General features: G+C 43.8%; 1 protein-coding gene across 1 annotated transcript; it reads right to left on the reverse strand.

Annotated features, from left to right (window-relative positions):
• Nucleotides 1–21064: 21064 nt before the first annotated feature.
• On the reverse strand, nucleotides 21065–102946 carry LOC121278817 (regulator of G-protein signaling 20-like). Its single transcript, XM_041189271.1, has 4 exons — nucleotides 102789–102946; nucleotides 71118–71204; nucleotides 32009–32243; nucleotides 21065–21253 (listed from the first exon to the last, which is right to left on the reverse strand). Exons 1-4 carry the CDS (start codon nucleotides 102932–102934, stop codon nucleotides 21065–21067), a joined length of 657 nt encoding a protein of 218 aa, XP_041045205.1. The 5' UTR covers nucleotides 102935–102946.
• Nucleotides 102947–144179: the final 41233 nt, after the last annotated feature.

The following is a 144179-nucleotide window of genomic DNA, read 5'->3' on the forward strand; positions in this document are numbered from 1 at the left end:
TTTGTAATCAAAGAAAAATGCTGTGGAACTGAAATAAAAACAGAAAATGCTGGAAAAACTCAGCAGGTCTGGCAACATCTGTGGAGAGAGAAGCAGTTAACCTTTTGAATACAATATGACTCCTCTTCAGAAATTCCAAAGAAGAATCATGTTGGACTCAAAATGCTAATTCTGTTTCCCTCTCCACAGATGCTACCAGACATGCTTTCTACAGTTGCATTAGTTCGTGAACCCCTGATTTCTAAACTAGCGTGAAGCAATTATGGAATTGTCTTTTTAAAAAGTGCCGAGATAATTAAAAATTAACATTGGCAGTTTAATCTCTTCACTTTCTCTACCTGCCTCCTCCCTTACTCCATTAATGTGAGTGAAATCAATGGTTAATGAAAGGAAGGATAATAAATACTTGCATTTATACAAGGCCTTCCACAATCTCAAGATGTCCTGAAAGTCTTAACAGCCATTTAAGTACTTTTTGAAATGTAGCCACTGCAGGAAACATTAATGGAAGGATTGTCCACAACAGACAGTGTAATGTGTCAATCGCTGCTGTTCTGTCATCATTAAATTAGTGCTTAAAAAAATCAGTTCTGTATTTTTGTGACTCCTGTTAGTACTCACTCCAATTTAAAGAGATGCATTATAGTTACAATACGGGAATAATACAAGGGATATTGATAGTGAGTGAGCAACACAACTGAACCACCCCACAAGGACATTGGTCTCAGGCCTGCTGAGGTATAATCTATCCCTTTTTGAATAGGTGCCTCCTGCCTCAGAATTGGTCCCAATGCCGCAAGGATCTAAAGTTCTCCTCCCTGCACCATACCATAAACCACGCATTGATCCTCCCTACCTTCCTATTTCTACTCTCCATTGCGCATGGCACTGGGAATAATCCATAGAAGTCCTAATTTTTAGCTTCCCCTCTAGCTCCTGAAAATCTGGCCGGAGGATCACAATGCCTGCTCTCTCTCTAAGGCTGGCATTTTCAATTCTGGGTCAGGAACTGGGCTGCTGGTTCAGTTCTGTGTCCCGACTACACGCAGCGTGTCCCATGCATGCCCACCTTATTCTTAAAGGGCCAGGCTAATTAATGGCAGGGAGTAGGCTCACTGTCCAATTAAGGCTGGTGGGCTGGCTCCCAAGGCCCTATAGTATTGACACATTAGTGGCCCCATTGCTCAAGGTGGGAGTTGCAGATTTGTAATGGGGAGAATGAGGGTGCCTGAACATGGAAATTTTTTTTTGTCATTTGAAACAGCCACAGCTGCTTTGCCACTATTATGGAGGGACAATCCCTCCAAGGGACAGCCAATAGCTGCAGCTTTGGCCCAATGGGTCGGAGTGGGGATCCTTCCTGTGATCCATTGTTCCCACCATCTCACTTCCTGAGCCTACCACTGGCTGTGTGCACGGAAAATAGGCCATGTATTTATCAATAATTGCCCGAATTAGCTGCCTGCTGCTTCTTGGCAGACAGTTGATATGATCCCAATCCACTCTCAGTGAAAACAGCTTTGGGTTGGGATGGTGGCGGGACACTGAGGCCAGTGGTGCAAATCCGTTTGCCTGCCTGCCTCCAATCTTGGCTCCAACACATATGAAAATCCGGCCTAATAATAATGGTATCAACGTGTACCACAGCTTCTGGCTCACCTCCCCCATGCAGAATATTCTGCACCCTCTCAGTGATGCCCTTTATCCTGGCACCAGGGAGGCTACACAACATGTAGGACTCACGATGGCAGTTACAGAAATGCCTGCATGTTCCCCTATCTATGGAATCTCCTATAATGACTGATTTTTAAAATACTTTGTTGTTCCCTCCTGTGCTTTTCCTTGCCCAATGGCCCTGGTCTGGCCTGCACTCCTTCAAGGTGTCATTACTCCCAGGAGTCTAATGATGAGTGTTGATTTAAGACTGATGCACACTCCAAAGACTTCTGCACTTCCTGCCTCCTTACTCTTCTGGTGGCCATCCATCTACCATCCTGAACATTGGCTTGCTGTGGAGTGATTGTCTCCTACAGCATAGAGTCTCGGAAACTCTCAGCCTCCCTGATATTCTGTATTGACTCCAGCTGCCTCTCGAGCTCAAGTCCTGAGCTTGAGTTTAAGCACCTGGAGACACTTCCTGCACAAATGCGTCTCCCAAGACACACTAAGCGCAGAATTTTGCTGTCGGCAAGCGGGGGGCAGGGCCCGCTCACCGACGTGTAAAATGACACGGGATGACGTCAGGTGGAACCCCAGATGTCATCCCATCCCATTTAAATTTTCTGGAAGGCAGGGTGCAGCAAAATCAGCTGCAGGCCCGCCGACCTGTCAATGGTCAATTGAGGCCATTGACAGGATTATTTAAACAATTAAAAGACCTGCCCGAACAACCTCAAGGTTGGTGAGCAGGCCAGGAGCCCCGGCAGCAAATAGAGAAAACATGAAACCTCATCCAGCGGCGGGACGAGGTTTCATGCAGAGTTTCAAAAATTTTAGTTATTATGTAAATTATAAACATGTTCCATCTCATGTGACATTGCCACATGAGGGGGACATGTTAGGGAATTTTTTTTTTTTCTATTTTTAATATTTTTCAACGTGGAAGTGATCTCCCTGAGGCAGCACTAAGCTTCAGGGAGATGTGTGCTCTTTCGTACGCAAGCGTGAAAGAGCGCGCTCTCGCTTTTGGGGAATCTCCTCCCTCCCCCCTCCCAACCCCTCCCCCAGCACAGGAAGTGCATAGCGCTTCCCGCCAGACATTATGCTGTTACACGTAAAATGGTGGCGAGGCCTGCTTCTCCAGCAGAGATTGGTTCCTTGCCCGCCGGAGATTGGGACAGGTCCGCCCGCCCAACAGACAGAAAACTCTGCCCTATGTGTCTTGAAGTTAACATTGCACAGAAATTGCAAACAACAGGTCTCAGCTGCCCAGCCGTGATCTAAAAAAAAATTCCCACTTTTAAACAGGGCACTAACTAGATTTTAAATTATTAATTTTAATTAATGCCTCTAGACCTGCTCTGTGCCACTAATCTTGCTATTAATTCACTTACTTAACCCGATTTGATTTTCAAAGAAATTTCCCAGCTCCTAATTTGAATGAATTCCCTAGTTTATGGAGACTTCCTGAATGGTTTAGCATTTTGAGCCCATGTCAGCTAAGGATAGCCCAAACTGATTTGGTTAAAATACTTGCAGCCAGTAGAAGAGGAGAATTCATTGCTACAATCTGGACTGAATTTAAATTTAGCCTGCAGAGATGAAAAAGCATTGAGCCATTTAGTCCCCCCGGCCCCCATAAATTCCCTGATCAATTTCAAAAACACTTTTGCAAAATATGCAATTGATTAATTAATTACATTGAGTTTTTCCTGCCTTCAGAATGCTACAAAATAAGCAATTTTTAGCTATACTATTGGGTTTTATGCCCCGATTCACAATGAATTGGAAGGTACACTTTTATTATAGCATTATCATGTAATGCATAGATTTATTATAATTGATTCACTAATCCAGATTCCTGTCACTTTGGTCTGCCTGTGAAAACAATCCCATTGAAGACAACCTTCAGCAGACCCACTTACTGCTGATGTATGATGTACATCTGCCCAGCACGCTCACTGCCCTTCTTCAAAGACCATTGCTTCCCTTCACCACTTCATCCCTCTTCTCGAGTTCTACTATTAAAGAATGGAAGCTCACACATCTCAGCTCATGTGTCAGAATTTATAGTGTTTGCAAAAATTTGCAAAGTTCACATTAACAAGTGAAATACACCCCAGTGAATCTATTCAGTGCTCTGATTGATAAGGTGACCTCTGCTCTCAGTCACTTCTATGACTTGCTTCCCCCTAACCTTGGATGATGCGATGCCAGTGGTGGTAATCCTCATCATGGAGGTGCCAGCAGGGCACACCTTGATGCTGCTGCACCAGTTTCAATGCAGGGACAGCCTCCATCACAGAAACCTGCAACATGGTTCCTCAGTCATAGGGGCCAAGGAGACTAATGATAATGGTGTGCTGTGAGGGGCAGCACCCTCATCTGTTTTGGTGACTGCCTCAGCCTTTGAATGGTGGGCTGGATCATTGGATGGGAGCACCACTTGGGGCATCCACTCCATGTCTCAGTGCATTGCCCCTGCATCCACCCTGTGTCCTACAGTGGCCGCTCTCTCAATGTTCAAAGCCCCGAGCTAAGGTGGTGCATATGAATGGACCCCTCCATTCTCAGCCCATGACCCTATGTTGCCTTAGGGAATTCTGACATATGAATACGCATCTCATGTTGCTGATTAAAGCAGAGCCTCTTTGCTTCTGACTCCTGTGGTCCTGCATCTACACCCAGCTGAACATGGCTGGATCTGCCTCCACTCTCCAAGGTGGACTGCGCACACCTGCCTGCCTCTGACCACCTACTCACTAATGCCGTGCTGTTGACCCAGTGCCGCCCTTTCTAAATGCATGTTAGGACTCAGTAATGAATGTAACTCTTTCGAGTACGAACACATTTCCATCTGTTTCAGATGAAGTTACATTGTTTCATAGTTTGCCATTGTGAGATTTGAATTCTTGATCTTGGGGTTGCAAGCCCAGTCCCATAACCACTTGGCTATTTAGGCCAAGCCCTCAGTAATGAGTGTACCTGTATTGATAGAGGGTGCACTTGTATGATGTGGTGGTGAAGGCTCTGCTGTTTTGGACGCTTGAAGCAGCCTGGTAATGCAGCTGTAATTTTGTGTTACCTCTTCATGACTGACCCTGTGGGAGACATAAGAAGGAAATCATGAAAACTTGCATATGACAGCAGAAGCTACTGCAGAGCAGAGGCTTCCCAATGCAGCTGTGTCTCTAGCATACTGTTGACAGGGAGGAGTGCACTCCATCCCCTTCATCAACTGATTGCATAGCGTAATACAAATTGATGGAGTGGATAGGTTTCAATAAGAAACTTTATTACAGAGAGCTTTTCAGGTGCTACATGCTCAATCAGGACTCTCAGCAGGAAGCCGCCCACCCAACCCCCTCCTGGATTATCCACACTTAGGGCTCATTGGTTGAAGCCTCCAAGAATATCATGTGATCCCACTAGACAGCAGGAGCGGCTATACCTTCAGTTATTACATTTCCTCCCCTTTTAGTTTCTTTTACAGTTTCTATTTACAGAGAACATTTGAATATCCAACAACATATACATATGTACAACTTCAGGTGATTAAAAATTAAGTCTGAGGTGCTCTCCTTATTCGGTTAGAGCTGCTGCACAGGATTGACATGATCAGGATTGCATCACAAGATACACCATTAGAAAATGGCAGTTCTGGGTTAGGTAACTCTACAGAGACCTCAGCATATCTATTCTAGGTTGATCTGTCACTTCAGGAATTGATGGTCCGACATTAATTACATGTTGGAATGTCTCTCTAACACCAGTATGGTCCACATGTTTGGTACAATTCTGTCTTCCACTTCCACCTGGAAGAACAAGGGACCAGTCTTGCAGACAATAAGGTCCACTTCCGAAATTTCGAACAAATACTGTGTCTCCTACTCTGAATGTGCGAACCTTGCCATGAATATCGTGATTCAATTTTTGATTACCCTGATTCCTCTTACCTTCCCCTCTAAGTTTGGACACATCAGTCCTAACCTTGTACGCAGGCGGCATTTCATCAATAATTCAGACAGCGTTGAACTGGTAGTCGAATGAGGCGTCATACGAATGCTGAGAAGAAAGCAGAAAAGTCCAGTTTCTAGAGCACCTTCTGATAACCTCTTCATTCCAGATTTGAAGGTTTGCACAGTTCTCTCAGCTAAACTATTTGATGAATTTGAGGAAATGTTGTCCATGCAGATACTGGTGGGATTTCTTCACTGCAAATATCACCGATAAACCTTCCTTTTCTAGCTGGGAATAATCCTTTTTGGCTGAGGAGAAGGTTCTCAAGACATAGCCAATGGGCCTTTCCTAACTATTTTCCATTCAACGTGATAACATTGCTCCTACACCATAAGAAGAAGCATCACATGTTAGTACCAATTCTTTTGATGGGTCGCAGTGTACCAGCAAACACAACAAATGCAAGTTTTGTTATTTTCACAAAGGCATCTTTCTGTTATGAACTCCATGACCAGCAGTGATTCTTCTTTAACAATAAGTGCAATGGTGCCAACACAGTTGATAAGTTTGGCAAGAAGCGGCTGTAGTAGTTGATCATACCCAGAAAGGATTTAAGTTCAGTTACATTGGTGCATCTTTTTTTACCTGAACTTTCTCTTCTACCAGATGCAAACCCATGGCATCCACCCTGTGACCCAGGAAAGTAACTTCTGGTGCTTGAAATGTACATTTTTCCTTCTTTAACTGTACACCAGCTTCCACGTACCTTCTTAGCACCTCCTCCAGGTTGGCCAATTGTTTGGTTTCAGTTGACCCTGTGATCAGAACGTTATCTAGGTGTATTACCACTCAGGGAAGTCCTTGCAAAGGACTCTCCATTGTTCTTTTGAAGACAGCGCATGCAGACGACACTCCAAAGTGTAGACGGGTATATTAATGAAGACTTTTGTGTGTGTTAGTAGTCACCCATTCTCTTGATGTGCTATCCACCTCTAATTGTTGGTAAACATGGCTCATATCCAATTTTGTATAGGATTTGCCTCCAGCTAGCTTTGCATGTAAGTCGTCTATCCTTGGGATGGGGTACATATCTAGTTTGGCTGCCTTGTTCACGGTCAATTTACAGTCCCCACAAATGTGTATAGTTAGGTCAGACTTAACCACTGGAACTATGGGTGCTGCCCAATCCGAGAACTGGACAGGTTGGATGATGCCCAGTTTTTCTAACCGGCACAGTTCTGCAGCCACCTTCTCCTTCAATGCATAAGGCACAGACCTGGCCTTAAAGAAACGTGGTGTCACCTGAGGATTCAAATATATTTTTGCTTCCAAGCCTTTTAACTTCCCTAATTCATCCCAAAATACACTGTCATATTTCCTTAGCAGATCAGGAACTCCTCCTGTTTTCAGGTGAAATATTTCAGACCAGTCAAGCTTGATTTTCTGTAACCAGTGTCAGTCTGGAAGATTGGGTCCTATTCCGATCACTATGAACACTGAAAGCTGGGCTGTCTTTTGTCTATACTGTGGCAATGCCTTTTACCAGAATAGTTTCTCAGGTGTATGTCTTCAATTTAGCAGTTGTCTGCTCGATACCTTCATTTCAGTATTTAAATGTGTGCTGTCCCACCACTGTGGTTGAGGCTTCATTATTATTGGCTTCCCATTAACTTGGATTGTGACAGTTTGGTTTTTACAGCGGTTATGCTAGTCATAGAGCCATAGAGGTCTACAGCATAGAAAAACGCCCTTTGATCCATCGAGTCTGCATTGGTCAAACAAGTACCTAACTATTCTAATCCCATTTTCCAGCACTAGGCCCACAGCCTTGTCTGCCATGGCACTGCACGTGCACATCCAAATACTTCTTAAATGTTATGAGGGTATCTGCCTCTACCATCCTTTAAGGCAGTGAGTTCCAGATTCCCATCACCTTCTGGGTGAAAAAATTCTTCCTCACATCCCCTCCAAATCTCCTGCCCCTTACCTTAAATTTATGCCCCCTGGTTATTGATCCCTCCACTAAGGGGAAAAGTTCCTTCCAATCTACCCTATCTATGCCCCTCATAATTTTATACACCTTAATCATGTCCCCGCTCAATCTCCTCTGCTCCAGGGACAATAACCCCAGTCTACCCAATCTCTCCTCATAACTAAAACTCTCCAGCTCAGGCAACATCCTGGTAAATCTCCTCTGCACTCTCCCTAGTGCAATCACATCCTTCCTATTATGCAGATTCCAGAACTGCATGCAATGCTCTATCTGTGGCCTAACCAGCATTTTATACAGTTCCAGCATAGCCTCCCTGCTCTTATATTCAAGGCCTCGGCTAATAAAGGCAAGTATCCCATAGGCCTTCTTAACCACCTTTTCTACCTGTCCCGCTACCTTAAGGGACCAGTCGACTTGCACACCAAGGTGCCTCTGATCCTCGGTACTTCCCAGGGTCCTACCATTCATCATGTATTGCCATGCCTTGTTTGTCCTGCCCAAGTGCATCACCTCACACTTATCCGGATTAAATTCCATTTGCCACTGATCAGCCCACTGTACAGGGAATATATGTCTATATCAGCAGCTTCAGGTTCTGCTGTATTTTTCAATTCAATCATGTTGATTTGCTGCTGTATGGGCTGTTGCGACTTCGCCCTGCATTGCCTTACTATGTGACCTTTCTTATGGCAGTAATGGCATTCTGCCTCCTTGAATCTGCAGGTGCCTGGTCCATGGTCACCCCCACATCTATAACAAATTAATCTTGGAGCCGCTGCTGAAGTATTTCTAACAGCGGATATTGCCTCTTCAATGCTTTGGCTCTGGTTTTCACATCACACCCACGCAACAGGTTCTCACCCCACATAAAGAACAGCGCCATGTTGTATGTGTTGCAAAGCCTGTGAGTTTCTCAGCACTTTCCATGGTGAGGGAGATGTCTAGGGCGCGCTTAAAGTCAATGTTGACCTCTGCAGGTAAGCAGCACTGAATGGTGTCATCATGAACTCCACAAACTAATCAGTCCCGCAGCATATTGAGTGTGTCCCCAAAGTCACAGTACCCTGTCAACTGCTTCAGCTTTGCTATATAGGTTGAGATGGACTCTAACTCTGGAACTAATTGTAAAATGCTACATTATTATGGATGGCTTTGGCTGGAAATGTGTTTTCACAAGGTCCACTCATTCATTTTAGGACTTAGAATTGGGCATGTTCAGGGTTGTCAGTCTGCAGATGAGATTGTATGTCTTGCTACCACATACACTCAAAAGGATGGCTTTCTGCTTTTCCTCCATGGTAATTTCGTTTGCTACGAAATAAAATCCGAGGCGCTCTACATGCTGGCTCCAGTCATCCATAGTCACATCATAAGGGTCAATTCTACTGAAAAATGGCATGAATGGTGAGTAGTCTTTTCTTTTTTCTTAAGAGTCGATGCACTGTTATGTAATCAGGTTAAGTGCAGTGTCGGAGCTATTTTACCCTCGTCACCAAATATAATGACTTGATGGAGTGGACAGGTTTCAACAAGAAACAGATAAACTTTATTACAGAGAGCTTTTCAGGTGCCACGTGTTCGATCAGGACTCGTCAGGAAGCTCCACCCCCTGGATTACCCGCTTAGGTCTCATTGGTTGGAGCCTCCAAGCACATCGCGTGACCCCTGATAGACAGCAAGAGGGGCTATACCTTCAGTTACTCCACATAGGGGAGGATTTTCTCCCAATTGGGGGGGGTGGGGGGTTGGACGGGAGCAGGTGCAGGCGGGTGCATAGCCAAGCGCCACCCGTGATCGGCTGCACGCCGCCATTTTACGTGGTTGGGTGTGACGCACACACAGAAGTGCTGTACATTCCTTGTGCAGGCAGGGCGGTGGTGGTGGGGGTGGGGGGGGACGCGGAGTGGTAGGCTGAGTCGGGGCCTGCACGCAAAATGTGCAGAAATCTCCCTCAGAGCTGCCTCAGGGAGATTAGTTTGATTTTTGAAAATTTTACTAAAAGAAGAGTGTTTAAGACGTCCCCTCATGTGACAGTGTCACATGAGCTGGGACATGTCAATGAATTTTAATTAAAAAATTCATTTAATTTATAAACCCTTCATGAAAGCTCATCCTGCCCATGGGTGAGGTTTCTTGATAAATGTGAAGGCCACCTGGGCTCTTCGCCTGCCCATCAACATTAAGGTTGGACAGGCAGCTCAATTAATTATCTTAATTGGAATCTAAATGGCCTTAAAAGACCTTTGACAGTTCAATGGGTGTGCAGCCAACTCTGCTGCATGCCCGCCGAACTGAGGATCTGAATGACGTGCAGTGACTTCAGGACGCACGCCCAATGTCACCATGCGTTACTTTACATGTCGGCGAGCAGGGAATTCCACAGGTTTACCACCCTCTGAGCGAAGAAGTTTCTCCTCTTCTCAGTCCTGTATGGACTACTTTATATCCTGAGACTGTGACCCCCTTGTTCTAGACCCCCAGCCAGAGGAAACATAATCCCTGCATTCAGTCTGCCCAGCCCTGCCAGAATTTTATACATTTCAATTAGATCACCTCTCATTCTTCTAAACTCCAGTGAATACGAGCCTAGTCAACCCAATCTCTCCTTATGCGACAATCCTGCCATTCCAAGAATCAGTCTGATGAACCTTCGCTGCACTCCCTTTATGGCATGTATATCCTTTCTTAGGTAAGGAGACCAAAATTGCACACAATACTCCAGGTGTGGTCTTACCAAGGCCCTGTACAGCTGCAGTAAGACATCCTTGCTCCTGTCCTCAAGTTCTCTCACAATGAAGGCCAACAGACTGTTTGCCTTCTTAACTGCTTGCTGCACCTGCAAGCTTGCTTTCAGTGATTGGTGTACAAGGACACCCAGGTCCCTTTGTACATCAACATTTCCCAATCTATCACCATTTAAATAATACTCTGCCATTCTGTTTTTCCTACCAAAGTGGATAACTTCACACTTATCCACGTTATACAGCATCTGCCATGTATTTTCCCTCTCACTCAACCTATCTAAATTGCTTTGAAATCTCTTAACACCCTCTTCAACGCTCACATTCCCACCAAGTGTTGTGTCATCAGCAAACTTGAAAATATTACATTTGGTTGCCTCATCGGTCAGTAGGCGTGTCGGGGAGTCGGCAGCTCGCCCGCCGACAATTAAGAAGGCTGTTAAGCCTATTAATAAATTAATTAAATTGAATTTTTTCCTGCCCATCCAACCTTACAGTTGGTGGGTGGGTAAATAGGCCAAGAGACCTTTCAGTTTTTGAGGAAACCTTATCCATGGGCCGGATGAGTTTTCTGATGTTAATTAAAAATAAAGTAAAAGTTTTCGGAACTTATTTTTAACATGTCCCTGCTCATGTGACAGATTCACATGAGGGGACATGTTTCCTTTTTCTTTAAAACTTTATGTTTATTGTGGAAAATCTTCAGCTTCCTGAAGAAGCTCTGTGCCTTCAGGGAGATTTCACTAATTGCACCCGCGCGCATGCGTTAACTTCTGTGCTCGCCCTCCTCCCCATCCCACCCAGGCAGCGCTGAGTATTTCAGCGTGTGATTCAGCTGGCTGACCATTAATTGGCCAACCAGTGTGAAATCGCAATCAGGGCCTGATCATGGGCAGTGGACCATTGCCTGGCTGCTCCCGGGCCCACCCACCGCGCCTACCTAACAAGGGGAAAATCCTTCCCTTTGTGTAACAAGAGGCTATGGAAATTCAGCTTAGCCCTCTAACTATTGAGCATTGTCATGGAGATTTTCTGCGCATCCTAGAAAGGGAACCCCACATGTCCATATCTCTTCATACTAGGATTCCATAAAGAAAAGATGAGTGGAGGACAGCTCCCTTCGGTATTCCTTCCAAGGCATGAACATTATGATTCTTGAACCTACTGTAACTATTCAATTTTTCTTTCCTAATTTGTTATCCTAGGCCCAATAGGAACACTCTTACTTCTGAGTCATAAGGCCATAGGTTTAAGGCCCACTCCAGAGACCTAAGTACCTAATCCAGGATGACATTTCAGTGTAGTACTGCGGGCCACTGGACTGTTGGAGGTGCAGCCTTTCGAATGAGACATTGATTTGAAGCTCCTTCTGCCCTTTCAGGTGGAGGTAAGAGATCCCATGCCACTGTTTAAAGAAGACCAAGGGAGTTCTTCTGGACATCTAACATTACTAAAATACAAATTATCTAGTTATTATGTTATTGCTGTTTTGGGGATCCCGCTGTGAGCAAATGTGGTTGCCATGTTTTCCTACATTGCAAGAGTGACTACACTTCAAAAGTGCTTCATTGGTTGTAAAATGTCTTACAGTTGCGAAACACACTATGTACACCAAACCAGATGGAGTCAAGAGGGTCAGGCGACCTCCCTCCTTCTTTGAAGCTATCCAAAGCTGGAAGTAGCCTTCATTCTCCTGTGGATTTAACAGCCACTATTATTTAGAGACTGATGCAGAATGACCACATAGACTTAGTGGCTGCAGAATTAAACTCCACAGATTAGTTATGAAGAAAAACATTTTATCACAAGCAATGCTAACATCACCAGAGACCATCTGGGTGGACAATGGGAACACCGATACTGTGGTCACGAGAGAAACTAGCTTGAGATAAAAAAACATTTATTAACATGCACCCTTAAAACAGCCTCAGAAGTCAGTCAGTCTGAGAGACGAAGAGACTACAGAGGGAAGAGATCCTACGTAGAAAAGGAAAAACTGCCTAGAAATTCGCTAATAGGTAGAGAAGCACAGCTTTCCTTTTACCTATTGATTTGCAGAACCAAGCCATATCTTCACTACAGGGGCTCAACTTCATCCCAACAGGAGCAAAGCCAGAAAGCTCCTGTTGCAAGGAGTAAGCCACTGTGAATTCATCACCAAAAATTTCCAATCTCCAATTTCCTCAGTGAACCAAAAGGAAATCATTAGGCCTGCAATGTTTCTAGCGTCCACCTTGAAAAACAAAAGCATTAGTGACTTTTATGGACTCTCCAAACATCTAAGAATACTACCTCATTTATAATCACCTATTCTTGTATGTGTGTGTCTTGTGTGAATGTGTGTTGTTGCAATTACATCTAGTGTTGAGAAATAAGCATTTATTTCTTTTTTAAACTTGTGTGTCTTGTATCTTCTCTTGAGACTTACAGCACCCAAGAGGTTAAAACATTCCTTCTTTAAATCATATCTTGTTGCGGTTAGTCAAGAGTTGGGAAAAGTGAGAGTCATCTTACTATCTCTCTCCTGTCCATCACAATATTTATACAGGAAGATCCTATCAACCTTACAATTTGCCTAAAAAGTAGGATTTGCTTTGTAATGCTGTGATACATAGGTTAAGAAGATCATCCCAATATTTGTAGCATTAATTTGGAACATTGAAGTACCTACTCCATGAAAACCTGACATTTAATTTTATATGCATGTGTGTGGTGGCTATTTCAGTTTTATAAAGGTCCATTAAGAAACTATCACAAGCTTTATGAAAGAAGCTTTCATTCATCCTTTAATTCCCTGCTTGGAATCTTAATTTTAGCAACATTTCGTAGTTTGTCATCCACTGTTGCATAAGTGAGGTCATTGAGGCTCTCCATTCAGAGTCCATTCTCCATTGCAGAGTCAAGCAGATGGAGTGCGCACAAGCGTTTGCTGGAATTACAGGCTTATCCATAGTATTGGGTGCCATTTACTGCACACACGTTGCTTTGCTCATGCCACACATCAATTTTACCATGTACTGCAATTGAAGTGGATTCCACTGCCTCAACATCTAATTGGTGTGTGACTAGAGGCAGCGTATCATGCAGGTCAATGCCTGATATCCTGGAAGCAGTCTGCTGTGCCAGCTGTACTTCAGCAACAAAGGGTGGCTATTGGGTGACAAGGGCCATCTGTTGATGACACGGCTTGACTGTGGTTCTCAACCCACAGGCAAATGCGGTGTGCATACCATGAGCCATGTTGCCTCAATAAATGTGATCCATTAGACCATTGGCATGCTGAGACAGTGGGCTGGTGGGTTAGATTTTACGGTACCCCTGGGTGAGAAATCAGGCAGGTGGACCTGTAAAATAGGGCATTGTACCATCAACGCTGTACTTGCTGCTGGCCCAACAACCCCCACCATGATTTTATGGGTGGCAGGGAAGTGTCAGGTGGGCCGCCCGCCCATGGCCCAATTGAGTCCCTTAAGTGGACAATTAATGCCCACTTAATGGGCTCACCCTGCCACCACTCGGATCTAATGGGTGGCAAAAGAGGCCTGCACCTAGTGTGTAGCCTGGCATGTTTGTCACTAAGGGCGGCTGGCCAATGAAAGGTGTGGGGGGGATGGGGTGTGGTGCCTCTTCTCTGGGTCCCTGATGCTAATTTAAGGCCCCCTTTTGACAATTTATCCTCTCTGCATCCAGCATCCCCCAGCCCTGTCCCCCACCCCCTCACCCACCTCACCAGGGTCTGCCAGCCAGAGACCTGAACTTCCTGGAGGTCCAGGTCCAATGCTGAATGCCTCTTCCTTGGCCAAGCTGCAGTGCTGGCAGTGGCCACTGCTTCTGGTTGGCTGCCAATACTGTAAAGTTGCCATCCTCCAATTGGCCAGCAGCTCCCTGAGGCAGGATGTCCTCCTGAAGGGACAGCAGTCTTTCTTCTTAACAGTAAAAGGCCTGATATCCAAAAAATGAAAGCAGGATGGGTTGGCCAGCTGGGGTCATCCCCCACATTTGTGCTGCGAAGGGGGAGACTTCCCTCAGCTTATAATTCAGCATCATGATCCTGTTGCCTCAATAGGTCTGGAAGAGCTCTGCAGTGCTCAGCTAAGCAGTATTCAAGATTCATAGTTACCTACACAATCTCGCCATCATGAGAAGATGGCCCTTGCCAGCAGCTAACAAGCAAGAAGCTGAGGAGCAATAGCATACAGATGAGGAAGAGAAGGCAGAAGAGGAATAAGAGGGAGGGAGGCAGTGATCTAGACACCCTCTTTCTACCCGGACTGTGCAGGAAAAACACAATCATGTGTGATACCAGTAACTTGCCACCCCGATTTGCTATTCACCACAAGTTTCACACTCCACCATAAGTGAACATTCCAGACCAAACTTATTAAGTAAATCGTGCTGTATTGCCACCAAAAGCCAACTAATCACCCTTGTGACTTCCCTTGGTACATATCTTCTGTGTGCCTTGCCTGGCCTAACGCTCCTACAGAGTTTTACCTCAGTGCCAATAGCATGGCCTGTGGAAGGCTGCTGACTTTCATTGGAGGAGACCACAGGTGGCCTTGGAGATCTAGGAGTACTGGCTGCAGACTGCACCAACTTAGCATGGGCAACAGCAATCTGACAACAAGCAACAGTGAGGTACTGTCAGATTGGCAGAGATGGGAGGATGAATGATGTCTTCCTGAGAAAGGGCAGCAGGCATATGCGCCTTGGAGCCAATGCCACTCCTGCAAGGGCGCTGAGTCATCAGTAGACTCTACTGGGAGGAGAGATTATTGGTCTACTGTGAAACCCTGAAAGCAGAACTCGTGTGTGACCTGCAGTGAGCTGGCACCTGGGCTACCTTTGCCCTCTGCCTGATTTCAGTGTACTTGTTTCCAGTATCTCACCTGCGGCAACCCACCACCACCTTTTCAAAGGCAATTAAGGATGTGCAAGATGTGCTGGCTTTGCCAATGATGCCCACCTTCTGTGAAAGAATAAATGAAAAAACATGTATATATCCCACCTTTAATCTGTCTTCTATGAGACAGGCAGTGTCAGTATCTGAGCTGGTGGCTACAAGTGTAAAATCAAATGACGGTTTATCTCCATCATCACTCTCTTCTTGGTGTTCCTCCAATGCCTGACCAGGTTGCACTTATTTGGTATCTGAAAAGAAAAAGGCAGGAAGGGCAATGCTGTATGGATGGGAGTAGAAATAAGAGATGCATGCTTACATCATCTGTAGCTTGTAAATCACAAGCGGTTGTGGGTTTGGGAAAGTAGGGTGTGAGAAGGGGGATTAGGAAAGAGTCCCATCATCTTCAATAATTTCAGTTCCACTGCAGATCATGGCCTCAGCAATGGCTGTTTTGATAAAAGCCAGCTTGTTGCATGCAGGCTTTCCTCTCCCACTCCAACTGGGTCTTGCTGCCTCTGGTTTCGTGCCAGATTGTCCTGCCAGAGAGAAGGTAGTGTGTCACTATGTATATTCAGATAATGTGACTGTTATGATTGCATAACTGGAAGCGCAAGCTGTGAGATGTGATTACAAGGTTGACTACTAAGTGTGTGAGGGTTAGATGAAGAATGTGCTTGTCTGTTATGAGTCCTAATTGATATAAATCATTGGTAGGTGAATGATAGGGGGTGTAGTGAATTGAGTATTGTTTTTTTAACTCATTCATAGGATGTGGGCATCACTGGCTAGACCAACATTTATTGCCCACCCCTAATTGCCCTTGAGAAAGAGGTGGTGAGCTGCCTTCTTGAACTGCTACAGTCCCTGTGGTGTAGGCACACATACAGTGCTATTAGAAAGGGAGTTCCAGGATTTTGACCCAGCGACAGTGAAGGAACGGCAATATGTTTCCAAGTCAGGATGGTGAGTTGCTTGGCGTGGAACTTCCAGGTGGTGGTGATGCAGTTGTAGGATATGGCATTTGCAGATACATTCATTGATCTTGACAACTCATAAAACAAGTCACTGAACTGCTCGAAGCACTGCATTCAGGTCCTGGGACTAAACTCCTGACATTGAAAGCTTCAGTTATCTGCTCCTACTGCCTTTACAACATCTGTCTGGAGGCCTCCTGCCTCCCTGAAGATACAGGACATTTCTTTTCCATCTCCTTTGCCAAGACATCCAATGTGGCATCAGAAAACCTGGGTGCCTGTGCTTTCCCAATCTCATGTCGATCTCATGTCATTCCTAGGTCAGATTCAGCTCCCACAAGTCGCCCAGCATCTGCTCCACCACAGAATGCATCTCCTCTTTAAGTCGTGCTAACAAGTGTTGGCTTTGAGCCATTGTTATGATGTGGCAGGTGATATGTGCCAGGCAGACCAAATCCACTAGGGAATCTTGGCCACATTATCACAATGGTCTTGCAATTTGTATTTATTCCGAGAAGATTTGTTCACTGAATTCAGAAGTAGTGAGTCCACTAACAGCTTTAGAGATGTTAAAAAATTAAATTAAATTATTTATTAACAAAAGAAAAGAATTCAAATACATACATAAGATTAGTTACTTAATATTATAACAAATCCCAAAATTCTTAATTAACCTGACTCCCAACAATGCATCCCCTTTAAGGCAACAGTCCAAAATAGATATTAAATTTAAATAGACAATCTAGCAAGGATACCATATGCACCCACCCACTTGACAATGGAATTCCAAAGGCTTTTTAATGCAACTTTTGTTACTGGACACAACAGACTTCTGCAAAAGTGGCTAGAGGCTTTTCTCCAAGGCTGTTTTACACTGTGCACCTTTCAAGCTGTTACATGGCCACACACCACATAGCCTTCCACCCTTCTTTATATATGTTTCTCTTTAATGTGTAAAATCCCATTGTTCCAAATGTCTTCAGAAATTTACTTTTCCGATAATATAAAAATCTTTCATGTTGTCAATATCGCCTCTTTCCTTTTGGGAAAAATAAACCTAATAACCTTGCCCTATTTATCTTGTTTGTTAGTTGTAGACATCCTTCCATCCCTTTGAAAATCAAACAACCCCTTCCCTTATCTAAAAATGCAAATTTCATTCACACCTTATCTGTGGAACCCTTATCCTCGCTTGTCCATCTCCATTTCAAAAGTCTGCTTTATACCTAACTCTTTTGATAATTTCAACCTTGCAGTCTATCTGACTCTAATTCCATTAAATCAGTCACATTGACAAAACCATCCACACTCACAAGCCTACAATAATATTATGAAGAATATTATAGTTTTGTGACAATACCTATAGATATGTGAAACTTATCAAGTGTTTTTCACACTAGCTGCTCAAAGAAATCATGTAACCAAGCAGGCAGCATGAAGATGGCATGATGCCTATATTACATCTAACAGGTTTGGGTTAATGACACATTACAACACCCATGCCCATTAGCCTGATGATTAGATTATGAGATTCATCTCTTCGTTGATATCATGTAACAGATATCCTGTGAGGATTAAGTATTTGTAGCAATCTCATAGGCTAATATTGAGATCAATTACTTTTGTAGCTGAACACCATTGTTTATATTTAGCTATTGGAGAATGATTCAGTTTGATACAGAGGTAATGGATACAACCTTGATCCAACCGAAGAACAGTGTTGCTGTGTTAGTATGCAGTAATATACGGAGAATAACTACCATTCCTTATTTTTAATAGAACTTTTTGCTTACTTTAAATGTTTATTCTTCAGAACTGCAAAGGAGGATAAAGATGTAGAGGTAGTTACTTACTGAGCTGTTAACTTAAATCCTACCTTTCCCACCATCTCATTTGAAATTAACTGAGCAGTTGCAAAAGATGCAATTTATAAATGGCATGGATGGGGATTCCCTGAAATCCAACCTCTTAAATGGTTCCTTGTGATACCTAAGGATATCCTTGTGATATCCCCATTGGATAATTGGAATTATTCATTGGGCTGTTAAAAATTAGTATTTGAAGTGAAAGAAAAACATTTGAGTTAATATAATTGATTGTTTATAACTGACTTCAATTTTAAAGACCAAATCTGTGTTTAATTTGTTCTGGATTGAAATTATAAAGTAAGATGCTAAAACAGAAATACGATTGAGAAAACATTTGCTTTGATCAGCAAAGAGCAAGTAAATTTTGAAGCTTGTGCCATGTCGTCAGTGCAACAAACTTCTTTAAATATGCAGTCATAAACTTGCATTTTATTCTGTGATTCTGCTTTGTGATTGCAAATACCAACCCAAATGAATGGGCAGTAAAGTGGTGATATTTGAATATCCAGATCCTGCTCTGTTAGCCATAACATTTTAAAAATGTAGTGAAATCAGGATTTATCTTGATCTAAGGGGTAAGATGATCACATATTGAGTTAATCTTCTAGCCACTCCAGCAGCAATCATATTTGGCAGTCAAAAATGTAGCCAGATGGCATTCAAAAATATTTTATTCAGAGAATACTGTGAATTAATAAATGCTGTGATTCAAATTCTTCCCTTTTACCTCGTCAGCTTTATAGGTTTACAGACAATAACTTTTCCAGATGTTAATGAAAGCTCATTCTTATTGTGGAAGCTGCAGAAAACATTTAACATGAAAACTATTTCAATGGTTAATGTTGAGTTTGTTTTTATGTTTAGCAATACGATTTGCACAGGGAAAAATTGGATAAAGCCTAAAGATGGGCATGGAAATCGCAATGTGTGATTTCCAGCCAGCTCCTTCCATGCTCTTTGCTAATCAAATCCATTAGCCCATAATTTAAACATTTTCTCAATCCTATGTTGTTTAGCACCTCACTTTATAATTCAATGCACAACAAATTAAAATACAGATTTAAGACTACTAAATTGAAATCAGTTATGAGCACCAATAGTTGCAAAATTAGATTAACTCAAATGGTTATTGCATGATGGCATGAGTCCACTGTTCAGTGGCTGTACACCTGACAAAAAAGGGCCTTGCTATAGTCAAATCAATGTTATAAGACCATCTACTCTGCATACTTCTGGTGCATGCTCCTAATGACCACACTAATTCCCTCACTAAAATGGCATCCAGCATCAGCTGCACCAGAAGTCTGCACGTGGCCATTCTGCACACCAAACAGCACCTATAGTGCTGAAAAATAGGCACTATAAGAGGTGAATTTTGCAGCTGCAATGTGTTAACAAGGACATAAAGTGAAGAAAAATATACTGGCATTTGCCAGATTACTGCTGCAGGAAAGCTCATGGATAAATACATGGTGATGTTTTTAGAGGTCAAGCACATTAATTAGGCAACAGTTGCTATGATTGCAATTGTAACATTTAAGGCAAGCAACAGCTAAATATAAACAGTATCACATTATGTATAACATTTTTTATGCTGAACAATTTATTTTATGCCTTGTAAAGACTTCTCTTTGGCCTTGTAACCCCTTTAGTGGAGGTTCTTTTCACTAAATATTACTTAACTACACTTTTTATCAATCTTTTAGCTGTGAATTTATCTTTTAAATTGGGTTTTCTGTCTGTTGTCAGTATACAAAACTGTGTATGATGCAGAATGAATCTTGTCAATTATTTGACCTGTAGGAGTAATATATTTTATTTTTGGCCTTTAATCTGTGAGTGTGACAGAATGTTAAATACATAGATGTGATTTTAAGAAACCATATTCAAAATTGCAAATCACAAGTCGCTTATTGTTCAAAGGGTAAAAACAATTGATTTGAATATAATAGTGTACCACAAATGCATTATATGCATTTTCCCCCATTGCATCCTCAAATTTGGCTCCACATAGCTTACTAAAACTGGAGGGGAAGGTGATGCATGTCCTTAAGATTTTATCAATACCGCATTGAGAGTGGCCTTTTGACTTCTAGCAGAACAAGGAGACCAATACCAATTTTTCTCCCAGGTTAAGGTGTAGAATATCTGTACCATGTACAGTATAAATTCTTAAAGGATATTAATTACATTGTGTACAAAAGACAAATCATTTACAACTATCAATTAAAATGATTGTGCTTTATTTTTTTAAAAGAATTGAAATGCCCACACTTTGTCCGTTTTCCATTTGCAAAATAAAATTGGTGATAAATTCTTTAAAATTAAGTTTTATAAACATTCACAAATTGTAACTAAAAATTGCATTTTAAGCAAAACTCTGATATTAAAATAATAGAAGTCTTACAACAGAATATGTCTTATAGGCAGTATTTTTCCAAACCATTGGCTTAGATACTTGAAGTTGATCCATTTTGTTTCCATCAGCACTGTGTTTACATATATCAAGTACATATACTCCAAGACAAGTGGAAGTACCGCCCGAAATAATGCTGATTGTGGTGATGGCATTGTTATCATAGTACGGAATGGTAGAAGAATTTTAAACTGTATCATAGCATATGTAGCTCAGGTGAGGATGTCACTAGAGGAATATCAAGGCACTTCCGCTATCAAACTCTTGTCTTTGAGTACATCTTATTACTATTTTATGTAAAAAATACAACTACAGGCTTTAAAATGACTAACATTTCATCAGTCATCCTTTGGAGAAACCTTGCTGCGTTGATCTGAAGCTGTGTTTTGGCCTGTGTTCAGAACCCTCTGCAGATAGACATTAAAATCCTTAGTAAAATATGCCTGAGTATTACTTTCTGGTGAAGATCGTGTAGCTCCAATGTCCCTGTGAACAGTTACAGCCCACAGACATTTCCAAATTTCATTTTCAGAAACATAGCTGGAAAGTCTTAAGGTTCTGATGATGTATCAGTTAAGGATTGAAGCAGGGTTTTGTAGACTGCAGAGTTCATGAATCTCGGGTAAGAGTCTCTGTGCATTAACGTATAAATCTGAAGCTGTGCATCATCAAATGTGTGAGGAGTAGGTTCAAGCATGTTTCTGTTGATGACCTCACGCACTCTGGAATCAAGGCTAACCTAGATTTAGAATAATACAAAATAAGAATCAGCTATTTCAGTGTATAATGTGGTATTCATATTAAATGTTGAGATATTGGATTACAGAATATGCTTCCATTTCATTGCTGCAAAAACATTTTCCTGAAAATTTCCTAGCAGTGTGGCTAAACATATAACATAACAGAAATTGTATGACTCTGCATTTGTTTTGATCTGTATAAGTATCAACTATGTGGTAGAAATCATTGATAGGCCTGATTAAAAGCTTGTTTCAGGGTAGATCCATATGCTCAGTTTTGTAAAGGCTGTAGAAAACTTACTGTTGCTTTAGGTTCCTACCTCTTGTCATGACAGCGGACTTACGGACATATTGAACTTTTAAGTAAGATGCATTTTTTTTTAAAAAAAGGACATACAAGCAAAAACTGGCTGAGGCTGTAAAATAACCACTTGCTGGAAAATTCCTAAGTGGGTTACACTTGACCAACTGGTCCAGAGAACGGAATGTCACACCTAAAAGGGCGTCAAGGCCTACTTCAGACAGAGACACTTTAAAGGAAAAGATGCAATCCAAAAACTGAACTGTAATCTCCTGGGGTTGCAGAGATAATGGAGGCTGATTATCATCTTAGCAGAAACCATCTCCTGTGAGATATATCCCAGACTGTTGACATGATGTGAGTTGAAAAAACAGATCTGGGCAAAAGACATATTTTTTCCCCACTTCCAGGAATACACAAGAAAAGGGGTTAAACGGCCAACTGCAACCCCAGTTCTGTAATGCTAGTTTTGATGTTCCAGGCCTGGTGTGCAAGGGTGCTATGAAGGTCACAGTTGAAAAACATCAACTAGGTATCCCTGCGCTTGTAGGCAAAAAAAGTCCTTTCTCTCTGATTGCTGGAGGCAAATCACAAGTCAGCAAAGCCACATTCGAAAAGGAAACAGGACAACTCCTTTCAGCTAACCTGCATAACCAAGAATCTCCAAACCCACTACTCAACTGCCAAAGTCAGCGCTACCAGAATCACCCAACTTAATGGCTGCAACGTTTTGCCATCTACTCCTCACAGACAACCCAAAAGACTGATTCATATACCTTTTTTAAATCTTTATTTCTGGACTCACTTCTCATTTCTAATCTCTGTGCATGTGTGTTGCATTTTAATTATTTTTTTCTTGCATTTTAGTAACTAAGAAAATCGCTCTTTCTTTGACTCAAGTAAGCTGGTTAAATTGGCTCATATTAAAACATAGAAACGTTTGGACTGGGAAAAGGTATCCATAATGGGAGGGAACCATTTTAAATTAACCTTGTTGTGAAAAACCAAGGGGGTTGAATCAAGAAGAGGAGCCAATTCCCTCCTCAACCGGGAGCATAATAATTTGGGGCACCTCGTCTGGAATCATAACAAATCAGGGGAACCTTGTCTGGGGACTGGCTGTAACACTCTCAACTTCTGGCAACTCCTGCACACCCTGATTAAAAAAGGTGAAACAAATAGCTCAAATCGCTGGCTGTTGCTCTTTATTAGAGCAAAAATATTTGTTCAATAAGTTAAATCTATTAAACCTTGGGGACCCTCCTTCAAGCAATAAAAGACTTGCATACATGACCTCAACAATTGGCATTTATTTACTAGTAATATAAAAAAAACCTAGCGCTCCAATTAGTTGCCCAACCAGGAAGAAGATTCGATGGGTGACAGAGATGAAGAAAAAGATCTGGGGTGAAGAGATTTATAGATTAGTTTCTAAAAAATAAGACTGAAGTGGATGAAAACTTTGCAACACTAATGGGTCAAAGGTTGGGGGTGAAGTGTGTGTGCAGAAGGTTTTGTCAGGATAATGGTGAGTTTGGGAGGGCTTACAGGACAGGAGGAAATTGTGGAGATAGGATAAACTAGCATGGAGAGATTTAAATACAGTATACTGAGGACTGGGATCAAATGTAGGCCACTGAGGAAAAAATGCAGATATAATAAGCTTTTTGATTACAGTCAAAACTAAGGGAAAATAAGATATCTTAATTATTTGAGGACCAGTCCTTCCACTCTCACCTCATTTACGATTATGTTTTGCAGCAGTGTCTGGATAATAATTAAACGCTTAGTCTAGGACTGCTTTCTGTTGTATTCTGAAAAACCATGTTCTTTCTTGGTGTTTCAAGATCTTTACTGCCTCTATAAAACCCAGAAGTGGTTTGGTGATATCTATGCCGTTCTATGATTCCATTTCTCATTCTTGGACTAACAACATGGAAGAGTACAGCCATAAACCATGAAATATAGCCATAAAATAACTCTGAAAGTCAACACGCTATGAGTACTTGAAAACCTTACATTTATATGGCGAATTATCCAGGTATCATCATTGAAGAATTCTGAGTTATTTGTACCTGCATTAGAAGCGTTGAGACAGTTACAATTTTTTCTCTCCACATGGGAATAAAACCCCTTATCCATTCCAATTAAAGTACTTGCTCTTGGGTGTTCATTTGGGAACTCCTCTCCCACAACATAAACAAGGAAACAGCACTATAAGCACTAGACCAGAAACTAAATGCTTTATTTTATTTGATGGATGCAATACAAAAATTAATCCACAGAATTCTTCTGGGAAAAGATGATATTTCAAACCTTTGCACTTGCCAATACAAATCATTTCAGTTTTTCTGATGCCATCTACAAGCAGGGTCAGTTTCTCTTTGAGCTTCCCTTGATAATTGTATGACTAGAGCAGTTGTACTTAAACTTTGGAAATATATTTAGATATTTATCTTCCATTGAGTAATGACCAGAAAGACACTCACAAATCTGAGAAAGAATCAACATTCCTAGATTCAATAAGCTAAGAAATGTGCCTGGAGGATAAAAGGTTTAGGTTGCAATCTAGCTTGAAAATTGGTATCACTAGATGTCAAGTGCAGAGTATATATAAGTAAGAAAATTGAGACCCATGCAGAGAATGCTACAGTCTGCCCACAAATGTAGACTAACTCTAACAATACAGAAAATTGATGCAGCCACAGTGACATCATATTCCTGAACTTAACTATAAACTGCACAAATCTCCAGATTGAATGAATTTGCTCTTTTATGGCATCAAGTTGGGTAAAGATAAGGAAGAATAGACAAGCTATGAAGGCCATAGCTGGCCCAGAAAAGGTCATGAAGAGAACACCTTACCAGCCTAGCCTTAAGTACTACTGACAGCCTGGAATGTTGCCCTCTAGTTCCCAGTTGTAGGATGTGAAGCTTCTAGAGCTATACTAGCACCAGACCTTTGCACTTCAAAAATAATTCTTCCTGCCTGCTGAGACACTACTGCCTTTAACCATGTGACATGAAATATAAGAGATAGAGAAGAAAGGTAAATTTCTTATCTGGAGCATACCATAATTCTTGTCTTCTCTTTAAATTGGCATTTTATCATTCTCCCTTGAGTGGCTTGGATATATATCTTATTTAGTATGCTCTTGATCAGGTCAGCATTTTTGAATATAATTAAATATATAAATCCTTTCTTCAATTTTAGAGGTACTGATTTTCTTGCTGCAGCTCTTGATGACCTTGTACAGCTTCATTAGAAAGGTCACATAGCTCCTCTTCAATGCTCTTAGGTGGGAGGCTATCCCCATAATGTCCTTTTTGTCCAACTGGATGAGTGATCCAGGCATGGTATGTATGATATATACTTTAATTGAACTGAGTTTTGGGAATATATGAAAATGGTGCATTACTTACAATCAGGCATTCCTTAAATTCAGCTCCTGATCCAGTAAAACCTTGAGAGCACCTTTCTGTAATTACTGAAAAAAAAACTAGTCATCCCCCTTTTGCAATTCCCCTGTCTCTAGTTAGTTCTCTCTGTCTCTCTATATATCAATTTCTCTATTTCTACCAATTCGTCTAATTCCCTTTTTCTATATCTATCCAATTCTCAAATTCCAGCAACTTCTCTACCTGCAGCTACTTCACGTTCCCTATATCTATCAATTTTACTATTTCTATGAAATAATCTAATTTACACTTTTATACAGAAAGACTGTGTAGTCTTCAGGTAATACCATGGGCATGACTGATCTTGTGGTTGCATTCACACCCAGATGACAAATCTCTAAATATAAACAACCTACGTTGTTTAATAACTCATTAGATTGTAGTTTGTTTTGTTTCAAGCTTGTGATTATTCTGGGAGGTGCTTTAGAATTGAACAAAGATAAATTCAACAATGTAGAACCCAGTAAATAATACCAGTATATGATATGGCCTGGATTTTACAGTCAGCAATGAACAAACACTTATAGCTGCCCACAAATCTTTTGTGGGTTTTTGATTAGCAATTTATGGTCATTGGGGGACTAATACAGTGCAGTGCCCTTTACAGGCGATTTGGAACCAGTGTGGAAATAATAAGCTAACAACATAAGGGAAAAATAAATTTACATAGCACCACTTCAAGTGGCACAATGCACTCTATGTGAATTCCCTGTGGGGTAGACTGTGCTGCAGGCGATTAAGTGTGTGGACCTAGCAGGTTTCCTCGTTGATATCACTGAAGAATGCCACATGGGCCATGTAGGTAATGGCCTGTGGTGTTGTCCACCCTTAGGGAATTGGCATTTTGTTGCTTTGAGTGGTGCTAGGCAAACAAGCCTCATGTCTCTTCACCAAGCAGATTGAAGAAACCTTACAGAGGCATGCTGAATCTAAACCAGGAAATGCACCTTAGAATAATTGGGCAGAATCGGGCATGTGTCCCAACGTCACCGTGCATCATTCTGATCTTTAGTTCGACGGATGCACACCAGAGTTGGCTGCGCACCTGCCGAACTGCCAAAGGCTTGTTAAGGCCATTAATGAACTAATTAAAGCACTTGTCAGAGCTGCCCGTCCAACCATAAGGTTGGTGGGCAGGCGAAGAGCCCAGGCAGCCTTTGCATTTATCATGAAACCTCATCTATGGGCAGGATGAGGTTTCATGAAGGATTTATTGTTGAAATAAAGTTTTTTTTCAAAATTCATAAACATGTCCCAGCTCATGTGACACTGTCACATGAGGGGGCACATCTGAATATTTTTTTTTCTTTTTTTCAATAATTCATAATGAAATTAATCTCCCTGAGGCAGCTCCTTGCCTCAGGGAAATTGCTGCACTCTTTCAAGCGCATGCGCAAAAGAGCGCAGGCCCCGAATCTCCCTCCTCCCCCCGCCTGCACAAGTAGCGCTGAGCACTACCGGGCGCGTGTCACGCTGGATAGGCCTGAATCGGCCCGTCCAAATAAAATGGCGCCGCGCAGCTGATCACGGGCGGCGATCAGCTCTGCGCCCGCCCGCACCTGCTCCCAACAGGGAGAAATTTGCCCCATTAATTCAATGTGAAATCACAGGTGGAAAGCAATATAGAGAGGAAAACAAAGTTGGGATTGAGGGAGAGGAGACAGAAAGGAAAATTAAAAATAAAATTTTATTATTTTAAATATGAAACAATAATTAAAATCTTAAAAAATGAGATTCCATACCTATAAAAGTAAATTTTCAGCACCAGAGAAGCTGTTTTGTAGTAATTAAGACATAGAAAGCCATTGACAATTCACCTATATTTGAATGGACAATAAGTTTTTCTGGCATGTTTAGTGGTAACTAGTGAATAAGTACCACAAATTTATGCTCTTCATGTATTTGAATGCCAAATCTGTTGGTGAGATACTGATGCAGTGAAGCTTGTGGAGGAGCAAGACAACTCAGACAGCAACCTCTGGATTTCCATGTTTAACTTTGCAGTTGCTGTCTGAGTTACATTTTAATAATGGTGAGCATTGATGGCCTCACTGTTATTCTAACAGCAAAATTCAGGCTAATGTGTTGTTTTGGTGTATTCCTGTCATCTTTTTGAATATGTTGTTTTACTGGTGTTTCCTAATGACAAATAGAGTACTGGCTTTAATGGTTTGCTGCACACAGCAGTATGAAAAAGTTGAATTAACACAAACAGTCCAATGACATGGGGCAGAAATTTCCCCCCGTTGGAGGGGTTGTGCAGGGGCGCGCGTGAACCCGATCGGCGCCCCTGATCAGTGCCGCGCTGCCATTTTATGTGGGCAGGCTAATTAAGACCCACCCAGCGTGACGGGCACCCGGAAGTGCTGAGCGCTCTGTGTGCAGACAGGCGAGGATTGCCTGAGCCAGGGCCTGTGCTGTTTTGCACATGCACGTGAAAGAGCGCAGAAATCTCCCTGAGGGACCGAGGTGCCTCAGGGAGATTACTTTCACTTATGAAACATTGAAGAAAGTTAAAAAAAATTTTAAGGACATATCCCCTCATGTAAAGCTGTCACATGAGCTGGAACATGACCATTAATTTTTTTCAAAATTTTTTATTTATTTAATAAACCCTTCATGAAGCCTCATCCCGCCCTTTGATGAAGTTTCATGAACAATGTGAAGGCCGCCTGGGCTCTTCGCCTGCCTGCCAACCTTAAGGTTAGACGGGCAGCATTCTTAACAATTTTAATCACTTTTTTAATGGCCTTAATAGGCCTTTGACAGCTCGGCGCACAGCCGATTTGACAATCTAAACCGACGCACGGTGACGTTGGGACGCACATCCCACGTCACCACGCATTATTTTATGCGTTGGCGAGCAGGCCCCGCCCTCGCTCGCCAACCTGAAAATTTTTCCCATGGTCACTGAAGCGCCATGTTAATGACTGTCTCTATAGATGCTGAAGTTAATTCAGTTCTTAAAGGTGTATTCAGTAACACCCACATGACAGCTTTACTAATTTTTTCAGCATGTTGCTTTAAAGAAAAGTCAACTATTAGAAAAATGTGTTTACATTGACGTGCAGTGCAAGTTCTTTGTAACAACTTGGGACTGGATGTTCATCTGGGAGGTGGGTAATTTCCTAGCTTGGAGAAAGTGCAGCAAAGACAGTGGCCAGGATATTCCCCTCGGCGATTTGGGGGCGGGACCCGGTTGCCGAGGGGAAAATGATGCCGGATGACTTTGGGAGGAACCCCCGAAGTCATCCCAGTCCATTTAAATTTTTATTAAGGTGGGTGGACAGCGAAATCAGCTGTCCACCCGCCGACCTGTCAATGGCCAATTGCATGCGTGAAAGAGTGCACTTTGACAGATGGGGAATCCCTCCACCCCCCACCCCACCCCCACCCCCCGAATAGGAAGCACATAGCGCTTCCCGTCGGGGATGCCGCTGGACGGGTCTTAATTGGCCCGCCCACTCAAAATGGCAGCAGGCCCCGTTTCAGTGGCGGGGTTCGGCTGGCCGGCCGCCGCTGAGCCGGTGGGGCCCACCCGCCATCTGAGGGCAAAATCTGGGGGTTTGGGGTGGGGGAACAGGTGCTGACTGGATTTGGGGCCATTATCCCCGGAAAGAGTTCAGAGGCAGCTATAGGGAGTGCTGAGTGCTGAGGCAGGTTGTTTAAAAGGCCCTCCTAGTTCAGGAGTGCAGGGTGCGGGCTCTCAACCTGCACCAATCCGCACCCTTAACCCACACTGGTGAAAATTTGGGATGCTGGGAATAGGGTCGGGAATCCTGGAATCGGGTCCTGGCCCTCATTTTGTCAGCTTCATGAAGTCTCCACAGCTGCATGAAAATCCAGCCCTTTATTTTTAAACTGAATACCTACGCTGAGGTTGTTCCTTTTAGCCTGTTGTTTTTAACATTGGCTTATATACGGACAGATTATTTGCATATTGGCAAAAGAACAAAAAGCAAAAAAGCTGGAAATCTGAAACAATAACAGAAAAAGCTGGAAGCAGATCAACCAATTTCTCTGGCGGAAATAGGTAAGTTAATATTTCATCTATCTTATCGAGATTGGAAAACAATGAAGATGAACAGCATATAAAAAGGAACAGAAGAAAAAGCAGATTAAGGGACAAAGACACCCACATTGGCATCCACAAGATCGTAAAGAAGTGTAGAAAGACCTGTGACGTGCTTTAAAAGAAACAGAAGATGATTAAATAGCTGAAATTATATTGATATGAAATGTTAAGAAGGAGTTAATGAGCAAAATTAAAGGCAATTAAGAGACGTAGATGATATGTGAATAGCTGAAGGATAAAGCAGGTCTGAAATGGAAACAGCGGAAGCAGTCCAAATGGAATAGTATTTAGAAATCTTAACCGAAGGAAAAAGCAGGTTGACGTCGAGGTTATGGGCTGCCTCGACAGTACTATGTTCCAATGGAGGGTCTCCATCCTAATCTCCAATCCATTACCCCTCGGAAACACTGGGCAGAATTTTCTGCCTGCCAGGTGGGTGGGCCTGATCCTATCTCTGGTGGGCAGGGAGCTGAGAAGCGGGCCCTGCCACTATTTTAAGTGGACCAATTAAGTAACCAATCCAGGAATCTAAACCAAGTAAATGTGGGTAGGTGTAGGATAGATGTCTGTGAAAAGTTCAGTGCTAGTTATAGGAAGAGAAAAGTCCTGGAAGGGAAGAGTCAGAGGTGGGCCACATAAAGGGAAGGGATGGGTAGAAATTTGAAGCATAGTGAATGAAATTCTCTGAACAAGAGCAGGGAGCAGCACCAACACAGTCATCAAGAGATAGATCAAGGAAGAGGCATGAGTATGACTGAATCAGAGGTTCAACATATCTTCCAATAAGATAGGTAGCTCAGGCCTATGGGTCTTTTGCTTCCACTTGAAGAGTGGGACAACCAGTCCCCATATACCATCACCACCCTCTGTCTAGCTGAACCCCAGCTCTACCTGTCCGTCGAGTGCTCTTTGTTTCGGCCCTCAAAAGGAACAGAAAACTGATCCAAATTCACCCTGTGGAAGCATCTCCATTATTCCAATTGCAGAGCAATATTTATAACAAAGGACAGCTTAGAAATAGAGCAAAACATAAATAAAATGTATTTAATTTTAAGAATATGGCAGATATGGGAAAATAGAATGTGAGAAGTACTAATTTGACATTTCGGCATAGAGTGGTTTAATTTTGGCATGATTTATGTGTAAGTGTGATCCAGGGAATCCTGTTTTTTCTATCATGTTCCCAAATTGCTCACATAAAGAAATAAGAATAATGTTTCTTACTTAAATAGGTAAAACTGTGAGTAATGTTATCTGCAATTTCCAGTTTTATCAAATGACCAGTCACAAGTGTTGTGTAGTTAGAAACAGCAGTTTTTATTTTACAGTTTAAAATATTTTTGTATACCTTCATTTTAAAAATGACATTTTGTTATCTTCAACTTTTTAAACAATTGCGCTAGTATGCCGGCAACACAACCTGTGAGCCTCTCTCCATTTTGTCACTGGGTCATACGAACAAGGAGCAGGAGTCGGCCATTCGGCCCCTCGCGCCTGCTCTGCCATTCAATAAGATCACGGCTGATCTGATAGTAACCTCAAACCTGCATCCTGCCTACCCCGATAACTTATCATCCCCTTGCAGCCCCCTTGCAGCAATGGATACATCAATGATTTCTGTCATATCTATACTATATCCGTGGTCTAGCTGAGAAACTAGGTGGGAAATGAAGGTACAGCAGCAGCCAATTTATTCTAATTAGCCAACTAATTCTACCCAGGTTGAAAGGGCAGAAAAGTAATTCCATTTTCTTTTAAAACCAATTAACAAATGATTTGATAGAGCATTAAAAATATTAACAATCTATTCACTCGCTAACAATTCCCCATTAAGGCTTCCTGGTCCTTTAATGGTCTGACTTTAATGTTCACAACAATGGTACCTTTTGAATTAAGAATGATTCAGTAAGAATTGGATATCTTTTGTTTCTAAATTTGGGTATTTGAATTAAACCTCCTTCAGAATTAATTTTTTGGATAAGCTTGGTTTCTGGAACAGAGTGGTTTAAATTATTGTTAGACCATTACCCTGTTGATCTTCTGTAGAAAGATTCTACATCAGTTGAGTTTTAAGGGATTAGCTGTCTGGAGATTATAAAAAACTCCTTCCTTCCTTCCTCACACCCTCATTTAAAAAGAAACCACGATGAATATTAATTGGTGAACTGGATTATAGGTTCTAAGATTGTATACAGACATAAGTGGTCAGTACTTTCCAGAATCTGCCCCAGCCTTCTGATCCTCAGCACTTGCCCCAGAAACCAGACATATAGAACTTGCAAAAATCACAAATTTCAGAAAATAAAAGGGACCAGCAATAATCAAATTGCAAAACCAGACATGGTGCTACAACCTCGCACTCCAGCTCTTCTGAGCATGTGGCTGATCATTGATCATATTGAGCAGTTGAGCAAAGACTGAGTCACAATGTACAGGCTGGTTGACACTGCATTTCAGTCAATTAGCACCTCACTGCCAAAGCCAAGAACAGTAGTTTTCATTACCTACATTATAAATAGATGCACCGCTTACCTGTAGTCATCTCTGTTAGTTTTTTTTTCAGTTTATGATCATTCACACTATTTTGATTTTGGCCCTGTTACAGTTCCTTCTCTGGTTAAAGCTCATTGATGATCTATATTGCCACAATTCCCCAAAGCTAGATGTGATCTATTCCCACTCTTATTGTGTCCTTTTCAGCTGTGATGCACTTTTCTAGGGGAAAATTGAAAATTATGCTCCCTTTGCGTTACTAGAGTGTTGTCACTAAATTGCCTATTCATCAAGTCACATTTTGGCATAATAATGGTAATATATATGGTTTAACGATGGAACAAAGTGTTCTGAATAGGGCTGGGCTCTATTGTTGCTATACTTTGTTCAATGACCCCAAAAATATCTATTGCAATATAAACTCACCTCTTTAGGTGAAAGAATGGATATATAATCCTCGTATATTAATCTTGCTTTCTCCTCAACAAGATTTTTGTTGTCTTCTTTCTTTAAGTCCTCACAGGCTAGCCAGAACAGCATATTCTCCTCACTGTATTCTGTTCGTAAAAATTCTCTGAATGCATTTCTTCCAGCAGGACTTTTCATTAACTTGTCGAAAGACTGACCCCAGGACTGTACTTCTTCAAGTGTTGGCTTTGGGCTACATAAGCAAAATCACAAGTGAAGGAAGGCATTCGTTACCATAAGAGTGTGTCGGAAAACAGAATGAAAGTCAAAGACAATGCTTTAAATAAAAACAAACACACTAATCAGAATGACATGGTTAATTTCATAAACCTCCTCCAATGCTACAACCCCCTGTTGTATCTGTGTTCTTCTAATTCTGGCCTTTTGTGCATCCCTGATTTTAATTGCTTCACCACTGGTGGCTCTATGCCTTCAGCTGTCCAGGCCCCAAGCTCTGGGATTCTTTCCCTAAACTTCTCTGTCTCCCTACTTCTCCTTAAAACCTACGTCATTGGCCATTATTTGCCCTAATATCTCCTTTATGCACTTCAGTGTCAAATTTTGTTTGGTAATGATCCTGTGAAGTGCCTTGGGATGTTTTACTATTTTAAAGGTGCTGTATAAATACAAGTTGTTGTTGTTAATCAATAGAAAATACACTGAAAAATAAAATGTATGTCAAGGAAATACCTTTATTGGGAAAGAAGGAAAATTAACATTCTCAGTCATATTATGTAAAAATTTAATGGCTGTTATTTTTGCATAATGGATTTGGATACATTACATACAAAGTATTATAACGTGATAACTGCACAGAAACAGGCTGGTCAGCTCCATTGGCCCATGCTGGTGCTTATGCTCCACACAAGCTTCCTCCCACCTTTCTCCATCTAACTTTCTTCAGCATATCCTTCCATTCTCCTTTCTTCCTCATGGGCAGAATTTTGCCCTTGGTGGGTGGGCTTGGTGGGGGTGGTCGGGAAGCCAACCGCTGCCCTCAACCGGCACCGCACTGCGATCTCGTGCTGAGCGCTGTCTGTGTGTGGGGAGGGAGGAGGGCGAGCAGGCCGAGCCTGAACTTCGTGTATGCGCGCGAGTGAGCGCTGCATAACCTCCCTGAGGCACGCAACTGCGTCAGGGAGGTGGAGAGATAAAACAAAAAATAATAAAGAAAATAAAAATGCAATAAAACATGTCCCTTCATGTGACTGTCACATGAGCAGGGAGATGTTATTAATTCAACTGAAAAACTTTTATTTTATTTTTATTTGCTTTCAGAAAGCTCATCCTGCCCGTGGATGAGTTTCATAAAAAATGCAAAGGCTGCTTGGCCTTTTCGCCTGCCCGGCAACCATTAGGTAAAGCAAAACTTCACCTTAATTGATTATTTAATGGCCTTAACAGACCCTTTAATTGTTGGCGGGCGCGCTGCTGACTCTGGTGCACACCCGCTGACCGAAACATCGGGCGCGCATGCCTGCCGAGCAAAAATTCCTGCCCGCTGTGTTTATCCAACCTCCCCTTAAATACATGTACACTAAATGCCTCAACTACTGCTTGTGGTGCTAAGTTCCACATTCTAACCACTCTCTGGATAAAGAAGTTTCCCCTGAGTTCCCTTTTGACATATTCATGGCTAGCTTATACTTACGCCCCTAGTTCTGGTCTCTTTTGCAAATGGAAACATCTCGATCAAATCCTTTCATTATCTTAAAGATCGTTATTAGGTCACCCCTCAAACTTCTCTTTTCTATCGAAAGGAGCCCCAGCCTGTTCAATCTTTACTCTCAATTCTGGTATTATTCATATAACTTATTCTGTGCCCACTCCAGTGTCACTATATCCCTTTTATAAGATGGAGACCGACTGTTCACAGTACTCCAAGTGTGGTTATAATGAGTCTCTACTAAGTCCCAAAAGTGTGATGATTAAGTCAAGAGAAAATTGAAACTTAGTAGAGACTCATTATAAGCAAATTTGACATTCTATCATTTATTTGTGTTTGCTCCTTGCAATAATCCTCATTTATAACACACTGGCCGGGATTTTCCAGCCCTGTTGTGGGTGGGACCTGCTGCGGGTGAGGCGGCGCCCTAGCCAAAAGTCCAATAACTTGTGACAGGACTGAATGATCCTGGCGGCGGGCTGGTGTGGAAAATCCCACCCAATGGCCTGAATCTTCTGGTTGGCGTGTGGGGGCGGGCCCCGCTTGCCGACGCATAAGATGCTGTGCGGTGTTGTCAGGCGTGCATCCCGGCATCACCGCGCCTCATTCCAATCTTCAGTTCTGCGGGTGCACACCGGAGTCGGCTGTGCGCCCGCCAAACTGTCAAAGGCCAACTAAGGCCATTTAAATACCAATTGAAATGATTAACAGGGCTGCCTGTCCAACCTTAAAGTTGGCGGGCAGGCAAATAGCCCAGGTGGCCTTTGCATTTTTCATGGAACCTCATCCACAGGCACTGTCCCATGAGGGGGACATGTCTGAATACTTCAAAAAAATTTTTTTGCAAAATTTTATTCTTAAATTAACCTACGAGGCAGCTCTGGGAGCTGCAGGCCCTGACACTCCCCCCTCCCCATGGCGCTAAGCACTTCCGGGTTCGCGTCACGCTGAGCGGGTCTTAATTGGGCTGCCCACACAAAATGGCGGCGCGCAGACGATCGCAGGTGGCGATTGGCTACGTGCCCACCTGCGACCGCCCCTGAACCGCCCACCTGACGGGGAGAAAACTCTCCCCATTATGTTTTTCCTGAAACGTCAGTGGATGGACCTCATAAAATTTCTTACTTTTGCACATTTGCTCAAACCGATACTTCAATATACAAAATGTTGTGTTAGCATCCCCATAATTTATATAGTGCTTTGGTATCTTTATAATTCTTGTGGCTGTAAAATGTGCTACCACTGTGCAATATATAAATAAAACAGTAAATTCATGGTTACAAAACTGGGCATATCAACATAATACAGCTCAGTCACTGATGTGATGATTGGAAAGATACAGACTTACTATAATTTTTATGAAGCACCTTCTGCATGAAAGCATATGTACGCTTTATATAACCTGAGGTGGCATTTTCCATGCTTCTACTTCACTAGGGCGGGGTGACCAAGGTGGGTGGGGGATAGTTTTGGCTGTCCCTTAACTCATTATATTTTTGGGGTCAAGATACTTTAAATATTGTATTGAAGAGGGTGCCTTGGGAGAAGGAAGGCTGTTGGACACTCATAATAGCATAATGTGGCTGACAGCATTTCTGGCTTACTCCATGGCAGGATTTTCCCCCCGACGGGGGCGAAGTTGAATTGCGGGCACGCACAGGCGCGCCTCTGATTGGCGCCCCTGCTGCGCCATTTTATGTGAGCGGGTCAATTAAGGCCGGCCCAGTGTGACGTCTGCACAGAAGCGCTGTGCACTCCCTGTGTGGGCGCAGGAAATCCCGAAACCTGAGAGTGCGCTCTTTCGCACATACGCACGAAAGAGCACACTCATCTCCCTGAGGCTAAGCGCTGCCTCAGGGAGATCGGCTGTTCTGTCACAAATATTAAAAATAGAAAAAAAAAATTCTGACATGTCTCCTCATGTCACACTGTCAAATGAGTTGGGACATGTCCATAATTTTTAAAAAACTTCAATAAAAATTTTTAAAAACTTACATGAAACCTCATCCCACCCGTGGATGAGGTTTCATGCTTATTCTAATTACCGCCGGGGTTCCTGGCCTGCCCACCAACTTAAAGTTGGACGGGCAGGTCCATTAATTAGCTAAATGACTCTGTCAATGGCCTCAATTGGCCACTGACAGGTCGGCGGGCGCGTAGCTGATTTTGCTGAGTCCCCATCTACCTGAAAATTTAAATGGGTGCAGTCATGTCGGGAGTTCCGCCTGACATCACAGTGCGTCATTTTACGCGTTGGCGAGCGGGCCCCGCCCCCCCCGCTGGGAAAACCCTGCCCCATGATTTATTTATTCATTGCTCAATACCACCAATGTACTGATCACCCTTTGAAAAAAAAAGCTATAGCAGCCATTTTATTTCTTTTAGACACCTAGCTCCCACCACCACTGTAGTAATCCTAGATGTTAGACGTTGCTATGGTATAAATGACAAGAAATCCCCGCAATAGGGCAGCCACATTCTACATTGTTGTCTATTCTGACAGAAAACACAAGTGATGGAGACTAGATGGAGACTGCTGGTGACAGGGCCATGAGCAGTAGAGTAGCAGTTCTCCATTTGTTTTCTCACCACATCCACTGGATTTATGCCACTACAAATCCATATATGATGATTAAACTTATGAGGCAATAAGTTTTAATTATTTAAATTTAATATTCCATTTGGCAAAACTAGGGCATGTAACCATCTCAACATAATGTATTATGTTTAAACTGAATTCATTAAATCATTCTGCATGTTAATGTTGGACTTGAAACTCTGAATTCACTGTAGAATGTTGATAGTACCAATAGGCTTGAGGTGGTTGTCTTCAGTACCTTGCACTTAATCACAATAATGTCACCTTGTCAATTAAACTTATAGGAAAAAAAAGGGTAAAGTTACTGATTCTGTGCAGCTACTGATACTCATACTGGCACATGAACACTGTTGCCCTGATTCCTGAACCCATGCTTTCTTCGACTTTGCCTTCTGGCTGATTGCGTTGGATCAGGGAACTTTTCGATAAAGTGTTCAGGGAATAAAGGAGCAAGTTCATCAATACTGTGCTCCCATTGGAAAGCTGTGCTTAAAAGAGGCGGTGAGTTATATTTAATGGGAATGTGAATAGGAACATAGAACTTAGGAGCAGGAGTAAGCCATTTGGCCCTTCGAGCCTGCTCTGCCAAGCGATATGATCATGGCTAATCTGATTGTGGTCTCACCTCCACGTTTCCATCTTCTCCCCCATAACCCTCAACTCTCTTGTCTATCAAAAATCTATCTAACTCAACCTTGAATAAATTCAATGACACAGCCTCCACTGCTTTCTGGGGAAGAGAATTCTACATAAGAACTACCATCTGAGAGAAAAGATTTCTCCAATCTCCGTTTCAGGATTATTGATCTAGAAGAAGAAATGTTAACTGCACAACATAAGGGAGAGAGAAAAATAGCTGGATACTTTGTTCCATAAGACAGTCACACCTCTTAGAATAGTGTCACCTGTTTTGGTCAGCAGTGAGGGACAGGAGGATGTGACTGTCAGTGAGGCAGGTAATGGGACCGAGCAGGGAGTAGTGGAGGAGCCTCAGACTTTGCAATTGTCAAACAGGTTTGAGGTGCTCACAGCCTGTGTGGATGAAAGTGAAGTCTGCAAGGTGGATGAGCTGGCTGGTCATGACACTGTAGTACAGTAAGCCATTCAAGTCAGGGGAGCGAAAAGGAATGTAATAATAGTAGGGGATAGTATAGTGAGGGGGATTGACAATGTTCTCAGCAGCAGAGCAAGAGTCCAGATGGCTGTGTTGTCTGCCCAATGACAGGGTTCAGGGCATCAGCTCAGGGATGGAGAGGAACTTGCAGTGGGAGGGGGAGGATCCAGTTGTCGTGGTCCATGTAGTCACCAATGATATAGACAGAATTAAGAAAGAGGTTCTGCAATGTCAGTATGAGGAGCTAGGTACCAAATTAAGAAGCAGAACCTCAAAGGTAATAATCTCCGGATTATTACCTGAGCCATGTGCAAATTGGCATATGTCAAATAAGATTAGAGAGAAGAATAAGTGGTTCAAAGACTGGTGTGGGAGAAATGGGTTTCGGTTTGTGGTGCACTGGCATCAGTAGTGGGGAAAGTGGAGGCTGTACCATTCGGCCGGTTTACAACTGAACTGTGCTGGGATGAGTATCCTCACAAATCACAAAACTGAGTAAGTAGAGAGAGCTTTAAACTAAACAAGAGGGGTGAAGGATCAAGTTTGGGTAGAGGTAGCAATTCAAGGTGTAGAGTCAAGACAGGAGAGCAAAGAAGTAATATGAGAAATGAGGATGAGAGAATGGCAGGAAGGGACAGAGAGAAAAAGCCTAAGAATACATCAACAATCAAGACCAGATGTTACAAAGGTAACAAAAAGACAAAACTAAAGGCTTTCTATCTGACTACACGCAGCATTCATAAAAAAGTAAATGAATTGGTGACCCACATTGAAGTAAACAAATATGATCTGATAGCAATTACGGCGATGTGGCTGCAGGACGACAAAGATTAGGTCCTTCATATTAAAGGGCACATGACATTCAAGAAAAATAGGAAGCTAGGAAAAAGTGGAGGGAAAGCACTTTTAATCAAAGATGGTACTGGTGCAATAGTTAGAGATGATCTTGGTTCAGGAGATCAGGATGTAGAATCATTTTGGGTGGAGATGAGGAATAGTAGGTGAAAAAAGTCATTAATGGGAGTGGTCTACCGGCCCCCTAACAATAGCCACAGTATAGGACAAAGTATTCAAGAGAAAATATTGCATGCTTGTGATAAAGGGATGGCAATCACCAAGGGTTGGTGATTTTAATCTACACATAAACTGGAAAAATCAGATTGGCAGTCGTAGCCTGGATGAGGAGTTCTTAGGATGCTTTTGAGATAGTTTCTTAGAGCAGCATGCTCTGGAACTAACCAGAGAGCAGGTTATATTAGACTCGGTATTGTGTAACATGACAGGATTAATTAATGACCTCAGAGTAAAGGCATCCCTAGGTAGCAGCCACCAAAATATGATTGAATTTTACATCCATTTTGAAAGGAAGAAGAGCAGATCTAAGACTAGTATCTTAAACTTAAACAAGGGCAACTAGGTGGGGATGAAAGCTGAGGTAGCTGAAGTGAACTGGGAAATTAGGCTAGAGGATAAATCAATAGAGAAGCAGTGGCAGACATTTATGGGGATATTTCAGAGTTTTCAGAATAAGTATATTCCTGCCATAAAGAAAAATTTTAAGGGGAGGACCCACCATCTGTGGTTAACTAAAGATGTTAAAGAAAGCATCAAAATTAAGGAAAAGGCATACAATTCCACAAAGATGAGTGACAGGTCAGATGATTGGACAGAATATAAAGAACGGCAGAAAATAACTAAAAGGGGGGTTTATCAGGAGAAAGAAAATAGGGTATGAGAGGAAGCTAGCTAGAAATGTAAAAATGGATAGCAAGAGTTTCTATAGGTATTTAAAAAGGAAAAGAGTAAGTAAAGTGGTTATTGGTCCTCTAGACAGTGACAGTGGGGAGTTAATAGTAGATAATAAGGAAATGGTGGAAGAAATGAACAAATATTTTGCTTCTGTGCTCACTGTAGAGGATACAAAAAACATTAGGTAATAGCTGCAAATCAGATGAGCGGGAGAAAGGAACTTGGTGAAATTGAAATCACTAGGGAAATGCTACTGAGCATATTGGTGGAGCTGTGGGCTGGCAAGTCTCCGGGTCCCGATGGACTACATCCTAGGGTCTTAAAAGAAATGGCTAATGAGGTAGTCGATGCACTGGTGTTAATTTTCCAAAACTCACTAGATTCTGGAAAGGTTCCATCAGATTGGAAAGTAGCAAATATAACCCCTCTAGTCAAGAAGGGAGGGAGGCAGAAAACAGGAAACTATACGACAGTTAGCTTCATATCTGCTGTGGGGAAGTTGTTAGAATCGATCATTAAGGGGGTTAAAGCTAAGCACTTAGAAGAGCTCAAGACAATAGGGCAGAGTCAGCATGGTTTTGTGAAAGGAAAATCATGCTTAACCAATTTATTGGAGTTTTTTGAAGGAGTAACATGCACAATGGATGAAGTGGAACCTGTAGACGTACTGTACTTGATTTTCAGAAGGCATTTGTTAAGGTGCCATATCAAAGATTATTATGGAAAATAAAAGTACATGGTGTATTGGGTAACATATTAGCATGACTAGATGATTGGCTGGCTGGCACAAAGCAGGGAGTATGCATAAATGGGTCTTTTTCTGATTGGCAGGATATGACCAATGCAGTCCCGCAGGAGTCTGCACTGGGGCCTCAACTTTTTATGATTTACATCTGTGACTTAGATGAGGGGAGTGAAGACATGGTAGCTAAATTTGCAGATGACACAAAGATAGGTAGGAAAGTATGTTGTGAAGAAGACATGAGGAGGTTGCAGATATAGATAGGGTGAGTGAGTGGACAATGATCTGGCAAATGGAGTTTAATGTGGGAAAATGTGAAGTTGTTCACTTTGGCATGAAGGACAAAAAAGCAGAGTACTACTTAAATACAGAACGGCTGCATAATTCTGAGGTGCAGAGAGATCTAGGTGTTCTAGTACGAGAGTCACAAAAAGTTAGTATGCAGGTACAGCAAGTAATTAAGAAGGCTAATGGAATGCTATCCTTTATTATGAGAGGGATTGAACATAAAAGTAAGGATGGCATGCTTCAGTTATATAGGCCATTGGTGAGATCGCACCTTGAATACTGCGTGTAGTTTTGGCCTCCCTATTTAAGGAAGGATGTAAATGCATTAGTGGTGGTTCAAAGGAGGTTCACTAGATACCTGGAATGAGTGGTTTGTCTTATGAGGAAAAGTTTGGATAGACTGGGCTTGTTTAGAAGAGTGAGGGGTGATTTGATTGAAGTATACAAGATCCTGAGTGGCCTTGACAAGGTGGACATTGAAAGGATTTTCCTCTTGTGGGTGAGCCCAGAACCTGGCGCCACTGTTTTAAAATTGGGTCTCGCCCTTTTAGGATAGAGATGAGGAGAAATTTTTTCTATCAGAGAGTTGTGCGACTTTGGAATTCTTTGCCTCAGAAGGTGGTGGAGGCAGGGTCATTGAATGTTTTTAAGGCAGTGGTAGTTAGATTCTTGTTAGGCAAGGGAATCAAAGGTTATGGGGGTTAGATGGGAATGTGGAAATCGAAACACAGGAAGATCAGCCATGACCTTACTGAATCGTGGAGCAGGCGCAAGGAGCCAAATGGTCTACTCCTGTTCCTATTTCTTATGTTCTAAAGGCCCTTATTCTTAAACTGTGACCCCTAATTTTAGTCTCCCAACAAGAAGAAACATCCTCCTGGTATCAACTCTATTGAGCTCTGTCAGGATCTTATATGTTTCTCATATATCTCATAGGAGATAGGGTTATAAGACTGTGAGAGAAAAACTAAATTTGCATGCTTTTTCACATTTCTCAAATGCTTCACACAAATTAATGTTGAAATATAGTGTCAAACATGGCAACCAAGTTGTGCATAGCAAATTTTTACAGACAACAATGAGGTGAATTGATCTAGTTTATTTTTTGCGGCTCTTTTTTAGATACTTCCAATGAATCTTAAACAGGCATCTGAACAGCCTTGGTTTAATGTTTTATACAAAGGACAGCATCACTGATTGTGAAGCACTCTTCCATTACCACACTACAGTATCACTTTAGATCATCTTCTCAAATTCTGTTAGTTTGCATGCTGGAATAGTACTTGAACTCATATGCTGCAAAATTCTGATGTGTAGTGCTCATTTATGTGGTGACACATAGACTCATAGATGCCCACAGAAAGAGGCCATTCGACCCATCGTATCCACACCAGTCAACAAAGATCTGACTACATTAATCCCATTTTCCAGCACTTGGCCCATAGCCCTGGAGGCTATGGCAATGCAAGTGAATATTTAAATACTTCTTAAATGTTACGAGAATTTCTGACTCATTCACCATTTTAGGCAGTGAGTTCCAGACTCCCACCACCTTCTGGGTGATAAAATATTCCTCCTCAACTCCCTCTTAGACTTCTACCTCTTACCTTAAATCTTTGCCCCCTGGTTATTGACCCCTCTACTAATGGAAAAAGTGTCTTCCTATCCACCCTATCTATGCCCCTTATAATCTTATACACCTCTATCAGGTACCCTCTCTCCATTCACTGCTCCAAAGAAAACAAGCTCAGCCTATCCAATCTTTCCTCATAGCTCAGACCCTCCAGCCCAGGCAGCATCCTGGTAAGTATCTTCTGGTGCAGAAGAATCTTTCCAGTGCAATCACATCCTTCCTATAATGTGGTGACCAGAACTACACATGTACTTCCAGCTGTGGCCTAACCAACATTTGATACAGCTCCAGTATAACCTCCTTGCTCTTGTATTCCATGCCTCAGTTAATAAAGGCAAGTATCCCAAATGCCTTCTTAACCACCTTATCTACCTGCCCTGCTACCTTCAGGGATCTATGGATATGCACAACAAGGTCCATTTGGCCTTCAGTACTTTCCAGGGTCCTACCATTCATAGTGTAATCCCTTGCCTTGTTAGCCCTTTCCAAGTGCATTACATCTCACTTTTCCAGGTTGAATTCCATTTGCCACTGCTCTGCCCACCTGACCAGTCCATTGATATCCTCCTGCAGTTTACGGTTATCTTCCTCACTATTTACCACTCTACCAATTTTTGTGTCATCTGCCAACTTCCTGATCATACCCCCTACATTTAATTCCAAATCATTTATGTACACTACAAACAGCAAGGGCCCCAGCACCGAGCCCTGTGGAACCCCACTGGAAACAGACTTCATGTCACAGAAACATCCTTCTACCATTACCCTCTACTTCCTGCCTCTCAGCCGATTTTGGATCCAACGTTCCACTTTGCCGTGGATCCAATTGGCTCTTACTTTCTTGACCAGTCTGCTATGAGTGACCTTGTCAAAAGCCTTGCTAAAGTCCATGAAGACCACATCAAAAGCATTACTCTCATTAACACTCCAGGTTACCTCCTCAAAAAATTCGATCAAATTTGTCAAATACAACCTTCTCTTAACAAATCCATGCTGACTATCCCTGATTAATCTGTGTCTCTCCAAGTTCAGATATATTCTGTCCCCAGAATTCTTTCCAGTAACCTCCCCACCACTGAGGTTAGACTGACTGGCCTGTAATTTCCTGGTCCTCCCTTCCTCCCTTTTTTAATAATGGGACAATGTTAGCAGTCTTCCAGCCATCTGGCGCCTCACCTGTGGCCAGAGAGGATTTGAAAATTACTGCCAGGGCCCCTGTTATCTCTTCCCTTGCCTCCCTGAACATCCTGAGATACATCTTATCCTGGCCTGCGGATTTATCCAATTTTAAGGCTGCTAAACCAGCTAGTACCTCCTCTTTCTCTATGTTAATTTCCTCTAATATTTCACAGTCTGCATTATCCCTTTCCATTGTGAAGACTGATGTAAAGTATTCATTGAGGACTGCACCCACGTGGTCCAGGTCCACACACAGATTACCTCAAAGGTCCCTAATTTGCCCTTCTCTTTCTCTAGTTATTCTCTTGCTCTTTATATATTTAAAAAACCCCTTTGGGTTTTCCTTTATTCTACCCATCAATGCTTTCTCATGCACTCTTATAGTTTTCGTAATTTCCTTTTTAAGTCCCTCTCTGCACTTTTTATACTCCTCTAAGGACTCTGACATATTGAGCCCTCGGTATCTGCCTTAAGCTTCTCTTTTTATCTTAATCCTAACCTTCATGACCCTTGACATCCAGGATTCTCCGGACTTGGGCCCCACCCCCCATTTTGTCTTTATGGGAACACATTTACCCTGTACTCTCGCTATTTCCTTCTTCAATGCCTCCCACTGCTCTGTCACAGTTTTGTCTGCAGGTAGCTGCTCCCAGTCCACTTGGGCCAAACTTAGCAAAATTAGCCTTTCCCCAGTTTAGAACTTTTATTCCCAGCCCAAACTTATCCTTTTGCATAACTACCCTAAATCTTACTGAGTTATGGTCACTATCTCCAAAATGCTCCCTGACTGATTTGTCTTCCACCTGCCCAGGCTAATTTTCAAATATTAGATCCATAACTGTCCCCTCCCCTTGTTGGGCTTCCTACGTACTGACTATAAAAGTTCTCCTGGATGCAACTTAAGAATTTTATTCCCTCCCTACCTTGCACACTAAAACTATTCCAGTTAATATTTGGGTAGTTAAAATCCCCTGCTACTACTGCATATTATTCTTACACTTCTCTGAAATTTGATTACATATTTGATCCTCTAACTCTCCGTTACTGTTTGAGGGCATTTAGTACACACCCAACAGCGTGTTTGCCCCTTTTGTGTTTTTTACTTCTACCCATATGGCTTCATTTGATGATTCTTCCAAGATTTCATCCCTCCTCATTGCTATAATAGATTCCTTGATCATTATTGCAACCCCTCCCTCCTCTTTTATCCCCCTCTCTATCTTGACTGAATACCCTATAACCAATCCTGCCCTTCTTTTAGCCAAGTCCAGGTCATAGCTATGATATCATTCACCCACGTACCTGTGTCCTTAGCTCATCTGTCTTATTCCTCAGGCTCCTTGCATTAAATTATGCTCCACTTAGCCTTGTTAAACTCACTTCTTTCTTATCTAGCCTATGTTTCCTGCGGTGCTGTGGTTTTGCCTCCAAATCTGCACTTCTGACTTGCAAGCACATATTTGCTGCAGCCTGTATTACACACCTTTTAGGTGAAGCTGTGAGTGTATGCAGGGAGCATCTGCCAGGTGTATGCAGACTAGGCAGATTAATGTTGATTTGATGCCAGTGCTGCCATTTTGAAGGTCAATGCTCCAGTTAATGCCCCCTCTTAACATTACATAGCTGAGCACACTTTCAGCAGCAAGAAAGGCATTTAAAGGCAGCATCAACTACTTTCAAGTTAATTGCTGATTGATTTCTACTGACTCTTGCTGCGGTTGTGAAAGTCTTTAGTGGTTTCCAAAGCGATTTAAAGTTGCTGAAGTGTGCAGGGAGCGGTATGGCACATGCTGAAGGACTTTGGCCTGATTTCAAGGATGCTACACAGACCACTTTTTCTTAGATATGGATGCAGAAGTTTGTATCCCCCTTTGCCTACAGCATGACAGGAAGAATAGGCAGAGGTGATGCACAGCAAGGTAAGCTGGTGTAAGAGAGAAAGAAGGGAAGAAGGGCTCTCAACAGAAGGTCATATTTACCCAGAGTTTTCAGGAAGCAATTCTCCCATCCTAACCTCAGCAAGGAACATGGGGGATAGTTTAACTCACTGAAAAACCATCCACTGCACAGAGTTAAAAAGTGGGCCCATTATGTCAGTTGACACCAAGGAGGTCATCACTGAAATCTGCCACCTGCTACAGCCACAAATGCAGCCTCACAGCAGGGTAAGGACAGCATTGTCAGTGGCTGTGAAGGTGACAATGGCCATGAACTTTTATGCATTTGGCTCCTTCCAGGTTGCAGCAGGTGATACTTGCACCATTTCAAGTTTGCCGTCCATTGTTGCATAAGGGCGGTTACTGAGGTTCTGTATTCAAAGTGAGCTGAAGGAATTTCATTCTCTCGTGCCAGTGAGAGGCAGGTGGAATGAGCATGTGCCTTCACAAGGATTGCAGGCTGCCATTGACTGCATGTATGCCAACTTTGAGATGCACTGAAACTAGAAAAGATTCCACTCCCTTAACACCCAGCTGGTGTACAACCATTGGCAGTGTATCATGCAGATCAATACTGGCATCTTGGCAGCATTCACAATGCCTACAATCTGCCGCATTCCACAGTACCATCTGCATTTCAGGAACCATGACCAGAATGTGCAACTGGGTGATAAGTGCTATTCACTAGCACATGGCTCCTGACACTAATGCCAGGTCATGCACTAGTGGGCAGCATGCATATAAATAAAGCAATGCTGCCGTAAGAAATGTGATTGTGTACAACATTGGGGTGCTTAGACAACACTTCTGCTGCCTGCACCACTCTGTGAGAGCCCTGCAGTACTCAGTAGAGTACGTGTCAAGATATGTCATGGTCTGCTGCATGCTGCAGAACTGCGCCATCAGGAGGGCATGGCTCTTGCCACCAGCTATACTGCAACCAGTTGAGAAGAAGGAGGAGGAAGAGGAAGAGGAGCAGGAAGCAATGGAGGAAGAAGAGGAGGATAGCAGGACGTAACCAACACATCTCCTTTCTGGCTGGCCTCTGCAACCTGACAGACATCTGACATCAGTACCAATGAATGCAACCTCAATTCTCTATTCACCAACAGTTCCACATCTTAGCAGCGCCTAGAGGAGCAGGCAAAAAGAGGACCCAGAGATAGTCAGCAGCACCTAGAAGAGCTATGCAACCTAGTCCATTCTGTGGCTCCAGAGTGGAGCGGCCATGTTCTGAGAGGAATCAAAGTGTGACATCACAGGAATACAGCTAAATGATTGGTTGGTAAATACATTGTTTGTTTATCTTCAAAACTCATGTAATTTATTAGCAATTGTAATGTTGTATTAGTTGCAAGTAGTAAGATTTACTAGCAGTAGTAAAGGTTATTGGAAGTAGCAGTGTTATTAATTATAAATGAATTAAGAAAAATAAATTAATTAACACATAATAAAGATGGCAGGGGAGTTGATGTGTTGCAACTGCAGAATATGGGATCTCCTGGATGCCGGTGTGATCCAGAGCAAACACATATGCAGTAAGTGTCTGCGGCTTGAGGAGCTTCGGCTCCAAATCATTGAGCTGGAAGCCAAGCTGCAGACACATCTGCGAGGGGAAAAGTTATCTGGACACTTTGTTCAAGGAAACTGTAACAGCCCTTAGGATAGGGTCTTCAGATTTGGTCAATGGTTAGAGATAGGAGTGTGACTGCGTGTGAGGTAAGATAGATGTAGAGGAGCCTCATACTTTGTAATTGCCCAACAGGTTTGAGGTGCTTGCAACCTGTATATATAAAAGTGGGGCCTGCAGGGTGGATGAGCTAACTGACCATGGCATCCCTGGATTATTACCTGAACCATGAACAAACTGGCATGGGATAAATAAGATTACGAAGTTGAATGCATGGCTCAAAGTTTGGTGTGGGAGAAATGGGTTTCGATTCAGGGGCACTGGCACCAGAACTGGAGAAAGTGGGAGCTCTACCATTGGTATGGTCTTCACCTGAACCACACTGGGACCTGTGTTCTGATGAGTCATATAACTAGGGCAATAGAAAGGGCTTTAAACTGAATAGTGGGGGCAAGTGATCAAGTGTGGTAAAATGTAATCAATTAAATAGAGAAGAGAAGGCGAGAGACCTAGGTAGCAATAAAATAAGTGATAATTAGAGTGTGGTAGGAAGGGATAGAGTGTACAAACTTAACAGTGAGGCATCAGATAAAGCCAGAGATTGCAAAAATGGGAAAAATGCAGAGTTAAAGTTTCTGTATCTCAATGCACATAGCATTTGTATCAGAACAGACGAATTGAATGCTCAAATAGAAATAAATACGTATGATCTGATAGCCATTACAGAGACATGGCTATAAGATGACAAAGGCTGGGAACTGAATATTCAAGGGTACATGACATTTTGGAAGGAGAGGAAGCTAGGAAAAGGTGGAAGGGCAGCTCTGTTAATTAAGAATAACATTGCTCCAGTAGACACCAATGACTTTCGTTCTAAAGATCAATATGTAGAATCAGTTTGGGTAGAGACAAGAAATATAAAGGCAAGAAGTCACTTGTGAGTAGTTTATAGGGCCCCTAATAGTAACTACACTATAGGACAGAATATACAGGATGTAATAATGGGGCTTGTGAGAAAGGTACAGCAATAATCATGGGTGATTAAATCTACATATAGATTGAGTGAATCAGATTGGTAAAGATAGCCTGGAAGATGAGTTCACAAAGTGTTTTAAATACATTTTCTTAATGCAGCATGTGGTACAGCCAACCAGAGAGCAGGCTATACTCGATCAGGTAATGTGCAATGAGACAGGATTAATTAGTGACTTCATAGTGAAGGCGCCCCTAGGTAGTGATCATAACATGATTGAATTTCACATTCAGTTTAATGGAAAGAGATGCTCTCAAACTAGTGTTTTGAACTTAAATAAGGGCAATTATGAGAGTATGAAGATAGAGCTGGCTAAAGTTAACTGGGAAATTAGGTTAAGGGATAGGTCAGTAGAGATGCAGTGGCAGACATTTAAGAAAATATTTCATAATACTCAGCAAAAATACATACCAGTGAGAAAGAAAGACTCTGGGGAAGGATGGCCAACTAAGGTGGTTAAAGATAGTATCAAATTGAAAAAAAGGGTACAATTCTGCAAAGATTAGAGGCAGGTTAGAAAATAGGAAAGAATATCAAGAACAGCAAAGAATGACTAAAAGATTAATAAGGAGGGAGAAATTAGAGTATGAGAGAAAAATAGCTGGAAATATAAAAAACAGATAGTAAGAGTTCCTACAGGTATTTAAAAAAGAAAAGAGTAAATAAAGTGAATGTTGGTCCTCTACAGAGTCTGGGGAATTAATCATGGAAAATAAGGAAATGGCGGATGAATTGAACAGACATTTTGCACCTGTCTTCACTGTAGAGGATACAAATAACATCCCAGAGATAAGTGTGTCAAAAGGTGAAAGGGAGGGAGGAACTGATAACAATCACAATCACCAGGGAAAGAGTACTAAGAAAATTATTAGAACTAAAAGCTGACAAGCCCCCAGGTCCTGATGGACTTCATTCTAGGGTCTTAAAAGCAGTGGCTGCTGACAGTAGATGTATTGGTTTTAATTTTCCGAAATCTCCTAGATTCTGGAAAGGTCCCATCAGATTGGAAAATAGTGAATTTAACTCCTCTATTCAGGATAGGAGGGAGTCAGAAAGATAGAAACCACAGGTCAGTTAGCTTAACATCTGTCACAGGGAAAATGCTGGAGTCTATTAATAAGGAGTCAATAGCAGGGCACTTAGAAAATTTCAATGCAATCAGGAAGAATCAACATGATTTCGTGAAAGGGAAATTATGTTTGATTAACTAATAAGTTCTTTGAGGAAGTAACAAGAAACATGGATAAAGGGGAATCTGTGGATGTGGTGTACTTAAATTTCCAAAAGGATTTGACAAGGTGCCACATCAAAGGTTACTATACAAAATAAAAGCTCATGCAGTGGGGGGTAACATATTACCATGGACAGAGGATTGGTTAGCTAACAGGAAACAGAGAGCAGGCTTAAATGGGTAATTTTCAGGTTGGCAAGATATAACGAGTGGAGCTCTGTATTAATGACTTAGATGATAGTTCCGAATGTATGGTTGCTAAATTTGTTGATGACACAAAGATAGGTAAGAAAGTAAATTGTAAAGAGGACATAAGGATTCTGCAAAGGGATATGGATAGGTTAAGTGAGTGGGCAACAAATTGGCAGATGGAGTATAATGTGGGAAAATGTGATCTTGTCCAATTTGGCAGGAAGAATAACTGGAGAGAGATTCCAGAACTCTGAGGTACAGAGAGATCTGGGTGTCCTGGTACATGAATCACAAAAAGTTAGCATGCAGGTACAGCAAGTGATTAGGGAGGCAAATGGAATGATGTTGTTTATTGCAAGAGGAATGTAATATAAAAGTAGGGATGTTAGCTACAGTTATATAGGGTATTGATGGGACTACATCTGGAGTACTGTGTATAGTTTAAGTCTCCTTATTTAAGAAAGGACATAATTGCGTTAGAAGCAGTTCAGAGAAGGTTCACTTGACTAACTCCTGGGATAAGGGCATTATCCTATGAGGAAAGGCTGGATAGGTTAGGCATGTATCCATTGGAGTTTAGAATAGTGAGAGGCAATCTAATTGAAGCATATAAGATCCTGAGGGGGATTAACAGGGGGATGCAGAGAGGATATTTCCCTTTGTGAAAGAGACTAGAACTATGGGACACAGTTTAAAAATAAAGGGCAGAACTTTCCCCCATTCAGGAAGGAAGTTCAGGAGCAGGCGCGCCTCCGACTGGTGCCTCCAATTGGGGAGGCGCTGCCATTTTACATGGGCGGGCCAACCAGCGTGACGTCCCCTCAGGAGCGTTATGCACTCACTGTGCAGGCGGTGGGGGTGTGGGATTGGGATTCCCTGAGCCGAGAGTGTGCTCTTTCGTGCATGTGCACGCGCTCATCTCCTTGGGGCTAAGTGCTGCCTCAGGGAGATTGGCTCCACAATAAAAAATCTTAAAAACAAAAAAAAAAATCCCTGACATGTCCCCTCATAGTTGGGACATGTCCATCACTTATAAATACAATTTTATTAAATTTTTGAAAACTTAGTGAAACCTCAATCCGCCTGTGGATGAGGTTTCATGCTTTTTCCAATGCCCGCCAGGGCTCCCGGCTTGCCTGCCAACCTTAAGGCTGGATGGGCAGGTCCACTAATTACTTTAATTACTTTGTTAATGGCCTCAATTGGCCATTGACAGATCGGCGGGCGCACAGCTGATTCGGCTGAGCTCCTGCCAACCTAAAATTGAAATGAGGCGAGGCAACGTCGGGAGTTCCGCCCGACATCGTCCCGTGTCATTTTATGCGTTAGCAAGTGGGCCCCGCATCCCCTTCGCAGACCGAGAAATCCTGGGAAAGGGGTCTCCCGTTTAAGATGGCGATGAGGAGAATTTTTTTTTTCCTCAGAGGGTTGTGAGTCTGTGGAACTCTCTCCTCCAGAGAGCAGTGGGGGCAGGGTTGTTGAAAATTTTTAAGGTTTGATAGATCTTTGATTGACAAGGGACTCAAAGGATATAGGGGATAAGAAGGAAAGTGGAGTTGAGGCCCAATCAGTTCAGCCATGATCTTATTGAATTGTGGAGCAGGCTGGAGGAGTTAAATGGCCTACTCCTGCTTCTAATTCATATGTTCATATGTTCCCTCTGTAATTGACCATCACAGCATCCTCTAGGCTACAATGCTAAGACAAAAGCCACCACATAACAAAAATTCCAAGCCAAGTTTATAAATCAAACATTGCCATATTGCATACAAAAGTCAACTAATCACCCTGGTCCATTCCCTTATTACCTGTCTTCTTTGTGCTTTTGCCTGTCCCAGTGCTGCTATGCAGTGCTACCCAAGTGGCCAAAGCTTGGCTGTTGGAGGGCTGCTGATTTTCAGTGGGGGAATTATAGATAGCCTTGCAGGATGGCTCACGCAGGTCTGACCCTGGAATGCCTGGCTTTGGATTGCACCATTTCAGTAAGGGTGGCAGCAGTCTGCCCTGACTGGCTGACAGGAAACAGCCAGTCCACTGACGGGGTGGCAGCAGTGGGAGGAAAAATGCCATCCTCTGACAAAGGACAGCGGGTTTATGTTCCACTCAACAACTGCCGCTCCCCTGGAATGGTACCTCATTAATTTTAGTGAAGTGTTGGAGTACAGATTGCTGGACATCTGTGAAATCCTGCAAAGTCCCTTTGAATATTGGTATCTGCAGCTTTAATGGCAATAATCTGTGCCTTCATAGCAGCAAGCTGAGCTTGCATGAAATCAGTCTAAGCTTCCATTGCAGCAGTCAGCTGCATGGCTTCTGTTTGTGTTGTAATGGAAGTTGCGTCATGATTGAATCCACAAATTTTCTTGTTGGCTGCCACATCCTAAAGGTTGGGCTCCAAACATTCCACAAAGTCCTGTGTCAAGCTGGTGCTGAACTTTTCCAAGCTCCTTGACATTGACCACATGATTTTTGCCAATGCAGCAATCATTTCAGTGTCATTCTCTCACAGGAAATAGACATCGTAGGTTAGGCCAGCATTTATTGCCCATCCCTAACTGCCCTTGACAAGGTGGTGTTGAGCTGCCTTCTTGAACTGCTGCATGCCATGTGGTGTAGGTACACTCACAGTGCTGTTAGGATGAGGGTTCCAGGATTCTGGCCCAGTGACAGTGAAGGAACGGTGATATATTTCCAAGTCAAGATGGTGAGTGGCTTGGAGGGAAACTTGCAGGTTATGGTGTTCTGATGCTCCGCTGCTCTTGTCCTTCTAGGTGGTAGAGGTCATAGGTTTGAAAGGTGTTGTCAAAGCAGCCTTGGTGAGTTGATACAGTGCATCTTGTAGATGGTACATGCTGCTATCATCCTACATTGGTGGTGGAGGGAGTGAATGTTTAAGGTGGTGAATGGTGGGGTGATCAAGGGGGGTTGCTTTCTCTTGAATGGTGTTGAGCTTCTTCAGTGTTGTTGGAGCTGCACTCATCCAGGCTTTGGGGAGTCAGGAGAGTTACTCACTGCAGAATTCCCAGCCTCTGATCTGCTCTTGTAGCCACAGTATTTATATGGCTAGTCCAGTTCAGCATCTGGACAATGGTAACCCCCAGGATGTTTATAGTGGGGGATTCAGCAATGGTAATGCCATTGAATGTCAAGGGGAGATGGTTAGATTCTCTATTGTTGGAGATGGTCATTGCCTGGTACTTATCTGGTGCAATATTACTTCCCACTTATCAGCCCAAGCCTGAATGCTGTCCAGATCTTGCTGCATACGGACACAGACTGCTTCAGTGTCTGAGGGGTCGCGAATGCTACTGAACATTGTGCAATGTCAGTAAATCTCTCCACCTTATGATGGAGGGATGATGAGTGTGCATATCCATCAGGCTTCTTCTGCAGGTTGCAAAATGAAAGTTTTCATTTGGATCTTCTGCAGTGGAACTCATGTGTGACCTAACCCTCCAGTGAGCTGGGGTACCCTTGTCTCTGCTCTGGCTGCAGCCCACTCGTTTCCAGTGTTTCACCCTGTGCCTCTAAGGTATCCTCTAAAGTACGTGCAGTATCAGTATCTGAGCTAGTGACTTTGAATGTGAGAGTGAGCAATGATGCCTCTTCATCATTACTTCTTCCTGCCTTTCCAAATCCTATTTTTCCACCATTGCCTGGTCAGGTGATGGCAGTACTTGGGTATCTGAAACAGAGAAAGGCACAAGGGTAGGATTGCAATGAGGGAAAGGGGATCAACAAGACTTGCATGCTTACATCATCTGCAGCTTGTACACAGTCAGATTTATAAGATGAGGAGTAGGTGAGATATAAGAAGAAGGATTAACTATGAGGAAAGCAACATCTTGGATGGTCTCAGTCCTGTTGTTGGGGATGGCAGGCACCGTCTCCCCCATGAGGATATGAGCATACAGTTGGACTTGTCCATGACCAGTTCCTTGTTGCTGCTTCCCGACATGCACCTTTTTGTCCTGCAAGAGAGAGGGAAGTGGGTCACAGAGCGTGATACAAAGCGTTTAAGTGGATGTGGCTGGTGATGGTTGAATAGCTGATGTTCTACGCAAGCTTTGTGATGTGGGTGTGAGGATAGCAGCAATGCTAAATGTGTCAGGGTGAGGTGAAGTTATGTAAATTAGGTGTGAGTCATGATTGTTAGCGATTGTCGGTAGGCAAGTGATGAGGGTATGAGCAGTGTGTGAGGCTTGTGGTGCAGTTGGTGTGATGTGGCATTTGAAGATGCATTTAATGACCTTGACCACTTGGTGGGGTAATTGAACTACCAGCATTGCACCCAGGCTCTTGGGGCTACATTGCTGCCATTGATCTATTCCTGTTACTTGTCAGAATTTGTCTGGAGGCTCTCCTGTCTCCTGGTGATATATACCATTTTCCTCCTCTGCACCTCCTTGACTATCTCCTCCTTTGCAGCATCAGAACATGTTGGAGTCCACTTCTTGCCATATAGTGCCATTCCTGTACTTTTCCCAGATGAAACTCACTTTTACAATGATTTCCTGCATCTGTTCCAGCTGAAATGCAACTCCCTTGAGGGGTGCAGGCTAGCTTGAAGCATGCTTGCCTCTCTCAATTTTGTGCCTCTTGCTCCAGCCACTCAACTCGATGGATGGAGAGAGAAACATTATCAAACTCTTACAGTGACAATGTTCCTTTTTAAAGATGTGTGAGAGATGGACCTGCTAACAATGCTTAGCAGTAGCTTCATGCTACAATCATTTAAATGAACAGGCAACATAAAGGTTGTGCGCTGTCTGCAAAGTAAGCAACCACACGTTACTATCACACCACATTCCCACACCTGTTTTCAGGACTTATTGAATTTTGTGGCTATAATCTTCAAACTCAGAGTGCTACCAGCTAAAACAATCTGAATCTATAGCCCTGATCCTCTCTTTGTTTCTGATTAAAGGGAATTTGCCTCGTAAACAGGAAAGAAGGAGGTTTAGGCTCAATTTCTCAGGAATACTTGGGAAATTAAAGAAGTTGATACAATGGAAGGTAGGAAGTTATACTATTAATTATTCTGACAGGACAACTTTAACACAAAATAGGAAAAGTCTAATACTAGTGTCTAATACAGACTACCTAATGAAATTAAGAAGGCAACTTTAGTATATGAGTAAAGGCTTTTTTCTCTCTCACGCCCGCACTTCTTCGAGCATGAAGCTCACCTGATTCTGCTGTAATATAGGTAAACATGGCAGTAAATTAAATGCAACAAAGTCTCAAAAACAGAAACAAGGTAAAGGAGCAGATACTCTGTTATAGCCAATGTTTGAGGGATAAATGTCAGTAGGATAGCTTCACTACTCTTCAAGTTCTACTATGGGATTTTTACATTCTTTTGAACAAGCAGGCAGGACCTCAGTTGAATATCTCATTGAAAAGACAGCATTTTGCCACCACAGCATTCTCTTGATAATGCATTGGCATCTCAACCTGTGCCTAAATAGGGTTGCCAAGTCTGGCTTGGAGATTTGATCATGCGCCATTTGATTGTATAGCATTTGATCAGATGAAACCACTTGTGATGTTTATTCAAATTTGATCGCTGTTTGCAAATGTTATTCCCTTTACCTTAGTTGAGTGTTTTATTGTCACCAAGCCTTGTAAATAAATTGTTTGACTTTTTGTTTTTAGTGAGAAATGAGATGAATAACAAAAACTACAAAATGAAGAAAATTACTAAGTAATAGAAAGATTTAAGGATAATAATGTTTAAATAAAACCTACTTCTGTGCTGATTCTACAGATTTGGCTGCAATGAGAAATACCAAATACCACTGATCGACACAAATATCAATATAAATAACTTCTGTACGGTTTTATGGCTTTATAAAATGCAGAGCAAACTATACAAATAATAAATAAAGTCAAAAGGAAACCTAATTGAACACACTGACATGTACTCCACAGCTGAAGCCCAATTTCAGGAAAGTGAGGCTCAGTCCTCAGGGAAATGAGGCTCGGTCCCCGGGGAAATGAGGCTCAGTTCCCGGGGAAATGAGGCTCAGTTCCCGGGGAAATAAGGCTCAGTCGTCAGGGAAGGTGAGGCTCAGTCCCCGGGAAAATGAGGTTCATCCCTCGGGGAAATGAGGCTCAGTCCTCAGGTAAGGTGAGACTCAGTCCTCAGGGAAGGTGAGGCTCAGTCCTCAGGGAAGGTGAGGCTCAGTCCTCGGGTAAGGTGAGACTCAGTCCTTGGGGAAATGTGGCTCACTCCTCGGGGAAATGCGGCTCAGTCCTCAGGGAAGGTGAGGCTCAGTCCTCAGGGAAGGTGAGGCTCAGTCCTCAGGGAAATGAGGCTCAGTCCTCAGGGAAGGTGAGGCTCAGTCCTCAGGGAAGGTGAGGCTCGGTCCTTGGGGAAAGTGAGGCTCGGTCCCTGGGAAAATGAGAGTCAGTCCTCGGGAAATGGGACTCAGCTCTCGAGGAAAGTGAGGTTCAGCCCTCAGGGAAATGAGACTCAGTCCTGGAGAAATGAGGCTCAGTCCTCGTGGAAATGAAACTCAGCCCTCGGGGAAGGCAAGGCTCAGTCCTTGGAGAAATGAGGGTGAAACCTGGGGAGAAGTATTGAAGCTTCCTGTAAAAACTATATTATGCAATAGTGCACACTTCACAGGCCGATGTAACCTCCCGCGTCGTGGTTTTTGTTTCTCCTCATCCCTCCCCAGCCTATTTCTCTCTCCCTCCCTCCTGCAGTTTGTGTCATTTCTCTCTCCCTCCTTCCCCTAATGTTTCCCACTCCCTCCCTCTCTCTCCCCATTTTGCATTTTTTTCTCTCCATCTCTCTCCCACCCCCACTTTGCGTTTTTCTCTTCCCATCTCTGCTGTGTTTTTTTTCTCTCTCTCTTCCTCTCCTAGTTTGTGCTTATCATTCTGTCCCTCTCTCCAGTTGTTTCTTAAGGGCTCATGAAATTTCCCGCCGATTTTTGTTGCCTCCGATGGCATCATTCCTCACAATTGCCAATGATGTGGAGTGCTCTGAATAGTGGGGGACTAATTGCACTCAGACAACATGGTTTATTTACAAGCCATTACAACTGGGGTACTGCACATACATGAACTGCACGTACAGGGACTGATTCTTCTGATTCAGGAGACCGATCACCCTTTCCAATAAACTTCTGCCCAAAGTGAAAGGGTTGGAAAACTTATACCTAAGTCTCTGGAGTGAGACATGGGCCCCCAACTGTCTGGAGCAGAGGAACAGGAGTTACCAATGAATCATTCCTGACACTCATGCTGTGATAAGACTAATGTCTAATAACAGGAAGGTTACTACAACCGAGGGCATCACTGAAACACAGGGACAGGCTGGATGTGGAAAGGACGTTTCATCTTGTGGGAGAATCTAGTACTATGGGTCACTTAATTTAAAAATAAAGGGTTCCCATTTAGGACAGAGATGAGGAGAATTTTTTTTCTCCTAGGGGGTTGTGAGTCTTTGGTTGATCTGATTGTAATCTCAACTCCACATTCCCGCTTACCCCCGATAACCTTTCAACCCCTTGTGCATGAAAAATCTACCTCTGCCTTAAAAATATTCAGACACTCTACTTCCACTGCCTTTAGGCTAAATCCCCTGGCCCTATATTCTCCAACCAATGAAAATAATTTTCTCTATCTACCCTAGCAGTTGTTCCCCTTAATATCATGAAAACTTCAATCAAATCATCCTCTAACTCTCTATATTGCAAGAAATATAATCTTAGTTTGCGTAATCTCTCCTTGTTATGTAATTTTTGTTATTTAATTCTCGTAAATCTACACTCCACTCCTTTCAAGGTCAATATATTCTTCCTAAATTGCAGTGCTAAAACTGAACACAATACTCCACTGGGGAGGTGATGGTATAGTTGTATTGTCACTGGACTATTATTCCAGAGGCCCAGGTTAATGCTCTGGGGACCTGGATTTGAATCCCACCACGGCAGATAGTGAAATTTGAATTCAATAAAAATCTGGAATTAAAAGTCTGATGATGACCACAAAACCATTGCCGATTGTCGCAAAAACCTCAAAAACTAATGTCCTTTAGGGAAGGAAATCTGCTGTCCATACCTGGTCTGGTCTAAAGGTAACTCCAGAACCACAGCCATGTGGTTGACTCTTAAATGCCCTCTGAACAAGGGCAATTAGGGATGGGTAATAAATGCTGGTCTAGCCACTGATGCCCACATCCCATGAATGAATAAAAAAAATTCCAATAGGGCATTATATAGCTACACGTTTTTGGAGATACCAGATCAGTCAATTGAATCTAAATTGCGATACTTTGGTCCTTTGAGTATGAGAGGAGAGGTTTTCTAATTAAAATTAGAATTAAAATTAATATATGGCAAATGATCCCTTAAGTGCTTACCTTCTCCAAATATTCAGTAGGGAATACAAGAGCAACATGTCCTCCACAATTACTGATAATCCAAAGAGAATTAATCCCTTCAATGTCAATGAAATGGAGGTCCTAGACAGGCTAACAAGGATTTGCAAAACTAAATTCCCAGTATTTATCCTAGGCAACTATGAGTCAAAAAGGATGAGTTCTATAAACTGAGATTTACATTTCTGTGCTTGCTAGCCTGCATTAAAATGTAAGGTTGGAAGGTCTTGGGTGTTAACTACAGAAGCATAAAATCCCAGTTACCAGGTCATAATGATAATTATGAATGTTGTGAATGCCACAAAGTACTGGAAACAGCATAAAATACAAAACATTTTCAAAAAGGATAAATAAAAAATACACAAAAATCAAACCAACCAGCCTCACATCAGTATCCAGGAAAATAACAGAATTGATTATGAAAGTAAATTTAAGTATTTCCTGTATGTTAAAAACCTGGTAAATAACAGCCAAGATGAATTTAAGAAGGGTGAAGATCTAATCTCTTTGATTTTTCTTTTGATGGATGGATATCTCCAGTACAACATGTCCTACCTAGATTTTCAAAATGCCTTTTAATAAAGTACTGCACAAAAGGCTGTTGCTAAAGCTTAAAGTAATGAGGATTTAAAGTAAAATCTAGCACTGCATCGGAAATTGGCTTTGGTGAGGTGACACCTGGAGTACTGTGTACAGCTTTGGGCTCAGTACCTAAGAAAGGGTATACTTGCCTTAGAGAGGGTGTGTTGAAGTTTCACTAGATTAATTCCTGGAATGAGAGAGTTGTTCAGTAGGAGAAATTGAATAGAATGGCCTATATACTCTCTGGAACTTAGAAGAATGAGAGTTGATCTCATTGAAACCTATGAGATTCTGACAGGTTTGACAGGGTAGATCCTGAGAGGTTGTTTCCTTTGGCTGAAGACTCAAGAATTAGAGGGCATGGACTCAGGATAAGGGGCTGGCCATTTTGGACTGAGATGAGGAGAAATTACTTCGCTCAAAAGGGTTGTGAATCTTTGGAACTCTCTACAGCAGAGGCCTGTGGATGCTCAGTCATTGAATAGATTCAAGGCTGAAATAGACCTTTTTTTGGGCTCTGAGGGTGGGATTTTCCTGCCCCATCCATGGCTGGGATCGTCAAGTCCCACCAAAAGTCAATGGACTTTTGACTGGGCCACCGAATCTCCCGCGGTGGGTCCTGCCATGATGGGACCAGAAAATCCTGGCCTCAAAGAGTGGAGGGACGTGGGGATCTGGCAGGAAAGTGGAATTGAGGTTGAGGATCAGCCATGGTCTTATTAAACGGCCAAGTAGGCTTGAGGAGGGTTATGACCTACTCCTGCTTCTATTTCTTAAATTCCAATGAGTCAGTTTTTCTTTATTTGTATTTCTAGGAATAAGAAGAAGGTAATGAGGATCTATTTTTCGAAGTGGTTTTAAATTTGTTTTGTGAAAGGTATAAATAAACTAAAGTTCCATCTTTCTACTAGCAAATCAGCAAAATTGTACGATTGTAAATGGCAATGCCACACTTTTAGCTGTAGCTTCCAAACTGGACAAACATCAGCTTGAATATTTAGTGAAGGCACTATCCCCACCAGAAATGGGGAAAAGAGGAATTTTTTTCTGCTGATGTGATGAATGCTGATCTTGTTGTAACTTATGAACCAATGCATAAGTGAATAATACGAGTGAGTTTCAGACATTGAAAATGCCTCAGACTAAACGCTCACCTGTTGGAGGTAGTGAATAGCATGCATCTTCACAGCTACTTAAAGGTGTTAGCAAGTTCAAGGGAACTTTTGCAAATGACATTTGCTATTGTGTTTCACACAATATCTGAAGTATTTGACTCAGACACAAAAGCCCTCAATTTGCTGGTGGATATGTGCAAGTACTCCCAGAGGAAGCCAGGCACAAGTCAAAGGCCTTTGTGTAATGAAGAGACAGAGGGCAAGAATGAAGGTAAGGAGAGACCAATGGAAGTTAATGACTAATGAACACAGTTGGCAGGAATTTCCCCTCGTAGGTCGGGCGTGCTGGGTGGGCCGGGGCCTGGCCGCGAGAGGGATCGCCACCTGCAATTGGGCTCCGGCCACAATTTCACGCTGGCTGGCCAATTAACTTGCTGGGGTGGGGGCGGGAGGAACGCGAGCGCTGCAGTCTGTGCATGTGCGGGGGAGCACACACTGAAAGCTCCCTGAAAGCACAGAGCTGCTTCAGGGAGCTGAGAAATTTTAAATACAAAAATAAACATTTCACAAATGATATGAACATGTCCCCACATGTGACTTAGTGACATAAACAGGGACATGTAAAAAATAATGTTAAAAATTTTTTATTGTTTTTTTTTAGTAACCGTTGGAAACCTCATCCCACCCGTGGATCAGGTTTTGTAAAAAATGCAAAGGCCGCCTGACCTATTCGCCCGTCCGCCAACTGAACGGTTGAGTGGGCAGCAAAAAATACAAATTAATTAATTGTTTAAGGGCCTTAATAGGACTCTTAATTGTCGGTGGGTGGACTGCTGCCCCTTGTGCCCGCTCGCCAACTGAAAGATTGTGAGAGTGTGCGATGCCGTCGGGACCCTCGTCCAACGTCATTGCTCACTATTTCACTCCCATGCGCCCGCCTGTGGGACGAAAACTTCTGCCAAGTATAAGGTCCACAATCCACGCGTACTCTCCCGTGGCAGGACAGGCAATGTAAGGGAAATTCATCTCACCTTCTGATAACATATCTTACTATGAATGTAGAACTGGCAACCCAAAGGCTGTGAGTTCCAAATCCCACTATGGCAAGATGTGAAATGGCAGGGGTTGGGGGGTGGGGCTGTAAAAGTGGGTGCCATGCCAGTGGCGCCATTCCTGGCACTTAACTGTCCCCTCTGCAATTTTACCAGCAGCGGTGGAGGTGTCTGGCAGGTCATTTGCCCATGGACCTGTTGAGGCCCTTAATTAGTCAATTAATGGCCACTTATGGACCTCCTGTGTCACTGCCAAGATTTCACCTGGGATGGGGGGGAAGTTGGAACCAAAGGTCCAAAGGAGATGGGGGTTGGGGGGGGCATGGTTCTTCTTTCTTGGGCCAATTGGGCCCATTAGGGATCCCCCACTAATGTATTCCTGCCCCACCTGCATTTCCCCTCCTCCCTGCAAATGTCCACCCTGATCGCAGTGAGACCCAGACGTACCTTCATTTGCGCTCCATTACAACTTGCCTGCAGTCTCAACAATGGCCACTGCTCCTGGAGGCACTGCTGGGGCAGGAGAGCTGCTGGCCTTTTAAAAAGCCAGCAGCTCCCAGAAGCAGAACTTCCTCCCCGCTGGGAGCTTAAGTCCTGCCCCAAGCCAATTAAGCCATTAAATGGTGCAGGCTGGCTAAGTAGAGCTGGATTCATCCTGACATTTATGCTTGGGAAGCGGGGATATGTAAAATTCATCTCAGAGATCCAGTTGGAGGAAGGTCAGGCTGCCCCCATACAAGGTCTATGGGCAGAGGATCAACTCTAATGATATCTGCGAGCAGCAGTGTCTCAGGAGGCTCAGGCTTTCATGGCACATCATTGCTTACATCAGCAACCTCCTAGAATAAGACCTCCTTTCCAGTGGACCAGGTGGGTATGCATCGCCAATAAAGAAACATCCCAATACCTCTTTCAAAGTGAACAGAGGACAGATAGAGGGATCCATAGTAATGGAGGCATTAGTGGTGCACGTGGGCAGGACAAGATGTCAAGGATTTGAGGAGGGGCTAGGAGACCCTCTAGAACCACCCTCAGAAGGGAGTGGGTGCAGTGGCCAGAAGGTTCCAGAGTTTGTACCTCAGGACCTGGCAGCAATGCTGCAAGAAGTCTAATGACCTCAAGCATGCGGTTAACGTTGTAAGTTTTCAAATGACTTCTCATAGCACCATAACACCAGCCTCTCATGCTGCCCAATGTACCACACTCCCATCACTCACCCAGCTGCACTCCTGTCATTAAGGATGCATGCTTAACATGCAGATACTCCACCTCCCTCTCAAACACCTCCCAATGCTGCCTTCCTCGCACCCATCCCACATTGCCTTCAGCTAGGACAAGTCCATCAGCCAAACACAATGCTACACAATCACTGACATTCTGCCTTCTCGCTCTTGAATTGCAGGATGACACATAATGGAAGGGAGCAGGCAAAACTGGATGGAACAAAGAGGCCTGCATCTCTTGAGCCATATGAAGGAGATGGCTCTCAGCATCATGGGGCCGGCTGTGATGGAGTTAATGGCATCCGACATCACTGAGAAGATTGAGATATGGTCCTCCTGCCATATGCCCCTTCTCTACTCCCAGCTCACCTCATCCTGCCCTCTGACATGATGAGCAAGCTGCTAATGGTGAGACCATGGACCTCTTGTTTCCTTCGTCCCCCCACTTCCCTCACCACAATCTTCCCCTTCTGATTTCCTGCTTTCAGACATCCAAGAACTGTCACATGCCCAGCCACAGGAGCTGTAAGAGAGCAAGAGCACTAATGAAGAGGCCCTGTCACTTGATCTGACACTTGCAGACACAATCTTCAATACTGGCACTGCACATGGCTTGAAAGTTCGCATAGAATTGGGATCAGCACATATTGAATCATCTGGCCATGAGTGGCCTACAGCCAGGCTAGGGGTAAAGGCTGATTCATATGCCAGACTTTACAGAGGTTGCAAATAAGTCCAGCCACAGAGGACTCAGATGAGGACATTCATGGTTTGGCATACAGGAGAACACTATGTGCATGCACATTGAGATGCTGGGTGCATTGGCTGGTCTGCCAAATAGCTTCCTGCCACTGCGGAGGAGCATGGAGGAGTCCAGCTCTAACTTGGCAGAAGGCATGGCACAGAGCTTGCCCTCCCCACAGCCTCTGCTCCAGCTCCCTACTGTGCTGCAGGCCTAGATACATTATCACATACCTGTTGCAGCCTTTGGGTGCATACGGCTCCTCTGAATATATCCCCACCACTACCACCCTGTGACCACTACCACTCAGAGGAACAAAGACAGGAGTCGCATGGGAACACTGCCACTGCAAACTCCTCTCCAAGCCACATGCCATCTGAGTTCGAATTATATCGCTGTTCCTTCACTGCTGCTGGGCCAAATTTCTGGAACTCCCTCTCAAACAGCTCTGTGAGTGTACCTACACCATATGGACTGCAGCAGTTCAAGGAAGCAGCTCAACACCACCTCCTCAAGGGCAATTAGATACGGGCATCAAATGTTGGCCTTGCCAGCAACACTCACATTCCATTAATGAATTTAAAAAAAAAGATGTGACCATGCTCCCTGGCAAACTCATCACACCTGTAAAAATACTGCAGAGTACTTCCTGAAACTTTGCAATATAAAAAGTTCCAAAAATGTAACATACCTGCAATAAGGTTGTCTGGCCTTCACTTCATCTGGCACTTTAACAAAAACGTTTTTTTCTTCCTCTCAGATTTGAAGGATTGCAATTATCAATAACTCATGGAATTCAACACTCTTCTGGATCCTTCTTCCCTTTCACTTCTCTCTGACCCCATCCCTTCTTCTAATCTCATCTCTTGTCGTTAATTCACGATACCCTCCAATCTGTTCCTCTCTGATCCTGAACGATCTGTTCTTAACAGAGGCCTCACCCTCATCCCCTTACACCCCACCTCAATGACTTCTGAGTTTGGCAACAACACTGAGCTCTTCCTCTACTGTCTCCACCTTCACACCTACTCCCTTAACCAGGAGTCTTCACCCCAGACAGTGGACCATTTCACCTGTCTCTAGTATTCTCCCTCCACCTGGACTCCTCCCTCTGTCCTCTTACTTTCGCTCGATCTCTTGAGAACTGCTGCATGACATTGACCTTCTCAATTTCTCTGCTCCCCTCAATCACTCTGACCTGTCACATTCTGAACTGGCTGCACTCCATTCTCTCAGGCCCAACCCTAACATTGTCATCAAATTTCCTGTCATGGATGCTGCTGATGTTGTCTGGTGAACTGACCTCTACCTTGCAGACTGCCAACTTTCCAAGATTTCCTCCCACCACCCCCTGCACTATCGCCCCACCACTGAACATCAAACCATCGTCTCCAGGATGACCTAATCTCCTCTGGAGACCTTCCCTCCACAGCCTCCAACCTTATAGCCCTTCAACTCAAACAACCCGCTTCTACCTCCTTCCTAAGATCCAAAAGCAGGACTGCCCTTGCAGACCTATTGTTTCAGTCTGTTCCTGCCCCAATGAACTGATTTATTCCTATCCTGACTTTGCTTTATCTTCCCTTGTCCAGTCTCTTCTCACCTACATCTGTGACTCTTCCTATGCCCTCCATCACTTTAACAACTTCCAATTTCCTGGCCCTAACTGTCTCATGTAAAAAGGAAAAAAGTAAGTAAAGTGAGTGTTGGTCCTCTAGAGACTGACAGTGGGAGTTAATAGCAGACAATAAGGAAATGACAGAAGAAATGAACAACTATTTCACTTCTGTGTTCACTATAGAGGATACAAAAACATTCTAGTACTGGCTGCAAATCAAGAGGTGAACAGGAGAAAGGAACATGGTGAAGTTGAAATCACTAGGGAAACGGTACTGAGCAAGTTAATGGAGCTGCGGGCTGGCAAGTCTCCGGGTCCTGATGGATTACATCTGAGGGTCTTAAAAGAGGTGGCTAATGAGGTAGTCAATGTGCTGGTGTTAATTTTCCAAAATTCGCTAGATTCTGGAAAGGTTCCATCAGATTGGAAAGTAGCAAATATAACCCCTCTATTCAAGAAGGGAGGGAGGCAGAAAACAGGAAACTATAGGCCAGTTAGCTTGATATCTGTCATGGGGAAGTTATTAGAACCAATCATTAAGGGAGTTATAGCTAAGCACTTAGAAGAGCTCAAGGCAATTGGGAAGAGTCAGCATGGTTTGTGAAAGGAAAATCATGTTTAACCAATTTATTGGAGTTTTTTGAAGGACTAACATGCACAGTAGATAAAGGAGAGCATGTAGACGTACTGTACTTGGATTTCCAGAAGGCATTTGATAAGGTGCCACATCAAAGATTATTATGGAAAATAAAAGTGCATGGTTTAGTGGCTAACATAGCAAGAAGATTAGCCAGAATAGAAGATTGGCTGGCTGGCAGAAAGCAGAGAGTATACATCAATGGATCTTTTTCTGATTGGCAGGATGTGATGAGTGGCGTTTCTCAGGGGTCTATACTGGGGCCTCAACTTTTTACGATTTACATCAATGACGTAGATGAGGGGAGTGAAGACATGGTAGCTAAATTTGCAGATGATACAAAGATAGGTAGGAACGTATGTTTTGAAGAGGACATGAGGTGGTTGCAGATGGATATAGATAACTTGAGTGAGTGGACAAAGATCTGGCAAATGGAGTTTAATGTGGGAAAATGTGAAGTTGTTCACTTTGGCAGTAATAACAAAAAAGCAGGGTATTACTTAAATGGATAACGGCTGCATAATTCTGAGGTGCAAAGGGATCTAGTACACGAGTCACAAAAAGTTAGTATGCAGGTACAGCAAGAAATTAAGAAGGATAATGGAATGCTATCCTTTATTGCAAGAGGGATTGAACGTAAAAGTAAGAATGTCATGCTTTATTTATACAGGGCATTGGTGAGACCGCACCTCGAATACTGTGTGCAGTTTTGAGCTCCTTATTTAAGGAAGAATGTAAACGCATTGGAGGCGGTTCAAAGGACGTTTATTAGAATGATATCTGGAATGAGTGGGTTGTCTTAAGAGGAAAAAGTTGAACAGACTGAGCTTGTTTCCACTGGAGTTTAGAAGAGTGAAGGGTGATTTGATTGAAGTATAAAAGATCCTGAATGGCCTTGACAAGGTGGATGTCGAAAGGATGTTTCCTCTTGTGGGTGAGTCCAGAACCAGGTGGCACTGTTTTAAAATTAGGGGTCGCCCTTTTAGGACAGAGATGCAGAGAATTTTTTTCTCTCAGAGGGTTGTGCGACTTTGGAACTCTCTGTGCAGAATTTTGCCCTTGGATTGCAGGATCGGCGGGGGCAGTGGGGAAGCCGCACGCCACCGTGATCAGCAGCGCTCCATGATCTTATGGGGGCAGGCCAATTTAGGCCTGCCCAGTGTGATACCTGAGTGGCAGTGCTGAACATTGTCTGTGTGGGCGGGAGGAGGAAGGTGAGCAGGCCTAGCGTGCAATTCGCACATGCGTGTGAAAGAGCACTGAATAATCTCCCTGAGGCATGGAGCTGCTTCAGGGAGATGAAGAATATATTGAAAAAATTATTCAACAGCACAAAAAAATAATGAAACATGTCTTCCTATGTGATTCTGTTACATGAGCAGGGACATGTTTTTAATTAAAAATTAAAGTTTTTATTTCATATGTATTTTATCTTGGAAACCTCATCCCGCCCGTGGATCAGGTTTCCAAAAAAATGCAAAGGCTGCTTGTCAACTGTTAGGTTGAATGGGCAATGAAAAATTCAGCCCAATGATAACTTAATGGCCTTAATAGGCCTTTTAATTGTCAGTGGGTGTGCTGCTGGTTCTGGCATGCGCCCGCTGACCGAACTATCGCATGACTGCGTGTTGACGTCAGAACACTTGGCCGACATTATCGTGTGTCATTTCACGCTTGGTCAGGTCGGTCGTGTGCCCACCCAACCAGCTAAAAATCCTGCCCTCTGTCTCAGAAGATTGTAGTGGCAGGGTCATTGAATATTTTTAAGGCAGAGGTAGGTATATTCTTGTTAGGCAAGGGAATCAAAGGTTATCAAGAAATTGAAACACAAGATCAGCCCTGATCTTATTGAATGGTGGAGCAGGCTCGAGGGGCCGAATGGTCTACTCCTGTTCCTATTTCTTTTGTGCTTATGTTTATCTTCACCATGAACATCCAATCCTTGTACACCTCCATCCCTCACCAGAACAGTCTGAGGACATTCTGCTTCTTCAGTGAAAGGAGCCCCAGTTAGTCCCCATCTGCCACCAGCCTCCTTAGCCTGACTTAACTTGTCCTCACCTTCTCCTTCAATTCTGTACAAATTAAAGGCGTTTTTTGCTCTTGGTAACCACATGGGTCCTATCTGTCAGAGTATTTTAGGATATTGTCATCTCTCCTTATTGCCCTGTGTAAGGTATTACAGGTCGAATATCCTTTATCCATACACCTGAAAACTGAACACATCCAAAAACTGAACTTTTTTTGAATGGCTATGCAGTAATTTGTATGTTAATGAAGCAATGTAATATTATATTACAGGCGCAATAACTGCTAACAGATAAGAAGTAGGGTGGGTGAGAGTTGGCAATTGGAGAAACAACCTAGTATTTGTAGACTACAGCTAACCTAGGCTTAATGTATTGTAATGTAAGTAGGTCTAGGCCTACCATATATACAATAGATTGAAAACTGAAAATATCCTAAAACTGAAACACAAATGGCCCCAAGGGTTTTGAATAAAGGATACTTGACCTGTGTAGGGGACTGTCATATATCCTTTTTGTGAGATATGTGAAACATTGCTTAAGCCAGTACTACTCAGGTCCTCTATCAATTCTTTTTCCAGTACATTGATGACTATATCGGTGCCGTTTCCTGATCTTGCCCTGAATTAGCAAACTTAATCAACTTTGCTTCCAATTTCCACCTTCCTCTCTGCTTCACATGGCCCAGCTCTGACTCTTCCCTTCCTTCAATTCTTCTGTCTCCATTTCTGGGGATATGCAATCAACAAATATTTGTTATAAGCTCAAAGTCTCCCATAACTACCTTAACTAAAGTTGCTTCCTGTAAACACTTCATTCCACTCTCCCACTTTCTCCATCTTCGTTGCGTCTATTCTCATGATGCAATCTTCCATACCAGTACTTCTGACGTACCTTCCTTTTTCCTCAATCATGCATTCCCTCCACCATGTTTGACCTTGTCTGTTCCATTTACCAGACTTCTACTCTTGCTCTTCCACTCTGTCCCAGAACCATGATAGAATCCTTGTCGTCACCTTCCACAAGGCTTTGAATTCAATGGTTCATCCTCAGCCATCTCTGCCACCTGCAGCGGTGACACCATCACCGAACACATCTTCCCCTGACGTCCCCTTTCAGAAGATTCAAGGGACCATTCCCTCAATACCACCCTGGTCCACTCCTCAATCACCCTCAACAACCCCTCTCCTTCCCAGAGCACCTTGCCATGCAAGTGCAGGAGATGCAAAGGATATGTGTTCCCCTGGGTGAAGCACCATTTTGGAAGCACAAAGTTTGACAGTCACCCCTTAAGATTTAAATAAAAGCAAAAAACTGCGGATGCTGGAAATCCAAAACAAAAACAAAAATACCTGGAAAAACTCAGCGTAACCTGCTGAGTTTTTCCAGGTATTTTTGTTTTTGTTCCTTAAGATTTTAAAATTGGCATGGAATGATGATTCCACTGTTGCTCTCAAGAGTGTGGTGAACCTGTTCTAATGTATTTGTAATGGGTGAACTATATTTAAAGAATGAAGAAAACCACTAAGATAAATAATTTATCTTCATTCATTAATTCTGCAAACAAACTATGCCTATACCATACTTTCCATGATCAGGATCTGAAAAATAAGGCTGAACCTAGCATCCCATGCTCCAAAGGGTGGACTGTGCTCGTAGTGAGTGCATTGTTGTAAATCCTGTCCGGGGCCTGTAATTTATTAATCCATCAATTTTGGGATAGAAAATCATGCACTGTGAACCCACAATTCACTCTGCCAGTAGCTTTGAAACAGATCTAACATTCGGTGTGATCTTGTGTTTCTGAAGCTAGTTGGATTAATACCATAATTTTTTTCCCATTATCAAAGGCTTTGTGTCTGAGGTGTCAAAAGATATATATTTTTTAAAGTTTCTTTGTGCAATTACTTGGTGAGGCATTTTGTTACTGTCAAAGGTGAAATTCCACGTGGAAAATCACAATACTAAAATGCCTCCTTTGCTTAAGAGAGGTAAAACAGATGAAAAATTTCTTAAAGAAAGTGGACATATGCAGAAGATTAACTGATCTGGTATGTCCAGAAGCCTTTAATTTCCAAAAACACAATAATTCACTTTTAGGTGTAATAGTTACCTGCTTTTTCAGTTGCAATAGTCCCAACCTCTCTCTTTTCCTTAAATCCTTCCTTAGGATGGCCAAACATCCTAAATAGAGTGAAACTGACTTGCATAATATGAAATTGAACTCTCTGCCTAATACAGGCCAAATTAAATTGAGTAAAAATTATATATTTGTTTTCAGTACATGGTGGCTGATAATAGAATTTTGAGTTTACATTACCCAAAGTAGTGATCCTTCTAACCCACTTAATTTTTATCACTTGTGACATGTTCCCTTTTGCTAACTTATCCTTCTAAATCTCCATTCATTAACATCAAAATGCTTCCTTTAACAATGTGTTATTTAAGTCAATTATGAATCACTGTGACAGAAATTAAATATTTTCTTAAGACTCGAAAAGTAACCTTTTGCAAACTGGGCTATTGAAAGTCACAATTACACACTGCATTACTTCAAAATTCTACATTTTTGAAGAAACTAACCTGCTGTTTTATGTTTAATAAAGTGGAAACACTAAAATTTGTAATGAACAATATCCAATTTTTCATACTTCCAGAAGCTGCTTTGTGATTAAATACAAACCAAGCAAAATCAATGTGTGAATTTATGAATTTGCAAAAAGCATGAGTCTGGATAGCTGATTTAGAACAATCCAAGTCAGGACATAGATTTCCACAGATTTCTTACTAATCCCACAGAATACTTTCAGAAGTGGAAAGTGAAAGAAAAAGAAAACCATCTCTACATTTATACACTACTGCATGTTGACTTTCCCACAAGCCTATTCATCAGACATGGTTAAGGAGGAAGTTAATTAACTTCAGTAAAACTAATTATACTCTTAGGGGTAGAATCCTATTGCATATGGGGCTTGAAGATACTTGCAATGCAAAGGATAATTGAATCATTCTCTTTACCTCTCTTGGATCTAAATCAATAATATAAAATAATGTAGATTACTATACTTCACTCATTTTTTTTTCCAAAACTTCAATTTCCTGAATACGGTAGCCCATTAATCTAATGCCTTATTTATATTGGTTATTCAGTGATATCTTGGAAACAGCAGTTTCCCCAGGACATCAATTATCTAAACTTGTGTATCTGAATACAAGTTTTATTGAGGAAGTTAGTAAAGAGTAAATACATTTTCTCAGAGTAAATTGGTTAGTCTATAGTAAATAAATCAGTAGTTTTGACTGAGTTTAAAAGTTCTACCACCAGGTACTTTACACGAGATTTCACCACAATAATATTTTACTCATAATTTAAAATAATATTTTATATCCTGTGTTATTGGCAACTTTTGCCCATTAGTATTAGCCATTTTTCAAACCAAATAAGCACAATTGTGAGTTGATTTTACCTTCCATTAGCAGCAGGAAATGAATGGTCATGGATCTGCCATTCATTATGATCTACAGCTGATTTTTCACATTGGAAAGGAAAACAAGGCAAGGTATATACTCAGGAAAATTTTTGCTATGATCCACTAATGGCTATTTTTGACTTCCAGCAAAAGATAGAATCAACACTTAAACCTTTACCTCGCTAATGAAATACATGCATATAAAATGTGACATAAAATACTCAGTATTTGGTCACTCATTATACCACCAATACAGTTTAGCCACATTTGGGGGCTATAGGGGCCGAATTTAATTTTCAGTGGGATCAGAAAATGGACAGCTGTGGATCAGCTTCCCATTATAAATATGCCCCATGTTTCTTTTCATTAAAGTCAACGGGATCAATTCTCATTATTAACGATAACATAAATAGATGACAAAGGAAAATCAGGAGTGGGGTGTGGGAAGCAGCCCAATTCTGCACCACCGAAAGTTAAAATCTACCCATAATGTTGTTTTCCCTACAGATTCTTTCAGTACAGAGTTATTCAGTTTGACACACCCATTAAAATCTCCTGTCTCGACCCAAAATCTTGACTGCTACCAATTTGAGCTGTTTGAGTAATTAACAAAATAATAAATTGTGTGATCATTGGTAAACTGCTGGTATGAAAGCAAATGGAAAATAAATTGAGGAACGCATGCTTGTTTCTTTGAATTGTTATCTGTTTGATAAAAGAATGGCAGTAAAATATTTAAGTAACTTTGGTGCTGTTAAGTGAGGAGGATTGCAGCATAATAGAGAAGCCACAATGACATGCAAAGAAACACAAAGCTAAAAATCAAATTCTGATGAAAGATCCTACTCAAAACCTACTTTTTTTCTTTCAGGTGCTGTATATTTCAATATTTTCTGTTCTAATTACAGCAGCACCGGGTGGATTTTTTTCTTTTTCTTGGAACCAATAGAAACGAATATCTGGTGGCTGTATAACAAGCAGTTGATCTGCTACATTCATTTTCTGTCAGCACCGAAAGTTAAACTATACCCACCATATTTAGTTAAACTTCAGGGATACAACATAAATATTCTGTATCAGAGTCACAATCATAAAATAATTGCTGTGTGGTGTAAAAATATGCCTATTTTTGCTTCATAATGTTTCAATGGTACTGAGCACAGAACAAAGACTGGTTTCAGTGCGAGAAGAAATTGGTTAAAGAACAATGTACCTTTCTTCACAGTTTGGCAGGCTTCCTCCTCTAGCTTCCTGAGACATTCTTCTTGCTCGTTCATCATCTTCATTCCTAACAGTAAGACTGCAAGGTAGTAAATAAAATCATTTTATCTAGGTACAGGAGCAGATGCCAATGGTGTGTTACTCACAAAAGAAATTCAGGCTGATCAACAGTAATCTTCTTGATTACTAAAAATGAAGTTAGAGAGGAATCTCCAAAGTGCTTTCTCCAGGCTGCTGCAGTAGTTTTCAAAATCAATAAAAGTCACTGGCAATATTATCTGGCCTTGCTGCCGTGAATAGAAAGCTAGCCAATCTGAAGCATTTTTGTTACTTGGAAATATGCACTAATTGATTTCCCATGGCATTGCTCAAAGACATAAAGAAATAGATTTTTGCCTATCTCCTGCTTTCTCATCAAATAATGATCCTCTTCATGTCTCCCACTCTCTAAATTCATTGTGACTCACTCATTTTCTATTGTTGTACCTGTATCTGTCTTCCTCTTTCTGCCCCCCTCTTTATGTAAGGTTGTTTTTTCCCTTTGTCTTCTCTCTCTTCTGTCTGCCTCCCACTCTATGAATTCCTGTTATTTTTTCTGTCTCTCTTTCTCTGTCTCCATGTGGTTAACATCATAGAACTTTAGAATTTAACAAGACAGAAGATTATTCATAGATTTTGTGCTAGCGCTCTGACAGAGCTATCTATTCAGTCCCATCACCCTGGCCTTCGAAGCTTTTCTTTATCAAATCGTTTTTCACTTCACTTATAAAATCTAGCATAAATTTTGCTGCCCCCAATGTTTCTGATGGCAGCATTCCACATTCTAACAACCCTTTCTGAAAAGGGGTTCCCCTTACGTTCTTTTGGTGATGATCTTAAACCATCTCCTATAGTTATCAATTCCTCAACAGGTAGAAATAGTTATCCTTTATTTATCTGATCAGAAGCGGAACCTGATCTGTTCAGGATTCTTAAGCAGTCATTGGGAAATTGCCACCAAAAGGTAGGTGTTTTTAAAAAGAAATACAAAAAATCATTCTTATGGAGCCAGAAGGAACAGAAGAATGAATATGTCTAAAACTGAACATAAAAGTCTAACTATAACCTAACACAACCTATTACAGATAGAGTACCTCAAATCCGGAAACTGGCAGTGTCAAAAATCTGTACATTTTTATAATGCTGCATGCATCAATTTTAAGTGAGTAAAATAAAAAAAAAAACTTACTTGGATAATTTGGCTAGGTACTGTATTGACGCAGTGTGGCTCCAGACTAGTTACTGGTTTCGCCGCTTCATGCGCTGCTCTATCCCATGCTCCAAATGACCCTTGACTGCATCCTACCTGGCTTGACCCAAGCTGCCCATGGCCTGCACGGCCCAAATCCAAATCTGGCAATATCCGAAATCTGGCAAGGCCTCAGTCCCGGGGTGCTGGATTTGAGGTACTGTACCTGTTTCGGTGGTAACGACCTGATCCCACAATTAATATGGAGCAATGATAATGCTGGAGTAATGAACCTTTTAATCTTCATGGAAAACTGAATGAGGAGTGTAAGGAAATGACTGGGTGACTTGTTCGGTGAGGTTTTTTTTGCTATTGTGGGGTGTCAGCCTGACTCATTAGTGCTTCATTGGTGCCCAATTCAATCAGTATGCACAAAGAAAGGCTTGATTTGATGAAACAATACATGATAAATAGTTAATGTATTGGTTGGATGGAAGTTAATACTAGAGAAGGATTCCATTTTGATTTCTTTTTCATTTTTAACTTGTATTGACTTCTTTATTCTGAGAACATCAAAGAATATGTATTGAAATTTCTAATACCATTCCACGGCAGTACATTAATTTTGTTGAATCAAACTGGACGACACAAATGGTCCAAAATGCACATACATACTTCATGTATGCTTTTGTATCAGTTTAACACAATTTGTCATTTGTTTCCTAGATAGCTTGTTTTGTTTCATTTTGGCGAACTGGCCACATTCTGGTGTATCCTGAATTTAGCTCCTAAGTTAATGACTTTTTTTTATTAGTTTCCCTCTTCTTCATATCTTCCAAACTCAAAATAAATGCCATGAAGGAGAAAAGCCTGCCTGCTTCCAGCCTATGCAAAAATCATTGTTATTAGTGATTGAATAAGCAAGTAATTCACGATAACTTGCCCTGTGACTATTTTTATTTTGTTTAGTCCCTTACTGTTTACAGGTTAAGCTAGTTACTTCATTGTATAGGGATAAATAGCATATTCATGGAGCTGCTTATGTACAGAAAGACATAACAGAATGCTTTACAGGCTGATGAACAAAAATGAGCACTGAACAGGATAGAGAAAAGAAGAAAGAGCAAAAACAGGATCAAGGAGAAAGCTCGAAGAGGTTTTGGAAAGTAGACAGCAGTGACAAGCATACTTGCTATGGGAAAACATTCCAGGTGTAGAGGTGTAATGGCTTCAACAAGGGCAGCTGCTAAAGCAAAGACAGTGGGAACAATGAGTAAACCAATATTGGAGGAGCAGACATGGGATGAGGTAAAGCCATAGAAGTATATGAAAGGGAGGACAAGATTCTTAAAATCAAGTCATTCTCCTCCTCTTTCTTCAAATCAAACAAAAACATGGGTTGGGTTTTCAGCTCGGTGTGCAGGCGCATGCCCGACACACACGAGGGTGAAATAGCACGCGATGACATTGGGCGAGCATCCTGACATCATCACGCACTTGTGCGATATTTTGGTCAGCGGGCATGCGCGGGAGTTGGCAGTGCACCCGCTGACCATTAAGAGGGCTGTTAAGCCCATTAGTAAATTAATTAAAGTGAATTTTTCCCTGCCCGTCCAACCTTACGGATGGCTGGTGGGCGAAAAGGCCAAGTGGCCTTTGGGTTTTTGAGGTAACATTGTCCATGGGCTGGATGAAGTTTCTGGTGTTAATTAATTTTTAAATCTCATCTTTAACAGAGTCACATGAGGAGACATGTTTACCTTCAGGGAACTTTCACTGAGTGCACCCACCCGCATGTGCTGACTTCTGCGCTGGCCCTCCCCCCACCCTGCCCAACAGGCAGCGCTGAGTGTTTCATCGTTAATTGGCCAGCCAGTGTGAAATCGCGGTTGGGACCCGATCGTGGGTAGCGGACTGTTGCGCAGCTGCTCCTGGGCCCATTTGCTGCACCCGTCCAATGAGGGGAAAATCTTCCCTCATGTGTTCCACTACTCTGTGTCTATCACAGGCTTTTTTCTCTGAATGTTTAACAAAATGTTACAATGTGGCATCAAATTGATGGATGTCATGATTCCAAATTATAAATGAATGCTGACTTGAAAATATTATTGATTTAAAAGGGTGAATTTTAGATTTGGAAATTGGGACCGCTGCCCACAGTCTGGCATCATGACCTCAGTTCACCAACCCAACATCATCATGCCGTTCTTCGATAATACAGAAGTCAGGTGAGTGCTGAATTTGGCAGCCTGCCTGCCTTTTTTAAAACACTAATTAATGAACTACTAACTTTGTTAACAGGCTGAGTTCATATGTTGCTCGCACCATTTTTCCGTGGGTGCATGGGAAAAGGTTCGGAGGGAATTAAGCCAGGTATGAGGAGGCGCTGCAAATGCAAACGGATAAAAATGCTGCAAGCGGGACTATGGCTGACTTTAGCAGAAGAGCCTGCTGGAGAAGGTGGGAGAGTTTGCTTGTGTCGCAAGTTACTTTAATAATCATTTTGGGCTTTCACTGGGAGACACTGTCAGGGAAGGGCACCTAGAGAAAGGTGTAAAGTGAATTTCCTGCACCCCAGTACTGGACCCTGATATCAGTGTCTCAGTGGGCATTGTACATTCTGGAGGAGGATCCCCCCTCCAGTGATGGTGAGAGGAGGAGAAGGAGGAGGGCAGCTGACCAAGGACAGGTGCTTCCTGTGGTCCAGGAAGTTGCGGAACCTGCTGCTGAGCAAAGGCCTGTGGAAGGGAGACTACACAGCAGGCAGGCAGAAGCACCGTCCTAACAACAGTCTAAAGGCAAAGGATGTCATAGCTCTAAATTTCATATGTTTGGACAGGTCAGGTGGTGCTCTTCAATACTCGCCTGCTCAAGTCTCACATGGTCGTGGTCTGCTGCTGCTTGCACAACCTGGCTCTAGAGAGAGGGGAAGCCCTGCCAGAGGGGGGGGTCTAATGGAATGAGCTCCATCCTCTGCCAAGAAGTCTGAGGATGAGTCTAATGATGAGGAGGATGAGCCACACCAGCCAGCTACACAAGCAGGATAATTTGGATGCCAGGGAGATGCGAGAATCGCAAATAATGCGAATGTTTAACTAGTAATCTGTAATTTAATCTACGAGACTTTCTTGTCTGCCTTCACTTTTTTTTGCTATCTCCCACTCATCAATACCAGGGTCACCTGTACATGTGCCAATGTAGATGCACCAAATGAGGCCGATCAGTGGGGCCCACATGAGTACAAACTCCCTTAAGCGCATGTGGCCAGTCCAAATAAAAGCCAGCACATCACACACGAAACATTAATGCAGTCAGAGCTGCAGATGCAAAGAGCAATTATTTATTAACAAAATAAATTTTAAAATTTCAGACCTAACAAAACTAAGCAATCACCCTTGTGAACCCATGTGTGACTGATGAGGCGTTTTCTTAAATCTTTTCTGGTGTTTTCCCCTCACCATCAGCTGTGCTGGAGGCAGGCTGCTTACCCTTATGTCCTTTTGCCTGGGATAACCTTGGAAGGTGTCCTCTGGCTGCCTGAGGCCATGAGGGCCCCAGCGTGGTGGGAATTTCCTGCACGGTGGCAGGATGCTCATTTGTCACTGTGGTATTCTGGCCTATTTGTGTCAATGGTAGAGGGCCACAGGAGAAGTTGCCCCCATCAGAAGCACCCTGAGAGGTGCCTTTTGATAGCAAAAGTACCTGCTCATCTGCCACCATTTGGTCCATTTGGCCCTCCCTGGTTTCCTGAGAGGAACCAGGACCAGGCTGTGACTCCTGGCACCTCAGTCCCCTCTTGCCTTGGCTCCAGGCACCAGAGCTCAGATACAAGACGATGGAATGCAGGTCAGAATGCATACCCAGAAACCCATCAGTCAGCTGTTGGGTTTAGCCCTCCAAGACAGTCGGAGGAACCATGCATTCTGAAGAGTGGATAATCATAGTGCTCATTGTTTAGATGGCCACTGCCCATGCTGATGTACACAACCCCTCTGGAATCTCTGCTACATCTCCATGTACCTCATGCTGTATGTCCAACATCTGCTGCTTGACAGATGATTCCAGAGGCTCATCATCAGCCTGAGGTTCAGTAGCGAGGCCGTCTCCAACAATCCTCTGAGTGCCAGAGGCTTGAACTATCTCAGTCTCCAACAACTGCTCTGGTGACTGTGATTTGCCTGATCCAATGTGTGGATCCCTTGGAGCCGTCTCGTGCATACCCACCGGGGTTTGTGTATCTGCGCATGGTGCTTGGTGTGGAGGAAGGATGTGATGCGCTGCACCCTCTGGGGTTTCCTTCACTTCAGAGGTTATTGCTGGTCCCTTGGGGCTAGTGGCTGCAGCTGCTGACGTTTCACCTGTGGGAGAAACAAACAAGGAAAATGAAGGGCAGCATCATGGTTTGATGTGACTTCACAGAGACACGCTTCCTAAAAAACATTCATTGGCACCACTGGGAGATGGTTACCAGGGTTTAAACCTCAGCCCCTCCAACACTGGGACACACATTCCTTCCCAAGTCTGCAAACCTCAAAAGTCTAAACCCATCAAAAATCATGCTTTCAACTGTGTGCCTAACATGTCCTCCGTCAGTAGCCAACGATTCCCAATGATCAAAGCAAAATCCTTGCTAACCAACAGGTGTTGCAGTTCATTCAAATCCACAACACTGCAGCCCTGTCCTGTGGACGACCCCAAGGCTGCTCACAACCTCTGCGACCTGTGTCCAGTCTGTTTTGGTCTGGCCGGGTGGTCTCCTCTTCCTGTCAGAAGGCATGAGGACCTCCTGCCGATTACTCACAGCCTGGAGGAGGACTTACAGGGAATCATCATCAAACTGTGGGGCGATCCTTAGTCTGGGCCCTCAACGGCTGGTCCCTCCATTCTCTGCACCATATGATGGCATTACAGCCTCTGTGGAGAGACAAAGAGAGGTAATGGGTAGAATTTGGGTCTTTTCTTATACACTTATTATTCATAAGGGCAATGGGACATGTGCGTTCAAATGTTCTTTCCTCCCTGGCAAGTGTCCTAAACAATAACTGCTGGCACAATAGTCACCAAATTTTAAAAACAAGCTCTTACCTGCTGTTGCTCCAATTGTTCAAAGAATTTACAAATCTTCTTGGTCCAAACAAGAATTAGACCACTAATTCTTGTATAGCTGCTACCAAGCCATGCCAGGCTCCCTTTAAATGGGTGACCAAAACTGACTTCCAGTTCATGCCCTAACCCCTTTGTCCCTCCACATCCTGCCCTGGAGATCTGATTGGGTGCTCTTCCTACCTGTCTTGTGGGCTGTTGACTGGATCCCGCCGGGTGACCACTAATTGGCTGGTGGGCGCTTTATTCGGGCTCTTTAAAAAGATGGGGATGGGAGTCAGTGAACCGCGCACTTCAGGGTCGGACTCCTTCCCCCGCCAGAAAGCGTAAGATTCACGCCAAAGTTTTAACTGTTTTCTAGTGAACAAATAAAACATAATCTGCATGCAGCAATGAGGCTGCTATTAATCAATATTAGAGGTCAGATACAAAAACAGAAAATGCTGGAAAAACACAGAAAAAAAAGTTAACGTTTTGAGTCTGTATGACTTTTCTTCAAATAAGGACTCCAAACGTTAACTGTTTTATTTTTTCTCTCCACAGATGCTGTTAGACCTGCTGAGTTTTTCCAGCATTTTCTGTTTTTGTTTCAGATTTCCAGCATCCACAAAATTTTGCTTTTATATTAGAGATCAGATGTCTGGCGGTTAGGATTCAATTCTAAAATCCTTTAAACCTATAGGAAGGAATTTCTCAAGAGCAGAAAGTTTTCTTTTTTAATTCTTTGGGGTCAAAACTCAGATATCCCTGCTCTGCAGGCAGATGCACCGTGGAATGAGGACATGCACCCAAGCCTGTCTCTCGCCGGTTAGCTGCGGCTGCCTATGATTTTGCACCATCTTTCCTTTCAAAAGAGATGTGTGTGTTAGTGAGTGTGGTGCAATGTATTTAGGTGACGTAGCTGTCATCTTTCAATAATTGGAAATGGGTGCAGACTTTGAGATATAAGTGTGAAGTTTGAAGCAGTGTTATGTTTGTGAGGTTGAGGAGAAGATATGAATGTGAAGTATGAGCGATGGTGATCAAGAATATTGGTAGGTGAGTGAAGCAGGGATGAATAGAGCAGGTATGTGAGGTTAGTGGTTCTTTATAATGATATGGCATTTGAAGATACAGTCACTACTTTGACCACTTATTGGAGGTCACTGAGCTACTTGTGGCACTGCATCCGGTCCTAGGGACTCAATCCCAGCCATTGACCACAATGTTTTTCTGCTCCCACTGCCTTCTCAGTGTCTGCCTGCAGTCTTCCTAGTCCAGCATGACCTCGCTTCTCCGGTCCACCTCCTGAAACAAGTCCTCCAGTGTCGCATCAAAGAATCTTGGAACTCGCTCTTCGCCCAGTTGTATCATTTTCGCACTTCTTGCTCAAACTCTCTTTGATGAACAGTTCCAGAATGTGCTGCAGCCAGAGCTGGTTTTAAGTAATGCAGGGCAGCTTTAGGTGTGCTAGCCATGTACTGGCTTGGGCCCCCTGCTGAGATGTGCAGTCACCAAGCGATGCATTTAGTTTTGGGCTGTACGCTATTACAGGTATCATTTAAATTAGCAGACAGTGCAGAGTTTGTATGCTGGATGCATCATAATGAACAGGTGCAGGTTCATTGCAACCCCCATGCCAGTTTTTGGGCCTTATCCAATTTTCCCTCCAGCACGTTTGTATCCCAATTTGTAGGCACTTCCTCTTGTATTTAAGTACACCTAAATTTAAATGATGGCTCTTGTTATAACTTTGATGTTCTCAAATTAATTGCAAGAGAAAGCTGAGATCTCTAATACAGCAATGGGCACAGATGTCTTCCAAATGCAATCTGTGGCACAAAATGCCATAATTTTATTTGATTCGATAAATACATATTTACTGGGTTTTACCAAATGTCTTGAAGTCCTGATGCTGGGTTCATTTGTGGGTTTTGCAACCACATGGGCAGGAATTCTCTGACCATCTTCCACTATGCAACCAATTAGCATCTGGGTGGCAGGGAAATGGTCAATAATGGGTGATGTGCGAGACCTAGTCCTGGCAGGGAGGTTAACGGCACCATTTTAAAAGTCAGTATGGAGCCTTCATGCAGGCTGAACACAGAGAAGGCAGAGGAAGGGGTGCAGCAGAAAGGAGATTGTGGAGAAATGGCTGCACTCAGAGGAAGGGTTGTTCCATGTTTCAGTGATGCTTCGCTGAAGAAGCACCTATAGGAAGTGGGGGAGCGGAGAGAGCTCTGTACCCAGTGGACCCGGGGAGGAGGCCAGACAGCCTCATGAAGAAGGTCTGGCTGGAGGGGTCCAAGGAAGTAGTTAGCTGCAGGGTGTTCATGTGAACATGGGTTCAGCATCAGGAGTGCTTCAATGGCTTGAGCTCTGAAGAAGAGTCATATGGATTTGAAACATTAACTCTGTCTTTCTCTCCACAGATGCTGTTAGACCTGCTGAGTTTTTCCAGCATTTTCTGTTTTTAATTCGCAGGGAGATGCTTGTCTCCTGTCCAGTTGGGTGACGCGGATTCTCAGTCGAATCATGTGCAGATGAGGGAGTCGCGTGATTCTCTTCCACGCATGTCAATGGCCATGGTTATTATCCCCCTCAGTGCATGGGCACTGTATGCCGGGTCTAAATGCACTTCCACCTCAGTCTCTTCCTCAGAGCAGGTGGTGCGCTCATTATTGTCACCCTTCACCAGTTCAGCTCCTTTCTGCTGCACCAGGTTGTGAATACAGGGGGACTGTGATAAACTTGAACAAATTAGCGCTGAGTGGGAGGAGGTATCGGGCGAGCTCATTTCTAACAAATTTGATTGAATTTTTCAAGGAGGTGACTAGGTGTGTAGATGAGGGTACTGCAGTGATTGTAATCTACATGGACTTCAGTGAGGCTTTTTTCAAGGTCTCGCATGGGACACTGGTCAAGAAGTTAAGAGCCCATGGAATCCAGGGCAATTTGGCAAACTGGATCCAAAATTGGTTTATTGGCAGGAGGCAGATGGTGATGACTGAAGGTTGTTTTTGTGACTGGAAGCCTGTGTCCAATGGCATACCGTAGATTTTGGTGCTGGGCCCTTGCTGTTTGTAGTATACATTAATGATCTAGACATGAGTATAGGAGGTATGATCAGTAAATTCACAGATGCCACGAAAATTGGTGGTGTTGTAAATAGTGAGGAGAAAAGCCTTAGACTATAGGACAATATAGACAGGCTGGTCAGAACAGCGGCAAATGGAATTTAATCCTGAAAAGTGTGAGGTTTTACATTTTGGGAGGATTGACAAGTCAAGGGAGTACACATTGAATGGTAGGACCCTAGGAAGTTCAGAGGGACCTTGGTGTGCATGTCCATAGATCCTTTAAGGTAGAACAGGTTGATAAGATAAATAAGAAGGCACATGGGATACTTGTCTTTATTAGTCGAGGTATTGAATACAAGAGCAGGGAGGTTTTGATGGAACTGTATAAAGCATTAGTTAGGCCACAGTTGGAGCACTGTGTGCAATTCCGGTCGCCACATTATAGGAAGGATGTGATTGCAATGGAGAGGGCGCAGAGGAGGTTCAACAGGATGTTGCCTGGGCTGGAGCTTTTCAGCTATGAAGAGAGACTAGATATGCTAGGGTTGTTTTCCTTAGAGCAGAGAAGGCTGAGTGGGGACCTGATTGAGGTGTACAAAATTATGAGGGGCATGGATAGGGTAGATAGGAAGAAACGTTTCTCCTTAGCGGAGGGGCAATAACCAGGGGGCATAGATTTAAGGTAAGGGACAAGAGGTTTAGAGGGGATTTGCAGAAAAAGTTTTTCACCAGAGGGTGGTGGGAACCTGGAACATACTGCCTGAAAGGGTGATAGAGGCCGTAACCCTCACAACATTTAAGAAACATTTAGATGAACACTTGAAATGCCATAGCATACAAGGCTATAAGCCTAGTGCTGGAAAATGGGATTACAGTAGATAGGGGCTTGAAGATTGGCATGGCACGATGGGCCAAAGAGCCTCTTTCTGTGCTGTAAAACTCTATGACTTTATTACTTCTGGGCCAGGGTTTTATGGCCCCACCGTGACGTTTCCCCCCTGGCGGATATGGTGAGCCTTTAAATCTCCATCCAGTTAGGCGGAACCGTAGCATCCTGCCGAGTGGGAGGGGCCGTAAAATCCTGGCCCTGGTTTCAGTAGCTGTTTTGTTATTGGAGGAGTAGTTTGTGTGCAGCATGACTTTAGTCTTTGGACTGAACTACTTTCCAGTCTTCGGTCAATTTGTTTCTCCAATCGAGAATTGCCTTGTATACATTTGTGCTACATTTGATTGATTTATTGATGAGTTCTTTAGTGATTTTCACAGCTACCTCAGCATTTCCTTTCGACTGGGGGTAGTTTGAAGATGATGTATTGTCTTGAATTTCCTAATCCTTTGTGAAGTGGCTGAATATTTCACTCCTGAGCTGAGGGTCATTGTCACTCATCACAATGTCTGGAATGCCATAATGACTGAAGTGTGCTTTCAGATATTCTACAATTTCTCCTGTTGTCATTGAAGCTAGCCTAACACCCAGTAGTCAGAATAGTAGTCTACAGTGAAGAGGTCTACTCCCAGCTTTATCCGTTATCTGTCTGAGATGTCATACATCATCAATGGCTCTCTAGCTTGTTTAACTTGGTACTTGTTACAAGCCACACTGGCCTATCTGGTCGTTAATTTCATTGCTCATGTTTGGCCAGGACAGCACTTCTCTTCTCTTTCTCAGTCTCGATTTCAAGGTATTGTCGAGATCGTTGACCGCTTACACCCTGGCTTGCATGGGTGCACTTCAGCATCTCTTCACTCATCTCCTTAGGGATGATGACTCTATTTCCTTTGTACTAGGTGCAATTTTAAGCTGTCAATTCATCTTGGTATGCCCATTATGCTCTTGTGACCACAGGTATGTCCTTGGTGTTCTCAGGCCATCCTTTAATCACGACTTCTTGTAGCACTTGGAGAGTTGCATTGTCTTGGGTAGTTTGCTTGATTTGTGCAGGGCGCTTGTCTGTCAGATTCAGTGTCTCTGCTAGGCTGATGACTTCCAAATCATGTCGAGCTGCTGCTTCACATTGAATCTGGAAGATTTCACATTCTGTTGTAGCATCTTCAACTTTCTTCATGGGGAGCACTGCTCTCAACAGCTTGTTTGCAATGTACATCTGTTTTCTTTGCTTGTATGACAAGTCCAGATGATATCTCTGTAAACGAAGTAACATTCTTTGCATACGTTTTGGAGCAGATAGTAGCGGTTTGAGAAAAAAATTTTGAAGTAACTTTTGGTCAGACTCCCCTATTACCTTGTCTCTCCCAAGCAGGTATTGATGAAAATGCTCACAAGCAAAAACAATAGCCAGGCATTCTTTCTCAATCTGAGCGTAGGGTCATTCCATTTGTGTTTGTGCCAAGGATGCAAATGCGACTGGTTGTCCTTGCTGCATTAGGGTTATTCCAAGATCTGTCTCGCTGGCGTCACTACAAGCTGACTTCATCATTGATGTCATAATAATTAGCACTGGTGTTGTCATCACTACTTGTTTGATTTTAGTGAACATTGCTTTTTGCTCCATTCCCCAATAGCACTGTGCATCCTTGGCAGTGAGCTTGCGTAATGGCTCACACTCCAATGACAAATTAGGCAAAACTTTTGCTAAATAGTTCACAAATCCAACAAATCGTTGCACTGCTTTCACATCTATTGGTTGCTGCGTTGCTGCTACAGTTCTTACCTTGTCAGGATCCGGGCGAAGACCTTTTCCTGTCAATACATGACCTATATACTTGACTTCAGGCATCTTCAGTTTTTTCTTGTTCAGCTTCAGGTTCATCTGGTCAGCTCCCTCTAGCAGTCGTTTTAAATTCTGATCATAGTCAGCTATGACTTCCTCCATTGTGCCTCCATGTCCATAGACTAGTAGATCATCCACAATGGCTTTCAATCCGGGAAGATCAGTGACAACCTCACTTTGTCCACGTTGATACTCTTCTGGAGCCGCGGAAATGCCAAATGGCATGCGCAACCATCTGTATCTCCTGAATGGCATCCGGAATGTAGTTAGAAATCTGCTGCTTTCATCCACTTTCACTTGCCAGTAACCATCCTTCGCATCTAGGGTAGTAAAGATCTTTGCCTTAGCAAATTGTGGCAAAATTCCTTCGATGGTTGGCATGGGGTAGTGTGATCCCTTCAGCACTTTATTTAATCCTTTGGGTCTAAGCATATTTGCAGCTTTCCAGGTTGCTTCACAGCTACCATACTGCTAATCCAGCCTGTGGGAGTTATCACTTTCTTGATTACTCCCTTCTTTTCTAGCTCTTCTATCTTGTTCTTTAGGCTTGACTTGAGGGTAACTGGATATTCTCAGGTAGACACCCAAACCCTGTAAACATCTTGGTACTCCTCTAGGATCTGTTCAGCGGTCAATGGTTTTGTGTGCTGCGACATGTTGTAAATCTCTGTTGGCACATTCAGGGTTATCAGTCCAAGCTTTAGACTTGCTTCAGCTGAGATGAGTGGTCATTGCATTCCATCTATGAATAGGAACTCTAGATCATCATTCTTGCCATTACAGTGGGCTCTCAGGCAATTTGTCCACCCGGTATGAATATTGTGCCTCACATAGCCTCAACCTTACTTTTGAAGGCTTTATTTTTGGATCGTCATGCTGAGCTACTTCGCACAGGTCTGTGAAGGTCATGATATTGCATGATGCACCAGTGTCAGTCTGACACTTCTTTTTGCTTGATACTTTCCTTCTGCGATCATCATTGTAACAGTCACAAATTACCTATCACCTATAGATTTGATGCAACCAAACTGTTGTATTGTGTACACTGGTTCATCAGACTCGTCTGCTGTTCTCCCTCCAGTGGCCATCTGTGTAGACTTGTTTTGCTTCTTTCTAGCCAAACACTTGTGTGTGAAATGGTTTGGCTTCTTGCACTTAAAACTCTGTTTTTCCCACACTGGGCAATCCTTCTTTTCCTTGGTATGATGCTGTCTGAAGTATTTGCATCCTGCCCTTTGTCCACAATTGTTCTGCTCTTTTGGCCTGGAAAATCTCTCAGCTTAATTTATCGCCTGGTCTGTTTAGCCATACATATGCTCTAGCTGAAATTTTACAACCTCTGCACTTTGACATACATCTACCACCTTCTTGAGCATAAGCTTCTCCTCTTCCAGTAGACTTGGTCTCACTGAGGGGCCCCGTAGGCCTAAGACTATTTGATCTTTAATCAGACCATCCTTTGGCTGCCTAAATTCACAACATTCTGTAAGCTGTGCTATCACAGTCACATACTGTCCAATGGGCTCATTTGCACCTTAAGCTGTAGCATTGAATGCATAGCATTCATAAGTAATGTTCACCTGGGGTTCAAAACGTGCATTCAAGGCTTTAAAAATCTCTGTTGTCTGTTTCCTTTGCTCATTAGATAGATTTAGAGTGGAATACAATTTGTAGCAGTCCCTCCGCAGCAGTATTAGAAGTGTGGCTACTTTTATCAGCTCTGGCTTGTTAATTAACTCTGTTGCCAGCTTGTGGTTTTGCCATTGCAAGTCAATAAACTGCCAGGTCTGCCATGTATCACCTTTCATTTCCACCGGAGAAAGGAGGGGAAAGTTTACAGCTATGTTCACTCACTCATTTTACTTGCAGCCTTCAGTTTGTATGTTTGCTTTTCCTTGTCCTTTTTCAGCAGCTTTTAGCAGATTTGAACATTTATGTGTGCTTTTCTGAGCTGTAGTTTCTCTGCAGAATTTCCAGCATCTAAAACACTTTTTTTAAATCCTCTTCTGACACCATGTTTCAAGTTTAAAGACAGCAATGCTTTCTCAGTGAGCCTTTATTGAACTGATGTAAAATGGCAGCTTACAGAGAGCTCCCTCATGGCAGAGGTCACATGACTTCAGCAAGCCGTATAGAACATATAGTATTGTTGCGTTTCAAAACACAAACAGTGGCATTCTTGTTGGCACTGAACAGCCGTCACCTTTACAAGATTCCACCCTGAGGGTGGGAAATTATTCTGCTGATTTTGACACAAAATTGCCTTTTAATGCTGCTCCAAGACATCAAACCCTGCAGCAATGCATATCTTCCTGTACCCTATTTACAGCATGTGCCAATTTGAAAGTAGTAGTTTTAGCTAGAGCTCATTCAGGTGTTTAGGTTAGCTGAACCCAGAAAAAAGCAGTATGATTCAATGGAGGTCAGTAGGGGGTATGCCAAAAGCACAGTGCCCGTCTTACACTGAGGCAAGCAGAGGAGGGAAGGCAGTTGGCCTCATTATTATCTTCAGCTGTGTCAGTTAATTAGATTATATACATGAAATTTAATGTAAAGGATTTTTTTTCAATTATCTGCCATTTTCTCCTGTTTACATAAATGGAACATTTATCATTTGTTGATTTTTTAATGCTATCTACAAGCCCCCGTCACAATATATACTAGTTACTTTACATTGGTGTATCAATAAAATTTAGAAAAATAAATCTACTGAATAGAAGAAATATCACGCATATTGTTAAATCCACATTTTATGTATGTATTATTACTTTAAAGGTAACAAGGCAAAAAAGTATATTAAAGTTTTATTATGAATACTTTCTTTTTTGTATCATTCAGTATTGAAATTTACAGATACTATTTTGGATGCATTTCCCCAATGTAATGCTAACCTAAGACATACTATGGTAGTTTCATTTCAATATGTAGTGATCAGGCTGAACAGAAAAAAACTGGAGAGAAAAGCAGAAAATTATTTCTGAATTTATCATTATATATCTGATTATTACTTGAAGTGTTGCTAAGCTGTGGTATTAGGAAAATAAAATTGTAAATGACATCCAGTCATTGGAGTACAGTACAATGCATTGAAGTTGTCAGCATTTGTTTTTCTATCTTTATTTAGAAGTTATTAGTGATCCTTTCAAAAATACAAGCCACAAATATTAATAATCCGTGATCTGATACGCACATGGGACTGAAATAACAACCCTACCGATTTCTTTTAAAGCAATTACAAGGTTGCAGTTTTATAACACTCCTTCAGTTACAATTTTGTGCGGTACCTATACTGATGATTCCTATTACTCTCAATTTTACACCTTTTAAATCAGAAACCAAAAACGATTTATTTCAGATCGAATAACTGTGTGCTATTTGTTTTGTTTTCAGCAATTCCTCTTGAAGTCAGTTGTCAATTGTAAGTAATAGAATATAATTAGATATTTTTCACAGGATCACAGAATTATTATGGTGTAGAAGGAGGCCATTTGGCCCAGCATGTCTGCACCGGCTCTCTGAACATTTTAACTTAGTGCCGATCTCCTGCCTTTACCCCATAATCCTGCACAATGTTCCTATTTAAATTATCATCCAATGTCCTCTTGGATGCCTCAATTGAACCTGCCTCCACCACACTTCCTGGCAGTGTATTCCAAACCCTAACTACTCGCTGTGTGAAAAAGTTTTTCTCACCTCGCATTCGCTTCTTTTGCAAAACACTTTAAAACCGTGCCATCTGGTTCTCGATCCGTTTACGAGCAGGAACAGTTTCTCCCAATCTACTCTGTCCAGACCCCTCATGATTTTGAAAACTTCTATCAAGTCTCCTCTTAGCCTTCTCCTCTCCAAGGAAAACAGTCCCAACTTCTCCAATCTTTCCTCGTAACTGAAGTGTCTCAACCCCGGAACCATTCTTGTAAATCTCTTCTGCACTCTCTTCAGTGCGTTTACATCCTTCCTATAGTGTGGTGCCAAGAACTGTACCCAATACTCCAGCTGAGGTGTAACCAGTATCTTATATAAGTTCATCATGTCCTCCCTGCTCTCGTACTCTATGCCCCTATTAATGAAGCCTAGAATACTGTATGCTTTAGAAACAGCTCTCTCTTTCTGTTCTGCCACTTTTAATGAGTTATGTACATATACTCAGGTCTTTCTGCTCCTGCACACCCTTTAGAATAGTATCCTTTATTTTATACTGTCTCTGCATGTTCTTTGTACCAAAGTGTATCACCTCACACTTCTCCACATTGAACTTCATCTGCCACCTATCTGCCCTCTCCACCAATGTGTCAATGTCCTTTTGAAGTTCTACACTGTCCTCACAATTTACAATTCTCCTAGGTTTTGTATCATCTGCAAACTTTGAAATTATCCCCTGCATACCAAGATCCAGATCACTTATACATATTAGGAAAAGTAAGGGTCCCAATACTGACGACTGGGGAACTCCACTACAAACACTTTTCCAGCCCAAAAAATACCCATTAATCATTACTCTCTGTTTCCTATCCCTCAGCCAATTTTGTATCCATGTTGCTGCTGTCCCTTTTATTCCATGACTTATAACTTTCCTCACAAGTCTGTTATGTGGCACTGTAACAAACACCATTTGGAAGTCCATTTACACCGCATCAACGGCCTTGCCCTCATCAACCATCTCCGTTACCTCTTCAAAAAACTCCAGCAAGTCAGTGAGACATGGGCCAGGATCTTTAGGTGAGCGAGTGGGGGGGGGGGGCGGGGCCCGCTCGCCGATGCGTAAAATGATGCGGGATGAGGTCGGGCGGAACTCCTGACATCACTCCGTGTCATTTCAATTTTCAGGTCGGCGGGGGCACAGCCGAATCAGCTGTGCCGCCGCCGACCTGTCAACGGCCAATTGACATAACCTTAAGGTTGGCGGGCAGGCTGGGAACCTAGGCGGGCTTCAGAAAAAGCATGAATCCTCATCCATGGGCGGGATGAGGTTTCCTGAGGGTCTTAAAAAATGTAATAAATGTTTGATTTAAAGTGATGGACATGTCCCAACTCATGTGACACTGTCACATGAGGAGACATGTCAGGGAAATTTTGTTTGTGCACCTTTACCATTTTTAAATTTGACGCCGATCTCCCTGAGGAGATAGACAGATTTTTAATTAGTAACGAGTTGAAAGGTTATGGGGAGAGGGTGGGAAATTGGAGTTGAGGCCAAAATGAGATCAGCCATGATCGTAATGAATGGTGGGGCAGGCTCGAGGGGCTGAATTGCCTACTTTAGCTCCTAGTTCTTATGTTTCGCGTGCATGCACGAAAGAGCGCAGTCTTGGCTGAGGGTATCCCCCCCTGCCTGCACAGGGAGCACACAGTGCTTCCTGGCGGGCATCACGCTGGGTGGGCCTTAATTGGCCTGCCCACAAAAAATGGCAGCGCCTGCCCGCGCCCGCTTCTGCACTTCCCCCCCGACAGGGGTAAAATTCTTCCTACAATTTTCCTTTAACAAATCCATGCTGACTCTTCCGAATCAATCCACATTTTTCCACGTGACTATTAATTCTATTCCGAATAATTGCTTTTAGAGGTCTCTAGTCCTCCGGCACCTCCCCCAAATCCAGGGAACATGGAAAGATTATTGACAGTGCCTCTGAAATAACACGGGAGTGTCCAACAAAAAACAGCTAAATACTGTTGGGCATCATTAGAACACAATATATATGAAGTTATGACTACTGTGATCAAATTACATCTGTATACCATATTTATCCTTTAGTATTACATGTATTGTAGAGCTGTTAGCCTCGATGCTCGCAAAACCCAACTGGGGAGAATGCAGTGCACATACATACTGTTTATTTTTCCATTGAAAAATGAATATATATTTATTTACTGCACCATGGAAAATAAACAAAGAAATATTTTTCACTTATTACCTACCAGCAGCATGAGCTGCATTTATGTATGGTTTATGTGCAATATTCAACTTCTTATAAATGTGCCTGCTGTACAACTTTGCTGCCATTCTACAAGCATGAAAGAATACATCTCATGCAACAAAATAAGCAACTTTGAGTTCCCATTCTTCCTAATATCACAAGTTTGTGAAACAGGATGCAGAAGTTTTCATTAGAGTTATAGTAAGACTTGCAAAATGGTGCAGAAGGTTTTTTGGGAGCTGTTCTATATTTCCATGTTGTCCTCTGCCACTTGTGGGATTTTACACTGGAAAAGATAGGGATATAAATAGTGCTTCCCAAATCTGAATACTCTTCTGACACACATTGACCCAGGTGCAGGTGACACAATTAATGCAGGGATTGGGTTGGCATTCAAGGCCGTTAAATACCGTGGAGAAAACTGCTTTGAAATAACTGCAAAAGTTCTTCAAACCTTAGGTTTTATAATATTTATCATTCTATCCAAAACCTGTATGGGAGAGGGAAGTGGCAGATCATAAGCAATGAAAGGCAAACTCTAAGATAGAAAGAAAACAAATGGAGGTTGTTGGCAGGTGGCACAGAACCTAACCCTGTTTCATGTCTGGTGAAGTGGAGTTCTGGAAAGGTGACAGAAGACTGTATGAAGAAAGCAGGGAGATCTCCAGAAATAGAACCTGCACAGATGTAGCATTAATTTAACATGGGAAGTTCACAAAACTGAACCACATGATGTGACAAGACTATGGCAAACTCGCCACTCTCGGCTTAAAAGATTAAAACTGCAGTGGCAAGTAGAAAGCAGCAAATGATCAGGGTGGTGTTATATAACATTGGAGTGTTGTCCCAATTTAAAAGAAAGATTAATTAGGCCAAATGAAAATGACAGGAGGGAAGTGTAATTTTGCATCCCTTAATAACATAGAAATTACAACATGGAAATGGCACAATTAATCCATGCGGTGTCTATACTCCATATGAGCTGTAGTCTTAACTCCATGTTTCTGCCCTGTTCCCATTTTCTTTTTTCACTTGTTCATGGGATGTGGGTGTCAATGGCAAGGCCAGCATCTATTGCTCATCCTAATTACATTTCAGAAGATGTTGGTGAACTAACATCTTGAACAGCAGTAATCCATTTGGTGTAGGTACACCCACAGTGCAGTTAGTGAGAGAGTTCCAGGATTTTGACCCAGCAACAGTGAAGGAACGGTGATATAGTTGCAGTTAGGATGGTGTGTCTTGGAGCGGAACTTGCAGGTGGTGGTGTTGCCATGCATCTGCTGCCCTTGTCCTTCTAGGTGGTAGAGGTCATGGGTTTGGTAGGTGCTGTTGAGGGAGCCTTGGTGAGCTACTGCAGTGCATCCTGTAGATGGTACACACTGTTGTCACTGTGTGCTGGTGGTGGAGGATATGAATGCTTAAGGAGGTGCTGATCAAGTGGGCTGCTTTGTCCTGGATGGTGTCGAACTTCTTCAGTGTTGTTGGAACTGCACTCATCCAGGCGAGTGAGGGATATTCCATCACACTCCTGACTTGTGCTTTGTAGATGATAGACAGGCTTTGGGGAACCAGGAGGTGAGTTACTTGCCACAGAATCTCCAGCATCTGACCTGTTCTTGTAGCCACAGTATTTATATGGCTGGTCCAGTTACATTTGATAGCATGTAGGAAATCCAGAAATATGTTAACTACATCTGTCAGTGACGTTTTTATGTAGCCAATTAATTTACTTCCCGGTTTCCTGTCAAATCAGCATTAGTGGGCATGATAGCAACCTGCATGACATGCTCCCAATTCTAGTATTGAAAGGAATAATCCTGGTGTGTTAGTTGAAGGAGTTGGAATCAAGAAGAAGAGATGAGAAAGTTCAGAAACATTCAATGGTTGCACTCACTGCACGGATGCCTCTATGGGTATGCTGTCGGAGTCTGTGGGTCTCAGGGGAAATACTCTTCCCTATCAACAGGAGGAAGATGCCTACTGGCTAAACCACGAAGGTGAGGTTAGAGGTGGAGGAAGAGATCAACAGCAGGAGTATAGTGACATGCTCCTTAATGCAGTATGGGAAGTGGTTTAACCACCTAACCGGCAGGAAAGGTGAGTACATTAGCACAGTCATCTGCATCCTGATGTGTGGATCACCCTCACCACTTCTCAAGTCTACTCCAGCACTTCACTCCTCACACCAATTTACCTGCAGGTGTACCTATCCCTCCCTGTTTATGCACTTCCTCAAATTCCCACCTATCCATCCACCACTGATACTCACCCTCATCGTTATGCAATGTCATACCTCTCCTTCATCATCATCCTCAACAAATGCTCTCCATTCAATGCATGAAGACATTTCATTCTTCTCACCCATAGGTCTTTCATTTCCCTCCTTGCAGGGGGAGAGACCCGAGAGCTCCAGGGACAGTCAGAACCCTGGAAGTGGCCTGCCAGCCATATCGTCATTAAAGCTGCAGAAGAGAAGGCACTAGAGATTGCAGGATCTTCAGAGATGGGGGCCTCCCAGACACTTGGTGACAGAGTTAAACATCAGAAGGCCACGTGACGTACAATACGCAGACATGCTAACTTGGTAACAGTGAGTGAAAGATTATCATGTTCACAATGATAAGTTCCAACATTCTTACTTTGAAAGTACTCATTCATGTCTTTTATCTCCCGCGGGGCCTTCAAGCATCCAACAGGAGTTGGTTAGGATCACTGATGATGACACCTCAGAGGAACACAATTGCTCTGACGATGCACTGACATCGAACTCATACAGACTATGCATCAGCTCAGATATTCACAATTTGGTGGGACCAGTTACAGTGATTACTGGATTTTCACCTAGGTTTTCAACTTATCCTTTGTCTGTAGACCCTGTGTACCACGGATGACCTTCTGCGAGCTGCAGTCTGCTGCTCCTCTCTCTCCTGTGGAGCTACATATAGCAGGCTGCTGCTGCTTATGTTGTTGCTGCTGTTGCTGTTAAGCTGAGATCCAATCTAAGGCAGCACCCATCCTAGTCTGATCGATCAGACCTCCAAAGTGCAGTTCAGATTTCCATCCTCCAAAGTGTAGATGATGGCTTCAAAATGTGTGATGTAACCTCTCAGCACAAGTACTGTGAACAAATAAAAACAGAGGGCTGGAAAAACTCAGCAGGCCTGACAGCCTCTGGGAAAGAGAAACAGGGTTAAGGTTTTGAATCCATATGACCCTTCTTCAGGGCTAAAGAGAGTTGAAATCTACTTCTACTTCTCTTTAGCTCTGAAGAAGGGTCGTATCAACTTGAACCATTAACTCTAGTTTCTCTCTCCACAGATGCTGTCAGACCTTCTGAGTTTTTCCAGCATTTTCTGTTCTTATTTCAGATTTCCAGCATCCACAGTATTTTGCTTTTATCCTACTGTGAAGAAACCTTTTTCTAAAAGCAGGTAAGAAAGCAGCAATGAGTACTGAGTATTGGCATATTTTCCTGAAATTGTTTTATTGTCCTGAATTGCCACTGTGTAGTTGCCTTGTTGAACGATTAACATATATAAAGTGGGAATCCATTTCTCTCAAGGGGATTTCTCACATGCAATGAAACCCAAAAGTCGTGGGTTACAGCTGGCTTCATGAGCTGTTGTCAATTTGGCTGGTTTTAACCCCTTTCCCAGCCCCAAACTCACATGCTTCAGCATATTAAAATCCAGACCAATGTGAGTATTCATTTCATAATATTTAACTGACTTCAAATAAGCAATTTTACATGGTTTGCATCCCATCATATAAAAATAAATAGTTGAGGAAATTACAGGCGTGTCAACTTTTCTAATTTCCCAAAACTCTATAGATCCAGGAGCTTTTCTGTTCGATTAAAAAGTTGCAAATGTCACTCCATTGCTTAAGAAAGGTGGAACGGAGAACCATACCTCACAGTTTAATATAAATTGTAGGCAAGTTACTGGAATCTATTATCAAAGACGGAGCTATTGAACCATTGGACAAGTATGAGCAGATCAAAGTGAGTCAGCATGGATTTTTGAAGAGTTTGACATGTCTGACTAATCTCAATGAATTTTTGACCATGTCACAAGCATGGTGAATAGTTGACTATTTATGAATGTTGTCTACATGGATCTCAAGAAGGCATTTGTTAAGGCTTCATTCAGGAGATTACAAAAGAAAATGAGAGCACATGAAATTAAAAGTGACGTTGTGACATTGGTCAGTAATTGATTGGGTGCTAAGAGATAGTGAATAAAAAGAAATGTAACATACTCCGCTTGGCACATTGTGATGAGTGGTGTTCCTCAGGATCTGTATTGGGGCCTCAGTGTTTCATCAAATATTTTAATGACTTGGATGAAGAAATAGAGAGTTATATATCCAAGCATGCAGATGGCAGTAAAGTAGGAGACAGTGGGCTGAATTTTTAAAAGGCCTCAGAGGTAGGACTGAAGACGTACGAGTCCGCAATCTCCTGACACCAGTAGGCATGCCAGATTCCCGCCGTGTCCAGCCTCTGGGCCATTTGCAGCCTGGGAGAAGAGGGAATGGGGAGGGGTAACTCTTTCGAGTACAAACCCATTTCCATCTGTTTCAGATGAAGTTACATTGTTTCATAGTTTGCCATTGTGAGATTTGAACTCTTGATCTTGGGGTTACAAACCCAGTACCATAACCACTTGGCTATTTAGGCCAAGCATGGGGAGGGGTAGGGGGTGGGAGGAGAGGTGATAGCTAACGATCTGCAAGTAGCAGGTAGTCTATTAGGTTAATTAAATGGTCTGCTTAGGCCACTCAGCAGAAGCTGACTGGAATTTTCTCGTCGACTTTCAAACCCTGAGGCCAAAACACAGCCAAGGAATGGAGGTGGTCTCCCAGTGGCAGACTGAGGCCAATTCTCCATCCCTATAGGGAACTGCTCCCCCCTCCCCCTGCCTGGTCACTGGCCACCCACTGGTGGGTCATCCACATGGTATTTCTGGCTGAAGATGGTTGCAAGTGCTTGACTCTGCTGACATGCTGGGTTCCACCATCAATGAGTATGGAGATGTTTAAGCAACCTCCTTCTTTGGTAAGATGTTTAATTGTCCACCACTATTCATGATTGGATGTGGCAGGACATTAAATCTTTGAAGTGACCTATTGGTTGTGGGATTGCTTGGTGTGTCCACACACACTGTTTCTACTGTTTGTCATGCATGTAGTCTTACTTTGTAGCTTCATCAGATTGGCACCTTACTTTTACATTTGTCTGGTTCTGCTCCTGGCCTGCTCTCCTATGCGCCACATTGAACCAGGGTTGGTCTCCCAACTTGAGGGTAATGGCAGAGTGAGGGATATGCCAGGCCATAAGTTTACAGACTGTGGTGAATACAATTCTGCTGCTGCACAGTGCCTCGTGGATGCCCAGATTTGAGCTGCCAGATCTGTTCTGTATCTATTCCATTTCGCATGGTGGTAGTGCCACACATCATGTAGAGTGTCCTCAGTGTGAAAATAGGTTTTTGTCTCCACAAGGACTGTAAGATGGTCACTCCTACCAATACTGTCATAATCTGTGACAGGCAGATTGGTGAGGACAAGGTTGAGTAGGTGCTTTCCTCCTTTTGGTTCTCTCATCGCCTTCCCCAAGCCCAGTCTGACAAATATATCCTTCAGGACTCGGCCAGCTCAGTCAGCAGCCATGCTTCCAAGCCATTCTTGAAATGGATGCTGAAGTTCCCCATCCAGGGTACATTTTGAACCCCTGCTAGCCTCAGTGCTTCTTCCAACTGGTGTTCAACATGGATCATCAGCTGAGGAGGCGTAGTACGTGGCAATCATTAGGAGATTTCCTTGCCCAAGTTTGAACTAATGCCATGAGATATCTTGGAGTCTGGAGCCAATGTTGAGGACTCCCAGGCCCACTCTCTTCCAACTGTAGATCACTGTGCCACCGTCTTTGGTGGATCTGTCATCCTGTGGGACATATACAGGGATGGTGGTGGAGGAGTCTAGGTCATTGGCTGTAATGAATGATTCTGTGTGTATGACTATGGACAGAATCATCCCAGATTTGTAGTAAGTGCGGTAGCGGGTGGGAAGAAGGACATTTTACCTGCTGGCTGCAAAGGCAGTTTTTCATGCCGAGGATCGTCCCATTCCTGGCATGTCCCGCCTCATTAATTATGCATTCCCGGGAAACACAGCTGGTTGCTAGTGGGACAACCTCAAATTTGCCTGCCCTGCTGTCACCTCAGGCCTTCATTAATCTGGTTGCCATATTTAAAGGCTGCCCATGCACAGAGATACCACTCTCCAAGGGTTAGGAGACTGCTGGCAAGTGATGGCTGCCAAAGCTAGGAAATATGCCGCCCCCAAATTTAGCAATGCCTCCCTCGAGCGTCTACTAGACACTGTGGAGGCCTGCCATGAAGTCCTCTACCCCCACTCTGGGCAAAGACCAGCAACCAAAGTGACAAATCCAGCATGGGAGGCAGTGGCAGAGGTGATCAGCACCACACCCTGCAAAAGAGGGCAGCTACCCAGCACTGAAAGAGGATGAATGATCTCCTCTGTTCCGCCAGGGTAAGTTATTCTTCTCATCACTCTCAACTCACACATTCAGAAGCCCATCCACAGGTATCACACTCACTACCAGCTGAAGGGACATCACCATTCTCTCACACACACCTTCATCTGCCCTGTGGATCGTGTCCTCATCCCGTCCATGGCACCACTTACCACCCACACATGCCAGGCTTATATTTCAACTCTTTCTTGGACTCGAACTCAAGTTCTGTCGAAGGGTCATGAGGACTCGAATTGTCAACTCTTTTCTTCTCCGCCGATGCTGCCAGACCTGCTGAGTTTTTCCAGGTAATTCTGTTTTTGTTTTGGATTTCCAGCATCCGCAGTTTTTTTGTTTTTATCCTTATCATCTGGTCTGGCAGGGGTCCCGCTCACAGTCTCTCCATCTGTTTTCATGCAGGGCAAGCTGGCTCACAACAGCAAGGAGAGGTGCCAGATCAGGGATGCAGTGGCCCACATCAGGCCCCTCACTCGCTTTGAGGAGCGTGCCATTGTGCTGACTGGTGAGGACGTGGACTGTGCCTGTGGCAACGGTGAGGTTGATGGCGAATACCCACCTGAGGATCCAACACCACATCACCCCTCTCTCAATGCAACTGTGAGTGCTCTCTCTCCTGCTTCTGACTCTGCTACCATACAATAATTATCTCTATTTTGGCTCACAGGGAGCTCCAACAAACGACCGACACCCCCAGCCAGCCAATCCCTCAACTCCATCCGTGTCCTCACCTCCAGCCAAGAGGGCACCTCCCCCATGGAAGAGCTGGAAGTAAGCAGCCTGGAAGACCCATCACAGCACTTACCCACACCCTCCGCAAGCGCAGAGACACACACTCGGTGGGACCTAGATCTAGAGCAGGCTCGGGTTCACAACTTGGTGGTCACCGCACGGACTTGTGTCCACAGCAGGAGGAGGCAGGCTCAGCCAAGCTCTCTGGTGCTCAGAAGACTGCAGGGGAAGGGGCACCTGCAAGATCCGAGTCAATGATGAGCCTCTAGATTTGGCCTCCCAACTCATCTTGGAGAGTCAGCAAAAGGCATGGGAACATCATGCAGAGCTGTTAGAAGCCCTGAACAGAGTGGCATGCAAGTTGGAGGAGTGTGTCTGCCTGCTCTCTGATGAAGTGGTGCCCACATGGGTGCATATGGAGGTCTCCATGGGAAGGACGATGGATGCCACGGAGACCCTGATCCAGCAGAACATGGAGATGTGCACAGACCTGCACTGCGCTGTGATAGTCATGGGTGAGTTCCTGCTGTGGCAACGTGAGAGGGAAACAGGGCACCTTGAAGTTCTTCCAGGTGCTCCTTCCTCTCAAGGAGTCAGGCCGGGGCCCTGGGGCACCCAAAGGGAGGAGGAGCGGCAGCTGGACACCCCTGGGTCACCCACTCAGAAATCGCAGAGGCTGTCCTCTTCCTCCAAGTCCATTTTGCCTGTGACCCCCTCAACCTCTCCAGCTGGCCCACAGGAGGACAGCCAAAGCAAGCCGGGGCCCTCAAAGCCTCGACTCTCCATAGGACGCATCCCTAAGTTACCAGAGGCAACAGGACCAACCATTGCACAGGCTGTCTCCACCCCTTTTGCAGAATTCAGGGCAGCAACTAGAAGTGGTGATAGGCCTAGAAAAGTTAAAAAACTCTAATCACAAGTGGTTGCTCGGGTGAACACATTTTGTCACTTTATTATCTGAAAATATATTCCCTTTCACTGAGTAATGTGTAATGTATTTCTGCTTCATTTGCAGGCTTCGCAAGTCCTACCCTGCATCCCACCCTGCTAGTAATTCAGCTGCACACAGCCAGTCTATGAGTGATTCTGGAGGGAGAAATATGTGTGTGTTGCAGGGTCTTTCGGAGCCTCGTGCAAGCACTCTCCCACGGACACGGAGCCTTCCTCCCACACACTCATCTCTTCATCTCTATGTCCGAGCATTTTCAATGCTTTCTGCTGGGGTTCTCTTTCAGTGGATTGCAGTGGTTCAAGAAAGCAGCTCACCACCACCTTCTCACGGCAATTAGGGATAGGCAATAAATGCTGTCCCAGCCAGCGACGCCCACATCTCATGAATGAGAAAATCTGAACTGACCTGCATCTCCCTCCACCCACTGACCGCACTCCCATGCAGCAGCTGTGCCTGTCCAACACAAGGCTCCGTTCACTTTCCATTTCAACACCAATGATAGTGATTAAGTTTCTTCTCAGCTCCCGCATACTTTCCCCTCTCATAGTCATCCATCCCCTTTCCCCCATTACAATTGACCCATGGCATCACCTTCCATATCCCCACTGTAACCTTTCAACCAGAAACCCTTTTCTTTCCAAGATGCCCAAGTGAACGTGTACATTCCCTACCTTCTTGAGAATCCCACCCCCCAACCACATTGACCTCCCCAACCTCCGCCTTCCCACAATCAGAGTCCGTGTCTGTTTCCGAGTCCCACCAACCACATCTTGCCATCCCTTCTACCACTACACTCACACCTTCACCCACACACCCTTCCAGATCACCCTGCTCCCTCTCATTATCAGCATTCCCTACTACTACACCCACCCTCGGTTTGCTCCCCAGGAGGCAGTCATTGACTCCACAGATCCCTCCTTTGCACGTTCACTTGGCCATCCTCTCCCCTTACTCCCTCCTCCGTCCTTACTCTCTCCTCTGCTCTTATTACCTCCTCCACCCTTATTCCTTCCTCCCCTTGGACTCCTTCCCCCCTCCGAAGGCCTTCTTCCCTGGACTCCTTCCCCCTCCGAACTCCTTCCCCCCTCCGAACTCCTTCACTTGCATCTTTCTCCCCACTTACACCTACCTTCCCAGTTGCCATATACTCCCCCATTTCACTCTCCTCCCCCATACTCTCACCCCGACTCCCAACCTCAACCTCCGACCCTTTTGTTGCCCCTTCCCAACCTCACTCCCCCCGACACCTTCATTCCTCCACTCCCAACCTCACACTCCTGGTACACCTTCCTCTCTCAGTCAAACCAAGACCTTCCTCTCCCACTCACAGCTGGACCTTCCTATTCACCGCAAATCCCCTCCCCACCCCAGTGCATCTTCCTCGCCCACTCACAGCTGGACCTTCCTCTTCCCCCCTCAACAATCCTCCAAAGCAGCCCATGGCCAAGACCCTGATGATCCCAAGTAGGCCCCAGGCATCAATGGAGCCTCCCACCTTCTTTTAGCTGCTTCGCAGCATAGCCATTTTCATGTGAATCCACGCAGCATGTGATGCAAATGTTCCTCTAGAGTCCGGTAGCTGTAGGGCTCCAGCATCTTTTGCTCCTTGGATGTTTGCGATGTGAGCAAGGTCCTAACGGTAAGTCCCGACTTCTGCGCATCACACCTGTCAAGGCGTGTTCTGGGCTGGCATATTTTCCCACCAACGTGGAAAATTTGACGTAGGGGGGATGATTCCACTGAGCAGGCAAGGTGATGAGTAGCAAATGCATTTAAATCAGGTTCCCAAAGTTGGATGGCAGGAAAGGCAACCCACCATTGATGGGTGGAGTAGACAATTGCAAATGATGGCGTAAAACCAATTTATGGTCTTCTCACCATATTGTCTGCTCATGCCCACCATGACGCCCGATGCCAATGGGGATGGAAAATTCTGGCATATGCCTGGCTCTTGACTAGTTTGTGGGACGGCTTTCACAATTTTGACAAGTTTGTAGATTTTAGTGAGGAGGTCTTTGGAGGGTCAACTGGACAAGATTGTGGTTGTTGGAGGTAAATTATTTCAGTCCCAGGACATCACTGCAGGAGTTCCTCAGGGTAGTGTCCTCAGCCCAACCATCTTCAGCTGCTTCATCAATGGCCTTTCTTCAGAAGTGGAAATGTTCGCTGATGATTGCACAATGTTCAGCACCATTTGCAACTCCTTAGATGCTGAAGCAGACCGTGCCCATGTGTAACAAGACCTGGACAACATTCAGGCTTGGGCTAATATGTGGCAAATAACATTTGCGCCACAGAAGTGCCAGGCAATGACCAGCTCCAACAAGAGAGAATCTAGCCATCTCCCCTTGACATTCAATGGCATTATCATCACTGAATCCTCTGCCATCAACATCCTACGTATTATCATTGATCAGAAACCTAACTGGATCAGCCATATAAATACTGTGGTTACAAGAGCAGGTCAGAGGCTGGAAGTTTTGTGGTGAATAACTCACCTCCTGACTCCCCAAAGCCTGTTCAGCATCTACAAGGCACACGTCAAGGACTCTGCTGGAATACTCTCTACTTGTCAAGATGAGTACACCTCCAACAACACTCAAGAAGCTCAAAACCCTTCAAGACTAAGCAGCCTGCTTGACTGGCACCCCAGCCACCACCATCAACATCCACTCTCTTCATCACCAATGTACAGTGGGAGCAGAGAATGCCATCTGACAGATGCACTGCAGCAACTCACCAAGGCTCCTTTGACAGCACCTTCCATACCCGGGACCTCTACCACCTCAAAGGGCAAGGGCAGCAAATGCATGGGAACACTCTCATCTGCAAGTTCTTTTCCAAACTACACACTACCCTGACTTGGAACTATATTGCTGTTTCTTCACTGTCGCTGGGTCAAAATCCAGGAACTCCCTTCCTAAAAGCACTGTGAGTGCTACACCACATGAACTGCAGCAGTTCAAGAAGGTGGCTCACCACCACCTTCTCAAGGGCAATTAGGGATGGGCAATAAATGCTGGCCCAGCCATGAAAGAATTTTTAAAAGATGGGCCTTTGTCATTTCCTATGCCTAGATCAATGCTGGGATGGTCAATTTGTTTTTTTTTCTTTACCACTTTCCTGCAGCACTTTGATACAATTCATACAACTGAGTGACTTATAACAGAGGGGTGTTAAGAGTCTAGCACATTGCTATGGGTCTGGAGTCATGTATAGGCCAGACCAGGAAAGGATGGCAGATTTCCTTCCCTGAAGGATATTAGTGAACCAGATGGGTTTTTACAATTCAGTAGTTTCATAATCATCATTATTGAGATTAGCATTTTCTTCCAGATTTATTAATTCATCAAATGTAAATTCCCTCAGCTGCCATGGGGGAATTTGAACTCAGGTCCCCAAGTCCAAACCTTTGCATCACTATTTGTATTTTCCTGCTTCTTTGCACCTGCATCCCTCTGGGGGACACGGCATAATAGTACTTTTAAAGGTATCACAGGGTTGAATGAACTTGTTTCTTTTCTTTTATTTCCGTATTTTTTTTGGTCTGGGTGTAGTGGGAGGGGGAGTCATACACACAAGTGATCAGGTCAATTGCCATGTTGTCCTTCACAGTCAGTTGTTAGGTTGCTGGGCTGAGGTGAGGGAGGATTGTATTGAAATAAGCTTCCAAGAATGGTCCAAACTCCTTGGTGTTTTTTCAAAGGCCAATCCTCACTCATCCTCAATGGAATATATTCAAAATGTATTCTAGCTCGTTTGTTGTGGGGAAGGTTGGATTGCTCCACAGAGTCAGGGATGCATCTTCTGTAGCCAGTACTGAGAGTTCTGCTAGCCTGTCTTCAGTGGGCAGATATTGCAAAGACTTCACTGGCTTCTCTGCGTATCTGATTATTGTCCTTTTGGTCTTATTCATGTAGTATGCATTATGTCCAATGTATGATTTTGAGTTGGTCTTCATGCATTTTGCTACGAAGTGGTTTGGTTAACTATCATTCTTCCTTGCACAATGGACAGTGTCAATCTCATTCCCAGCTTACTCTCAGGCTGCCTGGCCAACTAAGGCATTGTGCATTTTAGGTGGAGCTGTCTTTTTAGAGAAAGTTCTTGCATAAAGCAATTCACCTGATGCAAGTTCTCCTAGGAATTCTTCAATGTGCCAGATTGGAGAGAGGACACAAACATGTTTGAAGCTTCAGGAAAATACATATCTTGTTCTAGGCTGAGAGGATTGCAGTTACTATGGGGTGCTTCTGGCTCTCTGTTATTCTTTTCTAAGCATGTATGAATGGTTAGCTAAGCAGGGTTGTGGCTGGTAGGGCAAACCTGGACTCATTCCCAGCCATTAGTTTTACTGAGAGGCCAGAGATCACAATTACTAGGATCTGAGCTGGTCACTATCCTTGGGAGACTGGGTTGCTCTCCTGTTTTAAAACTGAAGACACTTGAGACATATTCGCTCTCTCTGGCCCACAGGAATTTGGTGATGCTTCTGTCTGTTCAATGACTTGCTGGATTGGCATGTTTAAAAACAGCATCATTTTTAAGTAAATGAAGTTAGAAGGATATTTATCTTTGCTGTGGTCACCACACCCAAGAGTGAAATGGGCAGATAATTCATCTAATTAGATAGATTTATGCGATGATTAGGGAGGGTAAGAAAGTTCTTGTTCAGGGTGGCAAGTTTTAGTGTAACATGCAGACCAAAATATTTAAAGCTAGACCCTGCCCTGCAAGGCAGTATGACTCCTGAATTTGTGTGAAGATGTTTTACGCAAGGGGCATATCTTTTTGGTTAAAATGTTTGTGTTTGCAGCTGGAGTGTTCCCCAAGTTTTTGGTAATTCGAAAGATGCTAGGGGTGAGGGGATTAGTTTAGTTACATATAACAGTGTGTCATCAGCATATAGGGATACTTCATATTCTCCTCCTCCTGTGTGTACTCCATTGATTGTTGGGTTTACCCACTCATATCACTCAGAAGGCACAGAAGAGAAGAGATAGACGCATCCTGGTCTGGTTTTTTGGTGGATTGGAGAAAATTTAAAACAAGTTAGAGACAAACATTGTGTTTTTCAGCAGTGAATTGCTAGAAACAAATGAATATAAAAAATATCTGCACTTTGTTTCTTAACCGAATCTACTGCAGTTTGACAAGTGGGAGCTCCCAGAGGACTGTTGTAATCTATTCTATTTCCCCCCAGATTAATGAAACACAAGATGGTTTTTGATTAAAAGAATCATTATGTCTATTTTGTTTAAGTATGATCTTCTAGAGGAGTCTGACAGCTGATGCCTACAGTCATATGAGTACAGATCTGTGCGCTGGTATTTACCTTCCAGCCATTCTCCAGAGCTGGGAGAAAATAGACAGAAAGACATACCATGAGCAGCTGCAGCAGCAGCACCAGCAAAAACAGCAGGCATTCGAGCCACGGTTCCCAGCACCCTGCTGTGGCTGTGCAGAGCCCGGCATCTCCTGCTGCACCGAAGTCTGCCGCTTACGCATCTCCATCCGCTCCGATCCCATGGGCTGCAGAGAAAGCAAGAAAACGCATTAAAGAGAGAAAACAGTGCAGCTGAAGGCGAATAAAATCTTCATATTCTTGAATAATCAATAACTCGCAACAAAATAGAAACAAGTGGAAATTGAGGCTTGTGGTGTAAAACGATCTGTTCTCCTTTCGTAATCTCTAACTGTTAATCATTAGGGGGCAACACTATTTTAAATTTAAAGCTGCAATGCACCTTGTTGCAAATCATTCGTATAAACATATCCTCTATTTGTTTAAATTAGTTTGAAGTATTTGACACTGTTGTTTTATATCTGAACATTTATATCTGGACATTTACCCCAAAACACTTCATAATAAAAACAATTGTATTGGTTACTCTGAATTGGCTCTTCAGTGAAGACTAATGATGATTTTATGCTGCAGCTACTTATCTTCTCAGACCTACAGATGGGGTCTAGCCTACAAGTAGGTAATTTACATTATTAGGTTTGGAACTTCAATTTTTCTGACCGGAAGAGAATCTTGCATATAGGTACTTAAATACTCTTCTCACAGCAGTTTAAATGTATATGTTAAGGAAGTTTGGGCAGCAAAGTACCACTCTGTAAACATTTAAATTAAGTCCAAAGTTTTAAAAGGTGTTCAGGATATTTAACTGAAGCAGTGTGAGACACTTCCCCCAGGCATCTCACACCACTTCCCTTCAAAGTCAGATTGGGTCCCAATTCCAGACTTATACAACAGTTATGCTATGAAATAGACCCTTCCACTAAAACATATCCTAGAAATAAGACATATGACTTCAGCTGATCAGAGGACTTTTCTTATAGCTAGTCCAATTACACTCTCAAGGATCAATATTTCCTAGCCTCTGGCCCTCCATTTGTGCTGATGCCTCTGCAATTATTGATTTGCTTAATCAGGCCCTCACTTCTACCTCTGATGCCTCTATTATCAGGAAATCTTTTACTATCTCCCATCCTAGGTGCACCCCCATCTTCACTGCCTCAACTACATGGAACATAAGTATGAACTTACCTACCACAATGAGCTTACCTATTAATCATCAGGTATGGCTTCACCATATTAAAAATGAACCGCTTTGCTTTCTGCTAAAATGACCCACTAATCTAGGATTATTTTAGTGTTCCAAGGGAGGGTCCTCTTAACCTTAGCTTCCACTTTCTTCATAGTAGCAGACACTACTAACTTGGGATGAGTGTAAAATTTGCAAGGGTGGGAGAGAGATGGGTCTTGGGGTGGGGACACTCCATTGGAACATTGTGCTGCTGAGCAGTGTGCATCCTTGGTGTTGGCCTGCTTTTTCTTTTCAAGCTGCTGGATTCGGTTCTATTTTGCCACGTTTTCTTGTTTCCATTTCAGACCAGCTTACCCCTCCCTTACCACTTTAGTTATTCATACTTGCCCTGTCTCTACAGATTTTTAAAATTATTATGCTCCTTCCTTTTAAGCACTTTACAAAGTCATTTTCTCCCTCACCTTGCTTTGGTTCTGCTCCCTTAAATACTGTTCCCATGTATAAATCCCAGTTCTGATAGAAGGTTATATCTTGAATGTTTAATTTTCCTGTTCTCTCTACATATGCTTACTGACCTACAGTGTTTCCAGCATTTTCTGTTTGGTTTCCAATTTCCCCCGCTTGCTGTTTTCTCCCCCTTAGATTAACATTGTTATTGTATGGATGCATAAGGATGAACAAAATAATGATCTTATTCTGATCGCAAGGAAGAGGTCATGGGTGAGTTATAAAGCCTACACACAGATTAAGACAGATCCACCGTTCCTTTGAGTACTGTAACAATGACAGAAGAGCAATTCTTCTGTTTGGATTTAATTTACTAAAATTGAACCATTGCTCCTGCACTGTGCAAATGCAAATATGTTTTCATACAGTGGGCGGAATTGTCCCAGGTTTACACATGATGTTTTACTCGCCAGCCGCAATGGCAGCTTTTCATACTGTATCGTCCCAAACGCACAGCATTAATTATGCATTCCTGGGAAACACGTGTTTCCATGGCGGGCAGGCTCTCATTCGCCTGCCATGGCACCTCACTGCTTCATCACACCTGGTGCCACATCTAAAGTGCAGCCATGTGTTGGAAGCCCTCAACAGAGTGGCACATGAGTCTGAGGAGTCATCTGCCTGCTCTCTGATGAAGTGGTGCCCACATGTGCACATATGGAGGTCTCCATGGGAAGGATGGGAATACCATGTAGACCCTGGTCCAGAAGAACACGGAGATGTGTGCAGACCTGGACTCCACTGCGGGAGCCATGGGTGAGTTCCTGCAGTGGCAATGTGAGCAGGAAAAGGGGCACCTCGACGTGCTCCTTCCCCTCAAGGAGTCAGGCTGGGGCCCCCAGTCACCTGAAGAGAGGAGAAGCGGCAGCCCAGGGTCATCCACTCAGAAATCGCAGAGGCTGTCCTCTCTCTCCAAGTCCCCTTTGCCTTTGACCCCCTCAACCTAGTCCTCTGTCACCTCAGAGGGAGCTGCTGGTCAACGAGTGATTTTGGAGGGAGAAGTGTGTGTGTGTGTGTGTGTGTGTGTCATGGCTTCCTGAGCTTCGTGCAAGCACTCTACCATGCAAGCGGATCCTTACCATATCACACTCATCTCAATGCCCTGACCATTTTGAATGCTGTCTGCTGGGGTTCGCTTTGAGTTGTCCATCTAAGCTGGCCTGCATCACCTTCTGCCTCCCCTCCGTGACATACCAGCCACTACCGTTTTCCTTTGGGAATGTCCAGGTGAATGTGCACGTTCCTTTCCTTCCCAAAAATTCCACTCCCATCCACATCCCGACCTCCTCCTTCCCACCCCCAGGGTCCGTGTCTGCCTCCGAGTCCCCACCAGCCACCCTCATCATCCCTTCTACTGCAACCGCCGAACCCTCACCCTCCCACCCTACTAACTCACTCTTTCTCACTATTCCCTCCTTCCACATCTGCCCTCAGTTCACTCCTCTACCCTTCCCCCTTCTCGACTCCTTACTCCACCCTTACTTCTTCCTCCAGGCTTACTCCCTCCTCTCTCTGTACTCCTTCCTCCCCACGTGCTCCCTCCCCTCTCTGCATTCTTTCCACTCGCTCTGAACTCCTTTCCTTACACATTTCAACCCCTTCCACCTTCCTCCCCAGTTGCCATCTTATCCTGTTACCCCTTCCTCCCCCATACTCCCTCCCCCTCTAACCTCCTCCCAACATCTACATTCCCCCCTCCCAACCTCATCCCATCCTGATGCCTTCATTCCCCCCTCCCAACCTCACCCCATCCTGATGCCTTCATTCCCCCCCTCCCAACCTCATCCCATCCTGATGCCTTCATTCCCCCCCTCCCAACCTCACCCCATCCTGATGCCTTCATTCACACCCTCCCAACCTCACCCCATCCTGACATCTTCATTCCCCTCTCCCAACATCACCCTATTCTGACAACTCTTCCTCTCCCATTCAATCCTAGACCTCCCTCTCCCACCCCGTTCCGGTACATCTCCCCCTCCCAAACACAGCTGGACCTTGCTCTCCATCTCCTCGACCATCATCCGTTCTGAGCAGAACCTCAATGGTGACTTTCCAACTTCTGTGGGCTGCTTTGCAGCAGAGCCATGCCCATGAGAATCCACCCAGCATGGCATGGGCGTTACTCCAGTGTGCTGTTGGTGTCGGGCTCCGCATCTTCTGCTCCTCGGATGTCTGCGACGTGAGCAAGGCCTTGGTGGTAAGTCCCAACTTCTGCACATCACACTTGTCAAGACATGTTTTGCACCAGGTCGCCAAGCGTGCTTAATGCCAGCAGGCACGGACAATTCTGTCCAATATCTACTGTTTTGATACAAAGCATTTCTGTATTATGATTCCTATCAAAGAGCAGTGCCAAAAATGAAAGATAATAGAAGGAATAATGGGTGGTATATCTTTGTTACTGTAACTGCCTTTTCTTACCTTTGAGTACTGTGCTTAAGTACAGCCCAAGCAGAGGTGAGCTGAAGGTCATCTCACTGTTTGCATTAAAAGGCTTTAATTGAAGGGTGAAAGCACTTGGGAATGAACATAATTTTCTGCATGCATCTCATGGTAGCACTATCACTCAGCAGCCAGGTATAGCAAGAAACACAGAGGCAGGATTTTTAGATCGGTGTGCGGATGCGCGCCCAACCCGATCGGATGCGAAATTGCGCATGATGACATCGGGCGAGTGCCCCAATGACATCCTGGGCTCGCGCAATATTTCGGTTGGTGGATGTTGGCGAGTGTCGGAATCGTGGCCACCGATAATTAAGAAGACAATTAAAGTTGTTAAGGTTCCAACTGTCCCCGATTTTTTGTGGTCCGTCCAACCTTACGGTTGGAGGATGGGCGAATCTGCCAGGCGGACTTTGCATTTTTGATGAAACCTCATCAAAGAGCGGGATGAGGTTTCCACTATTAACTTTTAAAAATAAAAATGTATGGGCAGAATTTTCATCTAACTTTTTCTGTAGTGTTTAGTGGGTATCTACGATATAAATAGCACAACTTCACACCATTAATGTATTTTGTGTTTTGCTGAAAAAATACATTTTTTTGTTGAAGCTTTTAGCCTTGCTCAAGGAGATCTCTGATCGGTAGAAGTGGGGGAATCAGATTAATTCCCCAGGGCAATGGCATCTGCCATTTATGGTGTAGAGTAGTGTGTGTTCAATCACAGTTTGCTTATTAGTTTACATGTACTTCATATTTTCCACGAATGTTAGAGTATAAGATAGATATTGCTGATTATTTTATTTTTCTGATCTTGTATATTTTTATTTTCATTTGTTCAGAATCTGAAGAATCATGTGGCTTTCCTTACTTATATCGTAGATACCCACTAAAACACTACAGAAAAGTTTAGTTCGGAAGTAACATTTTAACTGTTGATAACTTACTGCTAAATAATATCTCTGGCACGGAAAATCAACTTTTACAAGTACGATGTCTCATTCTTTCAGACTTTAATTATTGTCAGACATTTAAAATATAAATTTTAAACTTTTCTCTGTTTCTTTCACTGCTCTCTCTTAATTACATCTATTCTTCTCTCTCTTTGCTTTCTATGCATAATTTGACAACTCATTAAATATTCTGACATTTCTTGATCCAGAGTCTGTGCTGGTCATTAACAATGCTTCAATCTGATTGGTTACAGAGATGCACAATGGCTCGCCGTGTTCACACAGGTCCTGGATTCCTGCACAGCGTGCTGTTCTGAAATGGCTCTCCAATCACAGTAAATTCCAATGCAAAATCCCATAGAAAGCCTGTTGGCAAATGCCAGTGTAATGAACAGTTGATGCTATTTATTCTCCATTGACAGCATTATCTGGCCCATGATATTGTTTCACACCTTCACAATGTCCCAAAGAACTTAACAGTGGATTACCTTTGAAAGACAGTCACTGTTGCGATATATCATCTGTTGTAGACACTTGAATATGAAAGGACTTGGAGGATAGTTTGCCGATGCACTGTTTGTTTTAAATATCTAGTTAAACCTATTCTGAGAAGACACAATCATTCGTTAAAAGGGTATGGTGCATTCTTTCCACCTTTTTGAGCATTCCACCATAATGGACAGATCCACCCTGCTCTTTACAGGTTGACCATTTTCTTAAAAAAAAATCTAAAAAGGTAAAATAAATATTGTTTGTATTATTAACAGTTCCGGTTACACCTCAGAAACAGTTTTTTTTCTATCTATTGGGGTGTGCAATCTCCCTGGGCTCTGATGAACAAAATGAACCAAGTTTGTCCTTTCATCAATGGTCAAGTTAGGCCAGTGAAATAAGTTGTCATGCACTGAGATTATTTCTCTCACCAAAAATCTGACATTTGGTTTGGTTTGCTTTCTTGATGCTCTGCAGCTGATTTGGATAAGGCAAATATCACCATGAGTCAAAATGATGCTAAATAAACTTCAAAAAAGACCTAACCTGAGAGGGCTGATCACTTTGTGTGAAAAATTGATCAAATAAAGCCAAATGGCATTTTAAAGAAAATAATTTCCAGCAATCTGCCACAGGAAACCAGCAATAATAAGATTGGAAAAAGACATAGGCATCAATCTTCCAAAGAGGGACAATCATTGTCGGATTGCCAATCAGCTTTTACCTTTCTGTGCTATGCTGGCATTCCGCATTTCTGGCTAGGACCACCAATTCCAGCCTCTCTTGAAATGGAATTGCTTCTTTGTTGTTCTGGATCATTGGGAGAAGGCAAACCATGCCCCCTTTTCATGGCACTAGCTGCTGTATTTTGGTAAGTAAAGTTTAAATTTCCCAAAGCTTCTATAAAAATTTACAGAGCGAAGAAAAGTGGGTAAGGGGTTAGGGTGGTGAGGTAAGTGGGTAAGGGGACAGGATGGGTAAGGTAAATGCATAAGGGGGTAGGGATGAATAAAAGGGTAGGGTGGCAAGGTAATTGGGTAAGGGGGTAGGGTGGTCGCAGTATGGAAGTAGGAAGATAGGGCAGATAAGGGGCATAGTAGGTGATGTAGGTGGGTAAGGGGAACTTGGGGAAAGTTTGAACTTCCAATGGTCAATTCCTCTGCTCCTTGGAACCCGCCGAAAAAGTCTGCAACTCTGAGTTAGAATTGGAGACTTTGGACAGTTCCAACTTACTTACTTGGAAATGTTAGGCAAAAAATCCTAGTCTAAATCCTGGGTAGCTCTGCAACTGAACCCCTCCACCCCCCACCCGACTGCACCCTGACTCATCCCCACTGAACCCCCGTATCCCCTCCACACAACCTGACCCTACCTCACCACCTGACTCAAGAGGACCCCCTGACCTCTTGATTCCCCAGAACTGACCTGACCTGACAATCTGGCTCCCTCTGATCCGTGTACCACCCCCCCAACCCCTGAAGAACTCTCCGCCTGACTCCTTGACCTGACCTGACATGACATTACCACCTGACTCCCACACCCACCCTCTGAACTCCTGACTCCCTCCCCAATCCCTGGCTCCCCACTGACCCAACATGACCTGTCCTCACCACCCTAACCAGCTGCCACCCTATCCCTTCACTCACCCTAACCCCTTACGCAACCTACCGCTTTATCAGTTCACCTCACCCACTCTACCCCCTTCCCCATTTATCTCACCCACCCTATCCCCTTAACCCTTCACCTACCCAATCCCCTTACCCGCTTACCTCACCAACCGTGCACTGTTACCTTTTCTCTGCAGATTTCAAAGAGTTTTGTGACATAAAACTCTCTACTTACCAGAATATGGCAGAATAAGAAAAGGGGCGTGGCTTCTGTGAGGATTCCCCTCACTGAGGTCTCTGAGGTTTCCTGCACTGACTGAATTTGAAAGGATCCTCTGTTGGAAGATTGCCCAGAAAAATTGGAGGAAGGTATGTGGGTATTTTTTGTCTGAACCGCCTCAGAAATAGGGCTTTGGAAGATTTGGGCTGATACCACTCAATTCTCCCTCATTCACAGTTAAATATCCATGTTCCCTTTTGTTACGATCAGATGAGAGGACTGCACAAATTATCAAACCCCATTACTCCTCAGGCTGTACCATTAATTGAAATGTTTAACTTTCTCACCAAAATGATCAATTGTTTATCTATACCTCTCGTGCCCAGAAGAAAAGAGACTCTGAGCAGGCTTCTTTCAAAAACTCGAATGAAAACAGAACTTCTCTTAACAAGCTGCAAGTATGGGTTAACACACAATTGTAACCGGGAGGGTAACTATCTTCTCTTCCTAAAGAATTCCCCCAGCACACGCACAGACACACGAACAAAGGACGAACAGTTAAAGTCTCTCTGCAGAGATGGGCTTTGGAGGATGGGCGTTATACAATAAAGGATAAAGTCCGCAGAGACCTGGAGTTCTCTCATGTGAAGACGAGCTGCTGGTCCCGGTGGATGCCTGGATGCTCTTACTACTTGTCTCAGCTTTGTAGGTCCAAACGCAGATTGGTTATACTCAGATGAGGGTTCTCTGGCTACAGGATGATAGCCACACACAATTTTAGGCAAGGTAGAGAGAGAGAGGGAGCCAATCAAGGTAGCCTTCTTTCATCAGGTTATTCTCCAATAAGACTCCCTTCAAAACAAGGAGGTTTACAACTCTGCCATGTGATTGCCTTTTTGTTTCCCAGCTTTTCATTAATTAAAGTGCTTTGTAGGTCAACAAAACAACTCCTTCTTAAGTGCCATATAGGTCAGGTGATTTCTTGGAAGCGGCCGGCTTACTTACAGTTCCAAGGTGAACTTATGACTTTCTTTTAAAAAAAATCCCAGGTTAGCATCCACATGTCCAGATCATGCCAGGTCCTTCCATTTTGTAAAAGAAAACTTCAGCATTGAGAGGTATGATTCTAACACTTTAAATTGCAATGAAAAAAACATTCATCAATAACTTCAAAAAGTGAATTCCTTTCCACATAATAACCTTCTTTAAAAACACATATGAAAAAACACATATATCGGTCGGATTTTTCGCCTGGTGACAATCGTTGATGAATTACCGCTCCGCCCGTATGTTTCTGCACCCTGGCTCTGCTCCGCATTTCTGGCTGGGTATTCTATGACCAGCTCCTTCAGAAAAGGAGGCGTAGAGTCCCACGAAGAGCTTCATCACAGCGCTGGAGCATTGGTGGGGTCAGGGGGGGAGGACAAGTCACAGCCCATTTTGTGGAACTAGCTGTCTGAAGGTAAGTTTAAAGGTCCAGTGTCAATGTTAGTGAATGGGTGAGTGGATGGGTAGGCTGGGTGATGTAAATAGGTAAGTGGATAAGTGGATGAGTTGGTAGGTGGGGAGGGTGTTAGGTGGACGGGATGGTAGCTGAATAGGGTGGTAGGTGGGTGAAGTGGGTAGGTGGGTGAGCGGGAAGCTGGGCCAGGGTGGGTGAAGTGGGAAGCTGGGCCTGGGTGTTGTCTGGTCGGGTTGGGAGGGGTTGTCAGATCGGGTGTTGGTCAGGCCGTGTCAGATGGGTAGTCAGATGGTGGCAGATACTCAGGCTTGGTCGGGGACGGGGGGGAGGTGGTTGTGCGGGGTTAGTGTGGTCGGTAAGGTAGTCTGCTCGGGTCGGGGTGTTGGTCAGGGGATTGGGGGATAGTCAGGGCCTCGGTATGGCGGGGGGGGGGGGGGTGGGGTAGTGAGGTGCTCAGGGTGTGGTGTGGTTGGGAGGAGTCAGTTTTTTTTATTCCTTCATGGGATGTGGGTTTCGCTGGCTGGGCCAGCATTTATTGCCCATTCCTAGTTGCCCTTGGGAAGGTGGTGGTGAACTGCCTTCTTGAACTGCTGCAGTCCATGTGGTGTAGGTACACTCCACTCACAGTTCTGTTAGGGAAGATGTTCCAGGATTTTCACCCAGCGACAGTGAAGGAATGGCAATATATTTCCAAGTCAGGATGGTGAGTGACTTGGAGGGGAACTTCCAGGTGGTGGTGTTCCCATCTATCAGCTGCCCTTGTACTTCTAGATGGTAGCGGTCGTGGGTTTGGAAGGTCCTGTCTAAGGAGCCTTGGTGAATTCCTGCAGTGCATCTTGTAGATGGTACACACTGCTGCTACTGTGCGTTGGTGGTGGAGGAAGTGAATGTTTGTGGATGTGATGCCAATCAGGCGGACTGCTTTGTCCTGGATGGTGTCAAGCTTCTTGGGTGTTGTGGGAGGTGCATTTATCTAGGCAAGTGGGGAGTACTCCATCACACTCCTGGCTTGTGCCTTGTAGATGTTAGACAGGCTTTGGGGAGTCAGGAGGTGGTTTACTCGTCACAGAATTCCTAGCTTCTGACCTGCTTTTGTAGCCACAGTATTTATATGGGTAGTTCAGTTCAGTTTCTGTGAGCAGGTTATTGCTAAGCAAGTGCCGTTTGATAGCACTGTTGATGACCCCTCCCATTACTTTACTGATGATCGAGAGTAGACTAATGGGGCGATAATTGGCCAGGTTGGATTTATCCTGCTTTTTCGTATACGGGACATACCTGGGCAATTTTCCACAAAGCCGGGTAGATGCCAGTGTCATTGCTGTACTGGAACAGCTTGGCTAGGGGTGTGGCAAGTTCTGGAGCATAATTCATCAGTACTATTGCCGGAATATTGTCAGGGCCCATAGTAGTAGCCAGTAACTTCAGCCGTTTCTTGATATCACATGGAGTGAATTGAATTGGCTAAAGACTGACATCTGTGATGCCGGGGACCTCCGGAGAAGGCCGAGATGGATCATCTACTCGACACTTCTGGATGAAGACTGCAGTAAATGCTTCAGCTTTATCTTTTGCAATGATGTGCTGGGTTTCCCCATCATTAAGGATGTGGATATTTGTGGAGCCTCCCCCCCTCCTCCAATGAGTTGTTTAATTGTCCACCACCATTCACGGCTGGATGGGACAGGACTGCAGAGCTTAGATATGATCTGTTGGTTCTGGGACCACTTAGCACTGTCTATCACTTGCTGCTTATGCTGTTTAGCATGCAAGTAGTCCAGTGTTATGGCTTCACCAGGTTGACACCTCATTTTTAGGTATGCCTGGTGCTGCACTACTTGCATTCCCTCCTGTACCCTTCATTGAACCAGGGTTGATCCCTTGGCTTGATGGTAATGGTATAGTGGGGGATATGCCAGGCCATGAGGTTACAAATTGTGTTCGAGTACAATTCTGTTGCTGATAATGGCCCAAGCGCCTCATAGATGCCCAGTCTAGAGTTGCTAGATCAGTTCGAAATCTATCCCATTTAGCACAGTGGTAGTGCCACACAACACGATGGAGGATATCCTCAATGTGAAAGTGGCACTTTGTCTCCACAACAACTGTGAGGTGGTCACTCCTAAAGATACTGTCGTGGACAGATGCATCTACAGCAGGCAGGTTGGTGAAGATGAGGCCAAGTATGTTTTTTCCTCTTCTTGGTTCCCTCACCACCTGCTGCAGACCCAGTCTAGCCGCTATGTCCTTTAGGACTCAGTCAGCTCGGTCTGTAGTGGTGCTACCAAGTCACTCTTTGTTATGGACATTGAAGTCCACCACCCAGAGTACATTCTGTGCTCTTGCCACCCTCAGTGCTTCCTTCAAGTGATGCTCAACATGAAGAAGTACTGATTCATCAGCTGTGGGAGGGCAGTACATGGTAATCAGCAGGTTCCTTTGCCCATGTATGACCTGATGCCATGAGACATCATGGGGTCTGGAGTCAGTGTTGAGGACTCCCAGGGTGACTCCCATCTGACTGTATACCACTGTGCCACCGTCTCTATCCTACTGGTGGGACAGGACATACCCAGGGATGGTGATGTCTAGGACATTTTCTGCAAAATACCATTCCATGAGGATGACTATGTCATGCTGTTGCTTGACTAGTCTGTGAGACAGCTCTCCCAATTTCAGCACTAGCCCCCAGATGTTAGTAAGGAGGGCTTTACAGGGTTGACATGGCTTGGTTTGCCATTTCCAGTGCCTAGGTTCAATGCCAGATTGTCTAACTGGTTTCATTTCTTTTTTGAGGGGTTTGATACAATTGAGTGGCTTGCTAGGCTATTTCAGAAGGCAGTTAAGAGTCAACTACATTGCTGTGGGTCTGCAGTCACATGTCAGTAGACCAGGTTTCTTTCCCTGAGTGAACCAGATGGGTTTTTACAACACTTGACAATGGTTTCATGGTCATCATTAGACTTTTAACTCCAGATTTTTATTGAATTTAAACTTCACCATTTATTATGGTGGGATTTGAACCCAGGTCCCTGGAGCATTACCCTGGGTCTGTGGATTACTAACCCAGCAACAATACCTCTATGCCATCAACTCCTTTGGAATGGGGTGAATGGTCGAGGAGGGAGTTGGGGGGGGTGGGGGGGGTTGCGGTGGTGGTCAGAGTGAGTGATTGAGGAGGGTCACTTGTATAGTTAACCAGCAGTTAGACTAGGATTTTTCTGTCTAATATTCTTGGGTAACTATTCAAGTAAGTGAATCAGAACTGTCCAAACTCTCTGGTTCTTTTTGCAGGGTGTCCCAGGGAGCTGGGGAAATTGCCCAGCAGAAATTCAAACTTTCTGGGCAATTCCCATGGAGGTCAGTGCATTGGGATTTCTGAAAATCCGGAACCTGGATGATCTGTGTTCTCTGTGCTAAATGTGGCAGCTGGCCTGGATACTCATAAATATACAGAATATATTACTGCAGTAATATTACAGGAGATACTATTTTATGGCATGACAAATGGGTAAATTAAGGGTAAAATATCATCAAACACACAGATCTTATATTTGTTTCTTAGGAGATATTCATATTCAACAGTTTTTAGGGGAACGGTTTTAAGGTCAAACTTCATCAAAGTGTGCTTCAAATATAAAACAACAAAGATTCAAATACTGTTGGGTTTATGCATGGCAAGAGCTGGGACAGAATGGCAATTAATTAAAATTCATGTTTCTATTTATTTTCCCTAATGTAGGGGTAGAAGAGATAGACCTAGTCCACTCTCCAGGGGTCTCTCCTCACAAGTATAATTTATTGTTCATTACTCCAATTATGAAAGGTAAATGGCTCTGAGACAAGATCCAAAGGTTAGTTCTCTGATGTTTTCGATCAATTGCTTTCTAAAAATTCTAACTCCAAACTATGGACAGAATCGTCCGGTCCCGTTGGCAGTGGGCTTCATGGCGGGTGGTGGGGTGGGGCAATGGGAAATATGGCAAGAAGGCGAATAAGTGGGTTTCATGTCGTTGTAAAGTAGTTTGCGAATGTCCGCTCCACCCGTCAATGCCAGGCCACATTTCCTGCTGCCACACATCGGAAACCTAATTTTAATACTTTAGCATTTCAAGCCCTGCTCACCGGAATCATCTCCCCCATGCTGGACCATCCAGGCACTCATGCCAACGTGTTTCACAACTGTACATAAGCAACGTGCACCTGGTGAGCTGAACTTGGAGCGGAACTCGGAGGTGAGTGCACACAACCTTGTGCAGTGCTCATAAGCATCGCCCACAGGACATCAAGGAAGAGGAGTGCGCATTCTGTGGGAGCGGGGGTGCACAGGCAAGTCACTATTTCCTGGCTGGCTTTCAGTGCAGTGCTGGGGTAAGGGCTCCAATGCGGGTCATGCCGGGGGCAGACTGGAGAGCAAGGCAGCACAGACTGGAGGAAGTACGCAGACATGTGCCAGGGGTGGTGAGGGAAGCGACCACGCATTTGGAAAAGCTTGTCAAAAGTGAGCATTCTTCTGGGGCTAAGGCCATTCAGCTGCAGCTACATTGATATGTTTGGTCTTGGGCCTCTGAAGATCTTCTGCCCATTCAAGCACACAAAAGCATGAAAGTGCCACCAAACGTTCCAGAATTTTACAACTCTCGGGTGCAGGCTGCAAATTACTGTGTGTTTTAGGCGGCAGCAGAACAAAGCTGACTGGGAAAGTTGTAGAATCCCTTTGTGAAATGTGGCCATGGCGCAGTCACTGGCGGAGGCGATCAGAGCCCTTTGCAATGTCTTCATTAAGATTTGGACCAGTATCCCTCATAGTTTAAGCTAACAGTGCAGCCTTGCAGCGCAGGTTAGGAGAACGCCTGCGCCTGAGCTGAGAGCACAGAATGTAGTCCAATGGACAAAGCTGCCACCAATGGGTCAAGTGGAATGGGGCAGGGGTGGGTGGGTTTAGGACAGCCATGAAGTACACTACACTCTGGCCATCCAAGTGGTGGCCAGCACCCTCCTGCATGCGTGAAGGGGTATTCAGACTTAAACAAAAGAGTTTCTAGGACACATATGCATTTCTCTCTTTGATCCTGGAGCCTGGCAATTTAGCGGTATGCCTCATGGTTTACAGGAAGCAGAGAAGAAGAAGGAGTGCGAAAGAGGCGCTTGGCTTGGCAAAGGGAGGAGCACCTCCACCAAGATAAAGGGGCAGCCAGGCCTGCTGTGCATGGAGCTGAAGATCCATAGACAGCAGCCGCTAGTAGGCGCCTCGATGGCACTTGTCGTTTCTGCAGATAACTAAGAATCAGTGACACCGAAGACTGCACATGTCTAGGGAACTGGTCGGTCACATTTGCCACCTGCTGCAGGATTTGGTGCCACAGGGATATGGAAGGCATCCACTGCTAGTGGCCATGAAAGTGACCCGGGCACTCAATTTGTATGCCAGTGGCTCCTTCCAGGGCCCCACAGGTGGCCTGTGCAGTGTCTCACAAGCCTCCATGTACAATTGTATTCAGAAGGTCCTGGGAGCCATCTTCAGGAAGGCACGCAACTTTGTGCATTTCGCCAGGGATCATGAAAGCCAGGAAGAAGGAGCGCTGGGAATTACGCAGATCTCTAGTTTTCCATAGGTGCAGGGTGCCATCAACTGCACTCACATGGTGCTTAGATCTCCGTGGCAACAAGCAGTAAACTATGTCAACCACAAGGGTTTGAATGTCCAGTTAGTGTGACCACCACAAACACATCCTGCAGGCCTGCGCATGATTCCCAGGGAATGTCCATGGCTCCTACATCCTTAGCAGGCCCCAGATCCCTTACAACTTCCAAGGTCCAGAAAGGCTGCAGGGTTGGCTCCTCGGGAACAAGAGCTACCCACAGAGGATGTGGCTGATGACATCTGTGCGGTGGCCTCAGACTGCAGTAGAGTGATGGGTATAACAAGGCTCATGCTGCGACCCAGACTTTGGTGGAGCAAACAATAGGCATCTTGAAAATGAGGTTCCAGGGCCTCAACAGATCTGGTGGAGCACTGCAATACAGTCCCCAGAGGGTGTCGCGCATCACCGTAGGTGGCTGTGCACTACACAACCTGGCGCTGCAATGGTGGGCAGACCTGGCTGAGAAGGAGATGGAAGGGCTGCATGTCTCCACTGTCAAAGGGGATTACAGTGATGAGGTCCTCGAAGGCGAGGATGCTGGCGATGAGGCCATAACACTGGCCAGGCGAGGTAGGCCCGCTTGGGAGATCCTCATAACCGCAAGATTCGTGGAGGATGATGACAAGATGCAGTGAGGACAGTCCTGACATCCTCACCTTGCATTTGTGAACATTTGACTCCTGTGCGGCTGATGGCAGCGCACTTAACCTCCGTGCTCAGGCTCATGTCATGCAGACACCACGATGGCCCTAATAGTCGCTTGATTCCAGGAGGATGATGATGACTTGCAGTGAGAACTCTCCACAGATCTTCACATAGCCTCTGTGAATGTCTGATTCCTATCTGGCCGAGGGCAGCTTGCTTGCGCTCTGTGTTTAGGGCCATATCATGGAGACGGAGCCATGAATCTTTAAATGCACCTGGTCCTTTCTCAGCCTTCAGCACCTGACTGATTCAGGAGCACACTGTCACCGGTCATAGATGCTGAAGAGATGGGGGGGCCAGCTCCACCTCAAAGGTGCTGAGAGCACATAGAGAGAACGATGGAACTCTGTGACTCTGCCCACGACATTCTGGCAGCAATGACAAGCACTGTCAAGGTGCAGGCATCAGTAATGTGTCCAGTGAGTGTGAGGCCGGACCATCACTTTAGTCTCAGGTTACACGCTGCATAGGGAAGAGGCCCTGGACTGAGACACCTGCCTTTATCTTGGGCAGGGACCAAAGTTTCACATCTGAATGACACGAACACTGCTCATCATAACAAAGAGCCATAGGCAAGGAGATATACTTGGGAGTTTATTTACAATGGTGAACATTATATACAAGTGATTAGCACTCATGTCCAGGCTACACAACTACATCACCTTAACCTTCCTAACCCTGCCACTATGTCTTGGTGCTCCCCTGATATCCACAGCAGAGGTGGAGGCAGCCTGCTGACTGCTACGCCTTGTCTGTGATGACCTTGGCGGGCATCCTCTGGAGGGCTGAGACCTGGAGGGCCCCAGCCTGCTTTGGGTGTCCTGCTGTGCACCAGCTGCACCCTCCTCGGCTTGTTGAGCTGGAGCTGCTGGGATCACAGGAAGAGGGGATTTGGAATGGCCGAGCATTCCCAGAGTCACCTGGGTTGATGGCCCCGGGGTGTCAAGCTGCTGGTCCTCCTCCCTATGGGTGCTCATTGACCCCTAGCTGACTCCTCGAGAAGGGGAAACTGGAGTGAGATAGAGCTACCCCACACACATTTCGCATACACACTGTTGGAGGCCAGCTCTGCCGTCAGTGATGGTTTTCAGCCCATGCAGCAGTACAAAAGTGATGTCCAAGACCAAGATCTCCATGACGGCCGCCATCTTGAGTGTTGACCTTCTTGCATTGGCACGCTGGTGCTATCATCTCAGTCTGAAGGTGAACTGACTCCTCCATTGTGCCTTGCAATCTGAGGAGTGCAGCACACATCCCTGCCTGATGTTCCCAAGCCTACCTTTGCAGCTTCTATAACTGAAATATGACCCAGTCCAGAGACTCCTCATTTAACTCGGACTCAGCAGATTTCTGGCCTCCAGCAGTCCTCTGAATGCCGGAAATCTGGAAGTCCCTGCCCCCGCCTGCTGTGGATCAGTCAATGTGATGTGTTCGCCAGATTGTGAACCTGAGGCTACTCTAGAACTAGGTCCCACTGAGTTGTGTTTCTCTGCGCTGGTGGAGGGTCTGGGTGAGTGCTATGATGGGTCTTCAATTATATTGTCATCAGATTCTTCTTCCGAGTTGTCTTCAGGGATTGAGTCAAGGATCTGGGTCATGGACCCCCTCAGCTGCTTCCCATATGTGTCTTTGAAAGCAAGGAGAGATATAATAGTGCATGGCAGGGGACTGCGGAACAGGGGAACGGGCTCATAGTATGGTTGCCTGATGGATGTTGCACTGCTGGATTCTCACTTGGTTGAGCACCTCCAACCTCACCACCAGCACAGGAACGGTCCAGATTGTTGCTGGCCAGCTGGATGTTTTCAAAGTCTGTGAGGACTTTGATATCAGACGTTCCTCCACCGTTCTGCGACCTCTCCCTTTTGTTGTGCTTGTCCTGCATAAATTTGATGGAGAGAATTTAAGCAGATCACCTGCCAGGCCAGGTGATAAGAATGCCTGGCATGTGTGGGTGGTGAGTCTTGCCAGGGACAGGGTGAGAACATGAACAATAGGACAAATGATGGTGGTGTGTAAGAGAGTGAATGGTGCTCTCCCTTGAGCTGGCAGTGAGTGAGATCCCTGTGGATGTGTGATGGGTTTGTGAGTGTGAGTTGGGAATGTTGAGAAGAGTAACTTACCCTGGCAGAACAGAGGAGATCATTCATCCTCTTGTGGCACTGAATGGCTGTCCTCTTTTGCAGGACATTGGTGCTGACCACTGGTGCCACCGCCTCCCATGTTGGATTTTCCAGCTTACTAGCTGGTCTTCACCCAGAGTGGGGGGTAGAGGACTTCACAGCGGGTCTCCACTGTGTACAGGAAGTGCTCGAGGGAAGCTTTTGATCCCTTAGAGGGTGCTAGCTCTCTGCAGGGTGCTCTTTAAATATGGTGCCCAGGTTACTGAATCAGTGGCCGCCCTGCCAGCAATCCGGCGTATTTCCTGTGAATGCATTATTAACGAGGCAGGACGTGCTGGGAAGGGGACAATATAGCGTGAAAACCTGCCATTGTGGCCAGCGGGCAAAATGACTTTTACCCCGGCTGCTACTGCACTTTGTACATATCTGTGTCTCCTAAATAAGGTATCCTATTCCTGTGGTGCCAATATATTAAAACAAGTTTGGTCAAAGGGATTCACTTTTTCTGATGCATTACGTTACAGAATACAGTTTTCTGTAGTAAACTAGATTATTAAAATATTACTCAAAATAGAACTATTTAAGAATTTGACTAGAGGAACATTGAAGGTTAGGACTTTCGGTTTAGACATAAAGATAATAAAATAATCTACTGAACAGAATGGCTCCTGCTGCTGCTGAAACTAAGGAATTGCCATCTGTGCAGAGCAATTGGTCAGAATGGAATAATACAGATTGCAATGTTAGATTTGTGTTCTGCATCGTTAACTGTTTACTGGTGGAATTTTGGGAGGTATTTCATCTTGTGGGATATTTTACCAGTGATTAATCACCTCCTATTTGGTTAAGCGGTTAAGTGCATTTGGCAGAGTCAATAATGATGCAAAATAATGATGCATGGTCAGTAGGGAGGTACAGAATTAATGGACTAACTGATTTTTTCTTTTTCTATATTCTCTTATGCTTATGCCATGTCTTTTTTGATCTACAGTACTAAGCATTTTGGGAACGGAATTTTTAGATTAGATAATTCACGTTAGATAATGGGCTCTGGGTGCATAGCTCAATCAACTTCTGGGCCAAATTCAGATCAATTTCCCGTTTTGGAATTTCACTGTTCAAAAGTGGAATACAGATGATTATCTGGGAAAATTCCTGATTGCCTGTTAAACACTGATGCAGAGGCTGAATTTACTTAAAAGATAATGGTGAGGCTAACAATGTTTACTCTTCTTTACGTGCTGGTTAGACATCAACATCAGGCGAGGACAGATGCGCAGTTAAACATAAAATCCAGTATTTGCCATCCAAGATGCATCTCTCCTCCATAAGCTGTGTTGTATGGCTCCCTATTCAATTGCATTGAGCAGCATGAAGTTCCAGTTCCTACTCTGTAGATATGGATTAAGCGCCTCACAAAAGGTTAGGGCTTCCCCAGTTCAGTCTAAGAACTCTTTCTAATGGCATGATACATCGTAATTATTGTCGAACAAACTCTCTGGCACTTTTATAAATGTGGAGCCTAATTCCTTCAAACTTTTGTCACAGGCCAAATTTATGTACTTTCCTACTGCCTATGATCAGTGTGTTTTGTACATGTTTTGTGTGTTTTCTTACCCTCAGAGTGATTGTCCCAATTTAAATAATTCCTGCAGCAAGTTTTCTGTGAATTTAAAAATAAGGAACGTTATTTATTATCACACGCTTGCCCTGGAAGTTTAAAAATGTGACATCTCAATCACTTGACTCACCCACACAAAGATTTATTATGGTTTAGAGATTTACGGGTCAAATTGTAGTTATCAGTCATGATAGCTGGGTCTCTGACTTTGGAAACCCTTTGATCCTCAATGTGAGTTTTGAGGCTGTACAGGAGGCAATTTTTAAAGTCCTCTAGCAGTACTATTTCTCTTAACCCTTTGTAGGTGTGGTCAATTTTTAGCACTCAGACCCACTGGTCAAATGTTAACTGTTTACTTCTCTCTAATTCCAGCAAGGTCTGTGTGGGCTCTTTACAAAAAGTTCTGGAATTGTTGGCAATATGCCTCTGGTGTGAGCTCATTGGCACTGAGAATAGCAGCCTTTGATCATAACTAGCACAGCTGTCAGCAGGCCGCATGGAATAAATCTCACTTGCCTCTCTTACTAGCTGACCTGGTATCAGGAGTGTCCAAGACTCTGCTGGCCATTTTAACTGAGCTGCCATTTTTCAAAGGCTGTAAAGAAAGTTGCCACATCTCCTTTTCAAACTTGGGGACAGATTGGGAATACTTTAGGAAATCCAAATTTGTCTCTGGGCTAACGGTACTTAAATTACTACTAGTTAAGGTCAGGTTCTCCCTAGCTGCTGCAATCTGTCTCAGTTCCCCACATTTCCATGCCAGTAGCTCTCTCTCTCAAGCTTTTTGAGCTGGAAAACATGTTCTCTCTCTCAAAATTCTCTTTCTTTCTCTTTTTGCTGGAATTCTCTCTCTTTCGCTTTTTCCTGGGATTCCCTTCCTGAAACTCTATCCCTAGCCTTCGCTCTTCCAGGCAAATTTTGGACAAGGTAACCTGGTCTGTTTCAGGTTCTGTATCTTTTACCTGATCCAAATCTTTAGTACCTCGAGTCTCTGTGCTTTACAGTGAATGTTAAATTCTACCTGCTTCGCTATGGCTTTTAGCTGTTCTATGTTTAGGAGTGCTAATGTTTGCCAAGTTAAGTCCTCTTCTTGCAGAAATGCTTTCACATCGAAAGTAGCCGTCTTATTTTCTACTGTTAGTAGTCACAAAGCTTATTGCTACGATCCCTTATGTTTCCTCTTTCAACAATTTTGACTTTATGCTGCTTTTCTTTTTCACTTCCATTTTTTTTAAAGTCAGATTTAGCTCATTTATAATGGATTTACCCAGGAATGCAGCACGCAATTTGTCATGGACAGAATTCATGTGTTTTCTTACTGACCATGATCAGTGTGCTTTGTACGTGAGGGGTATGTGGTTTCTTACCCTCAAACTGATTGTTCAAATATACATAATTGCAGCAGCAAGCTTTATGTGAATTTAAATATAAGGAAGGTTATTTATTGTGTCCGCGTGGGTTTCCAATGGGTGCTCCGGTTTCCTCCCACCATCCAAAAATATACTGGTTAGGTGGCTTGGCTATAGTTAAAATTGCCCCTTAGTGTGTGTGTCTATGTGTGTGTGCGTGTGAGTGTCTGCCCTGTGATAGACTGGCGTCCTGTTCTGGATGTACCCCGCCTAGCGCCCACTCCATGTTGGGATAGGCTCCGACACCCTACAACTGTGAATTGGAGAAAGTGGTTCTGGAAAAGTGAGTCAGTGAAGTGAAGGTTATTTATCATCAAATACTTTGCTGTGGAGGTTTAAAAACGTGGTGTCTTACTCACTCGACCCATCCACAGCATCACTCGCACAAAGATTAGATACAGATGAGGAGAAAAAAAAGTACAATTACAAATTATGATTGTCTCATTCTCTCTTCCAGCAGGCCTGTAGTGTCTTAGATGAACTGATGCATTGATTGAAGTTAAGGTCTTGTAAAGCAGAGGATTTTCAGTAAGCTGCAAAGCCTCTTATAGTTGACTTTTCAGAAGACTGGTTCTCAGGTGAACTTGAAGTTGAAACAGGCTCCCACCTTCAATATACAGTTGTTTATTACTTTGGCCGCTGAGTTGACGTGCAGCTGGTTCAATAGCTGTTTGATGGGTTTCTCTGTAGAACAGCTTCTTACTGTTTTAAAAGCAGGCTACAAACATGGCTGTCTCAGCATGTGGCCTGTTACAAGTCCAAAGTCCTTTTCCAAATAAGGCCAGTAGCCAGCACAATTATCAATCCTGTGTGGTGACCTTCACACCTTGAAAGTTTGAGACAGCTAGGGCAGAATTTTGAGGTCATAGGGTGGCCCCGGGAGCGGTCAGGAAACGGTCCACCGCCTGCTATCAGCCCCCGATCGCTATTTCATGCTGGCTCGCAAATTAACAGCCAGCAAGCATGAAAGGTGAGATGAGAACCTCAGCACCAACTCGCGCACGTGCCCGCCAACCAAAATATTGCACGAGTGCGCAATGACGTCGGGAAGCTCGCCTGTCTATCATCTACAAGGCACAAGTCAGGAGTGTGATGGAATACTCCCCACTTGCCTGGTTGAGTGCAGCTCCCACAACACCCAAGAAGCTTGACACTGTCCAGGGCAAAGCAGCCCGCTTGATTGGCATGACATCCACAAACATTCACTCCCTTCACCACTGATGCACAGTAGCTGCAGTGTGAACCATCTACAAGATGCACTGCAGGAATTCACCAAGGCTTTTGAGACAGCACCTTCCAAACCCATGACCACTACCATCTAGAAGGACAAGGGCAGCAGAGAGAGGGGAACACCACCACCTGGAAATTCCCCTCTTGGTCACTCACCATCCTCACTTGGAAATATATCACTGATCCTTCACTGTCACTGGGTCAAAGTCCTGGAACTCCCTCCATAACAGCTCTGTGGGTGTACCTACACCACATGGACTGCAGCAGTTCAAGAAGGCAGCTCACCACCACCTTCTCAAGAGAAACTAGGGATGGGCAATAAATGCTGCCCCAGCCAGCGAGGCCCACATGCCGTGAATTAATAAAATATTTTATGCCCGATCAGGTTGGGTGTGCGCTCGTCGGCAGGAAGTAAAATCCTGCCCCTAGTGTTTTTGTATCTGAATGATTGAATTAGTTTCAGGAAAAGACATTGAGTTAACATCAGTCTGAAAGTTCATTTTGTTCCCTCTTGAGAAAGGGCCTTGTTTCAATTCACAAGAGAAATCAGGTGATCCTTGGACAGCCATCTTTCTGGTAGCCATTTGTGGCTTTTAAAAATATAAAGTATTGATTGAAAGTTCATATTATACTGGAACATGACACTTTGTTGGAATTTTTTACAGAGTGTAAATTAACTTTAACACTTTAGTTTTCTGTCTCTTTTCTCTTAATCCAGTCTTTCTTTCCCTCATTTATTTTGCTTCCTGTACCTGATTTAACAATGGATTCAATATTCCAACTTATAGTTCCTACTTTAGATTCTGCACTGGTCATTAACCATACTTAAATCTGACTGATTAAGGAGACACTCTCGGTTACATTCCCAGATCACACAACTCCCAGATGCCTTGTAGAGGGTGCCACGTCATCTCTAATTTACAGCAAAAATTCATAGAAACTAAATGGGTGAATGGGGCATGCTGTTTGTTTGGCTGCTACAGTAATTTCTGGTCAATGGTTTTTAGTTATGTGCATAAATCTTGTGATCTTTCACCAGAGAATTGGGCTTCCCAAGAAAGCACCAGAATTGCCTAACATGTAGAGTAAAGGTTAAAATGCATGAATAGGCATTTACGTGTCTCCATCTACACAGGGGAAAGTAGCCCAGTGTTGCCCTTCAATTTTGCTACAGAATAGAAACTAGAAGGAGGATAACATCCTTCAAAAAACAAGCACAGGATGCACTGATTAATGATGTGGGAAAGGAAGGTCATCCATAAAGAGTCAGATGGACATGCTTCTCAAAAAAAAGCTAATTCAACAATCTTGGGAGAAGATTGCTGATAAAATGAATGCTGACTGCAGAAGCTAGAGGATACAGGCCAGTACAATAACTGGCGCGGCAAAAATCACTAAATTTGGCTAAAGTGCAGCTTTTAAAAAGTTATTTCCTGGTATGTGGGTGTCTCTGGCAAGACTAGCATTTGTTGCCCATCCCTAATTAGCCTTCAGATGGTAGTGGTGAGATATTTTCTTGAACTGCTGTAGTCAATCTGGTGTAGGTACACCCACATATGAACACACAAAACGGGAGCAGAAGTAGGCCTTTCCGAGGAGTCGTGAATGATGCTGAACACTGTGCAATAATCAGTGAATATTCCCACTTCGGACCTTATAATGGAGGATAGGTCATTGATGACACAGCAGGAGATGGTTGGATCGAGGACACTACCCTGAGGAATTACTGCATCATCCTAAGATGATTGGCTGAACAAGTGTGACCTGATAGCGCTACAGATGACAACTTCCATCGCTGCTGATCATTGAGAGTAGACTGATGGATAATTGTCTGGCTTGGATTTCTCCTGCTTTTTGTGCACAGGACATAGCTGGACAATTTTCCACATTGTCGTGTAGATGCCAGCATTGTATCTGTAATGGAACAGTTTGGCTAGGGGCACTGCCAGTTCTGGAGCACTAGTCTTCATTCTACAGCTGGGATTTTTGTCAGGGCCCATAGACTTTGCTTTGACTAGTATCTTCAGCCTTTTCTTGATACCACATGAAGTGAATCTAACTAGCTGAAGACAGGTATCCATAATGGTGGGGACCTGTGGAGGCTGAGATGGACCATGGACTCAGCACTTCTGATTGAAGATGGTTGCAAACACTTCAGCGTTGTCTTTTGCACTGATGTGCTGGGCTCCACCTTCATTGAGGATGGAGATGTTTATGGAGCACTAGAGCACTCCTCTTTCCATTTGCTATTTAATTGCCCACCACTATTCGTGGCTGGATGCACAGGACTGCAGAGCTTTGATTTGAACCATTTAAATACCAAGTGCTTGTATATTAAAGTATACCCACATAAGCCAAAAATCACTTTTACACTCCCCAAAGCAGTAATAGAAGCTTAGCATGTGCTGTTCTTCCATGAGATAAACTGAATGCTTTCTGTACTAACCATAATGCAACGTGGGATAAATACAAGCAGCAACTTATGACTCATTGGTCATACAAAAATCTTTGTAAGCTTAGTTATGCAATTTACTCTGGTATTTTACTATGTTATGACCAGGCGCAGAGGGGTTAAATGGCTCCCTCTTTGCCCTCCCATCATTTGACAACAACTGTTTTTTTTGTGTGAAAGGAACATATTAGACAATTCAGTGAATACTTAACTGTTTACATGCTGTGATCATAAATCTTGAGTTTAACAAAGAAAGAGGTCAGCTTTGTTCTACATAAACCATCTAAGTAAAATAATAAATTACCACTGATTTTCGCACATACACACAGACACACACTCACTGTGGGGACATGGGTTCAAATCCCACAAAGGCAGCTGGTGGAATTTAAATTCAATTACTAAAATCTGGAATTGAAAGCTAGTCTTTAATATTGACCACAAAACTATCTTCAATTGTCATAAAAACCCATCTGGTTTACTGATGTCCTTTAGGGAAGAAAATCTGCCATCCTTACTTGGTCTGGCCTACATAGGACTCCAGATCCACAGCAATGTGGTTGACTCTTAACTGCCTTCTGAAATGGCCTAGCAAGCCACTCAGTACAAGGGCAATTAGGGATGGGCAATGAATGCTGGCCTTGCCAGCGACACCCACATCCTATGAAAGAATTAAGGAAAAAAAACAATAAAAAAATCTCCACTGGCTTCAGGCTGAATTCAATGGTATCGATGTTTCCGATTTCTAGATGTAGATGACTGAGTTGGGTGTTCTTCGGGAGATGGTAGTTTGGGTTGGATTTTTTTAAGAAATCTGTCTCCTGGATGATTGCAGTCAGCAAACAGGACTTTAAGCTTACCAGGTGGGTTGGAGAAAAAAAGAGGAGGGGGGACCTGACTCAATCTTCTCCCTAAGCTGCTTGTCCTCAGATCTGCTGAGAAAACATGTGCTTAAAACATACAAGGGGTTGGCTTGTCATGTGGCCTTCCTCCTCCAACTGCCAGGGGAATTCAATAAAGGCACTGTCCATGTATCCCAAAGGTGACTTGATTAGCTCATGTTTAGAAGCTATCTTAGCCAGGGACCCATTGTCCAAGCGATTAGTCTTAATGGCCAGTCTCCCACAGTTGAATACCTCAGGTGATTGCCACAGACACAGAGTTAATGAGACAGGACTTGCGAGTCCTTCAGACTCCTCTGAGGGATCAGGCTATCTGGGTACATGAATCACAAAAGGTTTGTATCCAGCTGCAGCAAGTAATTATGAAAGCGAATAGAATGTTATTGTTTACTGCAAGGGGAATTGAATACAAGAGTAGGGAGGTTATGCTTCATTGGGAGTACTGAGTACAGTATTGGTCTCTATGTTTAAAGAAAGATATAAATGCATTAGAAGCAGTTCAGCAAAGGCTTACTAGATTAATAGCTGGAGTGGGTGTGTTGCCTAATGAGGAAAGGCTAGGATTGCATCTGCTGGAGTTTAGAAGAATAAGAGGCAACATAATTGAAACATACACAATTCTGAGGGGACTTGAAAGGGTGGAAATGGAAAAGATGGAAGAATCTAGAACCAGGAGTCATGGTTTAAAAATAAGGGGTTGCCCATTTAAGACAGAGATGAGGAAAATATTTTTCTCTCAGAGGGTTGTGAGAGTTTGGAATTCTCTCCCTCAAAAGGCAGATGAGGCAGAGTCTTTGAATACCTTTAAGGCAGAGGTAGATAGATTCTTGATAAGGGGGTAAAAGGTTATCTGGATTAGTCAGGAATTTTTTTTTATTCATTGGATGTGGGTGTCACTGGCTAGGACAGCATTTATTGCCCATCCCTAATTGCCCTTGTTCAGAGGTCAGTTAAGAGTCAACCACATAGTTGTGGGTCTGGAGTCACATGTAGGCCAGACCAGGTAAGAACAGCATGTTTCCTTCCCTAAAGGACATTAATGAACCTTCACATAATCAACAATGGTTTCATGGTTATCACCAGACTTTTAATTCCAGATTTTTATTTAATTCAAATCTGTCATGGCAGGATTTGAACCTGGGCCCCCAGACCATTACCCTGGGTCTCTGGAATACCAGCCCAGTGACAATACCACTATGCCACCACCATGTGTAGCTGAGGTTAAGATGAGATCAGCCATAATCTTATTGAATGGTAGAGCAGGCTCGAGGGGCCAAGTGGCCTACTCCTGCTCCTAATTTGTAGGTTTGTAGGTAGAGACTTGTCACCTGGGTATCGCTTGCCACTCTGTTTCCCAGATCTTATCAGGTTATTGAATCTTTTACAGCACTGGATTCATGTCCTCCTAGTCACTCCTCTATTGTTGACCTCCTTTGCCAGCTCCATCCAGGCCCTTTTGGTGTCTCTGGGTGTATTTCCTCTGCTGTACGTCAGAAACAATATCTCTTGCATCTCAGAAACCTCCTCAGTTAAGACCTCAAGAGAGGCATCAGAGAGCCTTGGGGCTGTTTATGGACACCTACCCATTCTTCTAGCATCCTGCTGCACCAACCCTTCAGCAAAAGGCAAGCAGTCATAGCTGTTGCTCGCCTTGTCAAAGGGCCCTCGGTTACTGGCTGCTCCCAGTGCTACAAATTGGACGTCCAGTCACCCCCAGGCCAGTTAGACCCTTTGCATTTTAAAATAGTGTTGCATTATTGATGCTGACATGAAGCAAGGTCGGGACCCAGAAATGTTCAGCATGTCAGGTTCCTGACCCCAGGTTGGAAATCCAGCCTCAGGTAAGTGGGACTAATTTTCTTTCCAAGCCTCCACATCCATCCATCCACCAACTCCTTGCAAGTATCAGCTGATTTGTCACAAAGTGGGCAGGATAAGCAAGGAATGGTGGCAGTGAATGTGGCTGAATCAGTTGCAGGGCAATTTCATGAGCCAGCGCATGAAGGTACAGGTCAAAAAATAGAATACTGTAGATGCTGGAAATCTTAAATGAAAACAGAAAATGATGGAAATATTCAGCAGGTGATACAACACCTGTGCAGAGAGAAACAGAGTTAATGTTTCAGGTCAAAGACTTGCCCCACCATTTCCTGTTTTTATTTCATGATGTTACAGAGCTGTCTGATACTAATTTTCAGCTACTGAAACCCTGCAGCCAGCTATCATACTTATTCTTGCCACAAGGGAAGTGTTGGTAAAAATTGCAAGCGGCATAGAAAGTTCACTAATGATATTGAGGAGAATTTGAGAAAAGATAGTAATATCTTTATGGTAATAGGCAATAAATTTGTTGCACAGTGTTCAAACTTTGCCCAAAGAGTTTTTTTTATCCTGCCTATGGAGAATAATAGCACCACAGTAAAGGATGAGTGTTAATGTTGGTTTGAAAGGTGCTGAAATATTACTGTAGGTCTTTTGGGTCACGTTATTGTTTACATGAGACCAATTAGGAGCGAAAGTTAATGCAGGCAGCAGTGGTGCCGATCTCGGAAATGAAATCCGATGGCACTCCAGCTAACACGATCTCCAGGAGCCCCAATGGAATAAAGTGCCTAATTGGCAGCGAATACCATCAAGTGTCAGGCGGGTATCCCCTCCTCCCCCGCCCACAGAGAGCTGCCAGCAATCAGAGGCACCAACTCTCCAGTACCAAATGCACCGCTGGGCATGGTGATCATTGCTGGTACTATAGGAGGCCCAGGCAGAGAATCAGTAATGGAGCCCCAGGAGTAAGGTAAATGGGGCAGGTTTGCTGGGGCCAGACAGAGAGGCCCCAGTGACAGGTGGAGGGAGGTTTGTATTTAGGACAGTGGAGGTCTTCACATTTGGGTAGCCCATGCCTCCAGTGGATCTCTCCACTGGGCATGGGCTAACTAAGCAGAAGGAATTACCCTGCGCGCCCCCCACCCCTCGCCAAACCCCACTAGGCTGCAGCATACTTGCCAAAGCCACTTAAGGGCCTCAATTGCCTTCCGGGCAGAAAACCATCCCCAGCCTTCCCACCCTCAACTTAATTGTGGACTGTTGGTAAGGCATCAAGTTTCCACTCCACACCTTCCTGCCCAATTAAATGGGCTCCCCCTGGCCTCCCAGCCCACCTCACGGGGAGAATAAAGTTCTGCCCTGGCGTTTGTTGCATATGACTTAAATAAGCACTTGGCCATTACTGCTTCTGGCTACATAGCTGTTCAAATGTTACATGTTCTTGTTCAATGTCCTCATTCTTCCTTGATCTTGAATTTGGGTTGACCTCCTCCATCTCCATGGGGAGAATTGTTTGCATAGCAAAGAATATAGCACACAATGGTGATTGTGGAGACCCTGGGGCTGTATCATAATATGCCTTGATCTTTTCAGACACCTGAAGCACTACTGCTATACACCAATGATATGTTCAATAATGATCTTGGTGGTAAAATGAGCTTCATTTTTTTGTGTTCTACTTCTGTCAGTAGCTGCTAAAAGTAAACGTTCAACAGCCAAGGATGGTTGCTCTAATCTTCAAGAAGTCATTTTACACTCTTCCTTCAATTTCAAATTAGCTTTACAAAGATCAAGCTAAGTAACATCTTAGAGGCCCTGTGGGAAAAAGAGATGGGGGATCCTGTGAGATGGTTCCCCGAGCAGACTGTCAAAGTCATTTGGCAGAATGCCTCATCACCAGAACTTTCCAACACGCCCCAAGGTATAGCTTGGCTAGTGGGGAGAAAGGCCCTCCCCGTCAGATCCTTTCAACACACCAGGAGTCTCACCCCCTCTGCAAGCTGCCCTCGAGGTCGCTGTGGTGGGAAAGAGACCATTGTTCACTTCCTTGTGGAATGCACCTTTGCAAAGAAGGTCTGGAGAGAGATGTAGTGGTTTCTGTCGAGGTTCATCCTGAGCAGTTCTGTGACACAAGATTCTGTGCTCCCAGGAACACACACCAAGACAAACATCAACTGCAGCTGGAAGATCATCAACTTGGTGAAAGACGCTCTTTGGTCTGCCCGAAACTTGTTGGTCTTCCAGTGCAAAGAGTTGTCCCCGAGCGACTGTTGCAGACTGGCACATTCCAAGCTCCAGGACTACGTGTTGAGGGACGCAGTAAAGCTTGGGGCAGCCGCCACAAAGGCACAATGGGGAAAAGTCATTGTCTAAGACCTTTCTGCCATTGTGCACTAAGGTGCTGGGAATTGTATAGACCCCTCGGGCTGTACGACTCACAAAGATTGTATGTAGTGAATACTAAATGTATCATAACTGTACTGAAGCACCTCAGAGTGCAACGTGACATATGTCGATAACTCCAATCCCATTGCACTGTCTGACTGTCTGTAATGACCATATTGAAGTGACTGTAATATTCAACGATTGTATTGAAGCATCACCTGCTCCATGTGTAAAAGTTGAATATGATTGCACTTTTTGTGATGGTCATTTAGAAACGTTTTGTAATGTTCTTTCAGAATAAAGTATATTTTTCCAAAAAAAAAAATTAGCTTTACAAAGATGATTGAAACAAAATGAAAGCATTGTTGTGCTGCCTGGGAATAGTGAACTGCCTCGTATATATGCTGCTGCTGATCAATGAATAGCTGCAAATGAATGAAGTAGACATCCTTTCTATTCATGTGGCTCATTACATTACAGCTAAAAGCCCAGATGGCAAAATGGGTGTAATCAATCATTTGCTTTGCTTTGGAAATCCAGCAGTCCAGTGGATTGTTGCTGGTCATTGGAAAAGACCTTCTGACCAAAGTATCAATTACTCGTTTAACACATAAATGGATAACAAATTGGCTGATATGACTGATGTTCCCTGTGCTTCTCTGGAAGAAAGCATACAGATTCATAGCCGTCTTAACAACTTGAAAGACGTTTGCAATATTGTACTTACTTTTAAAGTTTTATGCATATCTTTCTGTAGCAAATGGCACAACTCTGTAGCGTCCTTTCTGTTAATCCTAAACCTCTGGAGACAATGCTTTTCAATCCCTTGCTGGGCCTGTATATGCGATGAGTAACATACTATTGTGTGCAAACAGTACACTTGATGTACTAACTCTTCTCTGCTTCTATCATCAGTGCCCATTATGGTAGGGGAAAACTGTGAGATTCCAGCAGTTCCCCTCAAATCCCAACATGCGAGAACCTACCTTACCATATTTCATAATAGTGGAACTCATACATTGCATGCACATTTGAATTTTGTGACCTCTTCTCTTAACAAGCAACAACCCTGAAGCTGATAAGCAAAATCAAAGGCTAATCTACATTGATGTGCACCAAAAGTACAATAATGTAATAACGTCCTGCCACAAAAAATTCAGACAAACAATGGGCACCACAAACTATTGGCCAATATTGCTGATGTGTTAGCAACAGAATGCTTTATACCAAAACAAAGTACTAGACTTATGCTTCTAATTGACTACACTGAGAACTATGGAAGTATATCATTGATCTTGGATTGAGAATTGGATTAGCAGTAGAACATAGAGAGGGATGATAAATAGAAAAATTTCTGTCTGAGAAAAACTAGTGAAGTTCTGAATATATTTGTTCTGGTTCCTACTGTTGACAATGAGTGGAATCATTCCAGATTTGCACTAAGTGTGGTAGTGGGTGAGGAAAAAGAATGTTTTACCCACCAGCCGCAAAGACAGGTTTTTCGTGCCGTATTGTCCCAATCCTGCTTCATTAATCATGAATTCTTGGGAAACACGCCATTTCGCTGGCGGGAGACTTCCGATTTGACTGCCATTTCCTCACGTCAGGCACCATATTTAAAGTGTGCACACCTCTTAGTGCTTCCAGCCCAGGAGGGCACTGGTGCAGACATGGCCCCAAAAGCCAACGAGAGTGCAGAACCCGATTCAGTGATGCATCCCTGGGATACCTTCTGGACACTGTTGGAGTCCGCTGTGATGTCCTCTACCCCCGTTCTGGCCGTAGGAGGCCCATCAGTGTCACCACTTCAGCTTGGGAGGTGGTGGCAGAGGTGGTCAGAGGTTCGCCATCCAGTGCAGAAAAAGGATTGATGATCTTATCTGAGCCGCCAGGGTAAGCCAACCATCCCATCACTCTAAACTCTCACACTCACAAACCCAGCACACATCCACTGGCATCACAATCACTGCCAGCTCAAGGGATATCATCACTCACTCTCTCACGCACACTCTCACATCTCCATCTGTCCTCATCTCCTCTAGAGGCTGCCTCCTCAGCCCTCACCACCTTGAGGCCACATGCACAGATCATGTGTCCCCACACACACCCTGCGATATCCTCCTTTTCCAGTAATGCCCTGGCCCTGCAGCCTCTTCCCTTGCCTAAGGTCACTCTGCCTCCTTCCCTGAGCAAGCCCTAGCCCTGCAGCCATTGAAACAGCCAAGAGTGCAGTGGAGACCTGCCCGTGAACCCCCTAAAAATGGTGCTGCCTGTGAAGCCTAGCTCTCATGACCGTGAGTGCTGCCCGAAGCAAGGTAGGCAAACAAGCCTCAGGTTCCCCAGCAAAGTGCAGATCATCAGGAGCACATCGTCGTGAAACAGATTTTTGGCCTTTTCACCATGTTGTCCGCTCATGCTGCAAACATGCCTGACGCCAGCAGGCACGGAAAATTCTGCCCAATGTTTGTGGGTAATGTAGAACAGGTGTTGTGGTAGTATTATTAAAAAAATTCTGGTGATACAAAACTACCTGCGCAAGTAATGAGTAGAAATAAAATTAATCTTCAAAGAGAATTAAAGTAAATATACGGTTTAGCTGAGAGATGGCAGATGAATTTAAATGGGAATAAAGCAGGAAACCGTACCTCAAAAAGGTATGCAAGAACTAGAACGGATTCGGAGCAAAATGAGCAAGATTATTCCAGATCTTATGGGGCCAGGTTATGAGGAAAGACTCAAGTGATTAAAATTATTTTAGTGGTTAATAAATTAATGATGCAAGTCTTTAAAGTATGTAGTAAGCACCGTTAACACAAATCATAGAATCCTAGAAAGATTCAGCACATAAAGAGGCCATTTCATCAGCAGTGCCTGTGATGGAAGAGCTCTTAACAGTTAGCTTGATGAGCTTTCCAATTAGTGCCCGTTCACTGTTCTTTGCCCATAGTCATGAAGCTTCCTTCTTTTTCAAGTATTTATCCAATTCCCTTTTGAAAGTCACTATTGAACCTGCTTCCACCATCCTTTCAAGCTCAAATTTAGTGTTCATGCATAATGAAAACAAATGGCAAAATAAGGGGAGAAAACTTCTTAAGGTCTTTGCAAGCCTTAAAATCCATAAAAATCCATTATCACACTCTCAGGTCTGAAGTGGGAGAGGGCTAGGAAGCAACAGGCAAAACACTGAGAGAAAGGAACTCAATATGCAGGCATGAAACTGAAGGTATATATATATATATATATATATATATATATGTACATTGTTGGCTGAAGCAGAGGCAGTGCTGGAAACGGTGTCCTCTCAAGCAGTGGGGTAGTGCCAAATTTTGAGATGCTGGAGTTCTAAGAAAATGTGTTTGCCATATCATTTAAAAATCTACTATCATGTTGTTTTCCTATGCATTAGCCATTTGAGTCCCCAAAAGTCAATAAAACGGTGCTTTTTAAGTGAAAAATATTAGTGCTGATATGCATTTTAGTTTGAACTATGTGGAATTTTGAATCATTAGTCTTTAGCATAGCTAGAATTTCATTATGCAACAGTTTAATTATTTAATTCCAACCTATCAAAAACATGAATTACAGAAACCTTTACTTACTTCTGACTGGGGGATGGTACACAGAGGGAAATCTGCTTTTCTTAATTTATATTTACAACCTAGATCTGGGTGTATAGGGCACCACTTCAACACTTGAAGATGATGCAAGACTTGGAAGCATTGCAAACTGTGAGGAGGATAGTGATAGATAGGCTGGTGGAATGGGCAGACGGATTAAGTTTAATGTAGAGAAGTGTGAAATGATACATTTTAGAAGAACGAGGAGAGGTGACATAAAATAAAGGGGACAATTCCATACAAAATGCAGGAGCAGAGGGTCCTGGGTGTATATGTGCATAAATCACTGAAGGTGGCAGGGCAGGTTGAGAAAGCAGTTAATAAATTATACTGAATCCTGGATTTTATAAAGAGCTCTGTCCCACAGAGTACAACAGCAAGTAAATTATGAACCTTCATAAAAGGTTCATCCTCAATGGGAAGGATGTGAAGGTTTTAGAAAAGAAAAGATTTACAAGAATGATTCTGAGGATGAGAGACTTCAGTTATGTAGGTAGATTGGTGAAGCTGAGGCTTTTCTCCTTGGAGAAGAGAAGGTTGAAAAGAGATTTGTTAGATGTTTTCAAAAGCATGAGAGGTCTGAATAGCTTAAATGGGGAGGAACAGTTCCCATCGACAGAAGGTCGAGAACCTTAAAGTGATTAACAAAAGAATCAGAGGCGACATGAGGAAAACTTCTTTATGCAACAAGTGGATTGGACCTAGAATGCACTGCCTGAGAGTGTGCTGGAGACAGATTCAATTGTGATTTTCAAAAGGGAACTGGATTAATATTTGAAGAAAAAAGATTTTACAGGGCTACAGGGAAAAGGGTGAGGAGTGGAACTAGCTGAGTTGCTGTTGCAGGGAACTGACACAAAGACAATGTGCTGAATGGCCTCCTTCTGTATTGTAACCATTCTATGATTCTAGTATAGATACATTCAAGGAAGTTGATAAATATGTGATGAAGAAAGAAGCTGAAGGGTACCTTGATAGTGTGATCAAGAAGGGTGGGAGGAGGCTTGTGTGGAACATAAACACCAACATAGATGGGGTGGGCCAAATGGCCTGTTTCCATGCTGTAAATTCCATGCAAAGTTGCCAGCTGGGAATACAAACACTATACCATGTTTTATGTTCTCAGGCCATCACAGCCAAGGAATTAATGTAAATGGCTCTCTCTCCTCATACTCTCCCCTCACCCCCCCTCACGCTCACTCTCCCCCCACACCCCTCATGCTCACTCTCCCCCCACCCCCCTCATGCTCCCTCCCCACCTTCCCCTCCCCCACACCTCCGCACGCTCTCTCTCTCGCAAAGTCTCCAGTCACTCACTTACTTAGATGCCGGTGGCCCCACTGCTCCGCTGCCCTTCCTGGGCCCCCTGTTCCGGCTGCCTCACCTGGGCCCCCGCTGCTCCAGCTGCTTTTTCTGGGCCTCCGCTGCTCTGGCTGCCTCGCCTGGGCCTCCGCTGCTCTGGCTGCCTCGCCTGGGTCTCCGCTGCTCTGGCTGCCTCGCCTGGGCCTCCGCTGCTCTGGCTGCCTCGCCTGGGCCTCTGCTGTTCTGGCTGCCTCGCCTGGGACCCCGCTGTTCTGGCTGCCTCACCTGGGCCCTTTCTGCTCCAGCTGCCTCACCTGGGCCCTTGCTGCATTGGCTGCCTTGCACTCTGAGGCCTGGAACTTGCCTTCAAAACTTATCTTCCCACTCTTTGTTGCTTGTCCAATCACAGGCTGGTTTCTTTCTGCATTTGCTGCTCATAGACTCACTAGTAAGCAGCTTTACAGCATTTTTCAAATATAAGTCACTTGAATGTCCAACAAGTTTGGCAGGTCACATTGAATTGGACAAGTTTGCTTTAAATAGAAGGTCCCGGAGCAGCACTCTAGTACATTCCAGCAGCACTAATTCACTCCTCTCAAGTGCCCAAAATCCACATTTCTCTGTACCTTGATGGAAGGGGAGGAGGGTCTGCAGCTGTCTGTACCAGCCCAATACTACATTTAAGCTGTAGATGTTATTGCAGCAAATGGGACAGTTCTCTATCTGGCTCTCTGCTGCCTTAGACTCTGCAATACCAATTCCCCACCGTGGCTGTAAAGTAGGTGTGACAATATTGTTGCTGGCTGATGATCATCTTGGCCAGTCTTTCATGCAGTATCACTCAAAATGTAACATGCTGACCACTTCACATTACAGCTAGCCATGTACTCACATACCTATTGGCTCTGCGTCACAGCCACTACATCACTCGTTGCTGGCCAAAGCAAGGTGTGGTCACTTCTGTTTGCAGATATAGATGGGTGGGTACAGCCAAGTGGACACAGCATACATCTCATGTAACCTGAACTGCTCGACATCCCTCCAGTGATATTCCTCTAATTTCAAACATGTCAGACTGGGAGAGGTTCCATTGGAATACTTATTAATGCCAGTCCAGTAATGGTGGTTGGGCAAAAGAAAACATAAGCAACTGGAACAAAAGCTCCTGGGAATCTAAATCCCAGCATAAAAAGAGGAACGGCTGTTAAAACACTGGTTTACATGGCTCAATGTCTGTTTGCATGTTGTACATAAACACAATTTACACATGGTGATGACTTGATGTAATGATCAGAGTTTGTTGCAGCATCTGTACTTAAACGACTTCTGTATCATTATTATATTATGAAGATACTGTCTGTTTCTGTGTTGTTACACCCTTGAACAAGTGCAAACAGGGTGTTGACAACGTAACAATCAGCCTGATAGCTCACTTCAAAGTCCCATAAATGCAATCAATTTATGTTTTAAAGTACATTTGGATTTAATGTGTCTTAAAAAGAAACATTTTCACTTTATGCAAAATAATTCTGGCCTCATTGTAAATAGCCAACAACATGTACATTTTCCCATTGAGCTCACTTACTGCAGATTGCTCCTTGCTGGTATAAGCTCATGCACAAGAACAAATACAGATTTTCAATGTCAAGGTTTTTAGGACAATCGCATTTAGAGTTTCAGTCTAAGGATACAATAATTTAGCTTCCTTAGGAATTCTGCTGCCTTTATTTTATCCCACATGTCTCGTTGGCCCATTACACCTGCTTTTGAAGACCTGCATTGGCTGAGACCCCAACTCCTCCAATTTAAGTTTCTTATCCATGTGTTTTGCCTTGCTTTGTAACTTCCCCCAGTCCTACAATCCCCTAAAACACTCTGTTTCTCTGACTCTGGCCTCTTGCGCATTCCCCACCTTTGCTCAACCATCAGTGGTAATGCCTTTAGCTATCTAGGCCATGCATTCTGGAATCCTCTCCTAAACAGCTCCACCTCTTTGATCAAGCCTTTGTTTATTCCTCCAGTATTTCCTTCTTTGTTCCAGGGTCCATTTTTGTGTGATTACTTCCTTGTGAAGCACCTTCGGATATTTTTCTCCATTAAAAGTGCTATATAAATGCAAGCTATTGCTGTTGTGTACTTCTTTACATAATATACTATGACCCTATTAATCCAAAACATAATTGGCCTTTTTATGCCTTTATCATGGAATTAAAAATTTGAATCCCTAAGTCTCTCTTTTCATTAACACACCCTTCATTGTACTTTCATCAGTTGTATACTTCCATTCCTTGTTTTTTTCCCTGAAATCAAAATATTACCTCCCACATATTCATATTAAATTGTCTCTGCTTCATGTCTCTGTCTTCCTTCATTTTTTTTTAACTCATTCACAGATATGTGTGTCACTGGCATGTCAGCATTTGTTGCCCATCCCTAATTGCCAGAGAAGTTGGTGGTCAGCCACCTTCCTGAACTGCTGCAGTCCATATGAGGAGGAGTTTGGTACAACTGAGTAGCTTGCTAGGCCACTTCACAGGGCAGTTAAGAGTCATTCATATTGGCCCATTTTTCTACATGACAGGGAGGTTCCCCTTCATGGTGAAAATGCCAGACAGAAAAAGCCTAAGTCCTGCCTCCAAACAAATGAGTCATGGCAGCTTCGAGTATATCATGCAGTGGTGCAGGAACACCTTGGTGTGGCTACATGTCACCTGCACATTCAGGGAGTAGAGTAATTTCCCATTCACCGAGGTATCACGTTGATGAGGTGGTGCCTTGATGGCAACGTGGCTGCAATTGCTAAACCCCTGCACTTGAGGGAAGCTTGTTAACTCTGCAAACCCTCTGGTCCTTTGCACCTGCAATGCTATATCCATCAGGAAGTTAATATGCTCCCCCAACAAAGCAAAGAGGCCTGTGTGTGGCTGACTGCAAGATTCCACAGAGTCTCCTGCTGAGCCCTGGAAAGAGCCAGCTGCATAAAAATTCAGTCTTGGTGACCTTGAGAGTCACTGGCAAGGCAAAAGGATCAGCAGACTGCAGTTCGAGATCTTCTTTAACCATGGCACATATGTAGGTGACCATTTCTCAGATTAATGTGAGTTGCCTTATGCATTGATTTTCAATCATATCAAGATATGGCCTTGGTAACCTATAGACCCTTAACTCAGGGTAAAATCTGGGTGCCCTCTTCCTCCTCCCTGGTGCACACTGCACTGCCTATAACTCCTGGCCTGCCCCCCCCTCCCTTTCGCCTTACTTTGGTCACACTCACATTCCTCTATGATGCAAATATACAAAGGTGCAATCCCCATTTTACAGCTTCTTTGCCATGATGCACAGCCTTCCCTTTGCTCACACACTCTCCTTCCTGCCACCTGGGTTCCTGAGTCACGAGAGGCAATACTATCCCACCCTTCTGAGGCCACAGCCCCACCTTCCAACTCTTCTGGGTGTCAGCCACACACCTGTAATATAATTTGCTGAAGTTCTGTGGCACTTGGTGAATCTTTTTAACACTATCCAAAAAGGTGCCTAACCTCTCCAAAAGGTTACCTGACCTCTCCAAAGGACTCTGCTAGGTTTAGACCTTCTTCTCAAATGTCTCAAGCTCATTGTTCATGTTTGAGAAGTGTGGGTGACAAAAATTGCTTTTGTTTGAAGACAGCTTAAATGTGAACCATGGCTGTGCAAATTATGTCCTGCTTTCATTTATGCCCCCACACCCCAGTGAAAATGGTGGGTGCCAGTTTGGGGGCGGGACTTCTGGATCTGGGGCTCCAGTACCATTTTGGCTAAGGCACAGAGATCTTTTGTCTCCATGAAAATTCGGGTCCTAGAGATTTAGGTGTACAATTTCAAAATCTGCCAAAGACACAAAGCTTGGGAAGTATTGTGAACTGCAAGACAGCTAGTTCAAGCTTCAAAAGGACACAGTCTGTGGCACGGGCAGTCAAGTGGGAGATAAAATTAATGCAGAGAAGTATGAAGCGATTCAATTTGGCAGAAAGAATGAGGACAAGTAATATAAAATGAAGGGTACATTTTAAATGGGGTGCAAAAGCAGGGGGTTCTGGGCATATATGTGCACAAATCATTGAAGGTGGCAAGGCAGGTTGAGGGAGCAGTTAATAATGCACATGGGATTCTGACCTTAAAAATAGGCGACTAGAATACAAAAGCAAGTTGGTCATGATAAACCTGTATAAAACACTGGTTCAGGCTCCACTGGAGTATTGTATTCAGCTCTTGGCACCACACTTTAGAAAGGATGTGAAGGCATTAGAGAGGGTGCAGAACAGATTAACAAGAATGGTTTTAGGTTTAGGGATGAGGAATTTCAGTTATGTGGTTTGATTGGTGAAACTGGGGCTGTTCTCCTTGGAGAAGAAAAAAAAATTAAGAAAAGATTTGATAGAGATGGGCGGAATCATCCCAGGTTTGCAGTAAGAGCAGGCGCGATAAAGGACATTTTACCCGCCGGCCGCAATTGCGGCTTTTCACGCTGAACCGTCCCTATCCCGCCTCATTAGTCATGCATTCCTGGGAAACATGCTGTTTCAATGGCGGTGGGCTCTCATTCACCCGCCACACTATCACCTTGTTGCTTCCTCACACCTAGTGCAATATACAAAGTGCAGCTGCGCGCACACCTCTCAATACTTCCAGCCCAGGACTGTTACACAGCAGACATGGCCCCGAAAAGCAAGAAGACTGCGGTGCTCCTGATTCAGTGACGCGTCCCTGGAACGCCTTCTTGACACAGTGGAGGCCCACCATGATGTCCTCTACCCATGCTCTGGCTGCAGGAGGGGCAGCAATCTCATCACTCCAGCTTGGAGGCAATGGCAGTGGTGATTGGTGTCAATGCTGCACAGAAGAGATTGGCCATCCAATGCAGAAAGAGCATGAATAATCTCATCAATGCTGCCAGGGTAAAACAACCATCTCATCACTCTAAACTCAAACACTCAAGCCCATCATACATTCACTGGCATCTCACTCACTAGCAGCTCAAGGGACATCACCACTCACTCTCTCACACACACCCTCACATCTCCATCTGGCCTCATCTCCTCTGGAGACTACCTCCTCAGCCCTCACCATCTTGAGGCCACTTGCACAGATCAACATGTGCCCCAACACACACCCTGGGTTAGCCTCCTTCCCTAGTAAAGCCCTTGTTCTGCAGCCTCTTCCCTTGCCTGAGGCTATTTCTCCCCCATCCCCAAGCAAGCCGGGGATAGGCATTTCTGTGGCTGCAAACGAGACTCCAGGATGGTATGTTGCCTCCCTGGTGCTAGGGTCAAGGATGTCTCAGAGCGGCTAGAGGACATTCTGAAGGGGGAGGGTAAACAGCCAGTGGTCATGGTACACATTGGTACAAACGACATAGGTAAAAAAAGGGATGTGGTCTTAAAAGCAGAATATTGGGAGTTAGGAAGTAAATTGAAAAGTAGGACCTCAAAGATAGTGATCTCAGGATTACTACCAGTGCCACGTGCCTGTCAGTAGAAATAGCAGGATATATCGGATGATATAGAGGTGAATACGGTGGCCATTACCAAGGAGAAGGTGCTAGGAAAACTGAAAGGTCTGAAGATGGATAAATCACCTGGGCCAGATGGATTACACCCCAGAGTTCTGAAGGAGATAGCTGAAGAGATAGTGGAGGCGTTAGTGGTGATCTTTCAGGAATCACTGGAGTCAGGGAGGGTTCCAGAGGACTGGAAAATCGCTAACGTAACCCCCCTGTTTAAGAAGGGAGTGAGGCAAAAGACGGGAAATTACAGGCCGATTAGCCTGACCTCGGACGTTGGTAAGATTTTAGAGTCCATTATTAAGGATGAGATTTCAGAATTCTTGGAAGTGCATGATAAAATAGGGCAAAGTCAGCATGGTTTCATCAAGGGGAGGTCGTGCCTGACAAATCTGTTAGAATTCTTTGAGGAGGTAACGAGTAGGTTAGACAAAGGCGAACCAATGGATGTTATCTACTTGGACTTCCAGAAGGCCTTTGACAAGGTGCCGCACAGGAGGCTGCTCAGCAAGATAAGAGCCCATGGTGTTAGAGGCAAGGTACTAGCATGGATAGAAGATTGGCTGTCTGGCAGGAGGCAGAGAGTGGGGATAAGGGGGTCCTTCTCAGGATGGCGGCCGGTAACTAGTGGAGTTCCGCAGGGGTCAGTGTTGGGATCACAACTTTTCACTTTATACATTAATGATCTAGATGAAGGAACTGAGGACATTCTGGCTAAGTTTGCAGATGATACAAAGGTAGTATTGAGGACGCGGGGAGGCTGCAGAAGGTTTTGGACATGTTAGAAGAATGGGCAAAGAAGTGGCAGATGGAATACAATGTGGGGAAGTATGAGGTCATACACTTTGGTAGGAAGAATAGAGGCATAGACTATTTTCTAAATGGGGAGAGAATTCAGAAATCTGGGGTGCAAAGGGACTTGAGAGTCCTAGTCCAGGATTCTCTTAAGGTTAACTTGCAGGTTGAGTCAGTAGTTAGGAAGGCAAATGCAATGTTGGCATTTATTTCAAGAGGACTAGAATATAAAAGCAGGGATCTGCTGCTGAGGCTTTATAAGGCTCTGGTCAGACCACATTTAGAATATTGTGAGCAATTTTGGGCCCCGTATCTCAGGAAGGATGTGCTGGCCCTGGAGAGGGTCCAGAGGAGGTTCACGAGAACGATCCCAGGAATGAAAGGCTTAACATATGAGGAACGTTTGAGGATTCTGGGTCTATACTCGATGGAGTTTAGAAGGATGAGGGGGAATCTGATTGAAACTTACAGGATACTGAAAGGCCTGGATAGAGTGGACATGGGGAAGATGTTTCCATTAGTCGGAGAGACTAGGACCCGAGGGCACAGCCTCAAAGTAAAGGGAAGACCTTTTAGAACCGAGATGAGGAGAAACCTCTTTAGCCAGAGAGTGATGAATCTATGGAACTTATTGCCACAGAAGGCTGTGGAGGCCAGGTCAATGAGTGTATTTAAGACCGAGATAGATAGGTTCTTGATTGGTAAGGGGAACAAAGGTTATAGGGAGAAGGCGGGAGAATGGGGTTGAGAAACTTATCAGCCATGATTGAATGGCGGAGCAGACTCGATGCGCCGAATGACCTAATTTCTGCTCCTATGTCTTATGGTCTTAATACGTGGCTGAAGAGATGGTGTGAAGGGGAGGGTTGCAGATTCCTGGGGCATTGGGACCAATTCTGGGGGAGGTGGGACCAGTACAAACTGGATGGGTTACACCTGGGCAGGACTAGGTCTGATGTCCTCGGGGGAACATTTGCTAGAATGGTTGGGGAGG

This window comes from Carcharodon carcharias, chromosome 6 (genome assembly GCF_017639515.1).
Source record: "Carcharodon carcharias isolate sCarCar2 chromosome 6, sCarCar2.pri, whole genome shotgun sequence".
NCBI lineage: Eukaryota > Metazoa > Chordata > Chondrichthyes > Lamniformes > Lamnidae > Carcharodon > Carcharodon carcharias.

Excerpts from the sequence above, each read along its gene's own strand:
- LOC121278817 (XM_041189271.1), bottom strand. The coding sequence starts at position 102,934 with ATGGGATCGGAGCGGATGGAGATGCGTAAGCGGCAGACTTCGGTGCAG. Across the intron at positions 32,244-71,117 it reads CTGCCAAACTGTGAAGAAAG|CCCAAAGCCAACACTTGAAG; the intron begins GTACATTGTTCT and ends TTGCTTATGTAG. Across the intron at positions 21,254-32,008 it reads CCATTCTTTCACCTAAAGAG|GTTAGCCTTGATTCCAGAGT; the intron begins GTGAGTTTATAT and ends TTCTAAATCTAG.